Raw genomic sequence first — 142,165 nt, forward strand, 5'->3', positions numbered from 1 at the left:
TTCCCCTTCCAGAGTTTAAAGCTTTCCAATGGGTTTATAGCAGGCATCAGGCTGCCACATGCGAAGGTCAACAAGGACTTGGTTGAGCTTTTGCATCCAAATATTACGCTCTTCTTTAGTGTCAGCAGACAGCCAGTTCCTAAAAGGCAAAGAACCCAAAGGATTAGCTGTGCCTTTCTCTGCCTCTACTCAGCTCTTCCCATAAACGTCAAGGTGCTGATCCAGAGAGCACTAAACAGCGTTTAATCCATCTACTCACTTGGTAACACAGAGGGTGTCCCTGCACTGGCTGACAAGAGTCTCTCTGTCGTCTTCCCTCTGGGGCCGGACCGTTATCAGCTCAAAAGTGTTGGGGCGGGCACAGAACTCCCTGTTGGCAGGTTCAATCCGATGGTTTGTGCAGTTCGCCAGGTTGATCCGCCCCAAAGGATGCTGCAAGTAAAGTTCAGCAGTCAAGGAGTCTGCAGGCAGGAGCAATTCTGACTAATGGAAGCTTTGAACTGGTTTTGCCATATTAAGTGACACCCCCAAATCAATGACTCCATACAAAAAGAGGGATTCCCTTTTTGGTGTTTAAGAGCCGCAGCAGAAGCGAGACTATTGACAACGGAACATTCCCCGCTCAGCCACACAGCATGCAGCTAACAAACCCATTCCTTACCACAGGCTCTAGAAAGATGTAGCTGCTCTTTTTTCCTTTAAGAAGCTCTAACTCTCCAATTCAAGACAATTCCATAACAAACTCCAAAATGATAGGATCAACCTTGTCAAAGCCTACAGAAAACAAGCACTTCAGGGATGCTTGCATCATGCTTGTCAAAGCCTATAAGCACACAGATCCACCTTCAACCATGAAAGCACCCGAAGTGCCAAGTCTGGCTGGTTTAGTTCCCTCTGTAATCAAAGCAAGACCCCTCCTCTCTTCCTTTCTCTCTTTCTGCTGACTATAGACAGAGGCTGAGCTGTATGCCTCAAGTTACTTACAGTCCTTGGCTCCTATTCCTCACACCTACAGAATGAATACAGGTGTACAGGGAAACATCAGAAGCTGCTCTTGGCTTGGGGAAAAGCTTGCTATTTACTGGGCATATTCCCAATATTATTCCATAGATAAGTAGAATACCCAAGTTACAGGAAAAAGGGGAGCTCCATTTCAAGGAGCATTAAAAACCAGGTTGGTGACATATAGAAATATCTATCTATATCTATATCTACACACATATACAGCAATGGGAAATTTATTAACAGAAGTATTTCACAATTTAAAGCAATCATAGCCCACTGCTGCTATTTCTGAGGTACATCTATCTCTGCATGCTAGAACTAGGGGTGAGGGAGGCATTTAACAAGGATAGTTTAATATTGCTGTGGATGACAGTGTATCACTAGAACACAGCTGATATTGCTGAGGTACATCTACCTCTGCATGCTAGAACTAGGGGTGAGGGAGGCACTCAACAAGGATAGTTTAATATTGCTGTGGATGACAGTGTATCACTAGAACACAGCTGACCCTTTCTCAGGTAATAGTGAAACAGGTTTAGCAGATTGTTCCAGAGCACTGGCAAACCACCCCAAGCAGACAGTGGCAGAATGGGAACCTTTCTCTTGCTTAACTCCTTTTTTTGCCTATCTTCTATTACAGTAGGCAAAGATTTTTTCCCCTCTCTCCTGGCACAAAAATCAAGCACACTGATACATTTGGCCATGTCAACTGTCAGCATATGGTCTTCCTCTGTTAGCGGGGAAGAAACTAAACTCAGGCATCTGGGTTGGCATAGAGGACCCAAAAGGACCCGAGTTTGGGAAGGAGATGGCTCTGCCACCAAACAAGCAAGTGTTTAGTGGTAAATGACTTGAGCGAGTCAGAAGAGCCCTCTTGAAATGGGTTTGTGGAAGGACCTCAGCACACAGAGTACCAACAGGCTAAGGAGACAAGGCTCTGACAGATGAGCCTCTCATCTGCCTCATTAGCCAGACAATAACTTGGCTTTCCATGAGAACCATTTAAAAAGAACCAGTTTCAGCTATAAGGTGGAGGTGCGAGAAACAGACTGCAAATAAGACAGTCCATAATGAGAGCTCTGCTCCTGCAGCACAGGAGGATTGCCCACTCTCCATCTTCACCATATTAAGCGTTAGAGTCATTACTTTGTCTAAAACTGAAGGCAGCTGGATGCAGGCTGCCTATGAAGCTGCACAAGTCTCATGAATCTCAATTACTCATTTAACAAGCACAGGGGAAAGCCTTAAGACTCAAGAGGAAATTAAATATGGATCTTCCTCCACTTTTCCCCTTTGTCACTAGATAAAGCAGTACGTTCCTAAGCTTGCCCTGACTGAGGTCAGGCTTAGGAAGCTGCCTCCATGCCCCAAGGATGCCTTGAATCTCACGCTTTGAATGCACTTCTTTGGTTTAAGCCTGAACTGCCATTAAAGAGGAGCAGCTAGTTGTGTAGAGTACTGAAGAACTGAGACTTGAGCTTTAGAAGACAGCATTACCTTTCGTTTTTCATCATCTGGGTACGTCCAGTAAGAGATACAGTTTCCAGAGAGCACACACCAGCGCCTGTGCCACGCTCCAAACCCACTGACATCTTCAAACATGGTCTGAAATAAAACACAATTAAAACCAAGGAGGCATCAGTATACCTTGACTGTGCTCAAGTGGCAGTTCTGCAAGTGCAACCCTTCCCAGGAGGAAACATAGGTGCAGGAATTCACTGGGACAGACATCAGTTAGTACAGCATAGGTATTTTCCAGCTAGCATAGAAAAGCAGCTGACACTGTCAATTCTCAAGTGTGCAGGCTTTAGCTCAAGATGCAACCACTGCTGCCCTTTCAAAACACCACAGTTTCATGTTGGCAGTGGTTCCTTCTGTTCTTTTAACATAATGGAGGGTTACTTATAGCAGACACAGGATGAACTTCAATACCCAAGTCACCTTTGACGTACTCTTCAGGATTCCAGGATGTTCAGCTGTTCCACAGGACAAGCAGCAGTCCAGTCAGTTTGAAAGGAATTAGAAATTGCTTTTTAAATGCTGGTGTTGGTAATCATTTTACTGGGTGCAGGATCATGACACTTTCAAGCCATGTTTCTCTAATACTGAAATGGAAAGCTCCTTCTATTCCTGATCTCTCTCGAATGCATACAGAATTCCCCACATCCCCCTGATCAATATGTTCTGGTTTTTGCTCTTCACAGTTCAGATCCTCGTTTTTATTGTGTAGGGACTTTCCAAAGCCTTACTCTGAAAAAACCTGAACGTGTATGTACAACATCCTTCGGGTTCTACATGCTGCATAGTAAACCAGGCCTCTGTTAAATAGTACACAAAACCACGGGGTAGCAAATACCACAAGCACATGAAATGTGTTCATCTATTGAAGTCCGTTCAGCTTCAGTTAAGAGTAAGGAGACAGAAAGAACTGCTTGAAAACAGTGTAATGAAATTCTAAACCCACCAAAAGAAGAGCGTTAATGTTTTGGTGCTGTGTTTTCCCAGCACCTTTACTGCCATCTCCTGGGCACCATCTCAACAGCTCCGTGTATTAGGCCCAAGCATCAGCTGCCCTTTACAACTCCAGTTCTACAAAGAGAACTGCTCAAGATGTTTCCCCCCCCAAAATCCTGTTGCTTCCAAAGTCTGTGCACACAGTGTGTGTGTCTCTGTGTGTGTGTGTAATTTCTCTAGGGAGAATGTGGTTTTGCTGCTGGCAGAGAAGGTAGGATCTCATCTCACATCGCAGATTATAGCAGAGAAGATGAATGAATGAACAGTGTTGAGAAGAATGAGGAAAATGGGGCTTTAATTCAGGCATGTCTAAAAGATAAAGTAGGAAAGGTTTGGGGTCTGGTTCAGAGAGGAGCAGGGAAAAAACGAGTTCGTTTCAAGCTTTCCAACCACTACAGATCCATGTGTGAGCTTAAAGAAGGAACTACATTTAACAGGACTTGTAATTTCCATGGAAGCAACTTGAAGCAAGCATCTTACCAAGAAGCCTTTCTCTTCCACGGAGGAGTCCACTTGGCATTTTAACTTCAGATATATGTGACCTTCCAAAGGAGACAAAAAGGGAACCTGCAAAACGTAAAGCAATCAGTCATTTAACTGGGACACCTCTCAGTTGTACCGGTTGAAGCAAGAGCAGCATCCTGCACCAGGATGTTAGCACACGCTTGTTCTGAGGGTCCTTAGCCAGAAAGAAGAGGTCAGGCTGCAGCAGGACAGTAATAACCACTTTCTGCTTCAAGCTTATTCAGAAGCTTTTCAAGATTAGTCTGCTCAGGACATGTGCACAACCACGCTTCTGTCTATAGGAACAAGCACCCCAAGCACGGTTTAAAACAACACACAGCACCAGCCCACACCCTGCAAGCTGCTGCCTCGGTCTGACAGTAAGCTCTGTGGGAAATGGCATAGTGGCCTTAAACAGGGTTGGTACTTGGATGCCAGGAGCATTTTGGGGAGATACTGATGCAGTAGTGCATACTCAGAGAAGTGTTTTAATGAGACCTGTAAGGAGAGAAAGTAATGAGAGCACACTCAACGTGTTGAAGACCAGCTTAACCAGGGTACCAGCGGGTGGTTCAATGGTTATTTGATACTGAAGAGCTCTGAAGAGGAACATTCAATAAAGCCTGCCTATGACTTCCTCAGTCCCTCCACACGTTGATCAAGTGGAGGTCAGTTCTGCTAGTAGTTCAGATGAACAAAGGTAACCCTAAGAGCTAAAAGCGTGCATCAGTAGGCCTCAGGGAACCCTGCAATAGATGTTACAGTTAGGAACTGATCACCTTGGAGCTGTAGGCATGCTGCAGCATCCTCCCTGTCCTGACACACACGTGCACAAGCAGGGGAGGAAATTGTTGTTATGCATTAGATCTACTCCACTAGGCAGCATGCACAGCTTGCTCCTGTACTTGGCCCTCCTGTGTGGCACAGCAAATTGTGAGCACCGGGTAGGAGCTTACATGACCATTTGAGGAGCAAAAGCAGGAAAATGTTTCACCATAACTATAATAAGTTGCACCAGCCCTGGGTTTTCATCAGCAAAGATAATGTATAGCCCAGGGAACATCAGGTTGTATCCTACAGTAAAACGTATTGCTGAATGAGGACCTCAAGTCTGTCCAGTTCCCCACTTCCAGTTTCCTGGTTTGGCATTCCTTTCCAATGCAGGTGAGGTCAGATGAACCTCCTTTGTAGATGAAGCGGTTCACCAGGGAAGAGCTGTGTGACAGTAGAACAAAAAGGCTGTGCAACGAATGGAATGGGGTCAGTTATTCAGAGCCTGAAACAGCGCTGCTACAGCAGGTCTCAAAACACCCTGCGGTACAAGGAATGAGAACTGATTGCACCCTAGCTAGCAACACATCCCTTTCAAAGGCAAAGCTGCAACGAGTTAAACCACACTTAGACCAGGGATTATTTACCCCTGGGCTTGTATCAGCTCAGTTCATGTCCTGGGCAGTTCATCAGAGCTTGGCTCGACTTCCCTGCCTGGCAGTCTCTAAGAGACATGGGTTTGTTTTGAAGCAAGGACCCCCCCTCCCCGCCCAGTGATCGAGGGAGACACAAGATGGGTAAGGAAAAACCCTAGGCAGCCTGAATCACACTGAGCTCTAGCAGCACGCTTACTATTGTAAGAGACAGGGGGCAGAACCCTGCAAGTCTTACAGGCTCCTAATACTTCCTGGTTGGTGAGTAAACCTCTGTAAGCATTTCCGTCCTGCAACCAGGCCAGGCAGGTACCAGCAACATGCACTGGGAGGCAGCTTCCTATTAAAGTTATGAACTAAAGGATCATAGCAACCTGGCCCTGGAGCATAGAGCCCCGCAGTTCTTTTGCCACCCCTTCAACATTTATCTAGGGAAAAAAGAACCATGCTCAATGCAGTTAGGGTAGAGTTCAGGTTTAATGAAAAAAGGACATGACTACGTTTTCGTCCTTTCCACCCTGTGCATACAAGCGGGAGGGATGAAACTCCAGACACCCACTGTGGCAGCAGTTTGTTCCGGATTAGAAATGCATGGAGCAAGTTAAAAAGAAGCTGCTTGGTACAGCCGTGGGCCAAGTCCAAACCGAAGCTTTACAAAGATGATCACCCTTTTTAACTGTTATTTTATCAAGTTATTTGACATAAAAGGGAAATTTTTATTCATTGATAACTGCTGCAGTGTGCAGTTAACCAGGTGATGCTGTCCCTGGAGTTCCATTTGAGCCTTCTGCTTGCCCTAGTTCACTAGGCCAGTCCAGGGTTCTGCCCTAATGAGTCAACCAGAAGAGTTTAAACCCAAGTTCCTCATGTAACAAAATGCAATTCCCATAACTCCAAGAATGAAGGGTTTCTAAGAACCAAGCCATACACCAAATGGGAATCCTGCACGTAGTTCTGGTTAAGAACAGTATTTATGCTGAAGAACAAAGCAGGTACTTGTGAAGTTCATGCAGCCAACAAGTGCAGTGCAATTCAACCAGGTTGTGCAAACTGGTCCAGTACTAAAGTCTGCTTCTATCCACAAAAAGCAAAGCTTGTAAAAAGCAAATTGGGATTACTGTGATGTTCCTGATCCTATGCACAAGCCATCCCATCACTCAGCAAAAGCTGTAACTGCAGTACTACTCTCATCACAATATAACCTAACTAGCCAAGGGAAAAAGAGTTTATTCTGCTGCTGCTTCTTTTAGATAAAGCTGTAATTTACCACCATAAGATGTAGCAGCTTTGGAATTTAAGTCAGCTTAAGATAGTGCTGGTGTAAACACCTATTCAAATAGGTTTCAGGTATAAGCTATTACATGGTCAGAGACTGTAATGGACATAAGATTGGATGTGTTTTTAATGTCTGATGGTGAAAGGCAGTAAGTCTGTTCTGTTCAGACAAGGAACTAATAGTGTAAAACTCAATGATGGCTCTCAAGAATGAAAATAACTTGTTTCTACAAATGGAATTAGGATATGAAAGGAAACTCTTACCCCTACCTGTATTCAAACAGCAATTTTCAAGTCAATTAAACGCAGTCCATTTCAAACACTTCATGATCATTAAAATACAATGCCTTATGTAGGGGTAACTGCAAGACTAAGAGCAAGGAGCAACGTGAAGACCACATAGGGAGATACCACCTGCATACAACCATTCTTCTTGGCAGTGAAAGAAAATCAGTAAGTAAATGCCTTCTTTATCCTGGCATAACTACACCTTTGGTGCAGCTACAGAAGAGGAAACTCCTGGCGGAATATATTATTTCTCTTTTGTATCTCAAAATTACATTTCAGTCGTATGAAATGAAATATGAACAACTAGACTTGAATTTTACACATAAACAACATTTCTAGAAACTTCTGTTTTGTTTCTACGTTGGTAATTCCATCTGAAACCAGTGAACCAGACTCACAGCCGTTCTCCCAATAACATGCAGTTACATTGGATTAGTAGCCAATGATTTCCCTTACCTTGTCCAGGGCAAATCTGGCATTTCCTACAGAAGACAAGGACAGCTTGTGGGATCCAACAAGGGTGAAATTTGTGCTGCGAATGGCATTAGGGCCCCCTGGGCTGGCCATGGCTGTGGAGGAGGAAGTGACAACCCAAGTCAAAACACAACACGCAAGCAGGATGCTGCGAGGCTTAATAACGTTTTAGGGGTGCTGCTGAGCACTCCAGGAGCAGCACCCCTGCAATGCAAACCCAGCAGCACATTGAGGCAGGAGCCTGCTGCACCCCATTGCTCCTCAGCACACCCCTTCCTTCAGGGGGCAGTTCTGAAACAGTCACAAAAGGAGAAGGCAAAGCATCCCAAGAGGTCTCGGGGGCACAGAGAGCACTCGAGGTCACAGCACAAAGGGCCTGAGCCCTGCGGTGGAAATGGGGCTTGGAAATCTCTTAACCTCTTCCCATGGGACGTGCTGCAGTCTTCCAGAACTCGTATGCAGGGGAATAGAGGCACTTGTATCAATAGAAACAAGCACTAGAGCTCAGGCCCAGGAATCGGACTAGCTGCAGCAGCAGCATGGTAAACACTCCAGAGTTAACTTAGGAGTTCCTTATTGGTGCAGTTGGTACTTCAGCTAGCTGAAGCATCTCCTATTGCAGCCAGACAATGCTCAGGAATGCTGTTCCTCTCCCCCCAGAGACAGAAACACATAAACATGCTAAAAACACTACACACAAGCAACCCCCAGAATCCGTTTGCATTTCAAGTTTCCTCTGTGTTCCTTAGCTGGCCTCAGACTCTGGTTTAAAACCTTAACACTCGTGCGGGTTTACCTTCTCAGGAAAAGCATGTCAGCTACAGGCACCTGATCTAAGATACCAGGTCTGATTCTGTGAAGAGATCTTCCATTAAACAGAATGAGAACTCGGGTATAAACACAGCACCGGTCCCTGAGCTGGCAAGCTGATAGAATCCTGTATTGATTACTCCCAAATTCTCACCTGTTACAGGTATTACTTATTGATACACAGCTTTAGACAGCAGATGCCAAGATGGATAATCTACACAGCATGTTTAGGTGTAGACTTACCTGGAGTAAGAAGTGTGCTTTTCTAGAAGGAGAGAGAGAGAGAGAGAAGTAAAAGCTCAGTGGAGGAAGGAACTTCTGCACATCTCTACACAAGCCTAACCAAGCAGGTTGGAAAACCCCCATCTGAGGTCCTTTAAAAAGCAAACACATCTTGACAGAGTCCCACTGACTACATAGGGACTGCGTGTTTCCAGCAGTACCACTTCAATGTGATGTTACCCATTGCTGGGGCTGAGGGCTGAAGGAGTTTGCAGAAAGCTGGACAGTTACAGAGCTTCAAGACATACAAGGAGCCTCTATGGGCACAGCCTTATTCAGGGTGAGAATAGGGCCTTGGGAAGAGGTCATAAGCACATCTTGTTACAACATTCCATTCATACTTACAGAGGTAATAGATGTTAATAATCTCTTTGGAGTAATAACCTACAAAAGAACAAGATGATAAAGGCATTTCTTACTGATTTTGTTCATCACGTTAGTGTAAAAATTAGCCAGTGAAACTCCTGAAGGCTTATCTAAACAAGTTTTGAATGGATACTTGTTGCAATGAGCAGGCCTTGCTGTGCTTGATTAGACATGACATTTCAGTGGCAGGAATATCAAAGAAACATGTACTGCAGACAGGTTTAAGCACGCCTTAGCTTGGGATGAGCAGCATCTGCTTGAGAAAACAATCTTAGGTGCTTATTAAAGGTGAGAGTTAACAGTACAATCACAGAGATGTTCAGTGTGCTGCTGTTGCACATCACCTATAGCTCCAAGTGAAGATACCACAGTTTATGTGAGACTCTATATTAATATGAACTAGAATTAGGTGCTCATCTAATCTTGAAGCTGAAATACAAGTTTAAGAATCTTGTCAAGAAGCAGATACAATATGCTATCAGCAAACCTGTAACTCCACATCAGCAACGTACCTACCATGACACAAAACCATCAGGTTTTAAGTAAAGATTCCTCTAAACTACAGCACAGGAGAGAAAGAAACCCTGGCCTTCAAACTGGTTTTACTGGGGGATAGGTGGAAGCATGCTTCCACTGTGCAGAAACCCCTATCTGCTTGCAGAGACAGGATTTAAGTACTCATTGCAGCTGTTCTAAAAGACACTGAAGTTTCCTGGTTTTCATGAAGCTGCCATCTCCAGAGAGCCCCTGGCTCGTTTGGGGTCACAAAGCCGTAATAAAGCACAAGCCCTTGAGACGTGCACCCTGCCCGAGCTGACAAGTGTTAATAACCCCTTGGAAATAAAAGTTTGCTTAAAAAAAGCCCCACCACCATCTAGAGTTGTTACTTCAGGCTGGGAAGACAGACAGACAGACAGACAGATGTGTTGCAACGGATCAACAGCACCTTTAAGACAAACCGAACTGCAAGGCAGGGCGTATTGACTGCTGGTGGTTAAGGGAAGTGAAGAATACAGGCACTAAATCACAAGCAGAGGCACCGTGCCCAACAGAAGCTTGCAAAGCAGATCATTTTGCTGAACTAATAAGACTTCCCCTTTCCCTCCAATACATTTCAGACTCAAGCAAGTGCTGCAGGTCCAATGCACTAATAGCTGCAGGACTCCATAGCCCATCTGTCACTGCAGGTGTTCCAGTAAATAACCAGAGTAAAAGCAAGCAACAGACTGTCTGAGCCCATTAGTCAGTTTTCCCTGGACACCGCAGTCTTCCTAGCGTACCTGCTGTTGAAATACAACATGCTGATTCTGTTGCTTCATTTACCTTAGATTTATTTGCCTTTCTCCTTTTATCAGTGCTCGGAACTTCTTTTCTCTGTACCTGGAAGACAAGAGGGTGTTGAGACAGTACACAGCCTCATTCTCCTTTACACATCTTCTTAGCAAGAGTTGATACATACCAGATTGTACACTTCTACATTTATTTCAAAGTCATTTGACACATTGTGCCTAGAAGAGAGAAGAAGGGGAAAATGAGTTGAAGAGACTGAAGCAAAGACGTGGTCCTTTTAAATGATACCCTTCACTTCTTCCCTCTTTCCACTCCCTAAACCAGGGAGCAAACAGGTTCTACGCAAGAGAATTTGACTGTTTCACCCCTACAGTAATACACTTCAGTGCCAGCAGCACTGCTGTTTTTAAGACCCGAGTGTATTCCTGTTTCAAGATGCTGTCTATAGCTCAGAGATCAAAAGGGGACGGAAGGACAAGGGGCAGTCAGAGCGCACTGACCCTCCCTCAGTTTGCACCCTTGAGTCCAGCGCTGGCACACATCTCTATGAACAGAGAGGGGCTGGCTTGTTTTGAATCAATACCTCTCAGTGAGAATGCCAGCTAGGCAGGGTTTTAAAAAAGGAGCTTGTTTCTTTATTTTAGGGGACTTTTGCTAAAACCCAGCTATCAGAACTCACAGCACCTTTTAGCTAGCATACGAGAGATGAAGGTTTAAGCATCCTGGTTTTTATCGGATACCAAACCCAACTAGCTATAGAAAATGTTAGCTGCTGAAAGGGGGAAAAACCACACATCACCCATCTGTCACTGCAGGTGCTCCCTGGGGAGAACAAGAGTAGGAAACACAAGAGATAGCTTAGCTGATGGATGGTGGAGTAAGTCTAGATTGCTCTTTTGAGAGGAGTGCATTCCAGCTACTTCTTAAAGTGGGAAACAGCAATACAAGCTGTCACTATATTTGTTGGTGAAATATGACATCCTTATGTGAAGCTGTTACACAGTTCTATGCATGCTCCATCATCAGAGGTGAAACTGGTTTGGAAAAGGTTCCTTTATACTCACATAGTAAAAGTCGTAGTGAAAGTAAGAGCATCTCCATTCAGGGAGCTGGCAGTACTCGCTAATGGGGTTGCAACCATGTTTTCTGCTCCAGACCTCAGTATGATTACATAGTAGTAGTTTGCTGCTTCTGTAAATAGAAGTCAGAGAGGTTTGTTAGCCAGAGGTGCCCAAAAAGAACCCCTCAAATACTGCAAACATCTCTGCTTCACCCCCACTTCAACACTTGGTTACTATCAATAACTTACCTGTAAAACAAGCGTTTACTTGGCAGCACCACTGCCTCCAGAGGATTCACAGCTCCCTGGCACCTCAGGCCAGACCTACACCACCCAGTGTGTGCAAGGGGAGAGGAGCTTTGAGGCAGCAGTTCATTTGAGTTCCTCCTACTCTGGTGGTTATCCTCTAGGCCTGCCAGCTTAACCACACCTCAGCATTCCTACTGCCTGCTCTCGCACGTTCCTCACTCCTGCCACAGAACTGGCAGTGCAGGCAGCTCCTTTCCCTAACTTTGCACATAAGGGAGGAAAGCCACCCCTCAGCAGCAGCAGGAGATAACCTGCAGTTTGTGCAGCAAACTGATGAACACTAAAAGCAAGTATCATACCACCCTACACAAACAATCATCCCCCCCAACGCTTGGAGTCACAGCTCACACAACAACTGCTGGACTCCACTAAGCAATGACCTGTACTCAAACCTGCAAAGGTAAAAGTGATTATTGGAGCTTCTAGCACACAATGTAGAGCAAACGTTGCACTTCCAAACTCAAGTTTTGATGACAAGTAGTTCATGCTTGTCTGTTCAGGCAATCTGGTTTTGGGAATTACTAATGGAAACTAAAGTCACACTATTGTAACCAGAGATGCTTCTCTGTAACTGAGACGAAGCATGACATGGAACAAGAAGGTGGAACGTGTTGGGAGTGGAAAAGGGGTGGTGAATCAGGTCAGATATTTACTTGTATATTCTTGGCTGTGGTTTTATTTGGAGCTGTGAAAAGAACCAGTTCACATTGCACTGGACAGTCAATCAAAAAACCAGGAAAGCCTACATCATAATTGATGAAAAGTTTTCAAACCAGTATGAAACACAATTTAGCCCAATGTCTTTTGGCCTCAAGTCTTACTGGGACAAAAAGTAGGAATCAGTCCAGCTACAATCATATTTGGTAGCGGGATATAAAATAACACTGGTTATTGTGGGCTTGCAGATCCTTTAAACAGCTACACAACAGAAGCTTACTATGTTCCAGGGTAAGCCTACACCTACAGACAGATATTGCCAGATATTCTTCTGGAACAAAAGAAGATAGAAATTCACATTTTAACTTAAAAGATTTTAACTTTAAAGTCAACTTTAATGACTTAAATATGACACAATAATGGAAGAAAACCCTTTGTAAATAAAAGTACTGCGGGATGCTAACAGCAAGCCAAAAACATAGGAGGCTTCACGAGTCTGTCAGAATGTGTGTAATGGTGTTTAGGCACTACACTTGCACCCATCACTAAAATTCCAAGGCAGCACGACAGAATACAAGCCAAGGTACAAAACTGTGCTTCTTCCCCAACAGGCTCCACAGGACCATCAGGATCTTTAAGGCTGGCTGGAAAGGTCTTGGTAAGTTCCTTGAACCTCACAAGGGAGAACAGGATGAAACTAAAACCACCATGGAAAATACCGAAAACCTAACCAAAAAGCAGATCAATTAAAAGCAACTGATAGGTTTTCATTGCTCCCTGATCTATGAGAAACACCAATCCAGAAGACAAGAAAACCAGCCCAGGGATATGAACCAGAAATATGCGCAGGGAGGATGGGGAAGGGGTCAAGTTTTCAGCTGCAGGTTTTACCTGGCTTTTGAACTGTACCACAGACAAAGTCTGCTTTCAGAGGTAGACGCATTTCTGAAATGGAAACGGATCCCCTGGATGGAGCATACTCAGTGGATATGGAAGCAGCTTTATTTCTTTTGGTATGAGGTCCCTCACTCTTCAGTCTGTTCAGTTCTTCCAATAAAGCAGTTCTCTTCTCAGCTGCATAGAGAAATTCATTACAGTTGTAACAGAGGAAAAAGTAGTACTGAACACGCTTTTCTTCTCCCATAAGCATGTAAAATGAAGATCATTAACACTTCTGTTGCAAGAATAGTGGGAATATTGAAGGCAAGAAAGATACCAAACCTATCCTCTTGCCTATACGAGTGCGACAGAAGAGGTATTATTCCTGTTTGCCAGGTGAAGGACTATAAATAAGCAGCTACAAGGCAGCACAATAAATGCATTGCCAGGCTTGTTCCCGCTTCTTCCCAGAGTGTTCATGACATAGAATTAACCTTGGGCCTGAAAACCTACTTGCTAAGAGAAGAAGTCTCTCTGCTTCTGCTTCTTCTTGTGACCCTTTTCCATGCTCCTCATCAAAACAGCAGTTCAGAGCTTGACTGGCTTGGTAAATCACTGTCTGCTGCATGTTGATCTCATTATTGAGCTCCTAGAGTAAACCAGTAGTTACAGTAATTAGCAAGAAGAGAAAGATTTAGATTCACACATGGAGATGTCTTGAGATGAGCATTTTGAGGGCCACGATTCAGAGACATTAGGCTACTTAGACAGTAAACTACAGAGATCTTGCAGTTTACAGTTACTTCTGCAAAAGAATGTTGCAGCACCATTACTTTTTTTGGCCTCAGAAATCATTCATTCAAATAATGGGAGTGACTGACTTCAACATCTGTGTGCTCCATATCCAGGCTAGTCCCCCCTTCACCAGGGGAACCAGCAGTTAACCACAGATTCAGTGCTGTAGGGGAAAGAGGCACCACTGAATAGCAGAATATTGCCTACTGTAATTATGTACTTATGAATCCTGCCTAATTCAAAGGCAGTCCTAAGATAAAAGGTCCCCATTCCCTTCTCAAAATGACAGCTTGCTCTCCCTAGACTTACTCTGTAGCTGGAGCCTTTCCAGAGATGCATTAAGCTGTACAGCTTGTGCAGTATCATTCCCTACCGCTGGATATTTACCCTAAAAAGCCTAATCCTGCAGTTCCAAGCAGTGTGTTTAAGTCCTGGGCATTCTCAAGGGAAGTGAAGCAAGGAAATAGTCAATTAGAGAAAGGCTTTTAAGTATTGCATTGCATACCTGCATTTTCTTTTTGATATTGACTTGATCAGCCGGCCCATTCGGTTTCATTTCTAGCTTGGAAGCAACATCCTCTTTGCGAACAATGATTTGCTTTATTGAAGGACGCTCTGTTTCTTTAAACCTCTGAGATCTGTATGCATCAATGCTTTCAAAAGAGGAAGCACCATTAAACCTTTCCCAGCTGTAACAATGTTTGCTGGGTTTTTCAATATACATACATATGCATCACTTACTGATGTTTTTCAACTTGCTTAAACCACTTTAAAACACATTTCCTCGGTTTAAGTTTAAGCATCACACGTAAAGACTACATGGGGACTGCCTTTGGTAAAGGCTGAAATTCTGGATAAAAGGCTTTTTTTGTAGTTTAAGCAGTGTGTGTCATTAGAAGAGCAAAACCAAAATAAATCCCGTGTCTTCCATTTGCCCACTTACAGAATGAGGGGTGGGGGTTTGCATTTCTTACCTATAGGGAAGGTGGCGATCGTCTGACATAGAGCCAATGCTGTCTGCAGATTCTGCCCTGGGGACTTTAGTCCTTTGGAACTTGTCAGACTTCACACTTACATCACTGATGCTGCTGCCTTCACCCGTTGACTTGGAAGGAGAAACAAAGGCCTGGGGAGAAGAAAAGGTTATCGAGATATGTGGCCACAGTAACCATTGCGTGCATTCTCTCACATTGACTAGGTCTTGCCCAGAAACAGTAAATAGCATTAAGCAGCCTCCAAACTTCACACACAGTTTACAAGTATTTTCTAGGACATGGAGCCAGAAGATGTTTTACTTTAAAGCTCATTGAACTGGAGGAGATTTCCCCCTTAGTTTCCCAACTCGTACAGCAACAGTTTCTTCTCAGGTTTTCAGTGCCCAGTTCACTGAATGCACGTATACCACTGGAGGCCAGCACAAGCAGTAAGTACACACACAAACGTGATTTAGCACAAGTTAACCCACTTGCTTAGCAGAGCTTCCAACAGGCTCCGCTGCTTTCAGAAGCAAACTTTGCATCATTATGCTTTCTTTAGCAAAACGTCTCCTGTAACTTCCTTGCCCACGTACCACAGTACAACAAAATCCTGTTGACACAAGCAAGTTCTGCCTCTCTGTTAGAAACCAGCTTTTACCCATCTCTGAGGAACTCTCACCTCTGGACCAACAGATTCCACTAAAGGGGTTAACAGCGACATTGATGAAATGTTAAGTGACTCTTCCTGCTCATCCTCATCACTTTCACCTTCCAGGCTCATACTCATTTCCTTCTTCAACTTTTCTATGTCAGGACCATCTTCTTCAAGAACTTCAAAAATCTCATGTATCACTTTCGAGCTATTCATCTCAGCATCCACACTCATTTCAATTTCATATACTTCACCTAAAAGGCGATATTTAAAACATATTAGTAGCATCAGGACTAATCTCCTCATCTTCATTAAATGAGCAGAAAGATGTTAACAGGTAAGACAACTAGTTTTGCACTTCAAGTAAGCTTGATTAAAAAAAGACCTACAGTCAGGCATACAGAGCCCTAAAGTACACTTCCATCCTTATTTCAGTACACTATTAGCACACATACTGCAGAACTGACACAGAAAGAGAATACAGAGATGCATTGGTGAAGCAAGTTTCAGAATGTTAGCTCAAACAGCCATGAAACTTCACTGCAAGTCCCACGGTAGAGCAGTCTGTCTTTTCCCAATAAACTTCTTAATATCAGCACTTTAATATATCTTGAAGACTTCAATGTCAAAAGAGAAGGATGATGATGAAAGAAGACTCCTGATTCATTTAATATAAACCTCATTACTAAACACACACGTGCCAGCAGATGTATGGTGACCTCATTGTCCAGACTTGAAGGGTATTGACACTGTGCTGGACAAGTGGCAGCAGACAGTTAAGTGCATTAATGTACATCTACTCAATACAAACCTTTCAGTTTCTCAGCACACTGCTCAAGTTTTGAGACAGACATTGCTTTTCCAGGGCTTTTTGGCTCATCCGTCTTCAGAGGACCGGGTTTCTGAGGCTCTTCACATGTAGGAGCATCTGAATAGTTATAAAGAAGATGTCACTGAAGATTATGGCTAGCCTTTGAATTTTAAGTTTGGATTTTTTGGGGCAGTTGGATAATACAGCTGACACCGGACAAAAAGCCCACTAGATTAGAACACATACCCTCCAAAGCCTGTGCAACCTCTTATCTTAGAATCAGAAAGCTGAGAGCACAGAAAGCAATGCTGAAACCACAGCAGAGTACACTCAGAGCAGCCAAATCCAAGCCAAAAGCAGGATCCCATCCTGGTTTGCTAGAAGCACATTTGATAGCCCATTTGCCCATAACATCTAAAAGAAATAGTAACTAAGTTGAGGTTTTGCAGAGAACTGGAAGCTTTTCCGCTGGGGAAGCACCAGAAAGGATGTCGCAAGCCTCCCTGAATCCTTCCCATGTTCCATACCATCAGAATTAATAGCATAAAGGGCTACTGACAAGAGAAGAGCTCCCTCCCATTAGATTGTTGTGGAAATTTGGATACTGAGGTACAGTATAGATTAAATCTATAACTGATGATTTTCATTCACTCTCCTTACACTTAACATGCATGAAAGTATGAAAACCAGGTAAAAAAATGAAAGGCAGTTTTCCCTGCCCATCTTTCAAGTGGCATAAGAGGGTAGAATATGATTATCAGACAAAAAGATTTAGGCAGGTCAGTAACCGTATCAGAGGTGCAGTTATATGTGTATTTGGTGCTCCCAGCCTCTTTCTCTGCTCATGAACATCAATGGCAGTGCTTCAGTCCAGCATCAGCCACAGGAAACAGCAACAGTTCTTACCTGAAGACTCCACACTGGGAGACTTTACTGGCCTGTCGTTTGCTGCTGTGTCTTCTGCTGATGCAAAAGCAGTGGCATCGGAACAAGGAGAACATTTTGGACTAGCCCCAGATTGGCTTTCCTGGCAAAAATGAGAACATGGCACATTTAGGTGGTAATGGGTGAAGGGACTAAAATGCCAGAAGGAAACACATTTCAATACCTGCTAGGAAAACAAGGCTGCAGACCCTACTTATTGATGTAAGGCATTTAGCTGGGGTACTAAACACTGTGCGAGGAGTTTCCTGTTACTTTTAAAGTTATAGAACACTAAAGCCCACACTCAGGAAAAGCACGGATAAGCTAACTGCCTCAAAGCATAGCACTTGTCTCCCTTCAGGAGTCTGCAGGAGGAAAACCATCTCTACTAGTTTGTTCATAATCATACAAACCACTCGACAAGGAGTCTTGCACAGCCTGAGGGCCAGCTTTATCTTTCATTTACAGTTGCACATGTGTCCTGTGTCCAGCACACGCTAAAGCAGCTCATCTGCTTTAACAAAAGACTACCATCTCTACCATCTTCTGATAGGTGGCAGTCACACGTTACCATTTTAGCCTCTGGAAGTGTTCTCTTTGGACCCCCGTTTTCCTTGGCACTCCACAGACTGCCCCTGTCAAACCGGCCACGAAGACATGCAAGTTCTCGTTCACGCTCCTAAGCACACAAGGGCAACAGGGGGAAAAGTTCACAGCTTTAAGATGCCCAAACACTTCCAGCTCCTCAGGCAGGTGCAGAACAGCACCTTCCCCGAGCCTATAAGCAAGCTCTGAACGTAGCCAAGTCCTTACCTGCTTAAGCTGCAGTGCTAAACTGGCAGTAGAGGAATTGCCATTCTGTTTAAGAAGCCTTTCCTGGATTGTCCTAGTATTGGGGGTAACAATGGGTGTTCTGCACCCTGGAGTATTCGCAGCGGGACTCTGTGCACTGCGCTCTTTGCAGCGCTCCCCAAAGCGTTCCAGGAAGGGTTTAATTCCTGAGCCCCCTGCAAGAATAATTGTTTTGCCATGAAAGAGACTCTCAAAGCCACAGACATCGCTGCATCCTGCTAAAGCTTCTCAGTGAAGCAATGCATCCGTCTCCTTTACAGCTCTTTAGCACGAACTCAACCTGAAGTGCAAATCACCACAGTAACAGAACACTGAAGGTAACAAAGCAGCAAATCAGAGCAAACAGATGTCATCTGCCTGCTGAAGTCCATGTGATCCACCAGGTACTTAGATTGGTTTGCTGTTTCAACCCTTCCTATGCAGCCAGCCTCGCTTGCATCCTTTCTGTACAGGAGCATTCTGGTACATAAGGTGGATACGTTGTTTTGCATCCACCTCTCTTTGTCTTTTATTGACAGCGTATCTAGAAGCACACACTCGCTCTACTGGCCACCTTCAAGGGGTTCGAGCTGTTGGTCCAAGCTTCAGATCCAACAAGCAGTTGGATTCAAACTTGGGGTTGATCACTTGTTTGGACATCAATGCTACCACTGTAAAGACTGCAAAGTCGGAGCATCTCTGTGACATTTAGCTTTGATTTCTTCTAACACATGCAGGTTTTTTACCTTCTATTGCTTGGAAACACAGACTCCGACAACTTGCAAGAAGCTTTGAGTAGTCTCAGTTAACTGATGTTAGCAGGATACATTCCCACACAGAGAAAAGTTTCACTCTCGAGAGTTACTAACAGTTTGTCCAAGAAAATATCCTTGCAAAATATGGGAACTGTATGATTTATGATAATGATCACAGAACCCTTCAGGACCTCAGTCAAGTTACAGGAGGAAATAGGTATTCTCTGACACGGCACCATAAATTCTTAATGACTATGTGGTTTTCAAGTGAGGACACGCAAGCCTAATTTAAAGAACCATTTATTGAAGTGGCTAAACCACCTTACCTGGTGTTGTGGGTTTACCCTTAGGTTCAGGTTGCACATGTGTTCCTTTGACTGGCTCTTCTCGGGACTGAACTGGTTGAGGCAAAGTTGATTTTGCTGTCTGTGTATGCTCTTCAGTTTGCTGAGGGCTGCAGGGATTCTCTGTTAGCGGTTCTTGTACTGCAGATCCTTTAGAGCAGGGAACAGTGGCCCTTGAGAATCGTGTTGAATCGGCTGGATCCTTAACAAGGGGGAAAAGGAGCAACATTAAAATGAGACTGTACATTCCCATTCTTTCAAGGGGAAAATGAAAGCATTCTGCACAGCATACTGTAACACAACACACCTATTCCATCAACAACAAAGCTGAGAACAAGTGCTAGAAGCTCTCTGTAGGTTTTTCCTATCCAGTATTTCAAACTGTTTCAGCATTTGATTGCAGGTGCTTTTCCCACCTACTTCAGGTATCTTCCCACATGGCCCTAAACAAGGCTGCGCATCGCACATACTGGTATTTCATAAATGGCTAAGCTCAACAACAGGTATCTGGCACTACTAATTTCAGCATTCTAATTCAATTTTCACACAGCAATAACATTGAAGTCAATCAACCCTATGAAGTTACCAAGCAAAACCCAGGATCTCTGCACAAAGCTCCCTTCTGACAGTCAGAACAGCCACCAATTACTCTGACATCAGCTTTTACAAGACTTAGAAATACTATGTTCACCCAAGGCTCAGTGAAAGGGATGCTAAGGTGTTTCAGGTCTGCTGTTAGAAACAGGCATGTGGGATTGCAATAAAGCAACAGTTGTAAACAGACCCAGACTGCTCACACCAAATCTTGACCTGCAGATCGAACAGCTATCAGTTCATATTTGTGTCACCCCCCCCAATACTCAGATCCATTTTTAATCAGCAGCTAAATCAGACACTCACCGCTACCTTTGAGCTTGCTGGTTTATTAACGGAAGCCTCAACAAGCCTTGGGGAACAGGATGCAGCTTCCTGCTTTACACTGCTACTATTGATTCTAGCAGATGCTCCACTCGTAGTGGACAATTTGGATAAACAAGTAGTGCCAGGCTGTTCTTGTGCATTGTTTTGCTTTGCAGATGGGTGACTTAGGTCATCTTCCCAGGAGCCAATGGTAGCAGCAAGGTTAGCTAAACGGCCTCTTCTCCCAATAGGGGTATTGCTTGCCAGGGCATTAGATGCTTGCTTAGGTGGAGAAACAGGCAGATCCTTTGACTGGAGGGGAGACACAGGAACATATTCAGAGGGATCTGGAAAAAAGAAAACACATTTATTTTGCTAATACAATGAAATATAGTTGCATCTTTTACATTTTGCTAAATATTGAGTTTATCAACAGTTAAATATTCTTACCATTAACAGGATCAAGCTACTAGCTCTGAAGGCATTGAGACTAATCAAGTTAAAGCTTATTACAAAGCAAATACGTTTGTAGCCAAGGAGTTTACTAGGTTTATGCCACCGTTGTGATGAGCAAGGCATCACATGAGGGTGGGGGAAATAAACGTATAAAATTAAGCTCCAGTCAGGTTTCATTCGTTTAGGCCTTCCTCCAGTGCTGCACAAGAATTCTTTATGAAAATATTAGTATTCATATGCACAAAATTGTCTCCTACTAGCAAACAATCACAGAACCACAATAGTCACGGTTGGAAAGGACCTTAAAGCCATCTAGTTCCAGCACCCCTGCCATGGGCGCCTCACACTAGCCCATGTCACCCAAGACTCTGTCCAACCTGGCCAGAGTCACCGATGCAAACACCGACCACCCCCAGTGCTGCTCAGTAAATGAAGCGTACCCTCACTGTCCCAGCAGCGTCGCTGCTCTGCCAACCTCTGCATACGTGTCTTCACTGAGAGAGCTGCAGGAGTTTCCAACTCCGTGCTTGGTTTCCCTTCCTCAAGAGGCGGAAGCAATGAAGCTCGGTTAGAAGCACTTGTGTGCAACTTTGAAGTCATCTCGGGAGAATGCTGCCTTGTGGAACTCGAAGGAGCTGGCTGTATGTTCTCTGAACTGGAAGATGGAGTCTCCCCATTGCCAGGGCAGAGCCTCTTTGATGGCGAGGGCTTCGTACCAGGTTTCACTGTTCAGGTCAGAGTACTCAAACATGTTAGCATTCAAAGCATCCTCAATATTTTTTCAGACAATATAAAATGGCAATGAAAATAAAGTGATGATTTAGGAGTAACTGCTATGCCTCCAAGAAACCTGCCCTCCCCAGAACCATCAAGCACAAAGCATCATCTTTGGCAACATACAGTTATTTTTAAATAGCTTACTGATTCCTTAAAGCATCTCTCTCGAGTAAAGCTGAACATCAGCCATATTCAGCCCTGGCACTCGGGTAACTTCATCCATCGCAATGGAACATAGACACCAAGGGGTTTCACTTGCCCTTATTAGAAAGGAGATGGACTCGCAGCAAGAGACAATGTTTGTTGCAAAATACCTTCTCCTGCAGGAAGAGGCACCTGGTTCCCAGTTTCTGACAGAGGCTCTCTGCCCCTCTTGGTCTGCACTGGGGGTCTCACGCCCGTCTTGGGCCGCTCAGCCATCTTCTTCTGCAGGTTCTCTCGCCTGGCACGGGTTCTTTCCAGGAGTTTCTAAGCAGCCAGTAAATCAAGTGTTACTGCTGTACACTGCAATACGTGTGCTCACTAAAATAGCCCAAAGTAAAAAGGTTTCAACTTTATATAGCGTGTGCCAAGATCCACAAGACCAGAAATGTCTAGTTAAGGCTACATTAAGACAACTGCTGCTCTTGGATGCTGCTGACTGATCTGCTGCAGCACAATGTGATGGAAACAAAGCCTGGTTTTCTGCCTGGCTGTCCCCACCTGCAAGCAGAAGGAACAAAACAGGTTTCCTACACTGTCAGCTGCATGGTTCTTTCTGTCGGCCTCCTTTTTCTCACTGTGATAACCCCAGCTCTTCATACTTCAATTTCACCACTGCAAAGCTCAGAGCTTCTCCTGTTTCCAGCGAGTACCCGCTAGATAAAAGGTAGCTCACACTGCAGCACGTTCCAAGCTACATTCCTGCTACCTGGGCGATCAGCACAGCTTTGCAAGTGTTCTGAAGTCTCCCTACCAGACAGACAACAGGCTGCAGCATTCTCCTCACAGAGGCAACAATTTAGGGTCTTTTTACCTAGCAACAGACTTCCATGCAGACTGAAGAAGCAGCGAAGTTTGAGACACTCGTGCAGCAAGAGGTGAAGCCAGCTAGCAGGTTTCAAAGCTCCAGGCATAAAACCAACCAGTGCCTCACATCAGCCTGGCTTTCAAGAGAAACCAGGCTGCAGTGACACAGGCAATGTCACAACTAGATAACGAGAGCCTGAAGTAGTGCATCTGGAACTGTCAGCTCTTGCTAGTGGGTTATTCTGACACAAGGCTAAAGTACATGGTCAGGTCACCTGATTGACACTAACCCTGGAACCAAATAACATTCAAGTGGTTGCCAAGTGGTTATAAAAAAGTCATTAAATTACAATTGTGGCTGAAAAAACAACAACAGACACCACAAAAACTGTTGCTATTAATGCCTTCTACATCAAGAGGTGGATTTCTCTTCCTCAATCATGAATTTTAATAGAAACATTAAAAGTTAAAATTAGCTTTCTTAATAAACAGGCTATTCATCACAATATGTCTGTAGACAGAAGAACATATAAAGTGATACCAACGAAGCTACCCAACAACATTCTCTTTCGTTCCCTACCCATTTGATGCTGAACGCTATGATCACATTCCATACAAAACATCTGGTTTAGTAACCACACCACACTAGTAGAATCTGATACCTTATAGCACCAAGTTTGAAATAGATTGTGTTGGGGGGTTTTTTGGCCTTTGTTTTGGGGGGGGTTAAATTCTGCATTCATGAATCATTATCACTTAGTTTGATCACAACTAAAGGATAATTCATTACTCCTTTGATCTAGGTTTTAAGGTATTTTGAGACAAGAAATGGGGTGAGTGACTCGATGGTCTTTCTGAAGGGAAGAATATAAACTGCACTTGTTTGGTAGCACGTAAATTAATTTGAGAACTGTGCCAGCCATTATCTGTCCCGTTGCACAGCAATTAAATCCACATTTCACTTGTTTAACTGTCTCAGGCTGAAGCCTTCGACAGTGCCCCATTGTAGGGCAACACAGGACAAATGGAATGTCCATCTCAACAGCTCTTTGTGACCTTCCAGAGAAGAGAAGGGTTTGGGAGAGAGGAAAAAGAAGGGGGGGGGGGGACAACAAGGGGGCTGGAGGCAGGCATGAAATACCGAGAGTGCCTTGACTTCAATTCTCATGCTAGCTGTGCCCACAAGCCCCTTTCCTTGGTTCAGCCTCAAACAGACAGACCTACAAAGAGCAGGTAACCCCCAGTGAAATAAAACCTTACAGCCTATACACACTAACCGCTCTTCTTGCACCAAACTCAGTGTCTATTCCACAGCACTACTCATACACTTCGATTCTAATACAGTCACACATTCCTTTGTGCTTTGTTAGCCCAGTGAAATGGAGTTTCAGTTGCTACAAATAGGATGTCACCTCCCAAGAATGCACGCCTCTGCTGTTGAACCCCAGCTCCTATTGGCTTTTGGGATCTCAAGTTTTCCACGCAACTGCCATAATTCAAACTGCTATTACACACCATGAGTAAGCCAGCCACCAGAACTCCAGACCTACTCTTCAGGTTCAGCAACAGGGGATTGGCTACAAGTACCTTCTTCAAGTGTTCTGAAACTCTGGCTCTCGTCAGAGGAGGAGGACATACCTACTCCTTTACATCTACAAGCCCGAGAACTACCAAGTGGAAGCTAAAGGATCACGTTTTATATGGCAAAACCAGCTTCTAACAATCAGAGGAGGCTTTCCCACTTCAAATGCTGATGGACAATCTTGGTATTAAACATGTATGTCTCAAAGAAGGTATTTTGCAGCTTTAGGAAAGACACTCAGGCCCCCATGCGGTTACCAGAATTGGTTCTACCTCTACAATGCAGCAAAGGGAACAAACCTGGCCATGACACTGAAGTACCAGTTAACTTCAAACTTCACACAGGCACATCTTCCCCTGAGCAACTGCATCACTTATTTCTCTTTGGGCATCCTCCATGCTAGGAAACCACATTCTGCTCTATGAATGGCAGTAAGTACTTCCAAGTACAAAATCACCCAGACCGTCTCTAACATTCTGGAGTAACAAAGCATTTTGTGCAAGAAAGGTGAATGACACAATCAGCTATAAACTGAAAGCCACAAATAGTCTGTACATTCTGATTCTAAACAAGAGCCCACTGCACCATCTCCTCTGTGCATTCTGTATTAATAACCTGGTTAGATTCAGAAGGGTATTCATTTTTGCTTGTAAGCTGAATCAAAAGTAACATTATTTCAGAACTGTCTGATTTTAAAGCATTCAACTGAGTCTTAAAGCAAGATTTATTTGAGCTTAAATTCAGGGCAAAATTTGCTGCTGTAAAGTGACGAGCAAACACTGAATTAACAGCGTGCTTTGGCCAGGTAAGGCTTGAATCCCACTGCTTTACATGATCAGCACTTACAGTACACCAAGATCAGTTAGGTTTCTACACAGCAGTGGAATGGCCTCCGCAGCATATCCAGCACTCTTGCTAAGGCAACATCCAGGGCACTCTGCAATGCCAGCTAGCGTCTGAATGAAGCTTACTCCAAGGGAGCTGGTCATGGCTTTTCCCAGTCAGTTCTCTACCGGAAGGGTGTGCTGAGGTTAGAATACCTCCCAGCGCCAAACCACTTTGAACTGGATTCAGTCATCTGGACTTGAGGTTTATTTAAGACAAGTCACATCATGCCACCCACTCCCGATTAAGAAAGGAGGTTTGAGATGTTGATACTTGGCAAGCCTTTACACGGGGGTAGGGTAAATCTGCCTTGGTGTAATGTATTTAGTTCATACGTTCAGATCAATACCTTATGGTCAGCTTTTTAAACCACATCTGTGCAGTCACCTTTTTTGGACATTCAGTTAAATTAGAGCTTGATACACAGATTGTTTTCAAGGGGAGGGGAGAGGATTTCCCCAAGCTGCTGCATTTGGGGCTATTTTCAAGAGCAGTTTGGGGTTTTCCTTAGGCAGCCTGCTTATTGAAAGCCATCATTGCTGCCACATTTCTCAAGGCAGGCAGTCCCAGGACAGCTCCGCACGGTGTCACAGACGTGGGACATCAACTCAGGGTACAGCACAGCATCTTTAAGAAACCTCCAACCTCTGCACAGACTGAAACTGCTCAATGGCACTCATTCTCTCACAACTTGGCCCTGTAAAACCCGAACGCGCACACGCACAAATCCACCCTAATGACAACTTCGTTTCTTTCTTTAAACAAAAGAGGAACCGTGCCTGCCAATGAGCCTGACCGCTGGCAATTCTGTCTAACAGGACGCATTTTGAATCAGATTAAGCTCCTGCTTTGGGCAAACTTCATGCTCAGCCTTGAGATGTGAAAGGCACAATGCGAGTCAATAGCACTCCCATTAGCTTCCAGGGCCCCTACTTTCAGCAGAGCATCTTATCTGCCACACACACACGAAAAGCAAACAGTGCCAGGAAGCGCGGTCAAGGATCCGCTCAGAAAAGGGCCTCTCCCTCGCAAACCCCTGCATGAATAACCTGGAGGAGCCCCCACGGCCCACAGGCAGCAGCAGCAATACGAGGGGCTGCAGGGAGCGAGCCGCACCAGCCCAGTCCCCCCGGCAGTTACACACGCGGGGGTGAGGGGAGCTCACAGGCCTCACCCAGGAGCCGGCGCTGGGAGACCCTCGCCCGCCTCAGGAACCGCAGCCGCTGACCCCGCCCCGCTGCCCGGCTGCGGCCCCGCTCTCACCTCGGTGAAGGGATCCATCGCTGCCGCTGCCGCTCCTCCGGCCCGCCCGCAAGCACCGCAACCTCCACCCCAACCGCTCCCCGCGTTTGAATTTAAGCGCCCGCCACACCTGCGCATGCGTGAAGCGGTGACGCACAGGCGCTCCCGCTCGCTCGCGTTGATTGGCAGGAGCGCCAGCCAATCAGACAGCAGCCTGCAATTCTCGCCCCGCCCCCCAGGCCTCAGGCTGCGTATCAGGTGAGGGGGAGGGCGGGCAGTGGCGAGGCTGCGCTGGGCTCCCCCTGCCCTGCTCTGGCCTGACCCCTGCTGGCGGCGCTGCGCGCTGCGTGCATGGAGGGCGGCCTGCCCCAGCCCCCCGCCGCCTTCCCTTCCTGCTCGTCACCAGCTGTGGGTGCATGGAATCAGGGAACGGTTTGGGTTGGAAGCGACCTTCCAAAGTCACCCCGTGCAACCCCCCTGCAGTGAGCAGGGACATCCTCAGCTAGAGCAGGGTGTCCAGAACCACATCCAGCCGGGCCTTCAGTGTCTCCAGGGATGGGGCATCCACCATGGCCAGAGTTCTGTCAGCTCATTGTAAAGGATTTCTTCCTCATGTCCAGCCTGAACCTCCCATTTTTAGTTGATTACCCCTCATCCTGCCACAACAGCTTCTCACAGACAGAAACCAGAGGCTCTTACCTCCATTACAAGTAGAGCATCACTGCCAGGTTGACCCCACAATTGCTCAGGAGCGATGACAACCAACAGGATCATCCTTAGTGCCCCAAAGGACCAAAGGAAGTCAGGCCTTTTCAGGAATGGTGCTGTAAAATGGCTTCACCATTCATTGCCTGCGTTATGGGGGGGGTAGAGCCTGTAGCAATGGGATTGCCAGTCAGGGGTCTTTTTCTTAATGAAAAGTATTTGCAGCTTCTGCAATAAAATAAATAAATAAATACATAAATAAATCAGGTAATGTTTCACAGTGGGGAGGCCTAAGGCAAAAGAGAGGGAAAGAAAGGAATGCCATGTTGAAACCAGCAGAACAATGAGCCGGCTCTGCCTGCGGAACAGCATTAGAGGCTATGCCAGCCTTCTGCATTCAAACACCACGAATCGCCCCCTTCACTCTCTTTTTAACCCATGCCATGTGGTTGAAGATTGCTTTTTGCCAGGGGTAAGCTAATGAAGAGTAATCCCTTCTGGAAGGATAAATAACACAATCCAGAGTACCTGGGGAATGGGGTTTGCTTGCTGCAGTTTTCATGGGACCTGAGAGCGCGGGCACAGAATGCAGTCACTTGGCTTTCAGCACGGCAAGGAAACAGGTTTGCTTCCCCAGGTTGTCCTTCGGCAGTTTCTGAAGCACACTGAGTGTTTCCAGAAGTTAGCATTAGCACTGCAATGAGAATGGAGCAATTTTAACTGACACGGAAAGGACTAGCCAAAGGTTTTGTAGCTCTGGCTTCCTTACAACACCAATACAATCACAGATGCAGAACACCGTAGGTGAACAGGCTGATTTTGGTGTGTTCCACTGTATAGATCCATCCGGGAATCCTCAGGGAATGTTTCCAAAAACATTCTTTCTAATGAGCAATGGAGTTCATTGCTCTGATTCCAAAGGAAAGATGAGCAAGAGGCTTCCTTTGATCGACAGCCAAACCTCAGTAATGCACTCAGAAAATACACTAATCACTTGCTGTCATGATTCTGATGCTTACTTATGTCAACACTGGTACTATGATTGCATGAGATGCCATAGAGAGCAGAAGCAAACATATAGCCTAGGACACAATGTCATGCATCATTATTTCTGGTTTATAGTTTCATTAGCATTACTTCTTCCTAGTGACTTCAGAGAAAGGCTTTAACCCTGGGGAAGAGGCAAGCAGAGCTTCCTGAGGCTGTGCCACCAGCCAGGCATCCCTTCCCCATAGCCCACCACCTTCTGCCTCCAGTGCATCCTGGAGGATGTATGATGCAGCTCTGACCCTGTGTCTTGATGCCCAAGATGAAGCTGGGCTGTAAGAAACTCCCTTCTTCACAAGCCCTACACCAGGACCCCTGTGTAAGGGAACCCTGTACTAAAGAAGAGTGGTAAGAACATAATATCCATCCTTTTCTCATTGATTCTAACATGAAGACCAAACTGTGCCCTTGGATTGCCCTGAGTATCCCAGCATGCCAGAGACTTGGCCTGCGAGAAGGCCCTTTCACCCCATGTCTGGAAGGTTGGTAGACAGACAGACAGACAGACAGATAGATAGATAGATAGATAGATAGATAGATAGAAGGGCTGGTCTATCTTATAGCAAAACACAGCAGTTTGAATTAATCTGTATTTTCTATTGCAAATACTACGTAATCAGGAACATTCTGATGGACAGCATTTAGGATCTCTGTGCCACACCAAAGCTGGTTAGACTGCTTTTGTGTGCTCCTATGATAATCACAGGCTGACATTGTCCAGTAAAGGAATACATTTAGGTCAGGAATGAGAGAGGTTTCATAAGTAATCCAGCATGTGCTGTACATTTAAACTAGCATCGCTCAGAGCACATCTCTCTTCTAAGAGCCCCACTAGAAAACAGATGAGCAGCTCAAGCAGACTTAAGGAGTGCAGCCCCCACAAGCCTGACTTTCAGCTGGGACGATGCTTTACTGCACCAAAAGGCTTCATGTATTACACTAGCTTGGTAAGTGCAGCTGGGGGGGAAATCCTTTAAACTGGACACTTGCTAGGGGGAAAACCACTGTATTTTCAGAAAGTACAGACTGAGTTTCAAATAGTGTGAATTTTATTGGTTCCCTTGCTTTTCACTTGTTAAATAAGGGAGGCTCTCAAGGAAATGCTGGCTCAATGAAGGCACCATTTATATTAAAGGTTGAAAGAGCACACTGTCATGTATATTTTACACTACATTGCTGTATGGTGCCATGGATGCATTAGTGTCAACTGCTGTCAGAGCTGAAAGGCACCATCCCATATGAGGACTGGCGGAGGGAATCGGAAATCAAAGCACACAATGGGGAGAAAGAATGAAAAGGAAAAAGAAGGGAGGGTGACAAAAGAAGACAAAATATGTTAAAATAGAGAAGTGCTGAAGCAAGGAATGAGCCCAAACTCCTATTTCATGAACAAGGGATAGCTGTCAAGCGGGCTCGGTTTCTGGGCGGTTGAACTCTGCAGCTGCACAAGGCTGGGGGAGGTATCAAACATTTGCCTGTCATGCACACTGAACAGATTTACTGAGTTCAGTTTCCCTAGTATGACACTGCATTTGTGTCACCAAATCCCAGAAGGTTTCTCAGGCCCTCTCCTGGCTGATGTACACAAGAGATGGGCAATGAGACTGCCTTCTTTTGTGTTTCAGGTACAAAATACCCCCTGCTCTTTCCTATCCATATGGGGCAGCTGTACCATCTTCTGACAGAAGAACTCTGCACTGGAGCAAAGGGCCTGAGAGAACTCCAATGCCATTGTGTTCATTTAGACCATGAGGTTAACTTACAGTACCTGAGACTGGCAACTCTGCAGCGTGATGCACATGGATTCAGCACACCAGCACATCAGCAATTTCACCAGCCAAACTGTAGCACATTTTACACCCTTGAAATCATTTTCTGGACGATGGCAAAATGAGGAGATTGTTAAAAAAGACATTTTTCACCAAAAAGGTGTTCTTACCAGCTATAGTTCCTTCAGAACTTCCAGCTCCTGGTGGACTCCTTATGCTGTAAGCTTCAAGCAGCAAGGACCTCGTTCTTGCCATCTTCATCTCATATTTTAAATGATTAAATGAATCTACAGAACACAGGTAAAATAAATCATAAATCATGCATGAGAATGTTACCTACAATAGTACCTTAAAGCTTTTAAAACTAAAGTAGGTGCCCCAAGCACAGCCTGTATGGTAGGTGCCCCAAGCACAGCCTGTATGGTAGGTGCCCCAAGCACAGCCTGTATGGTAGGTGCCCCAAGCACAGCCTGTATGGTAGGTGCCCCAAGCACAGCCTGTATGGTAGGTGCCCCAAGCACAGCCTGTATGGTAGGTGCCCCAAGCACAGCCTGTATGGTAGGTGCCCCAAGCACAGCCTGTATGGTAGGTGCCCCAAGCACAGCCTGTATGGTAGGTGCCCCAACACAGCCTGTATGGTAGGTGCCCCAAGCACAGCCTGTATGGTAGGTGCCCCAAGCACAGCCTGTATGGTAGGTGCCCCAAGCACAGCCTGTATGGTAGGTGCCCCAAGCACAGCCTGTATGGTAGGTGCCCCAACACAGCCTGTATGGTAGGTGCCCCAAGCACAGCCTGTATGCTTTGGAAAGGAAAGGGCTGAGTGCATGAAATGGCTTTTACACGAGTTCATGCCATTTTATTCTTTACTTTCCATGTTGCTCCTCTGAACAAAAACCCATCCAGGAACATGACATCTGTTCTGCAACAATAGCGTGCTTACAGCACTAGAGGGTGCTCGCCAGGCAGGAGCTGGGGCATCTCAGGGGTTTGCTTTGGAAACCTCTTTTTTCCAATATTTGGGAAAAATGCACATGTGAAGTAAGAAGCAGTCGATTTTAGAGGGAGAAATAACCAAAAGATTGGAACAAACACAATTAAAATGTATGAGGGATGATATTTCCCATACACATACCCAGGAGGGCCACTGCCAGTATACATCTCACTAGAGACCACATATGTAATTACACTGTTAACACATGAATAATCTGTAATATTTCAGTCTGCTTTTGCTTCAAACTCTATTATGACATGGAAAATAGATTAACTAATGGCATCTGAAAATAAGATCCTGGCTGCTTGTTAATGAGAGGGACAGAAACATCCAATGGAATAAACCAACAGTCTGGAGGAGCAGTCCATAGTACAAATACAGCCTCACTGAACATCTGGTGTGATAGGACGGAGGATTGTCTCACCTCGCAATAAGGCATGAAAGACAGTAAAGGGAATGGAAATAGCCGAGAGGTTGGGTTGATGGCGTGTGCCCTGCACTGCCCCTCACTCAGGGACCCTGGGGCTCCATCTCTGGGACCCTTGGTAACACCCTGAGAAAGCGGTACCCAGGGAATCCCCAAAACCTGGCATGAGATGGAGGAGGATGAAGTCTGAAAGGAACTCAGTTTTGGCTCGTGCTTCTCCCAAGCTGGAACACTATTTCCGTCAGCTGGATTTGTCACTGGTACCGCTTGCAGGGTAAGGCAGATAGCCCCATGTGGTTTATAGTGCTGCCTAACCCCACAGACTCTGCAGGAACCTGCAAGATAAAGCTAGGCAGCAGTGCCAGGCAGGTACTTGGAAACTGGAAAAAGAGAGCGGGCTTACAGCTTGGGCTCTGCTCCTCCTCGGGTCCAGTGTTTCTCCTTCAGAACAGCACTTACCAGAAGATCACCTCCTCCAGGCCTGGCGACCCCATCTGCTCTGCAGATCCTGTCCTAAGTGAGAGGATCCGGATGTCCCATGGAAGAAATGCTTTAATGAAGCAGTATATCATCGTTCTTTCCCTGGTGGGACTTTGCCACAGAGGTCAACTGCAGTGGATCGTCCTGCTCCCAGCACTGGTGCTCTGCCTGGCCCTGGCATACTGGTGAGGCCTCTTTCTCCAAAGCACCATACAGTCACACCTACTAGTGCACAGCTAGCTGCTAGGATGGTGTTCTGTGTTTCTGGGGTAGCCCTACTTCATTTTCTATGGCTGCTGTACAGCAGAAAGTAGGGGATCAGGTAGACGGGGTGGAAGAGGAAGCGATAAGGAAATGAATGGCACCAGTGGAAGGAACACTGTATTTGTCTCAGGTTAAGAAAAAAGTGAAGTCCCCACCTGATCAGCCAAAAATCAAGGGATATATTATTGAGAACATGCCTGTTCTTATACGAATACGAAAACATTTGCTTTCCAACCGGTATTATCCCAGCACCACAGAGGAGTTGACAGACTTCCAAAGGCCCAAAGAGAAAGCATGAGGGTGTGTAAAAATGTCACTGTTTGGGGACAGATTGTCACTAGCCCCGTGCTGCCTCACTTGGCATTGTGCTGCCACAGCAAGGTACCCGTGCCTTGCCTGCAGGGGCATCCTCCCCTGCCAGCCCTGCCTGCCCCTGCCCAAGGCAACAGCCTGCCTTCCTCAGGAGCCCTGCAGTGACAAGGCATTGGTTAGAGAAGGAGAGGTCAAGAGGGTTATATGGGTCCATCAGGCCATAAGGAGGTGTATGCTTTACCATGACGAATGTACTTATACAACCCAGTTCTCTGCCATAGGAAAGAAGCCTCTTTTCTTCTTACTAAGCATAAGTGCATTTGTCAGTGTACAATAGACATCTCTGTTTTTTTTCCCTGACAACAGTCAGCTACCTTTGTAGGTTCATACCATGAGGCTCTCACATTGCTTTCACTCCTCTGAACTTCACTGCCAGGCTTGCCTGCTGTTTGGTTCCCCTTGTTGGGCTGGATTTACGGTGTTAAGCCTCCTTAGCATAAAGCAGGAACAAATGCAGTGGATAAATCTGAATACTGGAGCTGTATCAAGTTGTGCTCTTCAAGGCGTCTTAAAATAGCAGTCCCATTGAGTAGGACTGTGAGCAAGCAGCACCCCCAAGCATGTGCTGCCTTGGCTGTGTACTAGAACCGTAGATCAGAGAGCAGTGTTAGACACCTCCGGAGTCCCTAGAAAGAGCACAGCTGGAAGGATGGGCAGCTGGAGTCCCTTGGTCAATGGGATTGCTCAGCCAGAGGATACTCAGGCAGCCAGGAGTCAGGAAGTCAGGAAGGGGAGGCTGACCTTGCCACCCTGATGGCCAGGAAGCTCTGCCATACACAGAGTTAGGTAAGGACTCTCAGCTTTCCTTCCTCTCAGTAGAATAAATGGAATATAAATATAAATGGAATAAAACTGACATTCAAATAAGTGTCTCTCTATATATGTATATGTGTATTTAAAATCCATATCCATTTATATGTGTGTTTGCTTGAATTGTGCAGTGTTAGCTTGTGACAGATGTAGAGATGCAGCAGTGCTCTTCCAGATTGTACATGTTGCAGAGCTTATTGATAAGCGGACACAGCAGGTGGTAGCTATAGAAATCATAGACCCTGAGGAAGCAGAAGATGAAATAGAAGATACACAGCAAGAGATAACTGGTTTAAGTCAGTGTGATAGTCATTATGTAATTAAATACATGGATGTACAATTAATAAATATGGATCATATTTAAAGGGCACAAAACTATGGATAATAATGGAATACTTGGGTGGAGGGTCAGCTTCTGCATGCTGGCCCGTTTAATGAGCTACCAGATTGCTACCATGCTAAAGGAGATCTTTAAAGGTCTTGACTACCTACACACAGAGAAGAAAATCCACAGGGACATCAAAGCTGCCAATGTCTTATTGGAAGATTCCTAATCATATTCCTGTGTTCCTATAAAGATACTCTTGTGCATGCAAGACACTGAAGTATTTTTGACTGGGTGACTATGAAAGGCATGACCAGGTAAATCTGCAGTTATCTCTGGAAGTAAGACTATGTTGAAGCTGAAGTACAAGATGCACGCCAGGTTTACTGTGTCTCCTAGCAATGGAAACATGATACAAAGGTATAGATCTGTTTGTATTATGGAACTGTGCTGTTTAAGCTGTATTCCCCAGTGTGGCTCACCTCAACCTCATCATTTGTCCCCATGCTCCCTGAGCTTGCTGCAATGGATCTGTGCCGGCTGCACTGATGGCCTCCAGGAATGACAGAGTACCTCATCTTTTCCCCACTGCGCATCCAACAGACTTGGAAGCTCAGATGCCTTTGAGGTCAAAACTGCTAGATGTATGTTAAACACATACATAGAATTCTTGTCATATTGGGACACTACATAACGTTTTCCTTGGCTGAGCTTTCCACCTTATGCTTTTAACGAACAGAAGGGACAAACCTTGCTCAGAGGCAACGCAGCCAACAGGGGCAGGTGGCCTTTTAGCATCCCTCCTGTGTGCCTTCTGCTGCTGCCTTTGGCATCCTCCTGGTGGAGCCAGGAGCCAGCGTGACCTAACACAACCCTCAGGTCATTCTGCAGAGGGAAAATGCTACTGGGGAAAGGAAATGGGAAGCGGAGGCAGCAGATTCAGTGGGGATGGGATCTGAGCACAAGCACTCAGTGAAATAGGTCTCATGGACAGCAGGGAGAAGTAGGCAGGATGTAAGACCCATGGAGAGAGGGCACCCACAAGAAATGTATAGAATAGACATCAAAAGCTGGAGTTCCCAGTTTCATTGCTAGGGCTCCCAAGCATGTACAAAGTTATCATCTCCAAGAGGAGAGGTTAGGCTCTGTACAGCAAAACCAGGGGGAAGCTGTGGGAAAATGGTACATGGGCTTTATGCATTAGCAGCAGTCTTTCATTCCTGCATCTGCTGTGCTGATTAGCTGCAGTGCTTGCACTGTGTTGGTTTGTTGGGGTTTGTGTGTGTGCAATTGGCACATACCACAAGCCAACTCCAAGCCAGCAGTGATAGCTTTGCCTCTCTAAATTTAAACGTGTTTATTGAGCTCCTGCAGTTGGAGCTTTGGGGACAAGCCTGATTCCAGATCCTACACTGTCAGCAAAGCACTTCAGAGGGTGTTTGAGGTTAAACTGAGACTTGTTGACAGAGCATCTCTGTTCTCCCTTCCTCAAAGAACTCCAGTTAAAAGGGACATCAGATTTGTCAGCTAGGCGGCAGAAGCGTGTTTCAGCTCGAGGTCTTCATTAGCAGACAGAAAAATGACACCTCAGTCTTTCCATAACACACCAAGAGTGCCTTTGTGAGGCAGTAATACAGTGAAAATACGTACTTTAAACTCTTCTTTCTCACTTATTGCCTTTGAAGAGTGGTGTGGAAGCAGACAGAGCTCTGCTCAGCATCCACTCACTGCCTATAGGAAGGAGCCATGAAGTAAGGTGAGACACAGAAAGGGGTTCTCAGCAGTACCTGAGCTATGATCTGTGGAATCCCCATCTCTGCTACACGACAGCATGGCCAGATCTTACACCTGACAGAACAGCCTTATGGAGAGGATGAACGTGTACAGTGGAAGCATTCACGCCATTGAACCAAAGCAGCACACAGTTCCCTGCTCTCCTCTCCCTGGCACATCACTACATCCACACACTGTATACTGAGCACTGTTGTGCTGTTAGGTCCCTCTCAGTTAAACTGCTTTCTCTGGTAAGTGTTGACCATTCAGAGCAGTACATGCATGAACAGACTAAACTGTATGCTTGTGTAGTGTGACTTCAGCAATGTCCTTAAGCCTGCATGAAGAGTACAAAATCCTCCTACACCATGCCTACATTAACTGGTTACACAGCTGTAAGTGCTAACAGAGAATGACTCGTTTCTATCTGATGTGCAACAGGCACTTCGAGACGCACAGATTACACTTCAAGGAAGGGTTTCACAAGCAAAGCAACACATTGCAAAACAAGCAGAGCAACAGTGGAAAGCCTATCTTCTGCTTTAAGTTCTGTTTACTACTTACTGGTGTATGGCAACCTTCGTCATTGCTAGAACTGGTTATCGCCCCAAACTGCTGCTCTGGGGCAGTTCCTCTGCTCTCCTTAGCAAATAACAACAGGCACAAGCCCTGCTGAGCGCCCTTGTCCCATGCAGCCCTTTGTCTGCCAGCCCTAGGTTCAACAGATCATTCCCAATCAGCCCAGTTATCAGTTACAATGATGACAGTCGGTATTCATCAATGCATTGCAGCACAGTCACTGAATTCAATGCCAGTTGTACCTACCGGACTCCAAGGATGGTATCAAGCGGTGAACCCGTGCTTGTCGCGATCCATGAGGCCAAGCCGTGCGGGTACAGCGGGGCTCCTGTGGCGATGGGCCGGGCGCAGCTCGGAGCCGCTGCCCCTCCAGGGATACCTCAGGTCCCCTGCACTACAACTCCCAGGATGCAGCTCGGCCGCCGCCCCGCGCACGGCCCCGATTGGCTGGCGCAGGGGATGCCGGGACTTGTAGTCTGCGGGCGGGGCAGGGGCTCCGCTCCGCGCCCGCGGCTCCTGCCGGCCGGGCCGGGTTAGGCCGGGCCCCGCCGGGCTCAGTGTGCCGTGGAGCGGCCGGGCCGGGCCCAGCCGGGCTCAGTGTGCCGTGGAGCGGCGGGGCCGAGCCGCCTTCGGTGAGGTTCGTCCGGCGCGGTTCGCTGGCTCCTTTCCCGCCTCTGCTCAGGGCTCCCCGCTCCTCCCCGCGCAGGGGGAAGGCAGCGGGGCAGAGCGGCGGCGCTGCCCGGCCGAGCACCACCATGCTGGAGTCCATCCGTGTCACCGGTGAGTACCGGCCCCGGCGGCCCTCAGCCGGGCGGGGCAGCGCGCAGGTAACCGGTCCGGCACGGAACAAGACCCGTCCGAGGGGGCGCCGAGGGGTTCCGGGGGCGGAGGGGCCCTGCGGGGCGAGGGGCAGGGGACGCGGATGAGGATGGTGATGAAGGCGCGCCTGGTTGTGCCAGGCGGCTTCCCCACCGCTCTCCTCACCATGCGGTCAGAGTCGTTAACAGAGCCCGATGGTGTGTGCATAGGAAAACTGGTGTTGGGGCTGTGTTTATTATGGGTGACATGCTCCAGGTGGCCCTGCCTTAACGGGGGGGTTGGACTAAATCATCTCCAAAGGTCCCTTCCAACCCTAACGATTCAGTGATTCTGCATGCATGGTACATAGGAAAACCTTCAGTACAGCTGGGACCAGTGATTCTGCATGCATGGTACATAGGAAAACCTTCAGTACAGCTGGGACCAGTGATTCTGCATGCATGGTACATAGGAAAACCTTCAATAGAGCTGGGACCAGTGATTCTGCATACATGGTACATAGGAAAACCTTCAATAGAGCTGCTGCTGCAGAGTGTTTTCACTGGGATCAGTGATCCTGCATACATGGTACATAGGAAAACCTTCAATAGAGCTGCTGCTGCAGAGTGTTTTCACTGGGATCAGTGATCCTGCATACATGGTACATAGGAAAACCTTCAGTACAGCTGCTGCTGCAGAGTGTTTTCACTGGGATCTTCTCCTTGTTTAGGTTTGATGTAATTTCCAAGCAGAACTACAGGCTGAGGAGACTGCACTGGGAGCAGCCAGGAGTGGGTCTTGGGGGTATTGGTTGATGAGAATCCCACCCTGCAGTGACACTGGAATAGCTGCATGTATAGAGATGAACTTACCTTATGGGGCAGCACAAACACACCGGATCTGAAGAGGGGTGGAGTTCCACTCTGGCCCAAGACAGATGGAGTTTCCATTGAACAGGAGGGTTTTCTGTCCTTTCGTACTCTAATGATGGCAGAAAAGGGGAGAGGCAGCTCTTCTGCCCCTCCTTCCTGCTTCCTCACATCATCACCTTCCACATCTCATTTAGCAATTCACCCATCTCTAGGATCTATGTTGTTATTCCTGCGTTGTTGCAGAGAGGAACAAGCTATCATTACATGGAAGTAAACCTAATGGGAAAGCTTTTGGGGAGAGACTATGCCTGTGTTATAGTGAGGGTTTTTAACTTGCAGAATTCTGAGTGATGAAGGCAATCTGTGTACATACATGGCATGATCTGAGGGAGGTTCCCAAAGGAGGCTTGGGCACTTGCTCTTTGACGCTTTCCTGCTGCAAAATCTGACCTGTGTGAAGTCAGGATGGATGAGATACAAAAGGTAAAAGCTACATGCTCTGTAGCATGATGTGCAGGACAGTGTTATACAACAGTGCAATGACCTTCATTTTCATCCCTTTTACAAGTAATCTGTTGATGCCTGTTCTGTGGCATCCAGATTTTACACGATGGAAATCAGTGCTAGCCAATCTGTGTAATGAATGGCAGTTGATAATCCTTTCTCCACCAGGCTGCTTTACAGCAGTATGACACCTCAAGCATGTTTTCAGAACACGAGCTGTGCAGTGAATGGGGCTTATACTCACAATACTGGACCCCTGTTTCAATAACCGGGCATTGACCCTTGAAAACTCCTGGATATAGCTGAGTAAGTTGGGTTTCCTGGAAGACAGTGTGCTTTTAGTGTGGTTGACGTGTCTCACTGTTGGAAATGATCACTACTGCAGATTAAACTGATGTACTGGAGAAAGAACTTTCCAGTTTGCCCATTTGCAACATGATTTTGACATCATCTCAAACGTTATTTTCTAGTTTATTTGGTAAAATAATGATGTGCACAGGACTGAGTTAAGTGACTGATGTGAAAAGTGCAGTTATTTAATCTAATCTCTCAAATGCAGTGGATTAGCACCGGGCCTGGGTTTCCAGCACAGATATGCATCAAACTGCATCCTCCTTTAGTCAGGAGACATGCTTAGCTTGGCAGCTGAAAAAACACTTTGCTATGAGATTGCCCATACAAAGTAAGTACAGAACTGGGGACAACTGTTTCTGATACCAGCCCTGTGCACATGGAACCTGCCAGCGCTTGTGTTCAGCACTTGCCCCCCACTGGTGACACTGGCAGGGGATTAACATCACTGACTCGGGATACTCGGTCACAGGAAATGATCTAGCCATAACTGCACTTATTACCAGCCAACTACACTTGTTACCCCTGAAAGCTTACCATCACGAGATCTTGGTCCTGGACCAACACAAGAGTTGGGGGATGCTAAGGTAACTTTGAGTGGTTTCTTTGAATTCTGTTTTCTATTGATCGCTTCTGAGATGCAAGTGTGGTATTAATTCAAACCATTCCTGGTGCATAGCAGTTTGATTGCTTAGTAGAGAAGGGGAAGCACTACCACTGCTGGCATTAGGGTTTGATTGCTTAGTAGAGAAGGGGAAGCACTACCACTGCTGGCATTAGGGTTTGATTGCTTAGTAGAGAAGGGGAAGCACTACCACTGCTGGCATTACGTGATTACCTTGCCTGGTTTCAGAAGTGGCTGTGATTTCCTGCTTCAGTTTTGTCTCCAGAAGCAGTCACATGCTCAGAAATTTAACATTTCTGTGCTCAGCTGTCCTGGAAACCTTGCTTTTCATTTGCCCTTCAAAGTAAGGGGGCTCCTATGACAATAACTGGGGGAGGTCTGAAGTCCATCTCAAATCCTTGCCAAGGAATAAAGTGAGAGCAGCCATCCTATTCTGTTGCCTCGTTTCCGGGTAGGTGTTTTGATACTGGGATGGGAACTGTGGTTTCTTACCACGACCGCTCGTGGTAAAGCAGGATAAGCCATGCAGGCAGGGGGTCACGTATGTGATGAGAACAACCTGACAGAAGTGAACAGGAATGCCAAGCACTACACCAAGAATAGAAAGAGAACTCGCAAGCTTACCTTGCACAAGACATGCATGCTTTGGGGAAAGCAGTAATGCTTCCGTCTCTCTCTTCCCAGTGGAGGAAACACCCAGGCTGCAGATTCCCATCGTGTGTCCGTGCAAACAGGACCTCTGTCTTTGCTTTTTGGGGCAGCATCTTCATGAGAACTGAGGAACACAGACGGACATGGACATGAACACAGAGAGCATGAAATACCTTGTCATGGTGCTTCTCTTGGGAGCAAAACCTAATTTCACTGGGAAAAGAAAGCTGAAATTAAACTGCTATTGAGGTGGTTTTTTTCCCCTTGGAGGCATTAAATGATCTTTTGCTAATGTTCCACTCAGAGTGGAATTACTGGATGTAAAGTAATTACAGCTCACCTATGTAGAACTGTGGGCTGCAGCTCAAATCCCCTTTGCGGCTGTCATCAGACTCTGGCCATCCCTCCTGTTCACTTGAGGTGCCCAAGTCAGAAGCGTTTCTCTGTGGCAGGGTCTGTTTGTGCCCTTACTTTCAGCTGTCCTAATGTTGTAGGGTGAGCGGATTGAGGGGAGAAGGGATGGGTAGAAGCAGTGAGGAGAGGTCCCTTGTCTCTAACAAAGCAGCACAAGTGTCGAGTACAGTTTTAATCCTCAATGACTTTTCCATGCAGTTGCCCTGCACCAGGGACCCGTCTCCCCTGAAGGCTATGCCAGGGTCAGAGCAAGAAAGGAGGATTCATTCATTAAAGGAACCTTATTCTCTTCTTGTCCTCAGTTTGGTTTGCAGTGTTGCTTCTCAAGTGCTTGCTTCAAGGCAGCTGTTGTTTTAGAACAGCATCAAATAGATGGAACAGCAGCATTCATTGCCTTAAGGATTCTGAGGGCTGTGTTTGTAACTGGCTGACCTCTCTCCTCTTTAAATATACCTTATTGTCTGTATTAAGAAGGCATACATCAAACTGAAGTCTCTTAAACTTCCCCTACAGTTTGTATGGTGGTGCAAGTCATTCACAGCGGCTGGCTCGTTCCTCTGTGCTCATCCTTTCCCAGAGTGAATTCTGTGAGTGAGATTTTGCAGCTAAGCCCACTCCAGACTGCTGATAGCACAGCACAGATCCCCGTGGCACTTCACTGGAAATACTGCTCACATACTCCTATTTCTAAAGCTACTCTTCATCCATATGGAAAGGCTTCCTTGCATGGTAAAGATCAAGCAGGTTTTGACTGAACATTGGTTAATATAAGAGTAAATACTCATAGTGTCCTACACAGAGCCTTGTTTTAACCAAGTTTGTTCTTAGCTCCAAATAGCGCGCTCGTACATGGAGATCCAAGCATAAAATACTTGTTTAGCTGGATCTTACAGATCCGGAATTCCACAGTTCTCCCCTAGGTCAGGAAGTTAAGAAGCACTGGATGTGACTGCAGTTAAACCAAGGCTTGTGTTTCATTCATGTTGCACTTTCCAGTCCCTAGGGTTAATATTGCTGCATGGAACAATTCAATTTGTCCTTACTTTTATTCTTTTTCCCCCTCTTCAATGCAGAAAAACTTCACTGGCGTAAAACAGAGCTTTCCAAGAAATCCCTCCTGAGACCAGCAGAACATAAAGTGAGCATCAGTGACGAGAGCAGCCTCCAGCACCCGCCCTCAGGGGTCCTCAAGGACATTTTCACCACAGGAACGAGTAGCTACAATGTCCTTCTGCAGAGCAAGGAGGAGAAAAAGCACCACGCTCCGAAGCAGCCCTCTGCTCACAGGAAACACAGAAAGACCACCAAGTGTTCCACCGCCTCCCGAAGCAACGAGCACCCCAAAATCAAGGCCCCGCTACCCTTGCTCAGCCCTGGCTGGTGCTGCACCAGCAGACAGGCCCCCCTCATTGTCACCAGCCCGGTGTCTACCAGCATGAAGTTCACCAGCAGCGTTTCGGTTGCAGGGAGCAGCATAGGGCTGCCACCTCGACCCAAAAGTAGAACTAAGAGGCACTGGAGTCTAACAAAGCCAAAGCAGTCCCAGGCCTCCAAAAGCCATGCTAAAGAAGGCGATGCCTGTGGCCGAAAGCTCTGTTTACTGACTGCAATCAAGCCTTCCAACGTGGAGAAAGAAAAGATTCAATTCTTCAACTCGGGTTTTACATACAACCCTCAATTTGAGTATGAAAACCCTGCTCTGCCAAATGTGCTAGCTAAGCACAGCCATGCATCCGACAGGTTCCTGAAGCAGGTATAGTTACTGGCTTTCCTCCTTTTCCACTGATGAGTTTCTCCTACCCCTGTTAAGGTGGTGTTTGGCTTCGTTTGTGGCAAGTTATTTCTCCTTAACATCCTCCCCTGCTGTTTGAAAAATGCATCAAAGAATACAATAGTAGTACATATAATATGTAGTAATATATACTATATTAGTAGTATAGGAACATATTATCAATATATAGTACATAATATATAGCAATATATAGATAATAATACTGAAATAAAATAGATTTTATTAAAAAAGGAACCCCTTCCTAATATTTACAGGATCCTCTAGGGTAAACACACAGTTCCTTTTAACTGGGTTTACATGTAACATGATCTAAGGCAAGAAAGCTTTTTAGGCAACGAAGCAGAGTGTAATACAGGGAAAATACAATGCCTAAACAGGCTTTAGAAACCCTGCCAGTCCTCTTGGTGCCCCAGGGGTTGGGAGGGGACAGCAGTTATCTGAGGTCATGGTTACTGGGTAAGCAGATGTTGGTGTTGCTTGTTTTAATCAGCTTGGAAAGGATATTTGCATATACACGAGGCCAGCTTGGAAAGGATATTTGCATATACACGAGGCCAGCTTGGAAAGGATATTTGCATATACACGAGGCCAGCTTGGAAAGGATATTTGCATATACACGAGGCCAGCTTGGAAAGGATATTTGCATATACATGAGGCTCAATCGAGCAGCAGACAAATTCCATTCCGGAGAGGGGTTAAGTTTAAACAGACCTCTCTCCCCAGCCCAGTACTATGCAGCCACATTGGTAACATAGATGCAGACATTCCTGTTACTGTGTTGCCTGGGCTTCCTTCCCATCTTTGAGTTACAAACCCCCCCACACCAAGAGCAAGACCTTGCTTTCAACTTTGACCCAAGGGACAAAACCCAGTGCTTACCTGTATAACAACAGAAGCAGTCCTCCTCCTGCTGTTGCCATTTTTAAATGGCTTATAAAAGGAATGACTTAAGGCTGATCATCTTTGCTAGAGCATCTCATGTTTCTGGTGATTCCCTGGGAGGAGATCCTGCCTTTCCACGGGTTTCACTCCTTTGTGATATGAGGGTTTCACTTAACCCCTCCCCAAAACACACGGGGAAAAAGATAACATGAATTAAAGTACCATGGATTCTAACAACTGCCCCTTGGCTTGTGAAGAGTGCGACTTTCTCACATCCAAGAACACAGGTAGGTGTTACTGCCCCTTCTATTGTAAGGCTTGGTTTGTGTTTTCCCTCAGTAGCTGGGTTTTCTTTGTGAGAACAGCCTGTTCTGTACTTCAAACCCGCTTCCAGATTTCTAAACAACCCCCTAAATCACACCGACACCAAATAGGACTGCCCCCTTTACAAGTCTGCCTTGGAGTTAGATAGCACTATTAGCAACAGTGATCATATACATATACATAATTCATATACAACAGCGAAGCAGCAATAACTAATATAGCAAACTGATTAACACAAATTACCCTGTTTAGTAGGAGGCAGCAGAGCCTTAAAAGTTATCTCATCCAAGATGGTTTCATGGAACAGGCCTATCATTAACTTACCCTTCTTTTAACAACACAATAACACACACCCCTAAATAACGGATATTCTATTAATGAGGGATTCCTCAGTATTATTCTGTTACTCTTTTCCCCTTTAAATACAAAGCATGGGAAAATAAAGGCTTTATAACAGCTATAAAACACAATGAAGGATTGAATACTCAAGGAGCTATGATATTTCTGAGACTTCCTACAGAGGACGTAGGCTGTTTCAGCAGAGTCAGGTTAGGTTCCAGGAGTGCTTCCCAAGAAAGGCACTTACCTCCTCAAAATACTGAGCCAATGACTCCCACTTCATAGGAACGACCAAAGGAGCGACTTGAACCCAGCCCCAAGCCCAGCCCGTGGCACTCTCTGTTTCAGCTCCATCTCCCTTGCGAAAGTCTCATCTCCAGGCAAGTTTTCTACCTAGAAAAAGCAGCATTCCTCACCGTTCCCATCAGCAAATACTGCATGAGCACTTGCACTTCCTTAGGGTGAGCCTTTCCAACCCCACCATTCTATGCTGTTCCTTGTGCCATGCAGGTTTTATCTGTCAGAAGGTACCTGCTGGTGTCTTACAGGAAGCGATACCTCTGGCTGTGAGAAGGTACTCCCAGTGCCATGAGCTGGGCCTGCAGTACAACCAGAACCGTGTGCATCCATCCTTTTCCCTGCAGCAAGGACCAATCCAGTGTTGGGGTTTACTGAAGCACCGCTGGCTTTCATTTGTTGCTGTACATATTTTAGGAAGCTTTGCTTTCCATGAACAGAATGATGCCTGTTTTACAGGAACCTGTGAATGGTGCTTGCAGCAACTTGCTCTTTTATGGCTATTATCTCTGTAAACCCAGCTTTTCATTGACAGGACTCACTGATTTTGGGGGGGGGGGGGGTAGGATACTAAAGTGAAATGAGTGCAAACGGTGCCATTTCAGAGCTCTAGAGGATTCTTAATAACTTCAATAATACTTTTATCCCCAGCTATGCATAGCCCGCTAGGACATTAAAATAGATTGTGTTTTCTTCTTGCCCTTTGTGCACATCTGTGCAATTGCTTAATACAGAATCATTGCAACATGCCTGGAAGATGAATCATACCCTGCCCCCTTTATTTGGGTTATGTTTTTTAAGGCAAAGAATGCTATGGATTTGGAAACCATTAACACAGCAGTGCTGCAGTAAGGCACTCACCCTACCCTCAGGCTTCTAGCCAGCTCAGTGGTTTTAAACCATGGGCACAGCCCAGCACATTCATTCACTCCTCACAGGCATAAACACCTTGAATCAATCCAATTGAAACCACATTGTAAATGTACCTCTTCCACTTGGTTCTGTTTCTTTGTTTCTCTCCACGTTGTTTCCTCCACCATAAGGCTGGCTCTTGGGTCACACAGGATGTGCCCTTCGGGGGGAGGACTTGGGAACAAACAAGAGCACACAGACTTGCAGCTCTTCACACTGACTGCCATGTCTAATAGTACCGAAATCAATGCTCACTGCTGCGTTCCAAGGTCAGTGCAGCCACTGCCTGCTCTGAGTGCTCTGACTGCTTTCTGGTTAGCTCCTTCTGGCCCAGGCTGCCTGTGCTTCACTGTTCAGCTTTCTTAATCGAGTTAAGGAACACTGGAAGTGTTTGTTATATTTGGCACAGATGGGAGAGGTGGCAACACTTGGCTAGGAGTAATTGTCCCAGTGTTTGCAGAGCAGATGGCTTAACAGTTGCCATTTGCTTTAACCAGAATCAGCAGGGGAACTACATGCAGCTTCAAGTGTTAACACCTCTTTCTTTGAACTCTGCTTGAAGGCAGGAGATACATTTTTCTATACATAGGTATTTAGAAAGGAAAACCCCATCATTTTGTTGATTGCTCCCCCTGTGGAAGAGTTGTTCATCATTCCCCCTTGTACTCATCAAAATAGAGCAGCTTTCAGTTCATCAATGTACCAGTTGTGTCTTACTGCAAGTGTTTGCATTACTCACCTTTTAAGTCATCAATCCAAGTAGTGTGCAGTTAGCAGGTCTATCAGATGTTGGAAGAACAGTTATGTGGGGCTGGAAGGCTGAACAAGGTGGCTTTCAACACTGGGTAATCCTCTGCAACATCCACGTAACCTCACATGTTAAAGATCCAAGAGCATGGCACTGGATGCAAAAAGCACTGGACTGCAAAACCCCTCATTCCCCACTAGGAACAAAGTCCCACTAAAGGAAGATCTGTAGCTAAGGTGTGTTAGTATCTAACACAAAGCACACGGTGCCATCCAAGTGGCAGTATGTTCTCAGGGTGCTTCACAAACATCTCTCCTCTGCTACAAGGGACTGTAGATCAGTCGCCTCTGGTGATACTATGGTAGGAGTATAGGCTCATCTCAGAACACAGCCTCAGGCAAAAAACATGTAAGTATTAATATTTAATTCCTTATAAAGTATTTGGAAAGCTTTTCATTAAAAACATTTCTACCAGCTCTACATGACTCAAACACACTCCTTATCACACCAAGAACAAGCCCAGAAAGCACATTTTAAACACTGAATAGAACTCAGAGCACTACAGACTGAATACACTGCTCTAAAAATCTCTGCTCTTACCTCTCTCCGTTATTCCCCCTTGACCCACAAGGGAGGGCAGGCACGGTTTTATGGCTGTAGATTACACAGACAGGTTCCACCTGGTACCTCCTTGTGTTACCTACACACACACCTGGGAAGCTTCCTCCTCCAGCAGATAAGCTCTGCAGGGAGGAAAGGAATGGGGCCTGCCAGCCTTGCCTGTCCCACAGGGCTGAACAGAGGCTGCAGCCCTTTAGTAGCAGAGCTGCTTCTGAACATAGGATGAGCTGACAGCGTAGGGGCATTTGTCTTGACTGCTGCTTCTTTTGGTACTCTTTGGTAGCAATAAGAGGGATTAAAGCAGACCTTTTAGATAATAGAGAACAGAACAGGGATTACTGCTCCTAACCTGGAACCTGCCCCAGCCACATCGTCCTTTCTCTCCATTTCTTTTAACCTGTTGCTGAAGGGTTTACAGTTTGGCCTTATGAACTGTGGCAATACCAGTATCTGCTCCCCAGAGGCTGGGAAATCAGCTCGCAGTTGGCTGTTGGAACAGGCAAGAGCTGGCATGCTGGTCTGGGTTTTCCCCTTTCCCAGCAAGTTGGTGCAACACCCGACTTGGAGCCAGTTCATCTCAGAGAAGAATGAAGGCCTTGCTGCTGTATTCAGTGCTTGGGGTCCAAAATATCCCAGACCTTTTCCAGCATCACTAGGGCCAGGGCCTCTCCCATGTACCTGTGTGTGATGGTTCTCCCTCTTGTTTCAGTGCTTCCAGAGTCACACCTGCCCACTGGGACTTGTGCTTAGCTTGAAACAGTCAAAGGAGAAGGTGATAGCAGTGGGCACCCTTAACCAAGAGAATGGATGTTCAGCAATGAGAAGGCTTAAGTGTAATGACTTTCTCAATACCCCAAAAACCCCCAACCAGAATAGGATTGTTAGCAGCTGTGACAGATACAGAATGAATCCTATTTTCATGGCCAATCCATCTGACAGTGTCAGAATTACATAGCTGGAAGCAAGCAGCTTGTTACCAGCTTCAGGCATGGGGTTAAGTGTACAACAGGAAGATCCCATCTGCAGAGTTTCCACCTTCACCATTAATGGTGTTTTCTTAGCAAGAACATTCATTCTTAAGGTAATGCTTTTTTTCTCTATGGGATTCTTGGGAGCTTCTGCTACCTTATCTGTGGAAAAAGCCATTCCCTGTAGCTGGGCTCTTGCTGGGCAAGAAGTTCCCTTCCTCACTGTCTTTCAAAGGGCTGAAGTGACATGTTGGGAAGGAGATTACTGGGCACAAGCATTTCATGCCCTACCAGTAATATCTCCAATAAGCAGAGTTCTGATCACATCATAGGCATCATTCTCTGCTCTCCACCCACAAGGGCCTTCCAGCAGCAGCGGGACGGTTGGTACCACACTACCTGTTTAATTAAACATGCCTCCTTCAGGTTGGGTGGTTATAAAGGAATACTGGGATTTAAACTAAAGGTTTAAATCACAGAATCCCAGCCTGGTTTGTGTAGGAAGGGATCTTTAAGCTCATGCAGTTCCAGCCCCTGGCAGGGACACCTACTAGGGCAGCTTGCTCCAAGCCCCTGCGTCCAGCCTGGCCCTGAACACTGCCAGGGATGAAGCATTTACCACTTCTTTGGGCAGCCTCAGCCAGTGCCTCACCACTCTCACAGTGAAGAACTTCTTATATCTAACCCTGTTTCAGTTTGAACCCATTACCCCTTGTCCTGTCACTCCAGTCCCTAATGAAGAGCCCATCCCCAGCATCCCTATAGGCCCCCTTCAGATACTGGAAGCTGCTCTTCTCCAGGCTGAACAGCCCCAACTTTCTCAGCCTGTCTCCATACAGGAGCTGCTCCAGCCCCTGAGCATCCTCGTGGCCTCCTCTGGACTTGCTCTGACAGCTCCATGTCCTTATGCTGAGGACACCAGAGCTGCACACAATGCTGCAAGTGAGGTCTGTGAGAGCAGAGAGGAGGGGCAGGAGCACCTCCTTCGACCTGCTGGCCACGCTCCTTTGGATGCAGCTCAGTATAGGTTAAAAAGAGAGAGGGAGAGAAAGACTCCACATTCCTCCACTGCATTCATATTTGCTATGCTCTTGTGTTTTGTAGTCCATTAACATCATGGAGCGGACACTGCAGAAGTACGGCAGCTATGAGAGGTTTGAGCAGGCCACCGGAGGCAGCTTGCTGACCAAGAGTCGCATCTGGAACCACGTCAGGAAGTACATGGTGAAAGAAGGCTGTCTTGGGGAGGTAAGTCACCCACTGGAGCTCTTAGAAATGACACGTGGATGGGCCCCAGGGACCATCTGCGAGGCCTTTCCTCCTTAATGGAAACAGTATTCCTTACATCCTATTCTTCTCATGGCTGGGCCCAGTCTAACTGCTGAACAATTGGAACGATGCAGATCCCTTGTGAATGCTTCAGCCATCTCCGAGCCTCTTTCCTCATCCATCTGTGCCTGCTCTCAAATTCACCTCTATGGGGAGTACCCCAGAACAACACCCTTCCTTCCCTTTATTCAGCTCCTTGGAGACCAGCACATTCCCATTTATGCACCAGTTCTGCCACCCGCTCTCTTGGGTCAAGCACCAAAGGAAAGAGTTAAGGAAAGGCCAAGAAAAACAAGCAGCAGTCCAGGAGGCTGATTTATAGGGAGCAGCACAAAGGGAAGTGACATAAGTGAATGGAAATGCCTGCAAGAGGGTGGCGTGTTCAGTTGGTTTGAGTGCCTGACTGTAAGCACCTCATTTTTAGACCCCTATGCAAAACACCCTGATTTCCACCCTTCAGAATGTCCAAAGTCCCCTTTGACCAAGTTACACAGAACTGATGGGAAAAGTCAGATGAAACTGAATATATGAGGAGAGAATTACTCCAGATGAAAGCAGCAGCTGCCCCAGCCCAAGGCTTGGGTGAGATCACTGGCAGTGAGCACTGGGAGCTCAAGAGACAAAAACCAGTTTCCTAGGAACTAGGTTTCATTTGCAAACATGATATTATTAGGAGGAGCTGTTAAACTCATGACTCCGTCTGGGGAGGCTCCAATGGGACACTGGTACCAGGCTTCAGCTGTCTCTAACACTGAGGTTATAAAACTATAGTTTAGAGGAAGCAGAACAAAAATACCACATTTTGGGTCTTCGCTGTGCTTTTACCTCCCTTTGCCTCCATTTTGTCTTGGGTTGTCTTCATGGAAGTAGGGCCCTACATCCTCACCAACCATCCCACATCCTTCTCCAGGAAATGCTTTCCTTTTTCTGCAAAAGCAGGGTTCATACATCACCCTTAGCATGCTCGAAAATGCTCTCTCAAGTCGGAGAGGTGTTAAAGGGAAGTGGTAAATCTAAATCCTTCCTGCATCCTAAATACAGGATTGATGGGACTGACAGCTGAGTGATGGGGCTTGAACACAGGGAAGTGTCATGTTAATGCCATTGACCCCTGCCTGGGTCCTTTTCTGCTAACTGATACTAAAAAACTCTCTCTCTTGTAGGTACTCCCCCCTGTACTCCTCTGAGCAGTGCTGTTTCTGTAGGCATTACATGAAGAGGGAAAGATGCTTACTTAGTCTTCAGCAAAGAGTTTCCCTTCTTCCTCCCATTCACTTGTTTAAAAGTCTTTTTAAACTCAAAAATGACCAAATACATCAATTTGCATCAATGTCCTTCTCTGGCAGCTTTTGTTTTGATTACCAGTTTCCCACTGGTAATCAGAAAGTAAGAACTAAATGGTATATAAATATAGACACACCATTTATACGTACACCAAACATACATGTATGGTCTGTATATTTGTTTTCCTGGCATAAACTAAACCAGTACCAGTATTTTAATGATACCTCAATTCTGCATCATGTAGCAGGGGATCAGGTACAGAGTGCTTCCCCCTCTTACTGATATGGCTTTCGAATTGCAACTAAGATGGTTTCAGACAGTCGAGTATACAGACACCAGTTCAGTTGTGTGTGCTTGTCTGGTGTTTCAGTTCTCAGTAGTACCAAGGTATGTAGGGACAGCTGAGGAAATCAGGTGTGTGTCTCAGTGCACACGCTGAGACCTGAGGCCTGTCAGCAGCACAGACAGCTCAGGGGAGTCACAAGAGGCTCTCCCACTCCATTCCTGGGAGCAAAGAAGAGCTGTGAAGGTGAAGGGACCAGCGAGTACTGCACTAATGGGGGGGTCAGAGGGGGAAGAGAGCTCTTTGCTACCTGCACTCTCTCATCTTCAGATCGTGGTCCATCTCACGGAGGACCTGCTGTCTCGAGCCTCAATGACAGTGCTGAACGGCCGCCCCACTCTCACTATCAACATCTCCACTGCGCGAGAGCACTGGCTGGAAGGGATGCTGAGGCATGAAATTGGTACGAGCGTGACATCAGTTCTCATGCAGAGGGCAGTGCTTGCATGCCTTCTTACTTGTCTTGCAATGATGGCCAGGCACTGTACATCTACAGAAGGAACATTCCTATCTGAAAACCTATGCTGTAGGTTCAAGGGAAGGAGAAGCCTGTTTATCACTGCACCGTGCACTGAAAGCATTCCTAGGGTTCATGCACATCTGCATTGTAGGTTAGGTCAGGAGTGAGCTTTGGAAGTGAGCCCCGCAGCTCTCCCACTTACCGCACTGAGGAACCTTGGAGCAGGCAGAGTGTCATCCCCCAGATGATGCTAGCTGAGAGGCTCTGCTCCGGCCATACCTCCTGTGGTGTCACTGCTCAGGGGCGTTTTGCTCAGGAGACCAGTTTAGAGCCAGTCTGCAGTTAAAAACAACAAAGGGAAACAAAAAGGTGCAAGTTCAACCTCAGCACCAGCCGTTTCACGGGGTAAATCTGCTTCCATTCTGCTGCACTGCTTGCAAAGTAGGCGTGCTTTAGGTGTGAAGGATTTACCCAGTGCCCCCTAAAATGGGGCAAGATTGCCTTGGGTTTGCATTACACAAGCTTGGCCCAACCCTATGGAAGGTGTCTGTAAGGTTTTCAGTGACTTGCTCAAATCAAGTACATCAAAACTGGGTGAACCTGGCTACTGCCTGGATTTCAACTGGAGACTCACATAACCCACACTGTCAGGGGACACAGCCTCTTCCAAAGCAATGGTAGGGCTGGGAAACCACCTTCAAGAGGCAGCATTTCTGCCTGCTCACTCTGATTCTCCTTCCTTCTGTCCATTACAGTGCCTGGCCTATGCTAGAGGCGTTCAGCGTGTAAGGTGCTGTTGGGAATTCCTTTCCATGGATTTGGGAACTCGAGCCCCTGCTGACATTTGTTTTCCTTAGGGATTTGTGGGAGTCCCATTTGCAGGCAGCAGGTGAATAATTGCACCGTGTGCCTACATCAGACAGAATTCGCTGTTGTAGACAAGTGCCCAGTCCTACCAGTTCGGAGTAGGCATCTCCTTCCACATTACATATATATATATATGGGAATCATTAGATGCTACCGTTGTAAGTCCCATACTCTTTTCTCTTCAGGAACTCATTACTTTCGGGGTTTTAACAACAACAGCCAGCCTTGGTGCAACTGGAACGGACGCAGAAAACATGGCCTGAAGCCAATCAACCCCACAGAAGAGGGGCTGGCAAGCATCCACAGCGTCCTGTTCCGCAAAGACCCCCTCCTCTGGAGAGCTGCCCTGCTCTACTACACCGTGTACCAGGCCAGCCACATGTCCTTCAGCCAGCTCTTCCAGGACCTGGGGAAGTTCGTCAGGGACCCCAACACTAGGTGGGATTACTGCGTACGAGCCAAGAGGGGGTGGACTGACACATCACAGCCAGGTGCGTTCCCTCTTTGTCTTCCCTGCTGTTGTACCCCAGGCAGGTTTTCCTCGTGTCACCCACTAAAACCTCTTCCAAACAGGGCCGTGGGACTGTGCCCTGTCCCAGATGGGGCAGCAGGATTCCTGCTGTAGGGAACAAGGTTGGAAATGCACCTCCGTGGGGCTTCCAGACCGAATGCACTCACGGATGGGGTTTGTTCTTGGAAGTGGGGATGGAAACTGCAGAACCCTGAAGGAGTTCACACAGTCTGACCTCCTTTGGTGTTTATTACGAGAGGTGTAACAGTGCTGGGGGTGCTCACAGGCACCATTTCTGCGTCTGGTTTCTTTCCCTGGCTGGTGGGTTTAGCCCTCTACTGCCTTTGGGGGAAGGTTTGCAAAGCCTCAGATACAAACACCTGGTTTGTTAAAAACACAGTGGCTCTGCCCATGATGGCTCCTGGAATGTGCCTTGAACAGACCCTGATGGAGTACAGTGTCTCCTGCTTCCTTTTAGGCTGTTTCAATAAGGATCAGGTGTACTTGGATGGCATCCTCCGACTCCTGCGATACAGGGACTCCATTGATTTCTACCTTCTGACAGCCCTCGGGAAGGTGAGTGCTCTCATTCCTACCACAGCTGGTTCATTCCAGCAGAGCTGGGAGTCACCGTGCTCTGCTTCCCTTCAGTCTCTGTTCTGCACAGCACCCGTATCACACACTGCAAGTTACAGATACCTGAGCTCCAAACAAATCTGTACCAGCTTCTCCTCATTCCTCACTTATCACATTCAAGAGTTTATGGTCATATTCCTCAGACTTCCCTCCCTTTACAGCTGGTATCTGACTTGCAGTACAATGGACTGCCTTGGGCAGCTAGTGCTGGGTAAGGTGGTGGTCCTGGTCGAAAGCAGAATGAACCATTTGATGCTGACACATCCCCATCCACAACAAGGAGTTTGCCATTTAACACTTCTCTCACTGACGGCACCTGCAGTGATTTGTAAAGCTCAGTTGGTTTTGTTTCTTTTCCCCCAATACACGTCAGTTTTACACTCACAGAACAGGTTTTGTGTCACTCTAACTGCCATTGCTTGTTTGCTCTCAAAGTCACAATGAGGAGTGCAGAAACTGTCACGCTTCCTGAACCAGAGCCTTCCCAGTTCATAAAGCAGGGCTCATACTCACATAAACCAGGATTCAAATCCATGTTGTTATGCTTCCATTCAGAGCTGGTACACCACCGTTTCTGCCTCCTTGGCCATCAGTGGGCTATAAAGGGAAGCGGCATGTTATGATGGAGGGTTTTGGTCCACACGTGTTGCCTTTAGTGTCAGAAGTACCCATACTGGTGAGCAGAGCTGTTCAGGGAACTGAACCAAGGTGAGAAGCTCTGAACAGAAAATTGCACTATCAAACAAGCCTCTGCAACCTTCACCTCTGAAACTTGCTTTTGCTTCAAGCCTGCTTAACTCCACCCAGCTTATGCCTGCTGAAATACCGAGTTCACCCTGCTTCATGCCCTTCTCTCTGCAGGGAGTCTGCAGGATTGTCAAGCCACTTGAGAAACATGCCAAGGCATTAGCCATACGATTACAGACTCTCTACAACCACATGGCAAGGCGTTCACATTAGAGGTCTACAAGCAGTTTAATTCTAGTGCTTGACTTTAAACTCCTGAAATCGAGAGAGGGGTCTAAAAGAGCACTCTGAATGGTTTTGCTGCATTCCCCTTTTGCAGTCCAACTGGAAACCTGTGTGGAAGAGCAGGGCCTGCTCCCCAGCATCACAGAACCACAGAGGTCTGCAGGCACCTCTCCAGATGAGCCAGTCTGAGCCCTGTGCTTGAGCACTGTCAGCTAGGGACGGTTGCCCAGGACCGTGTCCACTTGGGCCTTGAATATCTCCTCTGATGGAGACTCTGCAGCCTCTCTGGGCAGCCTGTGTCAGTGTTTCAGCACCCTCACCATAGAAAGGTGTTTTGTGTTCAGATGGCATTCTGTGCATTCTAACCCCCTGCCTCTTGCCCTGCCAGTGGGCACTGCTGAGAAGAGCCCAGATCCCGTGTCATTCCCTCCCATCAGGTGTTCATGATGGTAGAATCAGCCTGAGCCTTCTGCAGGCTGAGCAGCCCCAGCTCCCTCAGCCTTTCCTCATGGGAGAGATGCTGCAGTGCATTCACCTTGCTGACGCTTACTGGTCCTGCTTCAACACCTCCATACAAGAAAAGCAAGTTCTGGGAGCACAGGGAAACACAGAGCTTGCACTGAGCTCCAGGCTGTGCTTACTCTGAGTTTATCACCCTTCTAAAGGGTGATTGGTTTGTTTGTTAAGGGTGGAATGGGAGGATCAGGTTGTTCCAGAGGGAGTGTGAAGCATGGCTGGCCTGGCTGCCAGGTTAGACCAAGGAGCAGATGGTTTAATATAGGGAAGGCCAGCATTTACTGGGAATATTTGCATTGCCTTTGGGTTGCATCGTAACAAACGAGCTCATCTTTCTCAGCGTGACTACCGTGGGCATCTTTCCATTGCAAATACAATGAGGATATGAACATGATAGGGAACCACAGCAGTCAACTGGAGTGCTGACAACAAACAGCTTCTGTGCTTTAGCAGGTAGCTAACACAGTAGTAAAATCAAATCACTGTGTTGAAGAACTGAATGTGTTTAAGGCAGAGCCATGCTGAAGCCTGTGTGTCTCCTGTTTTCATTCAAGCACTAAAGATCAGGCTGATGGAGGCAGCCGTGCCTTCCTGATGCTTCTGACATTGCTTACAATGCAGTAGAGAGCAGTGTGTGGGAACAGAACACATGCAGGCTGGCCAGCGTACCTGAAAGTGCCTAAGGAAAGAGCCTGAAGCCTGAAAATGTCCTTTTGAGAAGGAGCAGTAGGATGAAAACCTGGTTTGTTGCCCTCAGGATGTGAGTTTCCTTCAGCAGTTGCAAGGACTGGGGAAACACATCCCATTCAAAGCATGCCTCAGAGCAGATAGTTGTTTCTGGGTTGCAGCAGTAACAGAAACCCTGAACAGAAAGGTGGAAAGTGCCCCTTTTCTTGCCTTTGGAAAGCAAAGAGGTAGCATTTCAAGTAGGGACGGGAAGGAAGCTCAGTATTCAGTCTCATTTACTGCTGTGCCTCCAGACTGAGAGATGATATGATTTCATACAGCCCTTCTGTATCTACTCCTGATCAGGTGCAGTGCCACACCATCTTCAAACAGCAGCATCCCAGTGACTTGAGGAACCCTGGGCATGGGCGTAGGCTTGGCTATTTCACCAGGGTGTACCCTGTAGCTGGGAAAGCAGGGGTGTGCACCCAGCTGCACGCTCACTCTCCTTGCAGCCTTTGTTCCTGTTGTCACCAGTGAGATACGCAGCTATCTCTGGCCGCCTCCATGAATCAGGCTTGGTGTTCTGGGTAACACCACCCTATCTTTCCAGAGAGCCCTTCCACGGCCCTTGTACATTGGTGGATCATTCATGCTCACTTTACCCTTTCCCAAGCAGAAACCATCACTTGCTAAGAGGCCAGACTGTTCCCAGGAGCGCTCAGCTCCTTACTGGAACACAGGGTGGAAAGGGTGGAAGGCTCCCTCCCACCCCACCGCACACAAACCCGCTGTGAGGAAGCAGGATGCGCCAGGCAGCAAGCACAGCCAGGCTTGGGGTTTGCCAGTACCTATGCTTCTGTCTGCAGGGCACCCAGGACACACAGGGTTAGACAAAGCACCGGCCACATGGATAGCATCACACTGGGTGGCTGCCCAAGGAGCCCAGTCCTGTCCTTACGGGCCCCACAGCTAAAGCATTGATCCTTCCTGCACCATCACTCACAGCACCCTGAGCTACTGTGGGCTCAGGACTTGAAGCCTTAGCTTGTAGAATCATGAGGCTATGGAGAAAAATCTCAGCTTCCATTAGGGAAGAAGTAGTGTGTCCTGTAGTAGCTGGAAAACACTGGGGAGGGTCACACCTATACCCAGAGAGCTCTGGTCTCCAGTGGACAAGTGGCAAACCCAGTCTCTGCCATGCTATTGAATGGGAAAAACCACAAACCGGGGTGCTTAAGGGTTGCCCATGCTATAGTAAGTTACCAGAGGTGCCTTTTAATTTACCTTTGCATAAGCACAGTGCTAGTGAAAACAAAAGCATCAGAGTCCAGGTCAGCTGCCACCATGCCCTTCCTAAAGCTGGAGCCTCCCTGCTTCCCATAGCATGCTGTCCTGCACTCCCTTCCTAATCCCCCAGGCTTTGGCACAGTGTTTCTGCCATTCTCATGTCAACCTTCCCACCTCTGAGAAGAGACTCCAGTGTGCTCCATTGTTTCCCCCTCAGCTCCTGCAGCTGCTGTAGGTCATTCTCATCCAGGGTGCCACCAGTGTGTTCACTGATTGCACCGAAAGCAGCACCAGGCAGTGGGGTATTTGCTCAAATGGTATGGGGTTTTTTGCACCTTCCACTGAGGCACACGGTTCCTCAGAGGATCACAGAACGGTCTGGGTTGGAAAGGACCTTAGAGCTCATCTACACCCAACCCCACTCACGTTTTCAGAGGTCTCACAAGCTTTTAAATCCCCAAATGCTCCAAAGTATTTTCTCACCTACAAGAGAGCATTCGGAGTCACAGCAGAGGAGTAAGAGGCCTGCAGTGTGGAGCTAAACCATGCCCTTCCTTGCAGATCTCCTATGAAGATGTGGACCGCCTGAAAGGATTAGCTGTGATTGAGAACATGAGGGTACCACACTTCCTGCAGGACCATGCCCGCTACATGGAGCACCTGGAAAAGATCATGCAAGTCAATGAGCTGACTGATGAGGAGCTCCAGGGTCTCATCGATTAACAGCATCAGCCCACCATTCACGTACGCTGGGAGGATGCAGAACTGCACTCCCAGGAGCTTGTGAAAGTGGAGTTAGGAGAGGCGGCATGGGAAGGGAAGCCAGAAGGTGTGGAAGTGGGGAAAAGCCCCTTCGTGTTCCTCTTGCATTGTGATTGTATCCTCATCATTCTTTAAGGGGTTTGGGCATTGTTTTTACATGTGGCTTAGAAGTTGTTTTGCAGTGATCTGTCCAATCATCTGCTCTGTTTTATATGCTTGGTGTAGTGCTTGACACTGTCTTTTGTAATATACTGCCTTTCCCCACCCGGGTTTAGAGGTGGAGGAGAGGAGAGAGAGGAGAAATCCCCCCTCAGTTCTCTTGTATTTGCCCTGTCTTTGCTCATAGTTTTCATGGTTCATAGCAGCAGAACTTCTGCAGATGGATTCTACGCTGCCACCTGCAGAACTCTTTATGATTTGGTCCCCATTGCAATGAGAAGAGAGTTTAAGAAGAGAGCGCACAGAAGCAGGTCTCTGTGCCATGGGATCAAAGCTTTGTAAGGCTCAGAAAGGTCTCTTTGTTTTTAAATGGGAGGCAGCATTTAAAAAGAAGAACCTGTGCTGGTTTAATCCCACACTGGGTTGGGCTGGAAGGGACCTGAAGGCTCATTCAGTTCCAACCCCCTTCCACTGGAGCAGCTTGCTCCGAGCCCTGTGTCCAGCCTGGCCTTGAGCACTGCCAGGGATGCCAATGACTGTAAGCAGGTAGCAGTTATTCCCCTTCATCGCCTCAAAGACTTGCACTGTCCCACATCTTTCCCTGTATTATACCTGTTTCAGGAAGCTGAATTCCTGCCTGATTCTCCCTCCCTGGAGGACCAGCAGGGCCTGTCTGGGATGCTCAATGTGGCAGGATGAGGCAGAACTGTGATTTGATGTCTTGTGTGCTTTAGATAAACTCAGGAGCACAGGGGCAAGCTTCAGCACCCCAGGCAACACCCCCCTGGGCCACCTGATGGTGACATCAGCTCGTTGAGCAGCACTCCCATATTACAGCAGCCTCCAGGCTCCTTGAAGAACCAAGGTGTGAATGGGGGAAAAGAAGCCTCACAAGTGCCCTATTCCTGTGTTCCAGCACTACTCTGAAGCAGCCTTACCTCTGTTTTAACTGCTGGTGCTATATCCAGGCCCAAGAAGAGAAAGCACCTTACTGGAAGGCATGGCCAGACCCATGATAAATAGCTCAGATGATGCAGGAGGACGTGTGACATAAACTACATTGATTCCAAAGTATGATGGTCTTACCAAGGGGAATAGAGGTTTTGCACCTATAAGCATTCTGGCAAAGGCCTTTGGTTTAGCAGACAGCATTTTACCAAGGCTGCAATTTCTTCCCTTCAGCCTTGGCACACTGGCAACAGGCCTGGCAGTGGGTAAGGCAAGGAGATGAAAGCAAATTCCCTCCCCACCACATCTGCATGGTGTCCCTCCCTTCCCATTTACCCTGTTCGTCAATGGAACAGGATGGAGTAAGTCTTTAACCCTGTTTTACACTCAGGTCATTACCAGCCACGGCAGCACAGCCTTGAGAACATGTTTTGTGATCCATAGGGAAACGTGAGTGAAAGCTCCCAGGTGGCCAAGAGGTCTGAAGGCTCTGGAACGATCCCATTAAAGCAGTGCCTCTCTGGTAGCGTTGCAGGTGCTCTTGCAGCAAAGAAAATGCACTCAACAGGCATAGATTTCCTAAATGTGGTTGTTTTCGAGGCAGGGACCGAGCACTGCTCGCAGTAGCCTCAGTTTTGTATTGTCAGCACTGTTCAAAGCTGGGAGACTTCTGCCTCCGTATGAAATCAGAGCCCTTCTTCCCTCCTTCCCCCCTGCAGGCTGTGTAATGGGAGCACTGGTGCTTCCCCTTACAGAGCTGTGCTGAGCAGACAGCGGACTGGGATTGCAGTGCTCTAGAACCACCTGCAGGTGGGTGCCCATGGGCTGGCTCCAGGTCCTGGCCCCTTTGCCAGGAGCAGCAAGGAAGCTGCACAGGGCTGAGGTCGAGTCTAAGGATGCAGCCAGAAGATGCCTCTAGAGCCAACAGGGCAGGGATGATTTGAGCTACCCCATGGAAGACCCTGGCTCACTTTGCTGCCCCAGGCTGCGCCAAAGGGACAGTCCTTTGTGAAAGGGACCACTCTGAACTCTTCCCCTGCCTTCCTCCAGAGACCTCTGCACATGCAAGGTGCTTTCCCCTCTTCCCCATTAGGAATGCATTATCATCTAAGTGTGTGTACATCAGGTGTCCTTGGACCAGGAGGCTGTGCCACCACACCATGCCTGCAGTCCTCCCTCTAGCAGCCAGCTGACTCTCTTGGCACTCCTTAGCCCTAAAGACTACGACAGGCCTTTGCTGTACTCAGAAGCCTGCATCACATTCCTTCGAAGCCACAGGTGCCATTCAACTGCTTCTCTTTGTCATGCTAGGGTTAGATTCACCTCGTGCAAGGCTGGAGCCTGGAGCTGCTCGCTATCAGTGTGATGCCCTAGCAGCAGGTGGAGCCGTCAGCCCCTTTGGCATCAGGTTCGTCCTTCCCCCTTTGCAAAAGCATTGCAGGGTTTGCAGTGCAGCTTTTGTAGGTTTCCCTGGAGCTTCTTGTTCCCTTGGGAAGAGGCTGGTCCCTCAGTCATGCACTGAAGCTGTGTAACAAAGCACGTGGCCAGCAGTGCACATGAGCTCGTGTCCCTACACTGTGACAGCATCAGTGCTGACAGCCTCTCCTAGCAGCTTGGTGCCGTTGCTTTGCTGTGGCCACGTTCCCTACGTGGGTGTTATTCCTGTACAGAAACCTGGTCACCATTGGAAAGCCTCCCTCTTTCATCAGCCCATTTTCAAACACATTTTATACAACTTATAAATAAAGACAAATGAAAGAATGGCTGGGGTGAGAGTACTGAAGCGTTACCTTGTGTGGGGTGAGTGCGTTACTCTCTTTTGACAGCACTGGCTCTATGGCTGCTTGAACATCCCATCATAATACTGTTATTCCCAGCATCCTTGCTCAAACATTTCTCTACCCTTTCTCTTAGGGCCCTCCACGCTGGAGCTATGTCCTAGGTGGGCATCACTTCTGGGAGCCCCAGCACAGGTCCTGCCTGTCCATTGGCACGCTCCTGCTATCCCCCCCATGTTTGCAGTGTCACACATCTCCTCCACCACCCCATGGCTCTTTGAGGCTCCTTCATGGGTCCTGCCTGTCCATTGGCACGCTCCTGCTATCCCCCCCCATGTTTGCAGTGTCACACATCTCCTCCACCACCCCATGGCTCTTTGAGGCTCCTTCATGGGTCCTGGCTGTCCCAAGAGCAAAAGGGATCTCCTTCCTTCTGTTCTGAAGTGAAGGACATAGCATCATAGAACCACAGAACAGTTCGGGTTGGAAAGGACCTTAAGATCATCCAGTTCCAACCCCCTGCCATAGGCAGGACACCTCACTCTAAACCATATCACCCAAGGCTCTGTCCAACCTGGCCTTGAACACTGCCAGGGATGGAGCATTCACAACCTCCCTGGGCACCCATTCCAGTGCCTCAGCACCCTCACAGGAAAGAATTTCCTCCTTGTATCCAACCTAACCTTCCCCTGTTTCAGTTTGAACCCATTAACTGGTTAATTAATGGTTACCACATGGTTACCCAGCCTACAGCCCTGCCCATTGCATCACAACAGTGGATCCCCAGCCTGCTGGGACAGGCTTGTTTCCAAGCATACAGCAAAGCCTGGGGCTAGAGGCAGACATCCTGCTCTCCATCCCAGAGGCGACAGGCAGGGAAAAGCAAGGCACCTATGAGCTGAGCAGCACTGCCACCCTCTGGGTCTCCACATGTGCCTCCATGCGCCCCTGCAGGCACAGGGCAGGAGGCAGGATGGAACCCGAGCACAAGGGCTTCCCCCAGCACCTCCCTGACCCATGGGAGCACCGGGGTGCAGCAGGGCAGGGGGGAAGGTCCCTTTGAAGCAGGGGAGGAAGCCTCACATGCAGAGGGGAAGAGGAAACGAGCAGGAGCATGAAGCATCACATTAAGGTTCCCTGCATACCAGAGGGCCGAGGTGCCCAGCAGGCACACACTGCCACTGATCCCCATGGGAGCAGGCTGGGGAGCAGAAAGGGGGCACGAAGCAACCCCTGCCCTTGCCTAGCAGCGGGGTGCAGGAGCTCTGAGGGGATGGTGTGGGGAAGGAAGAGCTCCCTTGGAGGATGCTCTGGTGAGCAGGAGCCCGGTGCTGGTGCTCCTGCAGCACACGAGGGTTGAGCAGCTCAGGTGTGTGCACTTGCCATGGTGCTTTCTGCTTCAACAGGGCCATGCTTTCACACTGCTGCCAGGGGACACCTCTGGATCACCACCCATCACACAGGGTTATGAGATGGCCTCATCACACAGGGTTACGAGACAGCCAGAAGGATGTCATCAACACATCACCCAGCCACCTATCTCCTAAGCACACGTAGCCTGTGTATAGGTAAGGCAGCACACGAGGGTTGAGCAGCTCAGGTGTGTGCACTTGCCATGGTGCTTTCTGCTTCAACAGGGCCATGCTTTCACACTGCTGCCAGGGGACACCTCTGGATCACCACCCATCACACTGGGTTACCAGATGGCCCCATCACACAGGGTTATGAGACAGCCAGAAGGATGTCATCAACACATCACCCAGCCACCTATCTCCTAAGCACACAATAGCCTGTGTATAGGTAAGGCAGCACACGAGGGTTGAGCAGCTCAGGTGTGTGCACTTGCCATGGTGCTTTCTGCTTCAACAGGGCCATGCTTTCACACTGCTGCCAGGGGACACCTCTGGATCATCACCCATCACACTGGGTTACCAGACAGGCAGAAGGATGTCATCAACACGTCACCCAGCCACCTATCTCCATCACACAGGGTTATGAGATGGCCAGAGGGGTAAGTCATCAACACATCACCCAGCCACCTATGTCCTAAGCACACAATAGCCTGTGTATAGGGAAGGCCTTTCAGCTGCTCTGCTGAGGGGCAGGAGCTTCCCTACCTCCAGATACAGAGGTAAAACTGCAGCTCTGCAATCAAGTGCCTCATAGGAGAGGCCCCCCCTATAAAGGACCATACATAACCTAAGGACACATGCGTGTTCAAGCAGATCCTTCTCTCATGAGGGTTGTTTTACCCCCCTGTCTGAAACCAGCTGCTGCAGGCTGGGTCTCCCATGGAAACCCTGCTTCACCCCAGTGCAGCTCCTCACATCGGGGAGAACTGAATGAACAGAGGATCCTAAGCTCCTAAGAGCTTTTCCCATCTGGAACCTGTGTGTGGAAGTGGGGAACCTGGGAAGTGCCTGCGTGGCCTGGCCTTGCTTCATGCAAGGAGAAGGTGGTCAAGTGCTGGACCTTCCAACCTGGCCTCCTCCAGGGAGCAGCAGCTCCTGCCCATGGCCCACATCCCCCTTCAAGAAACCCATTTTATACCCAAACCTTCCCTCCTTCTGAGAAGAAGCCATTTAAACATCCAGGACAACCTTGGAATCCTTGGGGCTGACCCTCTGCTGGGGATGCTGAGCACCAGCTCCCACCAGGGCTCCACAGGGCTGGGTACCCCAGGGGATCGGCTTTCCCCTCTGCTACACCACGACCCATTCAACCTGCGGCTGCCAGGACCTGGCTCCTGGAAGCTCAGTCCCAGCACAGTTATTGAGCTGGGTCTGCTCCTCAGAGGTGCTGAGCATCTCCTATGGCTCCTCCTGTATCAAACCCCTTTACCCCCCGCTGCCTGCAGCACTGCTCGGTGCAGGGACACTGCACAGCAACGAGCACAAACGGACCCTTGCCACACAAACCCTCCTGAAAAGCCCATGGGATAAAGCAAACAGCTCGGGGCAGAGAGGGAAGGAGAGGGGATCTGGCTGGGAATGCTTTAGGGGGCAAAGAGGAGAGGGCAAACCCCAGCTGTGCCCCTCAGCCTCGGGGAGCAAGCACTGAGTTAAGGCTTCCTTGCAGCAGGCTCAGAACGGTGACAGGGACCTGCAGGGATGATGCACCCCTGCCTGCTGCTGCTGCCAGGGCAATGCAGCTCCCGACACTGCTGGCCCTGCTGCTGCCCCTGTAAGCACCCTGTGCTGCTCGGGTTGGCTCCCATCACTGCAGCTTCTGAACCACCATAGCATGACCAAGGCTCTTGGGAGCTCCGGAGTCCTTACAGCCACCTCAGCACCCCCCAAGGGCATCTCACACACACACACACAAGGCAAAGCGAGCTTCTGAACCCCATCAGGACAGAGGCACTGCTGATTCCCAGCATGAAGGAAGCAGGCACTTACCTCGTACTGATGCTCCATGCGAGGCAGACCTCCATACAGGCACCGAACTCCTCCCTCTGACCACGTAGGACCTGTATTACTCCAAGGCACCTTCTTAGTCACCAAATGATGGCGTTTCCAGAGCTCCCCATTTCTCCCAGCAGCCTGGCCTCACTCTGGCCTATAGACCAGCCCCATTAACCCTCCCTGCAGCTCCCACATGGGTTCATTCCCCCACCATCAGCCCATGCTAATGGGCAGCCCATCAGCACATCAATGCCTCCTGCTGCAGCAATGAGTGCTGGTGCTTTGCAGGCCATCGCCCTGCTCTTACCCACCTGCAGCAGGTTAACGCTGACCTGGCCCTCACCAGGTTTGTTCCTGGAGCTGTGAAGTGGTTTCAGCCTTCAAGCATTCACACCTAGGGGAAAAGGACAAGGCAGAGGCAAGGCTCCGGTACTGGTTTGCTCTGAGCCCCTCGGTCACATCTCCTTTGGTTGGGCAGTGCTGCCCGCAGCAGTTATCCCTTTGTGGTCCAAGGAGCTGTGCCTTCTGCTCTGCAGCATCACACGTGGGCACCTCAGCCCGGAGCAGGAGGCACGGGGCTCGGGGGCAGCTCAGCACATCCCACACTCAACCTGCTTCTTGTGCAGGTGCCGGACTGTTTTAACTCATGCTTTTCCCTGCTAGGTCACTGCTTATTGATTGCTGCCATTGAAAACCCCTATGGAGGTGGCAGATGTGATGCTGCATCCCACGGCAGCTTCCTGACTGCAGGCCTCCCACCCAGCGCATGCACAGCATCAAAGCCCCTTAGAAGCATCCCTGCTGTGTGCACAGTGACCATACACTGCATTCAGACTGCTGTGTGCACAGTGACCATACACTGCATCCAGACTGCTGTGTGCACAGTGACCATACACTGCAGACTGCTGTGTGCACAGTGACCATACACTGCATCCAGACTGCTGTGTGCACAGTGACCATACACTGCTGTGTGCACAGTGACCATACACTGCATTCAGACTGCTGTGTGCACAGTGACCATACACTGCATTCAGACTGCTGTGTGCACAGTGACCATACACTGCATCCAGACTGCTGTGTGCACAGTGACCATACACTGCTGTGTGCACAGTGACCATACACTGCATTCAGACTGCTGTGTGCACAGTGACCATACACTGCATCCAGTGCTGTGTGCACAGTGACCATACACTGCATCCAGACTGTGTGCACAGTGACCATACACTGCATTCAGACTGCTGTGTGCACAGTGACCATACACTGCATCCAGACTGCTGTGTGCACAGTGACCATACACTGCATTCAGACTGCTGTGTGCACAGTGACCATACACTGCATCCAGACTGTGTGCACAGTGACCATACACTGCATTCAGACTGCTGTGTGCACAGTGACCATACACTGCATCCAGACTGTGTGCACAGTGACCATACACTGCATCCAGACTGTGTGCACAGTGACCATACACTGCATTCAGACTGCTGTGTGCACAGTGACCATACACCGCATCCAGACTGCCCGCTGTGGTGCCTGGTCTTACACAGCAATGCAGCTCAGGAGAGTGATGATCCAACACTGAAGACCCCTAACCCAGTCACCGGGCAAAGGTTGGTCCAACACCCGCACCAGCCTCTGCAGTGACTACGTGCACGTGAGCCCGTCTATGGACCTCCCAGTGATGCACCACCTCTCTGTCCCCAGTGCAGAGCCCTGCTTGGAACACCAGCTCCTGGGCTAAGGCCCAGGGTTACTTACACCTCCTCCCTGATGCCAGCTGCAGGACCGGAGCACAAGGAACAGGGACGGTTCCCCCCTCACCCCCACGATGCCCTGCCCGGCCATGCTGCAGCACAGACCCTGCGCAGTATTAAAAGTACACTTTATTCGCTGTACAATCCTCATCCCACTCTCCAGGCGTGGGAATTGTCCTCTGTGTCCCCGCCATGGGGCACCCCACAACTGTCCACGAGGGGCACAAAGCCCCGGCCACCGGAACCAAGTGCTGACGATGCCCCCCCCAAGGCATGGGGAGGAGAGCGGGAAGGGGAGCGGAGGCACCCTCGAGTTCCCGTCATCGTTCGTGCTTGGCGTGGGAGTCGCTGCGTTCCACGGGCACCCCGTTCCCGTTCCGCGTCACCTCCTTCCTGCCCCACTCCTTCTCCAGGTAGAACTCGGCGAGCACGGGGCAGTGGTCCGAGGCCACCCCACCCCAGGACCAGTTATCGGGGATCCAGGGGTTTGTGAGGCCCTCGCGCACGACAGCCCAGTGGCCTGCATGGAACAGAATCACAGAGACAAGGTTTGGCCCTCGGATGGCATGGGGCACTGCTAACGGATCCACGGCCACCCTCAGAGGGAGCTGTACCTGTGAAGAGCTTCTTCAAGCTCCGGCTGACCCAGATGTTATCCAGCGCCTTGGATCCCTGGGGGTTCTTTGTGCTGATGTTGGTGAAGGTGCTGGAAGGCACCAGGTGATGGAACCTCTCCTTCCTCAGTACGTCGTGGTCGCTCGTGTCAGGGGCCTGGTTGAAGTCTCCCAGGATGATCACGTCTCTTTCTCCTGGGAACAGGAAAAGCAGGGATGAATGGGAGGAATGGACATCATATCAATATATACAGGGGGAGTGTCCCGAGGATGGAGCCAGGCTCTTCTCAGTGGCAAACAATGAAAGGACAAGGGGTAATGGGTACAAACTGGAACACAAGAGGTTCCACTTAAACTTCTTCTCAGTGAGGGGACAGAACACTGGACCAGGCTGCCCAGGGAGGTTGTGGAGTCTCCTTCCCTGGAGACATTCAAAACCCACCTGGACACGTTCCTGTGTAACCTTATCCAGGTGTTCCTGCTCTGGCAGGGGGATTGGACTGGATGAGCTTCTGAGGTCCCTTCCAATCTCTAACATTCTGGGATCATCCATTGCTTCAGTACCAGAGGGACGGAGGATACATGGGAGGAGGGAAAGTGCAAACACTGAGTAGCAAAGCTGACGGACCCTGCACTCCTGGCAGGGATGCTCTCTAAAGGCTCTCATTGCCTGTTTGCTCCTGGCAGGGATGCTCTCTAAAGGCTCTCATTGCCTGTTTGCTCCTGTCAGGGATGCTCTCTAAAGGCTCTCTCATTGCCTGTTTGCTCCTGGCAGGGATGCTCTCTAAAGGCTCTCATTGCCTGTTTGCTCCCGGCCTCCTCTGCCATTCCCAGTGCCCAGGACAAGCCTCCTCGCTGGGGCTGCTGCTGTACCAGCAGCCAGGAGAGGGAGCGCAAGCTTCGCGCTGTGCGTGAGGGATGGATTGAGGCTGGGGAGCAGCGAGATCAGCGTCTGACTCCCAAACCCGAACCCTCAAACCACGCTGCTGCTCGCTGAGATGCAGCGAACAGAGAGCGAACCCATTCCTGGTTCCTCTGCCCTGTGCAAGCCACAAATCGCACTGGGAATGACACCAGGTTTAAGCACTCTTGCTGCCAAGGTCCCTCCTGCAGACCGCACTGTCCCACAGGGACGCAGAGCATCCATCGGGGGGACACGGTGGCACCCTCCTCCAGGTGTGATTGTACACTGCCTGCTCAGAGCCTCCCTACAGCCTCTCAAAGGCCTGATAACCCCAGTGCCCGATGTGTGGGTAACCCATCGCATGTGGGCAAGCGGGATGGGGAACCCCCTGGTGCCTGGCTTCCAGCACAGCTGGAACAGCATCTGTGTGCTGCGCGCACTGAAGACAAACTGATGCTGTAAAGAGCAACCAACAGCGACCACATCTCTCCAGCACTGAGGAAAGGAAAGAGCTGGGTGAAAAGAGGAGCCAGGACTCTCTGGTGTGATGGGAGGGATACGGGGATCTTAGTGTTCTACACCACTGGAGGCTGTGGACGGTAACCGGATTTCCTCAGATGCTCCCGTGCCTCTTCGTACGAATGAACGGGAACAGAGCAGGCATCTGTTAGGTAATGTACCGCAGTACCCACCGATAAATCAGTTCTCACTACCCGTACTTTATGGATTGATTTGGAAGAAGCTGAAGGATGATGGCAATCTGAAGCACGGCATTCACTATGGCAGGGTAATTCAGTACCTCAAAGCAACGAGTGTGCACTACCACAAGACCTGCCCCACACAAGTGAAAGACTCAGCAAGAGCAAGTACCATACAGGGCAGGGAGCACATCAACTGAAAAGAAGCCCTAACACCGACAGTCTCAGCTTAGAAGCAGTGGCAATGCAACCGGGTTGACTTCGGAAGAGCTACACTGCTCATTTATCTGTGCCTCGGGTCAGGCTCTGGGGGTTAAACAACTGGTCCCTTTGTCTACCTTCATCCTTTCCAGTTTGAAGGTACCTGGACAAACACTTAAACCAGTAGCACCTAAAACCAGCTCTGACTTGGTGCAGCTCAAAAGGCGCAAGAGCAGCACACACATAAACACCTCCTGTGTTGTACACAAGGGATGTTGATGCTTCCAAGAGACCAACCTGGCTAAACTGGTCCAGGCTGGAAGCCATCGTGCACAGCACCTGGTAACCCTCTGGCACTAACGGAAGGGCTGGGTTTTCCTGTTCCTATGAGACCAGCAGGGTGCAGAACCCAAAACTCAGTTCCATTTCCAATTCTCAGAAGGGAGGTAAGGAAAAGGAGGCAGCTGCCTCCGGTGTTGCTCCCGTGTCCCCATCCTGCTGTAAAACCAGAGCAGCTGGCCATGCACCATCAACAGCATCACACTGCCATCAGACCACAAACACAGGCACCAAAGCAGGACTCTGTCTCTTTTGTTACATTATCATGGAGATTTCCAAAAGGCTTCCAGCTGTCCAAAAAGTGAATATATAGAACCTATTTCTTTGGGGGAAAAACGCCATTAAGCTCTCTTCTGACATCAGGCGCGCCGTTTCCACAAAGCACTTAGAATAGGGGCTTCACCCTGGGTTCTTTTGGGGTTTTTTGGCTGAACCTGCTCTTAAACTAGCATAAAATCAGAAGGAATTGCGTTTGAAAAGATGCTCTCAAAGCATCGAGGTAGGATCCCCTGTGCTGTTTGTGTTAATGAGGAAAGACTTTAAGACAACGAGGAAGAGAGAGCACGCTTGCCCCAGTGTGCACCATTCAAGCACAGGTACCGGTAAAGACAGCTCTGAGGCTGATGAGGATCACAGCTTCCAGACTGGTTTGGGCTGGGAGGGGCCTTAAGCTCGTCCAGTTCCACCCCCTACCATGGGCGGTTGAACCTAGAGCTCACCCTAGAGCATGTCCTGGCCCCGAACGCTGCCAGGGCTGTCTGTGGGGCTCAGGCTCAAACAGGCTCCACTTTATGGGCCTAACCCCGCTGTGCTGGGGGAGCCCAGCCTCACCTTTCAGTGTCTCCTGCAGGGTCTGTGCAAAGGCCGCCAGTTTGTGGCTGTCGTGGTTCTTCCCGGTGCTCTCGCCTGCCGGCAAGGGCAGGTGAAGGTTAACCAGGGTCAGGTCGCTCATCCCAACCTGCGGAGGGAGAGGAAGGAGGGAGACATCAATGCCATGCACACACAGGGCACGCTCCCGTTCCCATTCCCAGTGCTCGGGGTGAGGAGGAGTCGCTTGGGGATGTGTGTGATGGGGTTTGGTTCGCCTTGGCCATGGGAGGACAAGGGGGAAGGCGTTTCACAGCTCTGTTAGCACCAACGTGCCCCCCTCCCATCTCTGGAGACAGTGCTTTGCATGGGCATGGGCTTCTCTCCCGCAGGGCTGCAGGAAGGAGCCAGCTGCTGATGGAAAGGAGCTGATGCAAACCCACTTGTTAATAAGCTATGAATAACGCTGTGGTCGTTACATGGGCTAATTACTGCTCCTGATTAGCCCTGCTCTGCCACAGAGACTAACCAAGGAACTCAATGTACCCTGAAAGGAGCCGTTGGCTCCATGCAATCCTCTGCTTACCTCCAGGGGCTGACCTGGCATGAGTAATAATTACTCCTAATATGGACCTGTTAAACATTATTCATTAATATTATTATTAATCCTTTATTTACTAATAATTATCTTACTAATGCTTCTCTCAGAGCATTCCCAGAGATGTCAGCTTGCCCAGAGTGACCCCTCCATCACAGCCTGCCTGCAGATGGGCTCTCTCTGCTTGGATGTTCACTCGAGCATATGGAATCATGGAATCCCAGCCTGGTTTGGGTTGGAAGGGACCTTAAAGCTCCTCCAGTTCCAACCCTTGCCACGGGCAGGGACCCCTTCCACTGGAGCAGCTTGCTCCAAGCCCCTGTGTCCAACCTGGCCTTGAGCACTGCCAGGGATGGGGCAGCCACAGCTTCTCTGGGCACCCTGTGCCAGCGCCTCAGCACCCTCACAGGGAAGAGCTTCTGCCTAGTATTTAACCTAAATGTGCCCTATTTCAGCTGAGAGGCAGAGCAGATGTATGGGAACACCCTCCCAAATGCACAGTGTTCTTTCAGATGGGCTCAGCCTACTGAAGCGGCTTTAAAATGGGAACTCTGCAGTATGCCAGCGCCATAAGCCTGAGTCTCTCTGCACTCCCCTATCTATACATCTAGGTATCTGTATCTATCTCCATCCTCCCTACTCTTACCCACTGCACCTTCCCATAACCAAGCCATGGGACAGCGCTGAAGCGATGCGTTAGAGCCCCACACAGGTTCCTATCCCTCAGAGGACCCCGTCTCTTTCCACCCATCCCCAGTGTCTCAACCAGTGCTAAACAGGGGTCCCTCGGCCCGACCGCAGTTACCTTGAAGTGCGCGAGGTAAGGGCGAGGGTACCAGTGCTTGCCGTTGCCGTTAGTGTGCGGGCTCTCCTGAGAGGAGGCGTCCTGGAGCTCGATGCCAGCTGTGCTGTCCCACAGGAACCCGCAGTATTCAACTCCCTGCAGTTCCACACAGAAAAGAGAGTGAAAAGGCGAGTAGTAAGAAGGCAAAAGCAAAGTGTTGGTCCAAGCCTGAGCTCGGTGCCCCATGGGTGGCTGCTGGGGCTTTGGAAGATGATGCTGCATGCACTTGTTCCTCCTCCCATTGCCGTATGCCATCTCACAGGCTTCTGCCACCCACAAGCTGAAAGCACCCCGGCTCCTCCAGTCTCCTGGTGTAGACCTCTCCGCTCTCTCTGTCTGCTCTGTCTCTTTCCCAGCTCTCCCATCCCTTCAGCTCTGCCTTCCATCCTGCATGGGGTTCTGGTACCTTCAGGATGTGAAGCTGCCATCCCCCCCTGGTTACAGCAGCAGCAGCTAAAGCAAAGCCTGCCAGCCTCTCCTCCCATCACCCAACCATCTCCCTCGGTGTCCTTCAAAGCCACTTCCCCCAGTTCATCACAGTTAAACCCAGCACAAAGAGGACTCTTTTCCTTTCCAGCTGCAGTAACCAAGCGTTATCTGCTCTGCTGATACCCATGAGCCTTGAAGGGAAGTGTTAAGGTGGCTGAAGTCCTCTGGTAGCCACTTTAGGTAACTCACCTCTAAAACACCGACACCAGTCGCGAGGCTAAGCTCTGGCAACCGCTATAGGAACAGATGGGGAGGAACAAAGCTCTTTGCTGTCTCCTGGCTCCAGATCCCCCATGAACGCGGTGCTCAGGGCCAGCCCGTGGTGGAATCAAACCCTCTGAGGTGCCCTGACTGACACCAGCCCTGTGCACCCCTCCTGCAGAGCACTGCACCCAGTACGCAGGGACCAACCTGAGGGGGTCCCTAAGGGACCCAGGGGCAGCAGAGGCTGTCTCTGCGTGGAACAAACCCCACCTCCAGCACAGCCTGGATCCCCCTTAGAGCACCCAAAAGGAAGAGCCAGTGCAGAGCATTCCTATTCAGCTTGGCCATGGGCTTCTCACCTAATTCGTTCTTACATCCCTAGCAGTAAATCAAGGCAGATGATGGGGTTTACTCCTGCAGCCCATGCTCAAAGCTGTCATTGTTATCTGTGGAAACAGAGAACGGGCCAAAGGCCCTGGATTTCCCATGGAAAGCATGGGATCATTCCTAACAGCTCTTGGAAAAGGGAAAGAGCAGAGGGAACAACTCTGACAACTGAGCACAACCCTAAATCCAGTGCTTCAATACCCGGGCCTAACAAGAGATCCCAAAGGGAAGCTCCAGCCAGGACTAAAGGGAACCTGCCCTCTGCATCGGAGTTAGGTGTGAGTTGTGGTGAGCCCCGGACACATTCAGACCCTCCAAGCCTTCCCGGAGGTAGGTACTCGCACTGCTCAGGTGCTGGGTCTGCGTTAGGGTTTTGTTTGGGGTTTCCCCCCCACTTTTGGGGTTTCCTCTGAAGGGCAATGAAAGGAAGTGCACCCCCCCCACAACACCAGTCTGAAACCAGTGAGCAGTGGCGCAACCGGACTCGGGAAAGCCAACTGAAGGAAACGGGAATTCAAAGCAGTGATTACGGGATACAACTGCGGCTGCGTATCCAGTGCTCAGTGCTCAGAGCAGGTGAAGACAACCCCATGCACTGCTGAGCTATGCGACAGGTCCTGGTGCCTGCATCCGCCCCCCTACAGCATCCCCACTGCAGTAACTGCACCATGAGGATGAACCCGTCCCGCACCAACAGGCTCCAGCCCCACGAGGACCTTGCTCTGAAAGCTCATCAGCACCCTTGAAGGAACAGAGCTTTTCCTATGGGAAGGGCTGCTTTTGGGCACCGTTAGGGTGGCCATACCCTGAACACTGTCACAGGCAGCAGACGCAGCTGTCCCCACCCTATGAATGGATACCTCCTGCAGTACAGAGGATGCTGCAGGGAGAAGCAGCACAGTGCAGGTTGCCAGGGGCAGAACCAGGGGCTCTTCCCTTGTCCAAATGAGTCTTTCTTCTCCACTCCTGCACCGTTTCCACCCTCCATAGCTCCCCCAGCACACACCTCCCTCCTTGGGAGCGTGCCACAGGCTGAGCAGAACGGTTCCCCCATGCCCTAGGAACAGCCAGCTTAAAACACAAGAGGTGCAAACACATCTGCACAATGCTTTGCCTTAAACATCCAGAATATGGCCTTGGTTAGAGGGGAAAAAGGAGCAAAGGCGAAGGTCAGGCTTGAGGGTTAATGAATGTACCTTGTGTAGCTGGCCTGAGGGCTTCTCGGAAACAACACCCTTCCAGCATCCTCTAGGGCCCTTCCACTTGCGGATGTTTGGCAGCGTCGGCTGGTTCAGCTCCATACAAAACTGGGGAGAGGAAAGGGAAAAGGGAAAACATGAACGGGATCGGCTTTGTAGGGCTTGGAACAAAACCTGCACGGGTAAGGCACGGGTAAGGCATGGGCAGGCTGTGCTCCGCTCCCTGCGGGCTCGCAAAGGAGGCGGGACACACTGCAGGCTGAGCCACCCCATGGACACCACCTGGGAATAACTGACAATGACCACAGCTCGGTGCAAGTGGAACGTTTCTCCCTCAGACCCTTTCTTATTCCCTCCAAGCTGCTGGCTTGGCTGGAATGAGGTTTCCTCTGGGCCACCTCCGGAGATGCTGCCTGGCCTGGACCGTATCCCCCCTTGAGGGGCTTCACGCGTGGCTGCGGGGCGATCCCCAGGGCAGGAAGCCCCCATGGCGTGGCTGGGTCCACTCCAACACTAGGGCTGCCAGCACTACACAGGAGGAAGGGTGTTGCTGCCGTTTGGGGTATTATACACCAGGGGTGGAGCATTGAGACCCCCTGAGCATGAAGAAGGAATCGGCTCGTACTCAGATCCAACAGATCCATCTGAATCCCTGGAGCGTTCAGGTTCCTGGATGCTGCTGCACAGCCACAGCACTTGGACACCTTTACGTGTCCAAACTTGTGGCTGGAGCTATAGGAGCCGTGTCCTAATGCCCAGCAGATCAGGGATGCTCTCCTGTAGAGGAGAAGAAACCCTCATGACCATGGGGCTCTTTCTCATCAAGCCGCTTTTACGAGACACGAGGAGTTGAGTTTCCAACACTTGAGTCACATTCCCCCTCTGGGAATGCATGTGCATGGTTAGGGAAGGCACCATTGGGATGAGGAGCACAAAGCAGCAACCAGGGATCAGTGGCTTGCTGGGAACCCCTCCTATCTTTCAGTTCATTTTTGCTTATTCCCTGGGGTGATTCCTTCCTCATGGAACCTGAACTCAGGAATCGGTTTCTGCTGTGGGGTGTAAACCCAAACCCCCGCGAGCAGAGCCTTACTCACCCAGTAACTACACAAAGGGGAAATCAGTTTATCAGAACCCAGCCTTTCGTATGGAGAGCAAACAGAAAACCACCCTATGAAACCCGAGACCTGAAAGCGCTGTATTTCTGTTTCTGGTGCACCATTAAACATACCCCAAACAATAAAACCCAGCCACCCAGTGAGCTACACTGATTTGCCATGGTCTGAGCCTCCTTCCATGCACATTGCCTTTGCTCAGAGGAAAGAGGAGGTGAAAGAAAGCGTACTAATACAAAAGAAGAACAGAAAGGGAACAGGGAATCCAGTTTTGAATGTTATTAATCGAGGAAAGCTGCTTCAGCACGTAACACAACAGGGTCTCTCTCCATTCCCAGGGTAGAAATGCACTCATTTCCAAGCTGTAAGCAAGTGAGTTGGGTGTTTTACTTACAGGCTTGTGCCCTTCTGGCATATACCTGGTGGTAAAGATGTGCAGGATGAATAAAAGCAGTATTAAGAACTGGTATGACACAAGGAAAAGGCACAGCCCTCATTACTACCAGGTCACATTTGGCCACCTTGACAGAGCCTTCCATCAGAAATAGCTATTCACTGGGCATTCTACTTCCATTCACTCCTTTCCCTCTGTTACTGGTTTCCCCAGCTGATTTTCATCTCTGCTGAGAGCAAACATTCTTTCCCATGGTAAGAACACAAAAACAAGGAAGAGAAAAATATATAATGGGACTCACAACCATTGCCAGCCTCAAATAGTTACTCTTCCTTCGGGCATTGATTATGAACACTGTGCCACCTTCTCCAGCCACTTAAATCTGTCTCACATCCCATCCCATTCGTATTTTTGGGGTGGATGCTCATTATGAGGAGAACATCCTCAGTTTCTGGCACTAGGACGTGTTATTTCACCTTTTATAAGAACACTTCATGCACTTTTCATACTCTTTTTCACACCTCTAAATGGAAATCTAAAGAGCCCAATCTGACACTGATTCCTCTCTCAGATAGCACATTCTTTGTTTATAGGTTAGCATCAGTAATAGATGGGGTTTGCCTCCATTCACTAGCACGCTCTCCACAGAGCCTACGGGACTGTCCTCCAACCCTGCCCAGGGTTCTGCTCTAACAGATGCAATGGACTCTGGGTCCCCATAGAGAACACAGGCATCACTTAAGCCATATAAGCTACCAAAAAATTATTGGGGCTGAAATTAAACCGCTCTTACTGCTGTGTTAATGCATTAAAAAGTTAAAAACCAACCAAACCACAAACCACCCTTGCCCAAAATTGCTGACTACCCAATACTGGTCCTGTTCTATGGACTCACTTTGTCCCCTGCCGTCTTAGATTCACAGAATGGTTAGGGTTGGAAAGGCCCTTAAAGCCCATCTCGTTCAACCCCCCTGCCATGGGCAGGGACACCTCACATTAGGCCACGTCACCCAAGCCCCTGTGTCCAACCTGGCCTTGAACCCTGCCAGGGATGGGGCATTCACCACCTCCCTGGGCACCCTGTGCCAGCGCCTCAGCATCCTCACAGTAAAGAGCTTCCTCCTTATGTCCAACCTGCACTTCCCTGTTTAAGTGTAAACCATCACCTCTTGTCCTGCCACTGCAGCCCCTAATGAAGAGTCCCTTCGAGAAGAAAGCCATCAAATGAAAGAAAAAAAGGACTAAGAACCCCTATCACTTCTCCTACCCACCGACAAAACTCACACACACACCAGCAGCCCGTTTTCTGTTCCCCCTTGTTCTGGAAGTACAGAGAATGATTTCACTGGTGGGTAAAGCTCGGTGTCTGGTTCAGAGAGAACACTAGGTGCCTCACAAGGGAATGCCAAGCTAGTAGGACAAGCAATCTCCATCCCACCACCTCTCAGAGAGGCTCAGCCATGTTCTGGAGTAGAGGAGGGCACCTCCTCAAGAACAGCACTTCAAGTGCACCCTGTGTTTTCTGTGGCTCCCCCTGAAGTCTATAGAGTCTTGTTCATTGGAGTCCACTGCTCATCAGAAAACAGAAAACGGGCTGGCAATGGAACTAAAGAGGAAAGAAATGCAGCCAGGAGCAAAGAAGACAGCAGAGATACAAACAGCTGAGAGCCGACCACCGGACGATGCTTTGCAGCAGAGGGCCTTGACAGAAAACACAGTCAGGAGTCCCCTGCAGAGAGCAACCAAAACCAGTGCTGAGCGGGCCGAAGGGTGAGAGCTGACTCCACTGCTCCCCTCTGGAAATGGGGAACAGAAGAATTAAGCAGCAACAGGGCTGGAAGAGACTGACCAAAGGTCCTGACCGAGTCATTGGCCAAGTCTACATCTCCTCCTCCAGTTCCCTAAGCGCCACACTGCTGCTCCTTATCCGACTCTAGAGGACATCCAAATGTACTTGAGTTTCAAAGGGGTCAACCTCTTTCTGGAGAGGGTAATTCCAAGAACAGCCAGTAAATATAACTCATTTATAGCAACTAATTCATTCCTTGCCAAGTGCCTTGTAACCTTTTTAACCAACAGCTCTGAAGCGAAGCAAGGCTGCAAGATGGGGCTTGTGCTGTATGATCACATCTAAAGATACGCTCCCACAGACTGAGTCCTGAGCTAACTGCACCTCTGGGGTACACGTCTGCTGCAGTAGAAACAGCTCACGTCAAAGGGGAAGGGTTGTCGTGGCTCCAGGAGAGTGCCTGCGACTCGGGAGGCTGAGGGTCGCATCCCAGCTCCATTCAGAGTCAGTTGCCTGGGGTAACTCTGCCAGTGCTGGGGTTTCCCTGTAAGTACAGCACACCTCCACAGAGCAGGGGTAACAACCGCTCTGCCAGTGCTGGGGTTTCCCAGAGCAGGGGTAACAACCACCCTTCCCTCCCCATGTGCAACTGGTGCGTGACCGCGCTCTCCACAGCACTGACCCACAGCAACAGGACGGGATGTTGTGGCTGTGCAGGCACCAGGTACGTCCCAGGGGATCCAAGCCCAGCAGCTGCAGAGCTCAGGCAGCTCTGGCATGCAGTGGGGTCAAAAACCCTTCCTTCGGGACACACTGGTGGTAGCTCCCATGCCAGTGCCTGCTTATACGCAGGGGATAACGTTTGCTGGCCAGGGCAGCATTGACTCGGTGCTTTGACCAAGGGGATGGTGATGGGCCAGACAAACGCCCTGCGATGACCAGCTGCTCCGTGTCAAGGCACGGTCCAGCTCACATCCAACTGCCCTAGCAAACATATTGATACCCACACAGATGTATTTATACCCAGAGGAGCAAGGAGCGACGTGCCTACGCTCACCCCTGAGATGGAGAACGCGGCCTCTTCCAAACACCAAACAGCTTCTAGGGATAACCTGTCACAAATACACCACCCGCTCTGCTCCGAGAGGGATTCTAGACAGAGCAGAGATTACAATGGCCTTAATCGTGATTAAACACTGATCCGGCTCCATCCACTCTAAAGCAGCCCAAAGACAAATAAAAACCCGCAGCAGATGCATTTCATACTGGAAATTCTGGAACCCCGATTGACGTCACACTTTGTGTGCTCAGATCGTATCTGGAGGAAACAGAGCAAGAGCACAAACGCAGATTCGGAGTTACAACTCTCTGTGTGCTGTGCGGAGAGAAGGCAGGCGCAGCAAGGCATGCACAGGGCAGCTCAGCCCTTCACACACCTGGTTCTGACTCTGGCTGAAGCGGCACTGTTAGAGCGATGCCACTAGATAGGACCAAGTATTCCCTTAGGTCCTCACCTCCTGCATCTTACCCTGTGAAAGCAGGCAGCATCAGTCACTGCCATTTCCCCTCAGCCAGAAGCTGCTTCTGATCAGTGACAGGCAGGGGTTTTCTTGCACTAAAACCATATCCCCTGCTCAGTATCTACTGCAGTTGGGGTTCACTCATTCCTCAGGCATAACATGGAAGCTCTGCCTGATGGGAAGGGGTTGCCCCTAGTGCACACCTCTCAAATACACACATCTGGTCTCTCCTATGGGGGAGGAAACCCAGGAAACACATCCCACATCACAGGAGACAACTCCAGCCATCAGTACTGCTGAGGGAGGCGGGGAAGGTAAAGCAATGAGCACAGATCATGGGGACTGCTTGCTTACAGGGCTAGGTTCTCCATTGCATTCAACAGGGTAAGGATATTGTCTTTGAAGAGACAAAAACACCTTTTCAAATGAGGGGGGAGTCTATGTGGAGGAGAAAGCCGATCAGAGGTCTCTCATTCTATCAGTTCATGTCCACATAAGCCCAATGGGGGACCACATAATGTTTGGCCAACAGAGAGGAGATCCCTTCCTGCACTATGACAGCTAGAATCTAATAGCTACCTCTCCTGCTGCCTAGGGACTAGGCACACCTAGAGACTTCCAACCCCTTTTTATTTGGGGCCTCCAATCTTCTCCAGTGAGGGTGCCAATCCCCATACGGACAACGTAAGCCTGCTGATAATGACTTTGTTCTTCTCACTGACCTCTTGGACATAGCTTACAGTGCACAAACCTGGCACCACCGGCCCAAACAAGCCTTGATAGCGAAGCCTACCTTACCCTGTGTTTTCAGGCTGCGAGCCATCACCTGCTTCAAGAGCATCACCCTGGACAAAACCACATTTCTCATCCCAGCTCCTACCACCCTTCACTCTACCCGCTGTATCCCTACGCCAGTCTAGATGGATCCCTTTCCACTTCAAGCACAACAACCATCACTTCGCAGCTCAGTTCCACACTTGCACAAGCCGCAGGTGAGGGTTACACCATTTGCACTCCCTAGATGAGAAGCCACCAAACTGCTGCCGGTGGAATGAGGTGGGCAGTGCTTCCTCATCGACAGTAACAGCAGATGCACTTGCTTACTAACACACAGGTAGGAAAACCATGGGTTGCTGCTGCTTTTACCCCCCAGAAACCTTCTCAACACAGAAAGCTGTCAGGGGGTTACTCAATAGAAGGCTGCTGTACAGATGACTTAAAACTGCTCAATAACCCCAATAAGGGGAAATGAGCTCAGGAGCCCTGAAACACCTGAAAGGCGCAGGGGGAACACTTGACAGAATGAAAAGAGTCTTTTTCTGTTCATTTTAAATGGGTGGCTCCTCCTGCACGTCCTATGAGCATCAAGCACCGATGCCAACAACCATTCTGGCATACCTGTTGCCTATGGAAAAGGACTACAGAGTTAACCATCAGAGCAGCAAACAGTGTGAGATGTCTGGTGAGGCGGTGCACTCTGTGCCTTGCACAGGTTTCTTTTCAAGCTCTATAGGCAGTGTGTTCCTCAGGAGAATGAATGATTCGGTTCCCCTTCCCTACACAGGTCCTTTCCAAGGAGAATTCTGCATCTGCAGTAACCTAGAAACAGCCCCTAGACCCAGCAGAATACTGGAAAGCAGCCTGGGGCCAGAGCCCTGCCTCTTCCCCAGGAAAAACCAATCTGGCACTTCATATTAAAACATTCCTATGTAATAACAGTCTGTATCCCTGCAATACAAGGCAGGGAAATGGTGATTTACAAACACAAAGCTCAGCGTGCGCCCTCAAGACCTGACTCTGCAAGCAGGCAGGACGAGGGATGTTGTTCTCGTCTACTTCCACCAACCCCCTCCTGTGTTTAAAACCTAAAACCAGCAAATCTATCTGAGCTTACATAATGCTACCCTGGTATTTTGCAGAGGGCTAATGTGGCCTTTTACACTCTCTAAGCTTGGCATTGTAGGAAAGCAGAGAGCAAATGTTCAGAGAGCTCTAGTTAGGAAGATCCCTTCTCTGAGGCTGAGCTTCCTGCAGAGCCCCAGGCAATGCCTCCATCAGCAGTTCCCACTAGGCTAAGGGCACTCACCCTTCCCAGGTATGGGCCTGACAGAGAGGGGAGAACTGTACAGGGTGTGTGGTGCCAGAGACACGGGCTGCTGTGAGCACTGCCAATGTGTGAACGTTCACCTGGTTTGCACAGCGAGTGGTTGGGAACCATGCCTTTGCATGCAAGAACCTCCAGCATCACCTGCCTGGCCATCATCTGTCACTGCCTTCCGACCAAACCCACCCCTCTGGCTCAAAATCAGGGCTCAGGAAAGCCCCTGAAGAGATGCCCCTCTTGAACTAACAGGGTTGTGCATGGGGCCTCTGTGAAACACCAACCCAGCTGTGTTTCATCCTACCCAGTACTTCCAGGGTACCTCGCTGATGCAGCCTTACCCCAGCGCTGCAGGACCGTCTCCTTCACGCAGGCAGGATGCGCTCAAGGCAGGATGAAGGTTTCCTTCCTTCCTTCCTTGCCACGTCACTCACAGGGGCTGCTACAGCTCATACCTGCCACCAAAGCAGCACTTTCCCCAGCAGGGCTCCGAGTCCAAGGGTTGTCTCTGAGTCCCACCAAGCCTCTTGTATTCCATGCTGCCTCACAGCTGGCTGCTTGGTTTCCTAGGTGAAGGTGCCCACCAGTCTCAGCACAGACACTGGAAGTGCAGTCCTACTCTCCAGGCCAAGCAAGTTCATAGACGGGCAAGGAACACAACACTTGGTTCTTCACGCAGAAGGAAATGATCTGGCTTGCAACACCAGGCTTCATTTACAGACCCTGCAGCCTTTTGGGGCTCTATCTCTGCACGTGGGATCTCAGCCTGCTCAGACACCTTGGTGAAGCTAATGGGAGGTCTTAGGCGCTGGACCAGGGGGATGCACCCCTTGAACAGGACCACACCGCTTGGATGCAGGAAGCCATCGGCTCCACACGGTTCCTCCTCTCTCTCTCCCCCTCCTCAGCCATGCATAGGCTGTTTGCAAACCTCACCATCCCTCAGACAGTGACGGATGGCACATCCCTCAGCTCCCTGTAAGGCCAGGCTTAAAGGCAAGCCTATCCCTGCACAAGACAGACAGGGGGAGAGCTGAAGGTAACAGACCCCGTGCTAGGACCAATGTGGAAGAGTTGGCTGCTTTGATCTGTTTATCACCAAATTAAACCATATTCTTGCCAAGGCACCTCCTGCCATTCTGCTGAGCTGGATGTTCAGGAGGAACTCCCCAGCCCTCCCTCTGCTCCAGGCATTCACCTTGCTTGGCTCAAAGCATCTGCTCAGGTGCCAGCAGGAACTGACTTCAGGAAAGCGAATAGGAGCAGGCTGGAGGCACTGTCCACCCCAAGGCCACTGCAGCATCAGAGAACACCAAAAGCATGCCATCAGCTTGGATACAACAGCATCCCTCCGACCTCACACTCATAGCTAGGTAGATGCCCTGTTTTATGCCGCATGGTTTTCCTTAAAGCTGGAAGCCCAGCTACAACAGGGGTTTAAGAGCTTACATGTATTAGGACAAGGAGATATGTTTTAAAATACCTTTTCCAGCGCTTCTCTATCGAGCAGCTCCTGTACAGCCAAAAGCTTGATACTGTAAGAGAAAACAGAGAGAAAGAGAAGAATGAATCCCTCCATCGCAAGCATCGCAGGAACACAAGTAACAGCAGAACTGAAGCTCTCTCTTTACCCTCCCGCTCCACAACGCAGCCTGTGGAAGCAGCAAACAAGATTTCCTGGGTTCCAACTTAAAAGCGTGCCTGAATTCACCTCCCAGAGGAAGGGCATCGATCATTACACTTTCAATGCCTTAAATGAACAGTTAAGGATCTTCTGAATGATGAACACAAAGGAAGACTCTCAACGTTTCCATTGGGTTTAGTCAGCTTGTTCTTCAGTAGCAACAGTGCTCTCTGGGTCCCACAGGGGTCATTGCCAGGGATTTACAACATCATGTATTACATTCAGTAACTAAGGCAACCCAGCCCCAGAAACTTGAGGGATGTATGAGGGAATGTGCACAACTGCTTGAAAATAGGGTAAAAAGAGAATCCCTGATTGCTATCCCCGTAATGCCATTTGCTCGTCAAAACCAGATTTCATCACCTCCTGGATCTTTTCTACATTGACCCCTAGGACCCAAACCCTGCACAGTGAATTCCCTTCACCTCAAAAAGACTGACAGTCACCCAAGCAGGGTTTTGCCCCATAAGACAAGTGAAATCACAGCTAAACCAAAGTATGCCAGAGAACCACGTAAAACATCTCTACTTTCAAACTCAGTTTAATGAGGGACTAGAAGTTATCCCTCCTTCAACCTCAGTTACTTGTGCACCTCCCCATGCAGTGCAAAAGCCCCGTCCTTCCCACAGTAAGGAACTTCAGGAGAATCTCCTTGCATCCCCACCAAGCTGTGGGGCTCACAGGGCAGGTATGGACCCGGGAAGTCCTGGCCAACCATTGCCAACGGGCTCAAGGAGGTGATCTTTCCCCTCTACGCAGCACTGGTGAGGCCACATCACACCTCCCCATCCCTGGGCACTCGCAGCAGTTACCTTAGCCAGGCTGTAGAAGGGATCAGCAATACATCCACCTACGGAGCCAGGCATCTACTTTAAGATGACCCAGTTGATATTGAGCCCACCTAAGCTTTAGGTCAGCTTTGGTGCCTACTTCAAGCTTTAGATTGACTCTGTGGTGAATGAAATGAGAGAGGAGCTTCAGCTCCCCAGGGCAGCTCAAGCCACCCCCCAAGTCTGCCAAAGGATGCAACTGGCCATTGTACTACAAGAAGGTTTATCCACCTTTCAAAACCTCAGAGCAATGCTGCATGATTCTTGAACATCCACTGACATCTTATACATGAACCATGTACATCCATCCTGTAAGCAGCTGGCAAAACAGAGCTTCAGTCCTGTCCTCCTGCTGTGTTACAACGCTTTCCACTACAGGTATTCGCAGCCTAAGCCCTGAACACAAATGGGCTTTTACTTTAATGGACTTCTAGTTTGCAGATGCCTTCAGAGCATCATAGAAAGCCAATGAATTATAAAACAGCTCCATACATTTCCAGCCTGTAGAGGCTATTATGACCAAGACAGAGAGGGTGGAGATAGCTCAGAAAACAACAGGATAAGCAGGAAAAAGGTATTCCACTGAAGCCCAAGCAGGGGGCACAGGATTTTCTGTTCCCATTTGTGCTGCACACAAGCATTCAGCTGAACTGGAAGGCGCATGGTAAAACCCCACATTTTGCCATTCCCTCCTGCAAGCTATACATCAAGGGGTTTGTCATACACATTGCTTTTGTCTGGCTCCTTTTGAAGCCAGAAACCTTTCATTCATTGTGGATTATCTGACACTCAAGAGCTGCAGAAGGAAGAGAGAGCTTGCTGCAAATGCAGCTACTGTTCTCATCAGAGATCATCACCTCACTGTACAAACTTACCCTCCTTCCCATTTACACTAGCAAAGCCCCGTAAGAGCCCCTTCAACCAGCACGTTTCTATTTAAAACAAAGAATACCAAGTTAGGCAGAAGCAAGCAATAGGACAGGGGGCAGGAATCTTCTGGCTTTATCCCGCTGTGTTTACAGGGATGCTGTACTCTTGTTTGGAGGGGGAAAACCCCACTGAAAACACTTACATCCTGCAGAGGTGCTGCACATGCAAGGCCAGGAGCAAACCCGAATTCAGTGCTGTTGATTTGCAACAACACTGGTTTAACTCTTGGTGAAGAAAAGCCTTCCCTCTGCTGCCATCAGTGCACAGAGGTGAGTGCCTGCCCAGTGCTTCACTCTTTCAAGTACCTTTTCTGGGCCAAAAGCAGTCGGTAAATGTAAGTATCAGCCTTCATAGACCCTGCTGCAAGATGCTTTCCTTGAAGCAGCATCACAGATGCTCTCTGCTCCTTGCATTACAGTCCAATACCTGGAAAACTGCTCCACAGCGAGTTCTTTACTGCTATGTCCTCCAGCAATTCCAATCAGTGTTAGTACATGCTACTTCATGCAGCCTTGGCTTAGAGATGCAGCTTTGGTCAAGGCTGCTGCTTTGGGGGCTTTATGCTTTGAAAGGACATCAGGCCACTGATTTAGGCACTCCATCAGCGATCCTACAAACTCACAACTGCTGTTTGCAGCCTGTGTGCTCAGCCACCCTTTCAAACACACAGGAATACAACCAGCACCCGAGAGGGAGGGAGGGAGGATCCCTACTAAAGCAGAAATGCAAAGACAGCCGGTGCTGAAGCTCCAGACCCCGCTGTCTGCAACAGCACACACTTCAGTGCTCTGTTCATGGACTGTGCTGTCACTGCTTTCTTCTTCATCTGTGCCATGCAAACTGTACCTCGTGGATGAAGTCACAGAAAAACCACCTTTCCTGAAGGAACCTTTTGGACCCTGGCGCCCCTGCCCCAATGCACCAGCCTTAAAGCACACTGTGGAGAAACCTGCAAGGCAAGGAGCTACAGCAGCTCGATAAAGAGGGCCTTGCTGCTGGTATCTGAAGCTCTGTTACAAACACTCCCTGCCTCCATCACTTACGTGACCTGTTTAACCCAAGCTATGGAACTGAACAACCCGGCACCTCCGGCACACCCAATGTACCTGGAAACAAGCAGGGCTCAGGATGAGGGACCCTCCTCCAGCTGTACAAACACACAGCCACGATGTGCTGCTGTCAAGGAAACACGGCTCCCTCTTTCCTCGGCCAGGGCTGATGCACAGTGTTCTCCTCTCAGGGAATTCCTTGTGGTTTCCAGGAGCTCAGTCACGGTGCTAAGCAGATGCCTACAGCTACAGCACACTGCTGTTCCTTGGGGCAGCATCCCAGTCACAGTATCCCAGTATGTTAGAGATTGGAAGGGACCTCAGAAGCTCATCCAGTCCAATCCCCCTGCCGGAGCAGGAACACCTGGATAAGGTTACACAGGAACGTGTCCAGGCGGGTTTTGAATGTCTCCAGAGAAGGAGACTCCACAACCTCCCTGGGCAGCCTGTTCCAGTGTTCTGTCACCCTCACTGAGAAGAAGTTTAAGTGGAACCTCTTGTGTTCCAGTTTGTACCCATTGCCCCTTGTCCTATCATTGTTTGCCACTGAGAAGAGCCTGGCTCCATCCTCGGGACACTCCCCCTTTATATATTTATATACACTAATAAGGTCACCCCTCAGTCTCCTCTTCTCCAAACTATAGAGACCCAGCTCCCTCAGTCTTTCCTCATAAGGGAGATGCTCCACTCCCTTCATCATCCCAGTTGCCCTGCGCTGGACTCTCTCCAGCAGGTCCCTGTCCTTCTTAAGCTGAGGGGCCCAGAACTGGACCCAATATTCCAGATGGGGTCTCACCAGGGTACCTTACCAGTCCTTCCTGCAAGGTCCTGTTGCTTAAGAACACATCGCCTTGGGGTCCTCTCTCTAACCCCACATACCCAGGAATAACGGGAGCCTTCTTAGCAGCCTTGTGCAATGCTACCAGCTTGCCAATAGGTCTCCTGCTGGCTGGTGCATTCCTGTTCACCGTGAGCCACTGTTTGATTTGCATTGAGCTTCACTTCCCACCTTGAGTTCACAATGCCCATAAAACCCCATCTGCTTTTGCAATAGGGACGTCAGGGACCTCCGCAGAACCAGCTCGGGGTCCTCTGCCTGCAGTGCAACGCAGCTGTGGCTCTGCAGCAAGCCAGATGGCACAGACACAAACCACCACGCAAGAACCATTCACGCAGAATGCACTCAAGGAAGAGAAGCTGCTTTCTCCAGAACCACTTTGGAGGGCGCCCCAGCATAGGGGTAGAGAAGAACTGGGATCACAGCCAGCTTCTGGACCACCCCTGCACAGCACTAGAACTGCAACCCTTAGGGACACAGGTCACTTGGCTGCCAGCACTAAAGGAGAAGGTCTGCAGACCTCAGTGACCTGCATCTGCTGAGCTGACCCCGGATTGGAGCTCAGGCTCCCATTCAGTGCAGAATGGGAACTCTGAGACAAAGGGGAGGAGAAGTGAGGACAATGTGAAGCATTAAGTTCACTGACCAGCACCAGTGAAGCACTGAAGCATCACGACAGCATCCTACAGAAGCTGCTAGGCACTGGGATGCAGGCTGGCTGCGAAAGCAGCGCCCAAGGTCCCAGCTGGCAGCTGCCATGCCCACTGCCTGCACCTTGGCTCTCTGTGCCCCCTCAGCCTGCAGAGGGCTGGCGCACAGGGAGCCTCCAGGCACATTGGATGCCACTCCACTTATACCTCCTGGCATAGGGGAGGGAAGAGCAGAGCTCCTCGGGCAGCCAGTACCGCCCGTCTCCCATGGATCGGAGCAGCACATCATCTCCAGCCCAGCTTTGTCACCCAGCAGCGATGCGAGCTGAGGCTTGGCCTCAATTCGCTTTGCAAGCTCGCACATCTTTGCCTGGGGTTCTCCCAAACCCCTCATGCTTCCTATGAGCCAGCGCAGGAGCCTGACTGAAGTTAACAGCATCAAGAAATGCTGTTTGACTTCTCTTAGCATTCTGGCTCCTTATTCAGCAGCCAGCTCCAGCTCTGCTCACAGACGCGATCACAAACAGCCTGTACAAAAACCACTCAGCCCCAAACTTGTCTGAGCATCATTAAATCATTCCCCTCCTCCTTCCCTTTCAGTCCATAAACTTTTCCCTTTGTTCCTGAGATGAGAGAGTGTAACGATGTTGTGGCCCATGGTGAACGTTTGTATGGATGACTTCCGTATCCAAAGAGAAGAGCACGGATGCACGCAACAGAAGTGCTTGATGACACACTCATGTTTGGGTTAGTTAACTAACAGAACAGTACAAATTCATTGAGTTTCTGTTCTAGAATGGTATCTGTGTTTCTGCATAGATTGGCCTCACTCCTGAATCAGTTCTGCTCCAAGAGGTGGGTATGAAACATGGGAGCTGGAAAACAACAGGCAGCTGAGCTGTGCTGACTGCCCTTGGTACCCGGGAGGGAGCCTCCCCATCACCTGCCTGCTCTCCCCATACCTGACCTCAGGCCCCAGCTCTCCTGCCCCAACGGCATGCTCTGTTTCCTCACCATTCACACCACAGCCCTGTTTCTCCTTCTGGTGGTTGGGGAGTTAACAATATGGACGGGGAAGTGACCGTCACAGGGCTTGCGCAGCCTCTATAGCGAAGGAGCAACTTCATCACTGCATGCACTGGGAAAACCAGCTCATTTCTGCTGGCATATCCCATTTAAAAAGCTGTCTTCCCCCCCCCCAAGACCCTGTTTACTCAAACCCCAGTAAAACCAGAAGGAGACAGAAGAAAGAATGAAAACATGTTTAATAACTTCCAGCCCCATAAATTTCCTCCATCAGCCCCTACGAAGCCTGGCAAGGAAATAAAACGGGTTTCTCCTTTCCCACTAAAAGCATCCGCATCTTCTCAATCACCCCTTAAAGGAAAGGGGAAAACCACATCTGCTGCCAGGTCTCAACAGCTGCTGGAAGGCATCAGATTGCTGATGAAGTCAACTGATGGGCCTGGATGAGGATACCGTGCCATCTCAAGTCCCAGCGTTGGGACTGGCTGCCAGTAATGACACCACAAAATGAACTGGGGGAGTCTCAGGAGAAAACACAGCTACAGCAAATAGACACCAGAATAAAAACAGGGAGCTGGGTTTCCTTCAGAGAAAATATGAGATATATACATATATTGCCTTTATGTATATGTATATTTATATTATCATATAATGTGTTTATATTATCCCGTTCGGTGGCTCCCAAGCTTCCTGGGCTGGGAGCTGCTGTCGGGATTAAGGCTGCTCCCCATGGAGGATTACGCATTGTTGTGAAGCATTGGACCAGAAGATGCTGCAGAAGAGCTCTCACCCACCATGAAACCACGGTCCTGTCGCTCCCACCTCTGCAACAGGGGAGGAGGAAGGTGACTGATCCTTTAGTAGAGCCTCTCTGGGCTCCTAACCCACTGTGGCATTTGCTGGCACAGGGGTATTAATGTGCTATGTTTAAAAAGTCCCTTGAAGCACGCAGCACAGCACAAGGTTTTTCCCTTTTTCTAATATGGGCTAGAAAATAGCACAATTGAGCTAGTTTATATTCATTTAGCACAGCGCTCTTTTTGTTCTAGTGTCTCATGACCGAGATCAGAACAAACCTCATCAGTAAGGAACGGCCTTAAAACTCATCTATTTCTTCTGTAAAAGAGGAGAAATACGAAGATCGTGGAAGGTATCAATGGAAGTTATGAACTGTGGAATACTTCTATGGGGAATAACAGGTTTAAAATCAAGTGTGTCACAAGGGTACATTCACAGCAGCTTGTGGCGCTAGCAGAAACACGCACTGGGTTTCTTCCCCCTCTGGCAGGTTCAAGCCATTCCCCTTGGCCTGTCCCTACAGGCCCTTGTCCCAAGCCCCTCTCCAGGTTCCCTGCAGCCCCTTTAGGCACTGGAGCTGCTCTCAGGTCTCCCCTTCAGGAGCCTTCTCTTCTCCAGGCTGCCCCAGCCCAGCTCTCTCAGCCTGGCTCCAGAGCAGAGCTGCTCCAGCCCTCGCAGCATCTCCATGGCCTCCTCTGGCCTCGCTCCAACAGCTCCAGGTCCCTCTTGTGCTGCTGCCCCAGAGCTGGATCAGGGCTGCAGGGGGGTCTCCCCATTGCACAGCAGAGGGGCAGGATCCCCTCCCTTGACCTGCTGGCCACGCTCCTTTCAATGCAGGCATCGGTCACGGCTTTCCCACTTCCTCATGACAAATACAACCAGCATTTGTCAGAGCAATAAAGAAACCACCAGCAGAACAAACAAAGCAGTGCCAGCCTCGGAGAGCTCCGCTTTGATAAGCAACATTGCACCATGGCAGGACGCTGTCGGGCAGAGCAGCATCACACTGGAACACAACAGCTCTCCTGGCATCACAGCCATGGGGGCTACATCTGCCCTCCACGTGGCAGAGCTCCATCTCCACTGATGGGCAGCAGTGCTGAGCAGGTACCAGAGGTGACCGTGATGGCTCCAGTCCTGGGCCACAGCCTTCTCTTCATCAGGATCAACCAGACTGGAAAAGACCTTTAAGATTATCAGCCCAGCCATCACCTCATAGACCACCTCACTCCTTAATGCCTCAGTTAGACACTTTACAGCGCATGAAAGCACTATAGAAGTGTTAATTATATAGTGTCAGGGGCTCCTAATTCAGGTTTAAGGAAAGCATTCATGCATTATTCATTACTTCATCCTTTACTCTTTCCTATTTGGATCACTGCTCTGATTTTTGGAGCACACACCATCTTTTTCTTCTTTTTCTGGTTTGTCCAAATACAATCACAGAAACACAGAGTAGTTCAGGTTGGCAGGAGCCTTCAAAGGCCACACAGTGCGGCATTCCTGCAATGAGCAGGGCCAGCTTCAAGCAGGTGAGGTTGCCCAGAACCACATCCAGCCTGGCCTTCAGCAGTTCCTAGCTATCATTGTGATTGCAGTTCTCAAGCACTGGTTTCTGGAGGATTCACTCTGACAGCAGAGGCAGAGAAACGCAGTGATACAGGCAGTGGCAGTGCAGAAGCACGGGACAGAAACGGGGAGCATCGTGGTTTTCCTCTCAGCAGGACCCCATCAAGCAGCACAAGTTTCAGGCTGCCTCTTCCTCAAAGCTTGTCAAATGAACCCCCCAACAGTGAAGAGCTGCAGCTTCCAGCTTGGTCTTAAAAGGCCACACGCTATTTAAAGCAATAACTGCACCAGTCAGATGAAGACTCAACCCAAATGCAGAGCACCCGAGGAACCTCCAGGCTGGGAGGATGGGAAGGGACATTCACTGCATTGCACAGCTCTCATTGAACACAGATGGCTAAACCCTGGCACGGGCACAGCCAGCACACAGCTACATTGGCAGTTACTATAGAGAGTTACAGAAATGAGCATTAGGTACATTGTAGAGCTGTAACTCATACAACAGTTAGGGGGTTGGAAAGGACCTTCAGATCATCCGGCTCCAACAAAAACCATCTATAGAGAGATTGTCTTTAACCAGCCTGCTGAGCTCTACAGCAAAGCTGAAGGTCTACAGCAAGGAGAGTTTGTCACATCTGCTTCCCCAGGTCCCTAAAACAGGGGACAATAGACACGCTTCTGCCGCATCAGCCAGCACCAAAGGTCTTACTTTAGAGAGGACAGAGGTAAACTTAGAAGCAACCCCCCAAATCCTCCTGTTCTTAAGAGGCTGTGAGTTTGTTGGGGATTAAAGAAAAAGCCCTACAAATATCCTTGTAAAGCCTTTCAGCGAGCCACGGAAAGGAGGTTTGGTCCCACACGTGATTCTTGCCCTCTCCTTACTCGTGTTATGCAGCGTGGGTAGGGCAAAGACTGCAGGTGCTTTTGCCTGTGAGGGGATGCAGCCTGAACTCCCTGCACGGAAGTAACCCTGTGCAGGCAGGGATGCAGGCAGACGTGAGGGGTTACTGGGGTTCACACTGCAGAGGAGGAACACGGGCTCTCCCTCACCAATAAAGATAAGAGTCCGCGTGCTCGAAGTCAGCTCCGTGGGGTTGGGATTGCGCTGCCACAGGGTTTAATAAGAGGAAGTTGTCTGATCCCCCTTGGCGAGGCAAAACCAGAATGCCTTTTGGGGTCATAGAGAAAAAGGGAAAATAGCACCCACCACGCAGCTTGAGAGGGGAACAAAAGCTGCTGACATTGTGCAAGCGCTAGCAGCGTAGGAAAGGTTAATGGAGTTCATTGGACTTATAATAGGGCATAAATGTAGCATAACTCCACAGCCTGCACGCATCAGAAAGGTGATTTCATACCTTTCCTTGCTTATTGCTCCATGACCAAACTCCTTGGCCTCCAAGCCCATTCTCCCTCCTGAGACAGCACCCACCTCAGCCAAGCAGAGCTGTGCGCACACATAGGGGTTCTGAAGCTCCCAGACACGGCACCGCATGGATTTCTGCAGTGGGACTGATTCCGGCTCGGGTGCCCCAGCCAGAAGGGGAGCCTCCACACCTGCTCCTGGTGGGGTCCATGGAGCAGCACTTCACAAGGGACCTGTCCTCCCATCAGGCTCACTGCTCTCCCAGTGGCCTCCAGAACATGGCAGCAGCCTTGTGCTACAGCAGAGCTGCCTATGGCCCTTTGGATGCTCCACAGTCTGTCACTAGTTTAAGCAATCCAATGCTGTTCAAATGATAACTCTACCAAGGCATACACATCTAAGATAACAAAGAAAACCACGTGTGTCCCCCCCAATGCAGCACTCAGGAAGAGAGGAGCCATGTCACAGGTGATGACAATAAAGCGGGTACAGCAGCATCCATCAGCACTTCCCTGAAGAAAAAAGCTGAGCTCAAGATTACCATTTGGCATCCTGCTCTCAGTAAGGGCCCTGTGAAGCAGCACCATCCTCGGGGGAAGGAGCTCAAGGAAGGAAAAGTGAATCCTAATGGAGTGGAAGGGTACGGTAGGTCATGGGGCACACACTGCAGGGCACAGCCAACCCATTACTGAGCCCATAGGATACTCAGCAAGGCAATGAGGGCAAGCTGGGGTGGCCCCTCCTGGGACACTGCCACAGTGGAGGGATGCAGGAGGATGAGGAAAGCGGTACACATGGGGAGGAAAGGCTAAAACCAAGAGGAGGGAGCAGTCCTGCCTTCTTCTTCCTAGGAGAGCACAGGGAGGCGATGGCAGCATCCGTAACACCTCCTGACACAAGCACACAGGCAAACGCTATGGCAGAAAAGCAGGGTGTCAGAGAGGAGCAGAAAGGAGAATTCCATCGTTTCCTCCTCCTCTTCAGAGGAAAGCACAAACAGCGCAGGCAGAACCCTCGCTGTCAGGGCTGGAGCAGGGTTTAACAGTCAGGGTGGGCAGAAAAACGGGGCTGAGCAATCACTGCAGCAGCTCCTCAACTGAGATGCTCCTCCCTTCGCTGCAAAGGCAGGGTCCTCTCTTCCCACACCACACGCAGGCAGCTAGCAGTGAATGGCATCATTTCTGCCTATGCAAAGAAACCCGGTTCTTGGATAGCAGCTGCTACTTTCTGAAAGACAAATGAGAACTCAGCTCTTTCCCAGCCCTCTCAGAAGCCGTTATCCATGTGCACACACAGGAGCAGCAGGGGCAGTTCTGCTCAGACAGAAAGCACCCAAACACATGCACATCGCACTGACATATAGGGAGAAGCCGGCAGCGGGGAGACAATCCCTTCCGATGAGCAAGCAGGGGGGATGCACGTGTGCGCAGGCACAAAGCATGCAAAGGAGGTTTGGTAACAGCACGAGGTGAGCCAGTACTTCACTGGGATTACTGGGATTCCCCCCCCCCCAGCAGGACCAGTATGGATGAGTCAACATCACCACAAAACATCACACCGCCCCAGCTCCATGCTGAAGAGAGCTCTCACGTGGCAAGGCAAACCATCCGGTTTGCTAAGCCAACAGAGCCAGGGTGCCGAGCTTTTGCCTTCCTGTCGCCCATCCCTAAACACAGTAACGCTCTAAAACACCCTTTGAAGAAGGGAAACACCCCCCGTGCTTGCAGGATGTGAGAGGTGGAAGGGATGTGGGTTAGTGGAGGACGTGCTCCAGCTGCCCTGCCCTCCAAGTCACACCAGGACGTGCCCCACAGCTCCCAGCAGCGGGCCATGGGTACCACCGTGCCACCGTGCTCTGAAGCATCCTGCCCACCTCCCAGCTGAGCTTCCCATTCCCTGGGGCACACAGCCTTATCCACAGGGGACAGCTCTGTGGGATGGATGCAGAAGGTGGGAGGTTATGGATCACAACAGTCTGCAGCCCTGTTCTTTAGAAACTACCCTCACCACTTTTGAATGTTCAAGACTTGAACATTAGGGCCTGAACCTGCAGACGGTCTCCTCCATCTATCCACCACCGGTTTAGGGATCAGTGGCTGGTGCCACCTGCATGCCATTGGTCAGATGCTGGCTGGTGCTCCTGGGTAAAGCTGCACACAGGCTCTCACAGTTAGAAGGAGCCACCGTGAAGGAAAGCCAAGCCATCAAGCTCCTCCAGCACACCTCTGGCCACAGCCTTCATTCTACCCCAGCTTCTTCTTCCTCAGACCAGCTCCTTCAGCACCCTAACACCCACCAGTAGGCATACCAGCAGAGCTAACAGCAGCACAGCCAGGTGCATCAGAACATCTCAATTCAACCAGGCTCCTGAGCTGCTACCCCCAGGACAAGGTGAAACAGCATAGCTGGAAAAAGTTGCCTTCCCTTCCTTTATTTGCTCTTTCTCTTCAGGCCTGCAAACACCTCAAGGGGTGTGCAAAGCCTTCTGGAGCAGCACCTCCATGGGTCAGGAGGGTTGACCTCGAGGCTACCACCTTATGAATGGTGCAATCCAAACCCCCAAGGTCAAACCCCTGCAGTGTAAAGGCATTTGAATATATCTGTCTATTCGTTACCTTGGTCTCTCTCTCTCCTTGTGCCTGGGTTTGGGAAGAAAAAAGGCTGGTTCAGTAGAAAGCACCCTCCTCCCTGTCCCATTAACCTGCTTTCATTTCCCCTGCCTACCTGCACACAAAATGAAACTGCAAACCAGTACCAAAGCACCCCAAGAGACTGCAAGCAGCATCGAGAGGGAGGCATCATTTCCTCCTGCTGCAGCCCCAGAGCCCCACCATGCTTCCTGATGGCAGGCCAGCAAGCAGATCAATGAAGCCCCACCATAGGCCAGCCCAGCTAGTCACAGAGCTAGCCACAGAGCCAAGCGCTCGGACCACCATCACCCCATACAGCCGCCCTCCGCCTTGGCTCATCGCTAATTCGGGGTTACCTTATTCCCATGAACCGCCGCTGGTGTTCCCGTGTGGAAAGCCACCAAGGAACATGCGAGCCCCCCGAATAGCCATGCTCTGCAGGGAGGGGGGGTTAGGAGGGAACAATGGGAGAGTGTCCTCAGGGAGCTGGATGCGATCCCAGCCTCCAACGGCACAATGACACGCAGGAAGGGGTTTTGAAAGCTTCCCAGTCACAGAGTACCCCTGCGTGCCAGGGCCTGAGAATGGCCTTTAAAGCATAAGGATGCAAGAGGGCTGCAGAGCCCTGCACACAGACCGGCCCTGGCAAAGCTGGGAACGGTGGCTCGAGCTTAGCCTTTCTGTTTCTGTTTCTTGCTGGCACTGATGCTGTCTGTGTAGGCCAGCTCCTTACCCTTATCTAGGTCAGAAGCTTCAGCACAAAACAGTCTTAGAAACGCCAGCCTTCAGTGGGAATGAGAAGCCTGCTTGTCCAGACCCAGAGCTCTCCGAACCTCAGAGCTGAAGCGCAATCACACCTCGGGAAGGGATGACAGGAGGGGATGGCGTTTGATGCGCTGCACACACTGGTGCAAAGTTATGCCTCGTACAGCTTTTGGCACGATTCGTGTGCCTGCAACAAGCTCCAAGGGCGATAAAGCAGCTCCTGATGAACTGCGTGCAGGGCATGAAACGGGATCGTGTGGATGCTCCCAAGGGGGTTCCCCATCGCTTCACCCTGGTGCCCTGCCAGCCACTGCAGTGCCATGCCTTCCTCCCCTCCGACACTGCTCTTCTCCAGCTTGAAGAGGTGACAGCCCCACAAAACCAGTGTCAATGTGGGCACCCCCAGGGAGCAAGAGCAGAAGCACTGCATGCTGAGCCCCAGTGACTATTGTATTGGGTTCTGCACTGGACACACAGTGACTATTGTATTGGGTTCTGCACTGGACACAAAGCACAGAGGGCTCCAGTGACTCTTCTCAATAGTGCTCGTGTACTTAGAGGCCTCCAAAGTCCAAGGAGCAGAAACTATAACCCTCTTACAGCATTGATCTCCTACCATTTCTGGGTTATTCCAAGGATCAAGTAACCACTGCTCCATGGAGAGCATTTCAGATTATCGGAAGAGGTGTGTCTCACACAGGTTTTGTTAGCTTGACTTGCTCCTGAGGTTGTGCCATAGGAGCCATCTATACAAACAACCCAACCAATGATGTAATACCTATAGGCAGTACTCAAATATCAAGCACTAAATACACAGTACTAAAATATCAAGCTTGCCATTCGTTGCACCCATAAACCAAAACGTCACTGTGGAAAACAGGATGCAAAACCAGGGAAACACGTACAAGTGTGTGACTGGATGCAGCATCCAGGAGGTGGAAACTAGCAGTAAGCAAACCATCCCAAATTTAACCACCAGCTCAATGGGAACAAGCTTCCGGATCTGGCAGCATTTCCAGGAGCATCCCGGTTTGCAGAGCACACCTGGGAGGTGGAAACTGGATCAAGCACTGGGAATAATAAAACTGGAAGCAACAATCTCTGTGCAGTGGTCGATTTAAGCTGCTCTATGATCTTCCTCCCTAATAACATGAGATTGCCCTGCAGCAGATAAGCACACGGTTTACGGATGGTTTGGGTTGGAGGGGAACTTAAGCTCATCCGGTTTCAATCCTTTGCCACAGGCAGGGACCCCTTCCCCTACAGCAGCTTGCTCTAAGCCCCTGTGTCCAACCTGGCCTTGAGCACTGCCAGGGATGGGGACAGAAATGACAGCATGGTCATCAGGCAAACCTCTGCTCCAGAAGAACTGGGGTTTTCAGCAGATGGTACTTACATTGCTAGCTGCAAACACCCTTACGTACTAACAGAGGACCCACACTTGGTGCTGATCTGCCTGTAGACTCCAAATGTACCAAGAAGTACTTGAAAACCTGGGGCACCTCAAGTCTTGCATGGACAACTCAGTTCTTGTCCTACAAATAGCAGGGTTTGGCAAACCAAGCTGTTCCCAAACCCTGGATACAAGCACCGCCGCCCTAACAAGGCTGATGCTCCTCGAGTGCTTCCTATTTTAGAGAGAAAGGCAGAATGACACACCGTGTTGAAGAGCTGCTAGACCAAAGGATTCTTCCCATATAAATCCATCAGTCTCTCCCCCCAGAGCTGACGTCTCCAGACACTATCTTTAGGAAGACAAGATGCATATGGGAGAGGAACCGTAAACTGTGGGTGCAGCATCCATCATCAGAGAGGCTCAACTGAAGATAGCAACAAGAATGTTGAGCTCTTGTGCTGCCAAGCTCCTAGCATACATACAAACTGCCTTTAAACAGCTGCTCTAGCAAGTCAACGATAATCCCACATCCAGCACACCGGGAAGGCAACAAGGGGCTTTCCTGCATGCAGAGCTTTAAAGACCTCTGAGGAGCAGAAATCAAACCCAGAATTGCTTTTTTCCTCTAAAGCACTGGTACAGGAGCCCTCTCTATTTACAAGGCTTTGTAGCTCCCCTGACAAAAGGCAAGGCTGCAGTTTCTAAGCAGGTCTTGCCTGAAACTTGAGCTACCTTAAAAGGTACTGGTTTTCCAACTGCCTGGCAAGATGCTTCAGTGGAGGAGAAGGAAATGGTGCAGCACATCCTGGAACAAGAAGAGAGCGTTGGAATGATTTGGGGGAAGGTATCACGGATGATCCAAGGGAACTGAGGTCCTCAGCCTTGCAGGTAGGAGGTGATCCCCTTCAGCCCTCACGGTGTGAAAGCAAAGGCTTAACCAAGAAGCACCTGCAATAACTGAAGGTGTGGGAGCCAGTTTAAAAGCCAAGGGACGCCAGTGGAAAGGCTTTAGTTTCAGTAGAAGCAGAAAGAGGACAAGGAAGGGGATCACGTTCAGGTCACAAGAGCAAGCCCCAGAGGTCAGGTCAATCACAGTACCACAGTATCCCAGTATGTTAGAGATTGGAAGGGACCTCAGAAGCTCATCTAGTCCAATCCCCCTGCCGGAGCAGGAACACCTGGATAAGGTTACACAGGAACGTGTCCAGGCGGGTTTTGAATGTCTCCAGAGAAGGAGACTCCACAACCTCCCTGGGCAGCCTGTTCCAGTGTTCTGTCACCTCACTGAGAAGAAGTTTCTTCTCAGGTTTAAGTGGAACCTCTTGTGTTCCAGTTTGCACCCATTGCCCCTTGTCCTATCATTGTTTGCCACTGAGAAGAGCCTGGCTCCATCCTCGGGACACTCCCCCTTTATATATTTATATACACTAATAAGGTCACCCCTCAATCTCCTCTTCTCCAAACTATAGAGACCCAGCTCCCTCAGTCTTTCCTCATAAGGGAGATGCTCCACTCCCTTCATCATCTCAGTTGCCCTGCGCTGGACTCTCTCCAGCAGGTCCCTGTCCTTCTTAAACTGAGGGGCCCAGAACTGGACACAATATTCCAGATGCGGTCTCACCAGGGCAGAGTAGAGGGGAAGGAGGACCTCTCTCGACCTACTAACCACCCCCCTTCTAATACAGCCCAGGATGCCATTGGCCTTCTTGGCCACAAGGGCACAGTGTCGGCTCATGGTCACCCTGTCGTCCACCAGGACCCCCAGGTCCCTCTCCCCTACACTGCTCTCTAAGAGGTCGTTCCCCAGCCTATACTGGAACCATCGAGGCAGGTTCATGAGGCAGTTTCCTCTCAACCTGTGGACAATCAATGTAGAGGAATCTGCCCAGCTCCTTCCTTCCACTTTCCTTCTGCCAAGCCCGAGTGCATGGCTGGCCAATAGAGAGGGTCACCATCATCGCTGCACCCCACTCCTCAAAAGCACTGCTGTACTGAGCTGATGGAGAAGCAAGTCAAAGCACAGACAAGTCCAAGTGGTCTCAGTTTAAAACCGGACCGGGAAACACCACATGCTCAGAGGTGGCTTTTGCTTGTGCAGCCCAACCTGCAGCTACCAGCAACACATCCACAGGTATCACCGCAACAGCTCTGCGTGGAAACCGAGCAAATACCTCTTAAAGGCAGGAGCTGCTCAGGCCCTGAACCTTCACCTTGTCCTTTAAGCCCTGGCTCCCTTTCTGCACCAAAGAACCCTGACACAATTGAAACAAGAAATCACAGGGGAGTTTTTGGTAACCAAAGGGTAATATTTAGCAAGAGACCGCCCTGAGGATGCTGGAAACCAGCCCCTTGCCCTCAGCCAGGCCACATGGGGTTCACTGCTCAATGCCAGCGCAGGGGACAGCAGGCAGCCGTGCTGGTAGTGCCGTCTCCACTGATAATGAAAGGGGAGTGTAAACACAGCGAGAGATAAGGGAAGGAGCTGTACAAAGGACTAGCAGGAAGATACAGATAGATAGCCAAACATTACATTGACAAAGCCATGGGTAAGCTTGGGCTGGTCAGGATAAAGGCAGCAAAAGGCAGTGAGGCTCCACTGCACCCGTTTCCTGCCAATAGCATTGATTTTAACACTTAATGCAGCAGCGGCTCTGATGCTTCGGACATGCTGGGATCTCCTGCAGACAGTGTGCTTCCTCTCCCGTGCACTGCGATGCTGGTATGTGCCTCACCACCACCAGCCCCACACGCCACAGGAGGGGAACAAGCCCATGGCCTCCCTAAGGCGGTCTGCATGTGGGACCCCATCATCTGCCTATGACAGCTTAAGGAAAGCTGCTGCCTCATTTAAGACGCAGACTGGTTTAAATCAAGTAATATGGGTCCTTCCCAACTTGGACTGCGAACCCCCATCACAGAGGATACTTTTCCATGCTTCCATCTGCTTCGGAAGACAAAAGGAGAGGAGCAAGGTGATAATTTGAAATGCTACAAGCAGGCTTGACAGCGAGCCTATGGAACTGCCCTTGCATGTAGAAAAGCAACAACAAACCTGCCTACCCTACAGTTCGTTTTCCAGTCCCAAACTAGAGCTGCTTCTGCCACAGCACCCTGCAATCCAGGGGCACTGAGCTGGAGCCACACTTAGTCCTACTTGCTTCAGTAAAGAAGCCAGGCACGGGGTTTCTAAGTTAGCATCCACCCAGTGCATAGCCAGGCTGGAACAAGACTAACCTCCACACCAGCCGAGCCATAGGAGCAGCTTTGCCCTGTGGGGTGCTCCCCACCAAGGGCAGGATGGCATTACTGCGTGCTCTCCCCCTGTGTGATAGACACAGAGACGGCACAGGCTGCATAGCCATGTGGCTCCCTTCCAGATAGAGGGGCTCCAACCCACTCTGCACAAGCTGGCTGCATCCGTTCCACTGCAAACACAGCATTCCCAGGCATCCTTAGCATAAGGGACGATATAATCCCAAATGTATTTTTTCCATAGGGATTACCCTAATTATATGTCTATGCACACTTCAGCCTCTGGAACATGCACACCCGTTGTGCACGAGCAGGGTAAGAGCATCTCCTACTCACTGGCCCCTCATGATTTCACCACAGGCACTGAAAATAACAGCTTGGCACTGATGCGAGGCTCCTGTGTGCACAACCCCCCCGAAGCAGGGATGGAAAAGGAGGTCAGCAGCATGGATGCTCCCCGATGGTGCTACTTATTCCCTTCACTGGTTATCTGCTGTTGATACGATGCCCACCCTACTCTCAGCACCTTAGAGGGCATTTTAGGACTTGTCATGGACCAGGGATGAGGGAGGGGACCACACTGAAGCCTTGTGGAGAGCACATCCACACCTCTAACATAGGAAAGGATGTCACTCATAGGTCTCACCCTCCACTTAGCAAAGCCTTTGCACTTGTATTCCAATAAATCAGCTATTATTCAAACAAAGCAAAGCTCCGAATAGAATCAAGTCATAAATAAAGAACCCTGGCAAAGCAGCAGCAATAGGGTTCCTATTTTCAAAGCACTGTTATTAATAACACGGTGCCACGGTTCTCGTCTCCATCACCGCACCCTATAACAGCGCTGAGAAATCAGCGCAGCCTACTGTAATTACATCAGTCAGGACAGGGTGCCTCCATCCGCCAGCTTCCACCTGCACCGCCACGCAGAACAATGCCACTGCACCATAACCTACAGGCACCTGGAATTCGCAACCCATCAACTTCTCTCTGCTCATCCGGCCAAGCCTCGGAACCATCATTTGGGCAAGAGTCCCAGAGCAGCCTGTTTGCCACTGAGAAGAGCCTGGCTCCATCCTCGGGACACTCCCCCTTTATATATTTATATACACTAATAAGGTCACCCCTCAATCTCCTCTTCTCCAAACTATAGAGACCCAGCTCCCTCAGTCTGTCCTCATAAGGGAGATGCTCCACTCCCTTCATCATCCCAGTTGCCCTGTGCTAGACTCTCTCCAGCAGGTCCCTGTCCTTCTTAAACTGAGGGGCCCAGAACTGGACCCAATATTCCAGATGGGGTCTCACCAGGGCAGAGTAGAGGGGAAGGAGAACCTCTCTTGACCTACTAACCACCCCCCTTCTAATACACCCCCCTAGGGGCCCCCCTAACACCGCAGCTGTAGGGAATGCTGAAGCCCAACTCCATCCACAAGGGCCCAGCCCAATCTGCAAACCAGGTTCTCCTTACTGTCCCTGTTTAACACGGCTGCAGAGCTGTGCTCGCAGCGGGCCAGAGCATCACTGCCTGCAGAGGCAGTGCTCTCCTCTAGTTAAGGACTGACCGAGTCTCTGCACGCACCTTCTCAATCACTTGGGGGTACTGAATCCCTCTGCTCACAGCCCCTTGGTCTGTTCCCCTGGTAAGAACAGCAGCAGCATCTCCTGCCTTTAAAACCATCCTATTGCTCTTCTTAAAGCCCAAGCTGGAAACAGCCTCCCTGCAGCTGTACCACGAGCCTTCAAAGCGCACAACCCCAGATTAAAGGTTTCTGTGCATAAACACTGCTCTGTCTTCTACAGCCACGTGGCACAAGCTTCAAGAAGTCTAACAAGATGAGGTTACAGTTCTGTGGCCTGTGCCCAAGATGCAGGAGCAGGCAGCGCAGCATCACTCACTGGGCCTCCAATTCATTACCATAAATCATGGATTGGTTTGGGTTGAAGGGACCTTAAAGCCCCTCCAGCTCCAACCCCAACCCCTTCCACTGGAGCAGCTTGCTCCAAGCCCCTGTGTCCAACCTGCCCTTGAGCACTGCCAGGGATGGGGCAGCCACAGCTTCTCTGGGCACCCTGTGCCAGCGCCTCAGCACCCTCACAGGGAAGAGCTTCTGCCTAAGAGCTCAGCTCAGTCTCCCCTCGGGCAGGTCCAAGCCATTCCCCTTGGCCTGTCCCTACAGGCCCTTGTCCCAAGCCCCTCTCCAGGTTCCCTGCAGCCCCTTTAGGCACTGGAGCTGCTCTCAGGTCCCCCTAAAGCCTTCTCAATGAACCCGTTTAATCTTTGCCACACGCAATACAGCAAACCCTGCAGGACCAAGTAAACCTGCAGCCCTGGTTGACCAGAATACCTGCCATGTGCAACACGAATCCAGTGACATGATCATAAACGTCCAGAATAACCCAGCAGGCATGGATTGAAGCTACGCAGCCACCAAGTGCTGCCAGATGTATCCAGTACACGTGTTAGGAGAAAAAGAACAATACATGAACAAATGCTTTCCCCACTGATCTGCTCCATTTTAGTCAGGCTTTATGGCACAAGTATCAGTGGCAGGGTATGATTATAGCTTTAAAATCAGGTTTAGTTTATATGGAGAAACCGGCCTTTACTACAGCATTTTTCCAGCCATATTCTCAACTTTAAAGCAGATAGAAATGCCTCATTGGGTACAGCCTCTCAGATGTTCAGGGAGGACACCGAGGGGCTGTTCAAAGTCAACAAGATGCCCAGATGTCCTTTTACAAGAGAAAAGCCTGTCCTGCATCCCTGTGCCATGTCTGAGGCAGCAAGGCTGTGGGAGCTGCAGCAAACCCACCAGACCCACAGTGATCCACAGAGCCCTAGCAGGAGCAGGCAGCTCAGGGCATCCATCCCTATGAGCTCCTGTCCCATGCACGGCTCCAGACTCCACCTCCGGCAGGCTGGACACGAGGACGGGGTGCTGGACACGGGGATGGGGCGCTGGACACGGGGATGGGGCGCTGGGCACCACCGGGATGGGGCGCTGGGCACCACCGGGATGGGGCGCTGGGCACCACCGGGATGGGGCGCTGGGCACCACCGGGATGGGGTGCTGGACACCACCGGGATGGGGTGCTGGACACCACCGGGATGGGGTGCTGCACACCGGGATGGGGTGCTGCACACGGGGATGGGGTGCTGCACACGGGGATGGGGTGCTGCACACGGGGATGGGGTGCTGCACACGGGGATGGGGTGCTGCACATGGGGATGGGGCGCTGGGCACCACCGGGATGGGGCGCTGGGCACCACTGGGATGGGGCGCTGGGCACCACCGGGATGGGGTACAGCCTTCACGATCCTGCTGCAAGTCCACCCACTGCTTTTGATCCCTTCTGCAGAAGGCCTGAGCAAGGGACCCACCTCTGTCCTACTGGAGGAGCAGGCGATGCCCATATAGAAAGTCTCAACGCTACATCCATAGAAAGCAGAAGTTGGAAATGGAACTGAATTCACTGAATTTGAATCACTGACACCCCCGAGGCAGCAGTCCTAAAAGGGGCTGGGATCCCTCCCCAAGGGGGGAGCAGTACCACAGAGGAGCCCTTGCCCCCCCAGAGGATGGTCATGCATTTCAGCACTGAGCTCCACAGCCTTCAACAGAGACAAAGGAATGTGCCACATCCTGAACAGGACTGGAACAGTGGAGTTCCATTTCCCTGGATAATGGTGTAACTCCAGGTCTGACCACAGAACATCTTGCTGCTTGCCCCCACCAGGCAGCATGCAGAAGGCAGCTTCACTTTCCCACTAGTCTACAGCAAGGAAAACACTGTTATCCCCATGCAGGTGCAGCCAAAAAACAAGCGCACTGACAAAACCCACCGCAAAAGCCAACACCAAAACCCGCAAACACAACAGCTCTTCATCACCCCGTTAGTTTTGCCCTTAGAGGTATCAGAAAGGGCAAATCAACGGTGGCTTCTCCTACATCTGTATTTCTATTGCTCATAAAACCCCTCTGTGGAGGGCACATAGAAGGCACCATCTCCCAGTTCCTTTTTTCTCAAGTTTTCCCTGAAGTTGCAGGATTTCCTCCCTATTACATAAGGAGAAGAGGGTGGATTTGTTCTTTTAAGACCTATCAGCACGGTCAGGTTACTCCAGCCAGGCCCTCTTTCCTGATCTTCTCTTGCAGGGGAATTATCCTTGGCAAGGCTCCAGCCTAGCATTAACCCAATGGAGGAAACCCAAGCGGCTGTCTGAAGGGAGAGACATAAACCAGACACATCTCGGTCCTTGGCCAGGCCGCCGGGAGCTGCAGTGACAGAGCTCAAATAACAAGTACAAGCTGGTGCTGAGCCCCTGAAGGCTCCAAGTACACCCATCACTGCTACTGCTAGGATACACCAGTATGATGCCTGGTTTGGGGGAGGAAGCGCAGGCACAAGCCAGCAGGCAGGGTACCGCACTGCACACCTTCCCAAAGCACCAAGCCCCACCAGTGTATAATAGTCCCTTGGAATGACCCCACCTCTCGGTCCTCACTAAGAGACTGAAGAGAAGAACAACCCCACCAACCCAGTATTTAATGTAAGGGAGCGAGGGGAAAGTGGCTCTCCTCCCTTTGGCATCTAGTGCAGGGACGAGATGGCTTTTTCCTCATGTCTCAATAGAAAGAGCGTGATTCAGGAGCTTGCCTAGGGTTTAGGTGTTGAGAGGATGTGCTTAGGGTGACCGATCCCCTGGGACACCTACCTGGGGTTGGTAGGACAAGGAGAAAGAGCTTCCGACCATGGGGCACAGTGAGGGTTACCCAGGGACTGCCTGCCCACCCACTGCCCCCCAGGAGCCTATTCTGGGCTGAGGTTTGCATCCGCTTCCCTAGCAGGAGAACCAGTTTGGGTACCTGAGTTAACCGAGGTTAACTTCTCACCTGCTAACCCCTATGTAACCAGTTACAAAGCTAGAGGAGGAAGAGGCGCTGGCATGGAGGCCTGCTTGTCCAAGCAAGAAACTAAGCCAAGGAGAAAAACCAAAACCACAACCCAGTCAATCACTGGAACAACCTTCCCAGGGATGCAGGAAAGCCCCCAACACTGGAACTTGTCAAGACACAACTGGACAGGCTGCTAGATCATTTCATCCAGGCTCCCTTCCCTACAAAAGGCATTGAGAGAATACGCATCCTGCCTCTCAGACGCTCGAGCGATGGCATTTACTCAACTGACGTGGGCTTACAAGAAAAAGGCAATTATTATTAAGAGGTCTTCACAAAGTTACTGCTCAGTATTAGAAGGCACAACAAAAACCAGCTGGAAAAGCCCCACTGCAAACCGTGCTGGGAAAGGTGCACGAGTGCTCCCTAGCAAGCTATCAAACTAGAGGGTGCACCTTTAGCATGCTCCCCACTGGTCCTTCACTAGAGGCAACACCTCCGCTGGGGCTACTTTTCCTCCCCATTAAAACACTTGGACCTGACCTCGCTCTCCCCTTCACCCATGCTACGCTGAGCCTTATTTTGCTGAGAAGCTGTTGGTCTCTCCATCCACCAAGCAAGGGGAGGACACGCAGGTGAGCAGAGGGGATGACCTGCACACCCAGACCAGCTCTGATCCCCACATGTGCCAAGAAACATTGCAGGTTTGGGCAAATTCACCCCGCATTTGACACTGCAGTTACACATCGCATCGCGCTCGCCTCCACATTCATCGTGTTAACCTCAGCTAAAATTACCCTCTGGTCCTCTGAATGAAAACACCTCGTTCCTCCACTCCAGACACCGAGATATACATAGAAGCTTGTAATGTGAGAAAGACAGCGAGGACCTTGCTGTGATTGATTGTTTGTGTACTGCAGCCATGAGTTTCAAGCTAGCTGAGCAGTAGCAGCCATGCTGCTGGTTTGGTCCGTGTCCCCTTTGCTGCTCTTCAGCAGTGGAGCACTCCTGGGCTGAAGCGGGGACGTTTTGGGTTGAATTGGTCCTTCCCCACCCAGCAGATCCCATGAGCACATCTTCTTGCTTCTTGTTCTGAATGAAGGCACGGCCCTCTTTCCTTCCTGCCCAACTGGTCCCTCAGTGCAGAGGCTACGCAGGGCACCAAGACAGGAGGACCTTCATCTTCTGACTCCATCTGTGAGTGAGCAGTAATCTCCCCCATTGTCAATGCCTGTAACAACAAGCTCACGGGGTCTCAAAGCTATTTGCTGTGAACTGGTCATGAGAAAAAAACCCCACCAGACAACAAAGCACACCCAAAGCAGCCTTTCAACCAGCACCAAAGTCCCCGAGATCACCATTTTTCTGCTCTTTACACAGTTTCACTAGTCTTCTCTTGCTGTGCTTTATTCCCAGACTTCAAAAGGTGAGGAAAGCCCTCCAATAACAGTACTGCAACAAGGCACCAGTCCAGCTCCTGTGACCACCCCAGACTATAAGATACCTGCAAGAGCACGCTTGCATACATGAAGGCATCTGCGCACCCACTGCATCAGCAAGCACATGCCCATCAGCATAGCTCCGGAGAGCCCCTGCTTTCTGCTGGACCAAGTACCCTTTAGATCCACTGGGAACAGCTTGGGTCCTAGCTGGACACTCCACCAACCCCATGTGGGGCACCCACTGGCCACACAATGCACCTTCAAAACACACCAGGAGTCAGAGCGGGCAGAAGGGGGGGAGCCCCGTGCAGCAGCGTGTTCTGGCTTGCAGAAACAACAGGTAAACGATTCCAGCTGATGATGGACTGAAGTTCGTTGACCTGGGCAAAGATTAGTTTGCAAGGCGTTTCATCAGTGCCCATGGTACAGGGCCACAGCTCGGGGGGAGACCATGGACTTCACACAGGGAAAGAAAGCAGGTTCTGACCTCAGCCGAGGCTGTTTCACAGCTGCAAAGCTCCCCTGCCCTCAGCAATGCCAGCACAAGCAAGAGGAAATCCCTCCCACGGTGCTGAGTAGGGCTTTTCCCTACTTAAGCCTTTTCCCCTGCTTCCTTTTTACTGCTTCCACATCTATTTTCCCTGCAAGGTTCTGCAGGTGAGCACAACGTGGATGCACATAGCTCCAGCGTCCCACCTTGTCACAAACAGGGTTACAGGTACAGGCAAGAGCTGCATCACATTCTCCCTGGGTGATGGATGGCACACCTGCATGTCCTAAACCAGAACAAAACCCCGTGCTCCTATCAGGCTCCTTTTAAACTTTAAGGTATCAGAGAGATCTTTGACACCACCCCATGCAACCAAGTCCATGTTTGCTAAGCTGGATGGAAACAAAGTACCGTGCATTTGAGAGCAGAGCTAAGATGCCAAAGTGACAGCACCTTACTGGATGAGGTCCTTAAAAAAATCCATTTCATATATATCTATATGTACATGCATATATGTATGTATACACACCATCACTGTCTTTCTCATATGCCCGACCCCTGCAACCACACCACCAGGAGCCATTATTCAGCATATGACTAGAGAAAGACAGAGCCCTCGGCACGACCAGAGCCCAACAGCACTTCCCCTCCCCACAATACCCCTTTTGCAGGAGTCCAAGGCCCCCCTGCTCCCATTCACTTCCAGCTGGGAGCTTGAACGGCAGCCAGAGAGGAAAGTTAAGTTTCCCAGTGCTAAATGCGGATCAGCTGGGGCAGATTTCACACACGGAAAGGAAAGGGCGGGAGTTGTTTCCAAACCCTGATTGCATCCTTACATTTGCGTTCCAAGCAGAGAGTTTAGCAAGAGAGACACCCCCAGCACTGCTGCCCCATTACCTTCCCAAAGCAAGGAAATAAAGAGATAAATCACAGCTCTCAGCCACTAACACCACAAACAGACCTCGCCCCGTGCCCCCCAGCTCAATTAAATCAGGCACAGCCCCGTGTCTCACATCCCCAGGGATGAGTGGTCCCTGCAGCTCAGCAGATGCCCCATGACCACACATTAATAACCCGTGTCACCCTTGCGGGGTGAGCCGTGGCATTCCACGCGTGTTACACAGCCCAAACCGTCCTGACAGCGCTCCAAAGCCCTGTTTGATCTGAGGAGCTGATGCGAGGGGGAACGGACTACAGCCCCAGTGCTGACCGTAAGGAGGTCAGCACCCAAACGAGACAGGCTGGAGGAAAGGCACCGGCTCGGGCAGAGGCGGATGCTGCTGCATCCCGCCTCCCACGGCAGCAGTACGATGCTCGGGGAAACACCATATGAAATGACACACACAACGCAGCCCTTGCTCTGCTCTTCCTCTCCAGCTTCTGACAGGAAACGGTCCTCTACTACTTGTTCAAATGGCTCTTAACGGGGAAACAATCCCATTAACAGGCCTAATGTGGCTGCCCGTAACAGCTCAGATGTGTGCGCACACCAACCTCCTCAGGAGGTGCCCCACCACCTTTCAGGGAGTGCAGAAGCTTTATCAGGGGTCATTCCAGCATTAGACTCAAGCAGGGCTCGATGCAAGGAACGGGAAACACTTGGCACCCCTGGGAAGGGGCAGTCCCAGCAGGGTGACAACAGGATTCTAAAGTGCCCAAACCCCGAAGGCATTAACCCTGCACCTACAGGTCAGGCGCTGCCTCTTACCTGTTCTCCAGCAGCGTCATGCACACCACCTCCCGCACTCCTGGGTTGTTGGCTTTCTCGACGGAGCAGCTTTGCAGGTTCCAGGTAGCCACCCTGAGGACGGGTCTGCCGTCCCTCACCCCCCCAAACACCTCCACGGAGGGGCGAGTGGATATGAGCTGGGTCGGACCCCCAGGAGGGAAGTCCAAGTCCTCGCTCTGGAGGCTCAGAGAGGTGGGGCTGGGGTGAGGCTTGGCGGTGAAGTTGAGGCCACCGTTGGTGTTCGTCGAAGGGGGCCGGGAACGCTCCGCGAAGATCTGATGCCTGATTTTGTCCAGGAAGGAGGAATTGATGCAGTCCATCCTCACCAGGTCCTCGATGCTCTTAAAGGGGCCGTGCTCCTTACGGTAGCCCACGATGCTGTTGGCGATCTTCTCGGTGATGCCGCGGATGCTCATGAGCTGCGCCGGGGTGGCCGTGTTAATGTTGATCTTGGTGGCGGAGAGGTGATGCTCGGCAGGCAGGTCCTTGCGCAGGGAGCTGGGCGAGTGCTGCGCGGAGCTGCCCTTGCTGCTCACGCAGATCTCAAACTTCACCTGCTCCAGCTTGGCAGCCCCGACCCCGCTCACCAGCGCCAGGTCCTCCACCTTCTTGAAGCCGCCGATGTACTCCCGGTACTCCACGATGTTCTGGGCCACCACGCGGGTGACGCCGGGCAGGGTCATGAGCTCCTCCTCGGTGGCCGTGTTGATGTTGAGCCGCTCCTGGTTCACCAGGATGTGGCTGAAGTTGCAGGCAGCGCTGAACTTGCGGCTGTGGCACAGGTCGGCCGGGTCGCGGGGGATGGCGCGGTGGCAGCCCAGGCTCCCCCCCATCTCACCGCCCGCCACTCATGGGCCCCCACGGGAGGCCGGCGACGGGCGGACCGCGGCGGCTGCGGGCAGGAACGGAGGGACTCGGGCAGGCGGACCCCGAGCGCTGCCGCTTCCTCCTCTTCTTCCTCCCCTTCCCCTTCCTCCTCCTCCTCCTGCTGCCCCCCCCGGCGGACCCAGCCCGCGCCGCTGCCCCGCTGCACTCCGTTGTAGCTCGGCCGGAGCTCCCGCCCCTCGGCACGGCGAGGCGGGGCCGGGCGCCCGCATCAACCCCGCCCCGGGGCGTCACCGCCGCCGCCCCGCCCGGCCTCGGCGCTGGCTCCGTCCCGGCGGGGAGCGGGAGCCGGGACTGAATGGGGGGGGGCTCATCCCATCCCATCCCATCCCATCCCATCCCATCCCATCCCACCCCATCCCCATCCCATCCCATCCCATCCCATCCCATCCCATCCCTCACTGCACAGCACCCCCGAAAGGACCAAGGGCCCCCGCCGTGGCCCCAGTGCCCCGCTCTGAAAGGGGCGGACATCCCTTTCGTCCTCCCGGTGATGGGAGCCAGGTGCTCTCTGCGGCACTCCCACCCCTGGAGTTCCTTGGGATCGCCTCCCCGCAGCTGGCATGGCACCAGTGCGTTTCCAAACCCCGTGAAAGCCTCATCAGTCACCTTCAGTGGCTCTTCATTTTTTGCTGTGGCAGGCACTGTGCTCCCGTACAACTGGGCTCCTTTTCCCCCTCATCTCAAGCAATCATGTGAGTGCTCTGCAAAGTGAATGATCATAGAATCACAGCATGGTTGGGGTTGGAAGGGACCTTAAAGCTCATAGGGTGTCCAACCCCTGCCACAGGCAGGGACCCCTTCCACTGGAGCAGCTTGCTCCAAGCCCCTGTGTCCAACCTGGCCTTGAGCACTGCCAGGGATGGGGCAGCCACAGCTTCTCTGGGCACCCTGTGCCAGCGCCTCAGCACCCTCACAGGGAAGAGCTTCTGCCTAAGAGCTCAGCTCAGTCTCCCCTCGGGCAGGTTCAAGCCATTCCCCTTGGCCTGTCCCTACAGGCCCTTGTCCCAAGCCCCTCTCCAGGTTTCCTGCAGCCCCTTTAGGCACTGGAGCTGCTCTCAGGTCTCCCCTTCAGGAGCCTTCTCTTCTCCAGGCTGCCCCAGCCCAGCTCTCTCAGCCTGGCTCCAGAGCAGAGCTGCTCCAGCCCTCGCAGCATCTCCATGGCCTCCTCTGGCCTCGCTCCAACAGCTCCAGGTCCCTCTGGTGCTGCTGCCCCAGAGCTGGATCAGGGCTGCAGGGGGGGGGGTCTCCCCATTGCACAGCAGAGGGAAAGATTCCCCTCCCTTGTCCTGCTGCTCACGCTGTAGTGGTGCAGCCCAGGCCAGGGGTGGTTTCTGGGCTCAAGCACTCACTGATGAGTCATGGGGAGCTCCTCATCAACCAGCACCCCCGAGTCCATCTCTTCAGGGATGCTTCTGAACATCTTAGGTCTCACACTAGTTCTGTCTCAGCCCATGTCCCTGGTGCACTGCATGCCTCACCTTTCCCCGAGACAGAGCATTCTGCACTGACATCCTGGTTGAGCATCACCTGTGTGCCTCAGCTGGCTCCACCATAGCTCATTGATGGCCTGAGAGCTGCAGGTGCCCACCGTGTAGGTAAACCCACTGAAGTGTTTACCCAGCTTCTGCTGCACTGAGCCCCGTGCTTTGCTGCCTGCAGTGCTATCTGTAGCCAAATTAGCTCATTTGAAAGGAGCTTGACTGTGCCCACACAGGAGTGACTGCAATGTCAACGGACCCAGAATATAATTGGGGTGTGTAATTGAAAGGATGGCGGAGGAAAACCTAAAGGAAGCAAAGGAAAGAGCAGCATATGTCTGCAGTGCTGGCTGCTCACCCTGATGCTGGCACCCTGTATAGGTTTCTTCTAGCTGGTCGGAGTATGATGCACATACATTTTCAATACCAAGACTGTTGGTTGGCCCTCTAATGGAAATTAACCACCTTGTAATAGCAATTTATCCATGGCAAGTTAAATTCTGTGTGTTCACCTAGGAGAAAAGGTTGAACTTGTGCAGGTTCTCGGAGAAGGAGGATGTGATGCACATAAGGGAGTGCAGGGAGCCTTCAGGCTGCTTTAACATCTGCACTGGCTATTCTGCTGCAGAGCATGCACTTCTCTCCTGTTTGCCTGAGCAATAGAGTTAGCAAATCACCATTGCGGGAATGGGACTGGCTGCGTTAGGGCATTGGCTCTCTGCTGACTGCTGGAGTGGAGAAAGTGCTCGCTTAGGTGATTAAAAGCTTCCCCATCTACTGGAAAGTGCTTGTGCACTGTGATAATGCAGCCAATGCAGCAAAAGCCCTGCTGGGCCTAATCCTGCTGGGCTGAAACCAGCACAGGGCTGCAAACAATTAACCATTGAAGAAACAATTCCTCTTTGCAAGGCAATGGTATTATGGTCATAGCTCCACAAGCTGTTCTCTCAATGGAGAACATACCCTTCTGCTTCCTACAGCAGGTTCCTTCAAATTGGTCCAGGCTCACTAAAGAAGTCGCAAAGCTGAAAAGCACCAAAAGCCATGAGGTGCATCACCTATGCTGCAGGCAGCACTGGGATACCCCAGTTTCAGAGAGGAGGCAGGAGCATCTCCAAAAAGAAAAGAACACATATCCTGCTCATCCAGCACTTCCTATTGTCAGCAAATACTCTCTGTTTTCCAGTCTGCAGCACCAAGGTAACTGGTGCAGCTGAGGAAGTGGAGCTTGGAGGGGTGCAATGGATGTCCCATCATCTAATCCAGAGTAGGACCTGTGATGCTGTAATGTGCACCTCACCTGTAATGTGAGCTGCAGGGGGGAGAAAGGGAGTTATCACTCCTTTAGCGCCTTACCCTTGTATTTGGCCAGCGTTACCTAAATGACAGTTACCTGGAGCTGACTGAGCTCTGAGTCAACTTTTGGCACATCTGGGTGTTTTGAGAAAGTCCCCAAAGATGGAATAAAGGTACAGGGCTGGTTTCTATTTGAGAGACAAAACAGACACCGGTGTTAGGCAATGACTCAACACGAGGAAGCTAAAACCGGGGTGCAGCCAGTAACTGATGGGGAAAACAATGGTGCAATTATTGACAGGCAGCGCAGGGCACAGCGAGCGCATCTTGCGAAACCCAGGCAGGGACCAGATCTTATCTTCGAGCCGATCCCAAGCTCAGTGCATTTGAATGCAGGCAAGAAGTGATTGATGGGGGTCTGCCGGCGCCCACTGGCTGGCAGGCAGCTCGGTGCCTGACGTGGGAAGTGGCCAGGAATCCGGCTGAACACCTCACACCCTGACCCCGAGCAGCAGTGAAACAGGTTCCTGGAGAGCAGAGTGGCACCAGGAGAAGCGGGTGGGCATGTGTGGAACGCAGGGCTAGGGTCATGTCATCTGCATGCCAGTCCTGGAGGTCCCAAGCTCCTCTTCCCTGCAGGGATGGTTCAAAGGGGGAAGAACAGAACTGAATTGTTCTCCGTTGCAAGGAGGTTCTGCAGCTCTTAAAGACTTCAACTGTCATGTGTAGGGAGGGAAGAAGCTCTTCCCTGTGAGGGTGCTGAGGCGCTGGCACAGGGTGCCCAGAGAAGCTGTGGCTGCCCCATCCCTGGCAGTGCTCAAGGCCAGGTTGGACACAGGGGCTTGGAGCAAGCTGCTCCAGTGGAAGGGGTCCCTGCCCATGGCAGGGGTTGGAGCTGGAGGAGCTTTAAGGTCCCTTCCAACCCAAACTTTTCTATGATTCTATGCTACGGAATTGCTCGAACCCCTAACGATGGAGTGGGTGCAGATACTGCTGAGCAATGCCTTTCGGCTTCATTTGTGCAAAGAATCAGCCCACAGGCAACTACATTTTAAAGGCTTTAACTTCTCGGCATTTTAAGACACCCTCTACACTGCAGAGACCCTGAACAAATGAACTCTTGTTTCATGCTGAGGGCTACAAGGAGCCAGGAGATGTTGCTCAACAGAATAGCACAGAATTCGCCTTCAGTCATCAGGCAGCAACTGCAATCCCTACCAGCCCTCCATGTGCCTTTCCCAGCTCTCACTTACACGGTGTTAGGGAGCAGGGGGCTTGGCACTGAGGAGCAGTCACACTCCCTGGGACTGCGTTTTCAGACCTGCTGCACTGGGCCCTTACCAGGCAAGGGCCCCAAAAGGCAGCTCATTAACTGGAGTGCCTGTATCTTCGTTTAAAGGAGCTATTACAATAATTGAGGTCCCTTCCAATCTCTAACCTACTGTGATACTGTGATACTGTGAATAGTTTTCCTTCTGAGAGGACATCTTCAGTAACACCTGTAAGAGATGCCAGAGGAGGAGACAGGCAATACGAAGACAAGTAATAACAAGTAGGAGTTAGCAATTTCATGAGCAGTGGGACTTAAGCCTGATTTCTGGTGCCTCTTTCCTCTGTTGACTTGCTGATGTAGAGTAATAACACTGAGCATCCATTAGTCTCTCAGTGGAGTCACTAACTTGGATGTCTCTGTTCTATGTGGCCACTGGGTCCTGTGGCACTCGTAGGAACTCTCTACTTTTGAGACATTTAACCTCCATCAAATGTGCTTGAAATCAGCCCACCTGCTAGTAAAATCCCTGCAGAGGGGATGACGAGGGGAACAGCAGAGCACAGAGCCACATGGGTTTTGTGTTAGGGAGCCAGTGTCTATGCTGTGAGCTGCAAGGCATTTCCCATGGCTGCCAAACTCGTTGCAAGAAGATTAAGTGATGTCACTGGTGCCGGGTTGCCCAGTTACAAGTGTCACATCCTACAGAGAAATACAGTCAGAAGGGCGAGCAGGAGGGACTCATCCTTGTACCTGGATCAGGGCTTCATCTGGGTTGGTGTTAGGCCTGAAACCCAGAGCTCTCCCTCCCTCCCACAGGAGATCCCAGCCATTCTGATTGTCAGAACGTGGTGGGATGGCTCATCCTGGGGAGAAATGAGAGGAACTCTTGCTGGAGAAGATGCTCTCCAGTAGAGCCTGGGATGTGGTTTCCAGTTTCCGTATGTATTCAGCTATCCCTTGAGGCACAGGGATGGAAAGGGAGGAAGGAAGGAAGCTAGTCCTTCCTTCACTCCAGGCAGAGCCACGGTGCTGACTTCTCTTTAACTTCCCAGATGAGCAGCACAGGATACAGTGGACCTGGGTCACAAGTGCTGTTTTCTTTGCGGCCTCATCTGGCAAGCCTTTGGTACAAATAACCCACAAATCACTGCCTTGTGAATGTGGAGGGGGAGTGTCGGAATCTGTGGCTTGGGAGCTCGGTGCCTAAGCTCTCACCCCGGGCACGTTTGGGTGGTTCCATCCAGAAGCAAGCAGCAAGCTGATTGTAGGCACCTCAAGAAGGAGGCAAGAGGAGAGGGAAGATCAGCCAGCCTGCCACAAAGGGACATGCAGTATACTGTCCAGTGCTTCACACAGTGCCTTGGTTATCACCAGCAGGACAGCCAACCCCTCAAACATCACCTCTTATGTAGACCTCTTACCCTTCAAGCGTCTTTAAGTGATGCCTCTGGGTGGCAGATAAGGATTTAAGATGCCAGTAAGTCAGCTTGAGACTGTATAGTGAGCTATGGGCTTCACAGGGAGGGTGTCCCATTCCCAAACATGTGCATTTCAGAAGCAGCATTACTTGTTGGTTTTAGTGCCAGAAATTGGGGTAAATAGTAAGGCCCATCTCCTCATCATCAGTTAACTCATGCATAGAGCTTTCTAACTCAGAGTGGCTCTGCAGTTACTGTAGCAGCCAATGCAGCTCTGCCCAGGCTTATTATTACTTCTGCTATGTGGGAGTTTTGTGTTTGGGTATGGTTTTGGTATAAAACCCAAGAGCTCAGCCTCTACTTCTCATTGACATAAACAGCCTTGCTTCAGAACCTGAAATCATCCAGGGAGACAAAACCTGAGCTCAAAGCTCTCCCCATTTCCCCAGATGTGAGGAGAGCTCGGTCAGGTCTCTGTGCTGTTTATTTGGGCTACGAGTCATCTGTTTCCTATCTCTGCATCTCCCCGTGTCAACTCCTATTTGTTAGGAAGGAATCAAGTGCAGAGAAGAGCTTTCCCTGAGCCCCAGACTCTCAGAGGAGATGTGCAGAGAACAGAGCCGCAGCGTAAAGCCAGCGCTGTGCCAATGATCAGGTCAGTGGTGTATGGAACAGTAAAGGCTCTGTTTCAGCTCTCACACAGAACACAGCATCTTGTGTAAATGAGCATCTCTGCACTGGGCCCTTGAGAAAGTCCAGCTCTCACATTGCAAGCCCTGCACCAACAACTGGCAGGGGTCCATTGCCTCATCCACTTGGAGCCTCTCTGCAAGCGGCACCCGGCTGCCTGGGTATCACAGCATCTTCCGGGAAGCTCTGCTTCAATTCCCATAAAGAGGGGATGCCCAGAATGATTCCAGAGGGTGCTTTCCCCGTTTACATGAGCAGACAGACCTGCCCCGGCGATGGACCTGATTCATGTGGTTCCCTACCTGAAAGCCAGCTGTTTTCAAATGAAGGCACAAAGGAGGCAGGAAAGCAGGACAGAACAGAGGCCTTCCTCCAGAACCAGCTTCTGTAGGATGGCTGCTGGGAGGAGGCGGCTGAGCTCAGGCCACCAGTGCTGGGGGAATGGGCAGCAGAGCATCTGAGCAATACTGGACCAGTGGAGGACAAGCCAGTCCCGAAGCACCTGGAGGTGAGCAGCACCAAGCTATTTAATCCCCAGAATGAAGGACCCATTAAGCTTAGCTTTGATCCCTGGAAAGAGCCTGGCATAAATAAGGATTCTAAGTTCTGGAAGATAACTGAGTGTCCAACAAACCCACCAACTCATTTTGCTCTTCGATGGGGCAACTGACTTGAGGGACAGGACAGAAACAGGCCAGTGATGGTGGAGAGGGTGAAGAGAGCATACTCACAAAGCTGTGGGTGGCACTGAGCTTGCAAGGGCTTGGGCAGGGGGGATCAAAAATCAGAGGAGTCTTCACACATCAAAAGGATGTTCCAAAACTGACAAGATGAGTTTCTGTAGAGAGCTAGGGAGCAGAACTCCATGGCACCCATACAAACTGAGGACTAACCAAGCCACAGATGGAGCAGGAAATGCTCCATGACATAAAGCGGAATCAGCAGGATGGCCCATTAGGAAGAGCCCAAAGGCTGTTTCAAGCTGATCTCATGGATGCTACCACGATTAGGAAGATAGCTATGCAGTGATGCAGTTGCAGTCAAGAACACGATGCTTAGAGCCACCATGCCAAAGGACTGATGAATTACTGCCAGATGTTGTATGAGTTGCACAAACCAAACAGTTCCCCAAACCAAAACCCACAGCCCTGGAGCTCTGGTTGGTTTAAGCCTAGATCCTGGTCCTATACGCCAAGTAATATGCATGCTGATAAACAGCCTAACTGGAGTCACAGGTACTGTTGGAAAGGAATAAATCCTGCACAGCCTGGGGTGAGGGATTTGCTGCCTAAACAAGGGTTTAAATTACATGAGAAGCCAGTGTTCTTTCTGCTGAGGTCACATCCACAGCTCCAGACCTTGCTCTAGCCAAGCATCGTCCGCTTTGGAGATGCTCTTCCAAGCCTCAGAGGATCGCTGCCACCGTCCTGCATGAGCTTTTGTGCTCTGTCAGCAGCACGAGGCCCCCAGGCTCTGCAGGACCATCATTCCTTATCCACCTGATGTATTTGTTAGCATGAGAACATGAGAACAACACAGGCATTGCCTGCCTGCACTTTCAATGCTCTGGATACTGTGGGACCTCTCTTTTTCCTGTGGTGGGTTTTCTGACTGCTGCCATCTCAGCAATGGCTCCCAGCACCTCCTGCTTCAAACCCAACCTCACTACCCCCATCCCGAGATCAGGTTTTAACCCTTCTCCCAGGTGTCTCAAAGCATGCAGTTGATGAGCCATGACTCCATACCACAGATTGCCACGTCACACACACACTGGTGCCACCCGGTACACGAGCCACATTCTTCCCATGTTAGTCATGGAGAATGTCTGCCTTTAACCTACCCCGTGGCAGGCAATTATGGGACACACACACACAGATTGCTCCTCCCATGACTCAGGAGGCGTTCCTGTCTCCTGACACTACAGGGTGCCGGGCATCCCTACCCTGCCACCGGCCAAGTGACACCAGGGGATGCTGGTATCTCACCAGCGTGACCCCTAAGATGGGACAGAAGGAAGGCAGGACATTCATCATGGACAATAAGCTCAGATAAATGGTTGGATGAATGACTCGTTTAAGCTGACTAAGGCCCCATCCCAAAGGTGCCGTTGCTGAATCTGACTGTTCCCCATGCACACAGAAGCTGTGGCAGTCAAACACCTTCAGGAAGACAGACACTGCATACATAACAAACTGCCACCCCAAACTGCACATGAACATGATACAGGGCTGACTGGGTGGTGACTTTTGTGCCTTGGGCTCCAGGGTGCCAGGTGCCTCTTTGGGACATGCTCATGCCCTTGGCCTGCATGACATGCAGCACTCCTGGGTAAGGCTGTCAAGCTGCCAAGACCTGACCTCTCAGGCCATTAGGTTTGCCAGGTATCAGTTATGCAGGCCAAGCAAGCAGTTGCTATGAGGTGCACCGTCACCTTCATGCTGCACAGGGTGGGAAAGCTCAAGGCCAGGTTGTACAAGGCTTTGAGCAAGCTGCTCTAGTGGAAGGTGTCCCTGCCCGTGGCAGGGGCTTGGAACTGGATGAGCTTTAAGGTCCCTTCCAAGCCAAACCAGGCTGGGACCCTGTGGTTTTCAGCAAACCAAAGCATTGTTCATACTGTTGATTCTTTCCCCATTGAATTTCACTGCTTGCAGACATTATTTCTCATAGCACAGGATGGGAGGGTTTTAGAAAGGCAGGTCAAAAGAGAACCCAGAATGGTCTCCATTTGTTTTAAGAGAACTTCAATAGAGTCATTACCTATCATATCAATAGGGGTTTGCAGGTTTCTAATGGCTGCTGGCCCAGTTCTGCCAGGTCTTTGGCCCTGAGCCTGTCCCTGCATGCTGTGCACGAGGATCTGCCATCTGCACTGCCCTCTTTGAATCCAGCTTCCTCCAGCATGCCTATGACTAGCTGGAGAGTAGGGGATCAGCATTGGGCCTTCACAGGGAGTGTTTGAGATAGGCTGCAATCATGCCAATAGCTGGGGACACTGAATAGCCTTCGCATCAATCCATCTTGGTACCATCTGGTTCTGAAAGGGCTGATTCTACCCAAGAGAAACCCTGGAGGGTCCTCACCATCTCTGAGGCAGGTTGAACAGGAATGGGGAAGGAGTTTTGTTCCCTCTGTAATCTTTTGACCTCCCTGCTTTTAGATAAGGCGACACAAGTCTGCGGATTCCCTTTGGATTTAAGCCCAATGGTGACTGTATCACAAGAACAGATCCCAGGAGAAACCCTGTGAGAGAAGAAACCCCTCAAAGCGGGGAATGCAGTGTATTTTCTCCTTCATTAAGCTCTGAATTCCCTTTGGTTTTGCTGGGCAGAGGCTCAGGCAGGTGTAATATGGGATGCACTGCCCAGCAGAAACATCCCACTGATTTACTGCAGGATCTTAAGGCCAAGTCAGTAGTCAAGGGCAAGCTCTCAGAGGTGTTTGCAAGTCCCTCAGCAGCGGCAGGGGGACGCTTCCCCTTCTGTTTCAGGGAGGGTTGGAGATCCCCAGGAGATGAGGGCAGGCATGGAACATGGAAACAAAAGGGCAAGACAAGAACTGGGGTTACCTTAAATCAAGTGGAGAAAAAACCCCAGCCAACCAACAATAAGAGTCACCACTGGGTCACACAAAGGCTAAAAGAAGCCTCTTTCCCATGCTCCAGGAAGTTCCCAGTGCGTTCTCCAACTCCCATTTTTAAATCAAAACCTTCACATAGATCCTATCAGGGAGTTTCACTTTCCAGAACTGGAACTTTCAATAGGAAGTCAACCATAGTCTTGATTTTAAATATTAAACTAAGCTTTAGAAAGAAAATCTTGGGAAAATGGAATATCCCAGCATCATTTCCTTGATTAGAAAAGGCCCTTTTGCAAAGAGCTGGGGACGTTTGGGATGTTAACCCATTGCTCCAAGCTCGCTCTTGAAAACCAAACTAAACAACCCCAAATTTTTAAGGATTTGTTTTCCAAAGAGGCTTGAAAACTCTGTAATATTTGGCTGATCTACGTTGTTAAAGGAACCAGCTGGAAAGGGGCTCGCCTCACTATGCTGCTGTCACTCTATAGGGTCAGCTATTTAATGCTCATGTATTTAATCTTTGGATAGTGACCAGGGGCTGCCCGCAGGTGAGATACCCAGCACTCTCCATGCTGGCTCCTAAACTGCCTACAGCTTCACTTGACAGCTCCCTGACTCATACGGGGCCACTGAGAAGTGTTGAAGATCCAGGAGCAAATTATCCAGGAGAAGCTAGTTTCTTTCCTTCCTGCTTTCTGTACCACCCACTTGTCTTTCTCTTGGCATCCGCTCCTGCTCTTTGGAAGCTGTTTATGACTCGCAGCTAGCAGTGGCAGAGAGAAAATCTGTCACTCCTAACCATGGCCTAGTTATTACCAACATGAATAAATCTCATTTTAATAATATTAAACTCTTGAAATGTATTCAATTTCAGCAAAATTGAACGACTTTCCCCACCCCAAATATCCCCATGAGAGTGATGCAGGCCCTGGGCTGAGGAATCACCATCCTTGGAGATACTTGAAACTCCACCGTACGGGGTCCTGAGCAGCTGTGACCAGGAGGTCAGTCTGTGATCTCCCTTCCAACCCCAAATACCCTGCAGCTCTGTAGAAAGCGTTGGTCCTGGACTTGGTAAATAGGAGCTGGGGGAGGATTTGGTGAGCTGCAAACAGCAGGGCTCGAAGAGAGAGAGGAAGGGAATGGAGGATGGGTAGTATGGGACTGGTGGTTATCCATGCTTGGAAGATCCCTGGGGATAACCATCCCGTTTTGAAGTGCTGACATAGCTTACAGTTGTGTATTAGTTTTGGTAGCTAAGGGGGACACAGGAACTAAACTGGAGTAAGAAATAAGTAAAATATCCTCATCCATCCGCTCCCAAATAATTCAGGTAGGTTTTTCTGATTCTGCAGGAAGGGAGGTGGTGGTGTGTTAACCTGTACAGCTAAACCCATGAGGTACGAGTCAAAGCTCTGCTGCAATGGTCCAACAGAGAGCCTCCCTAGTCAAGGAGAAGTGCCTTCTCTGGGGAAGGGGTATCAAGGCAGCCTTCAAGCAGCAACATAACAGAGCTCTTATTTTGCTGTCACTCTCCATGATATTTGGGGTTAATTTTAAGAGGGGGGGAAAAAAAAAGGCAGGCTTTTCTTTCTGCTGCTTTTTTGCCAAATAGGGAAAAGTTCGATCACTTCAGAACAATGGCAGCAATGAGAACTCCAGGGAATTGCTCATCTCGTAAATGGAATTTGATTTTCTAATGCAAAGAGCAGGCTTTAATCACAGCAAATTGAAACAATAGAGCATTTCCTTGCTGAAACTTGGAGGGTATTTGCTGCTGTGATGTGAAGGGGATGCCTGTGCTTAGGACTGCTAGCGATGATAGTAGGGTTTAACTGCAGCCAACTGCTCTGTAAAAATGACCATAATTGACAATAGGAATGTTTTCCATTAAGTTCTCTTAAGGACCATGATGTATGCACAGTCACTGCATGACATACTACATTGGCAAAAAAGGGACCCTTTCTTCACTTGCAAGTGAGGCCCTGAAGAGATCTCCTTCCAGGTCTTTTGAAGGTCTCCCAGTAGAGACAACTGGCTCTCCATGTCCCACAGGGAGCAGGACCTGCCTTCCCTCGGAGGAAAGGTATCAAATACCAAAGCCCCGCTAAGATTCTGCTCTGTACTGGACGAAGCAGTCCTTGCAGTCAGCATCTTAGGTCAGATTATGACCAACAGCATTAATAAGACAGCCCAGGGATCGCAGCACATGATACCAGACATCACTGGGCAGGATTTCAGGTTTCAAATGCCCACAGTGGTTTTTTCCATAGCTACACTTTTCCACTCTTGTGGTCCCACCATGAGCTGGGGACGCCTGTGCTGGTCCCTGGCACCACTCTTGGGAGCAGAGGTTCCAAAACTTGGGGAAACGGAAGGAAAAGAAGTGAACTCCCACACTCCTGCGATGTTTTCTGGGTATGGAATGGATGCATGCTGTGCCTCTTACAGGCTGCAGTCAAATTAGCATTTCATTGCATTAACGGTTAATGCTTAAGAATGTCAGGAAAGGACTGGGGTGAGAATAGAGACAGAGGAGATGCACACAGGGTAAAGGCCTGGTTTGGTTTCCCAGTGAAGAGCCATCTCCATTGCCTCATGCCCCACTGTAAATAAAAGTTTAGTGTGTTCCATCTTAACAGGCTCCCTCCTCCAGCTTTCTAAACCAGTTGAAGCTCATCAGATTCAACTGCCGCTTCCAACCGATTGTGTTCCCTGCAATGTGTTTGGATAGTGAAAATCGTGACGGAAATGAACCAGATCTTGTTCTTCTGAGGTCTCAAGACTATCAACCATGCTCCATTTAACCTCAGCACTCATCTGAGTAGGAGGAGATGAACTCAGAGCTGACGTAGCACAACAAGGAGCAACTCTAGGGAGCTGGTGCTCATGTTCAGCCCCTTGTTTCTGGAGCCACATAGCAAAGAGGTTTGTACTTTGGGGGACCAGACTGAGTTAGACCTAGAGTCAGTGCATCCAGAGGGGGGAATACAGAAGTACTGCATACATATTACATACATGGTACACGGACAGTCCCCGCTAACAAGAGAAGTCCCATGCTGTCGTCCTTTTAACCCTCTAAGCAGCAACTGCTGGGGCTCTGGTCCCAGTTATCTCCTACAGAAAGGCCAGATGGAGTATTTTTCAAGGCTATTCCTGAGGATTTAGGTGATTTTTTAATTATTATTATCTCCTCAAATAGCAATGGAGATTCCTACAGAGTATAAACTGTGCAGTCCTAAAGTCCAATAAAAGCCTGTGCCTTGGTGTTGCCTGGGGAAAGATGCTCCAGCAGAATCACATTGCTGAGAGCTGGGATTTCACAGCCAGGTGAACTTACACATGGAAGAGAACATTCATAACACACATTCATTGTTAATGAAGACATTAAGAAGTCAGAGCTTTGTCTTTCCCCTCCTGTGCCCAGTCTACTGCCTCTGCAATGAGCCCCGCAGCCTTGGCAGAGCAGCCTCTGCTAGAGAGACTTCAGGGTTTTGGTCTCTTCACAGAAGACAATGTTTGACCCTAACAGTTTATAATGAAAGCAAACTGCCTGGAAGAGTTGATCACAAATGAGTGGGACCAAGGGCTCTATGGCCTTGAGTCTTCTCACCATCCAAGAAGCCCCAAGAGGGATCCCTCACACCCTCTGGTAAGCAGGGCAGTGGCAAACAAAGCAAGGGGTGAGGGGCTCCTGGGCCAGAGGAGTCAATCTAGTGTCACAAAACCCATTTCATCTCCTCTCCTTTCTCCTAACTGCAAGGTTCAGAACAAACGGGTGCCTTCTGCACGTCCAGGGCAGCACACGCAGAGAGGAAACCCTTAGGGAAAACACCAGTGAGGGTATTTCCCTAGAGAACTCTGGTGATCCAAGGTCACGGAACAGCAAAGCCCAGAGGTGCTTGCCCTGCCCCACTGCAAAAGGAGGAGGTCTGAAAAGGGGTGAACTAACAGAACCCCCAGCGTGGGATTGGAAGCCATCTGCTGAGGCCCTTTCCACGGTGTTCCCAATCCAGGCACCTCTGGAACATCACAGAAACCTTTTCTCATAGCTTCTCTGTCACAGCTGGAAGGGCCATTGACCTCTTTTACAACTGGGAAACGAGGGAATAAGGTGAAATGTGTAAAAGCACAGAATCAACCACGCTGGAAAAGACCTTTAAGATCATCAAGTCCAATCATTAGCCCAGGACTGCCAATGCTAAACCAGAGCCTGATGCGTCGCAGGCTTTCTCCTCACTCCATCACACACGCAAGGTAAAGACAACCTTGTATTAGTCAAGCCAGACAGGACAGAAGATTTGTTTTGAGGAGCATCACGCAGACACTGCATTCATCCTACATAAGTCAAAGCAAGTATTTTCTTCCTTCAGTACCCTTTCCTGTCAGCAATCCCATGTCCAAAAGTAAGATCCATAGGCTGGAATTTCTGTATGGAAGTGAAAATGAAACATGACTGTACTGCAACACCTTCTGGCATGGACATGCACTGCGTTGGAGTCATTGCTCACAGTGGTTTTACGTCTGAACTGTGAAATCTTGGCCACCTGACTCTTAGACCAATACATCAACAAGGTAAATCTATAGACCACAGGCCTCTTAAAGTTCAGCTATGCAGGAGCTTCCTATTACCCTTCACTATGTCAGAATGAACTGTAACATCTCACTCTTGAGCTCAGATTCCTATTCAATATTTAATGCTCACCAGATAGAACAATAGTTCAGAGTTTATGTTTAGATGAGGTGACACACAACAGAATGGAGCACAGACACTGGAAAACAGCCTCCTGCAGTGTGATCAATGACAGAGTACAACTGAGAAACCCAGAGGCAATTAGGAAAGGAATACACACTGGAAGCTGGCACCCCATAACCCCATGACTAAGCAGCCAAGCAACCGAGTGAGTGCCAGCACCCTGAGCTCTGTTTGGGCAGCATGTTCCTCCCATCTAACCGTACTGAGGGGGCAGTCCAAATGAGAACTTCAGTGCAGTTCTGTGCCAGTGGTTATTTTCCTGCACAGTGCAAAGGGATCCCATACACCAGCCCTCCCCTCCTGTGCCGTTATCCATGCACTCACTCAAGATAACCCAGCGCAGCTAAGTTAGAAGGACCTCATCTGAGGTGAGACATCACTCTTCACACAGTAAAGCTTTAAAGCAGGTACTCCTCTTGCAGCATGGGCATAGTCCCGTTGGCTTTACTGGCTCGGTGGTCCTGCATGCATTTCATTTGCTGGAAGAAGCCCTCCGCACATGCCTCCATCTGCCTGGCTCTTAAGAGGCTGCATGACCTCAACAGCATGACCCACTGAGAGGAGCTGGGCTTTCACCAGCGTGCTTTCAACTAAGCAGTGCATGCAGCAAGGGGTTGGCACTGTCCTCGGGGAGAAACGGGCTGCAGCTACAAAAGGCAGCGGGAGCTCAGGGTCATATGGGTTAAAAGAAGTAAACAGTGCTTTGGAAATGGCCATGCTGACAGAGCAGGGGCGATGTTGAATCTCCTCCTAGCGCAGACTGCAGGGTGGAAAAGACATTTGGCAAAGTCCATTTCAGAAACACAAAGAGCTAAGATAGGCCTAGCTCCAAGTGTTGCATCCGTTACCAAGGCATTGTATAGTCTTGCTTGTGACAGCATCTAAGTTATCACACCAAGGCACTGCAATTACTCACCCAACAGAGCACTATAATTCGTGCTGTCAAAGCTATTTTTGCTCTTGTGGAGCTGTTTTTAAAGTGTGCCATAATGGGACAACAGGTATGACAAGCCTTTACTGTGATGTTCTCCTCTGAGCCAGAGAGCTTTGTTGTAGGAAAGGATGAAAACCAGGGCTGTGGCAAACAACACAGGAAATCAGGAGGTTTTTCTTCTCTGAAGCAAATACCAGTCCCACCACTGTAAGGCTCAAGAACTGTAGTGATGGTTTACGCTGGCAATTCCCTAGTAACCGGTTATAAAGAGATAGCATAATAGGACACACTCATCCCACACAGCTCATCCTTACTGAGCTAAGCAATACCCCAGTAATAACTTTTGCACAGTGCTTCACCCATCTTGCAAACAGACTGACTTCTTGCATTGCCCTGCTCATGGGTACGGGTGACATTCACGCGCATCTCACCATATGGGCAGTTCTCACAGGGACATTAAGCTAAAGCTCTGTGGCCACACAAACCTGCCGGCTCTGCTGCTTGGTAAATAGACTGTGTCTCAGTAAAGCAGCACCTACATGAGCAGAAAACAACCAAAACAAGGTGGAATATTTCCCACCTCCTCCTGACTTCAGCCTGGTCTGTGCTAAGAAAGCCTTTGCTCAAAAGCAGCTGGGGCTTAAACCCCACATTGGTTAGAGACAGCACACACCGAGCTTGAAAACCTGGTTTTTAGAAGAGGCAGCCAGCAGCTATCATCCCGTATCACTGGGAGAGGTTTTCCCCATCGCTTCGAACCAGCCTGCCCAGCACTGGCTTTCAGTGGGAGCTCCTCACTTGCTGGGATTGCCTGGCAGGCTTCCCCAAGCACAGGCTCCTTCTTTGCCATCCTTCCTTCCGTGTTTCCTCCTGGCTAGCACTAACTGAGGCTACGAGAGCATGAGTAAAATGGTATAGGAAGCCCCTGCGCTGCTGACACCAGGAGAGCTCATTGCCCTGGGGCAAACAAGGCAATCCTAATCCCTCCAGCCCTGATGAGGATCATGGAAATGTCAGGGTTGGTAGCTGCCCTTTCTCTCCTGACAGCCCCTGGGAAGGAAACCAATTCCTGAGCCACTTAGCACCTCATTAGGAGTTAAACCCAGGTATTCAGCATCCCCAAGTAAATCTCTAAAGCAGATTGGGTGTTTGACAGCAAGCTGTGAAGTTAGCACTGATGGTAGGTATACAGCACGTGAAGTCAGCACTGATGGTAGGTATACAGCACTATTTCCTTAAGGAAAGCTTTTCCTTTAAATGGCCCCAAATCTGTGTCAAGTAGCCGTTTCCATTCTCCCTGCTCAGCTGGTTTGGGTTGTAAGGCCTGTCTGTATTTATAAATAACTCACTTTGTTGACCAATTGTTTAAGTATTTTCAGGAAAGGGAAGGAAGAAAATTCTGGGAATAGTGCAATTGCCTGCCTGCCCTCATTAGGCCAGCAATGATTTCACTGTAACTCCATCGTTTCTTGCACTAGGCTCAGGGTAAGAAGACTGCAGTGGCAGTAACAGCTGAAGAAGTTCCTCTTCCCTTTTTGACTCGTCTCCAAGGCAGTTCATCCCTGCCTCTGCATCGTTCCTCCCTCCCTCCCAGTTATGGTACGTAAGGGGGCTTGCTTCTGGGTATTGAATCAGAGCTAAAAATACTCGCCTTCCTTTCTTTCATGTAGATTTTGATGGTTTCTAAACCCAGAATGGCTGGCAGGCATTTACATGGTGCGTCTGTTGTGAAAGCTAAATAAGGCTTATCTTCTTTTGCTCAAGTTAACACAACCTGCAAACATTGTGTGACCTGCTACTGAAAACTAAGATACCTTGATACCCAAATCTGCGAATACTCAAGACCATGTCAAATGCTTTGAAGTGCACTAAACAGCTGTGGATGCTCTTTACAAGCTCCCTGGTTTAAGAGGGTGTCATTTGTTCCCCATCCAGCTTCACTGGCAAGTTGCATCCTCTCCAAAGGCTGAGTGTCTCCCAGTTCACTTACTAAGGGGCTCTCCTTTTGCTGACAGATCCAAGACAGACTTGGGTAGAAGAAAGGTGACTATCCTGCTGCTAGGAAGGGGTAATTTAAACCCAGCTCTTCCTATTTTAAAAAGCAAGTCTCAGTCACAACTTGGTTGATGCAGTTTCCTCAGCAAGGATATGTTGGGCCAAACCAGTTTAGAACTGTCTTATTTCTGTTGTAAAGCTAAAATGATCTATTTGCACTGCTTGAACCAGAACTGCACTTGAGAGCTGAAGGAGCTTTTCATGCAGGGGGAAGAGTGGTATATCCCTCCTTCTTACATGTTCCTCATTGGACTGCCTTATCAGAGCAACAGCACGGAGCTGCTCTTCCCGAATCTCCCTTTTCCACCCAGATGGCAGCTACCATCCTTCCTCTGCTTGACATTCAAGTCTGTGTCACTTACAACTGCCAAGCTCCAGCGACCCCTGTGCATGCCTGAGCCCACCACAACAGCCTAATGCCAAGATTCAACCTGCAAAGGGTGATGCACCAGGGCAGACAGAGCATCGCGGTGTGTGGACCGGACCAAAACCAGCTCTGGCATCCCCCAGGCTAGCTGCGTGTAAGGAGCTGTGAAGCTTGCTCAGGTTTCTCAAGAGGACGGGGCATTTGTCCCCTTCATCAGCGTGGCCATTCCCAGGGAAGCCAGGATGTTCTGGGAACTGGTCAAGAAGGGGAAGCTTCCTGTCTGGTCTCACTGGTGTCTCCTGCATAGGAACAGCGTGCACTTTGGTAGCACATCAAGGCTTTCTGGTTTGCCTCACTGCTCATAAACACTCCAGATCCAAAGGGGTGGAGGAGGAAGAAGAAGAAGAGGAAAACATAAGGAAAAATCAAGGGGAAAAAAAAGACTGTGGAACCTCTCCAGCTCCCAAGAGTGAGTAAGAACTGGTCTGTAATAATTGGTCTCAGTGCCAAATCTCCCCTTAGCCTCCTTCTCGCAGAGGCCTTCTGGGGGGACTGTTTTTAACTCCCATCTCTGCTATGAATGGGTAACCCCTGTCCTCACAAGCAGTGTCACCAGCCCCACCAAGAAGGCATGGGGAAAAAAGCATAACCTAAAAGAGGAATGGGGAGAGAGTGGATTCTGCTGAGCCTGGCTTAAACAGACTGGGGCACCAGGAGGGGTGTCTGAAGGAGGATGGAAATGGGTCTTTAAAAACTTCCAGGACCCCCCAAGACAGCCTTCGCCATAAGTCTGTGCATCAGCATCCAACACCAAGGACTGTTCCAGTCAGCACATGTGTCTTACTGCTGCATCGGGTGCAACGTGAAGCTCTCCTTAGTGCTATGTATTCCTTCTAAGGGAAGGACCTTGCTGGTGTATTGCAGTTGCCCTTTGACACTGGGTTTCCAGCAGGATGTTTCCAGTACATCCACCATCAGGAATGGGAAGGAACAAGAGGAGCAAGCACCCACTGGTATCCTTGACAGGGGAAAGTCAGTGTTGTTCAGCTCCTTCAGTCCTACCTCAGCAACAGGGAAGGAAATTACTCTTCATGTTCTGAAATGTCCACTTAGTTTTTCCTTCACGCTTGGTGGCAATCACTGGGGCCAGGTGTGCAGAAGTGAAACTATTTCCAATGGGAGCAGCCTTTGCCTTTGTATCAGGGACAGCTCCTTCTCCCCATCGGTCATTGATGACTTTGAGTGCCCTTGGCATGCAGCGCTGTGACCCCCATTAGGACCTGGGTGACTGGTTTGTTATAGTGGTGTTCATTCCAGATTTACCACAAGGAAATGGGACAAGTCTGACCTTGCCTCCTTCCAGAGAGGGGATGGCCAAACCATGCTGTGCCCCGCAGCAGGGTTACTGCTCATTTGCCCATGCATGCACTGTCTCCATCTAACATGTCCCCAGTTCTTGTCCCAGTCCTGCAAGCTGACCTCCATCTGCAGTACCTCCAGTGATGCTGTAAGGCAGGGTTACCCTTGGTATGGGTGAACTTGTCTGACCTCATTTCAGATACCCTCAGGTTTGATGGAAAGTTCCACTCGGATTCATGCATTTCTAGGTGCAGAATGAAAGCAAGTAAAAGGAGAGAAGACCACAGGGGGAAATGGTGCTCAGCCTATGGAGCAAACAATACAGAAGTGATTATGAAATTAGAAGCCAAAAGGGGAAAGAGGAACAGTCTAACAGATCCCTACCAGCCTGAGCCTTGTGGAAAACATAGTAGCTCTCAGAAGGAAAAAGGAAGGTTATTTGAACCCTGGATCATCATGTGTCCTCTAGCCAGAGCACGCTTTCAATCGAGATTAATGGCCCAGCATAGAAACCCTAAATTACAACATTGTGAAAGCTAGGTAGATTTGTAAGCCTCTTCCAAAAGGGTATTGAGCAGCCTGCAAAGCCCTGTGTGCTCCTAGATACCTACTTTCAGTACCAGTATTTGAGGAACCCACGGCACAGCAGGTGAAACCATGCTGTAACCATAGAAGACTTATCCCTTTTATTCAATGTTAGGTTTTAATCAGTCTTCCTGACCCTATTCCCCAGTAACACCTGGAGTCTGGGGCCACCATCCTGCTTCCCTGTGGTGTCCCGTGGCAGGGCTGTGCTGGCTGTTCTCCAGTCACAGGTTCTACCTGGGCAAGTTCTTCACCCCACCTAGGGGATGCCAAACTCGGTCAGGCAGGTTTTGCAGGTGGAAAACTGAGTTACTGGGAAGGGATAACACCTGCCTGAAGATACACAGCTGGTCAGGGGCAGAACGGGATGAATCCCCAGGCTTTTCATGTCCAAGTCAGTGCTTTCTGCTCTGAAATGCTTCAGGCGAGTCAGCCACAAGCATCCTTCTGTTTGGGACCCTTCAGCTGGGACACTGCGGGAGCACAGCCCTTCCCATCTCACCCCAACCCCAGGGCTGCACAGGGACAGAGAGGGGCCTCAGAAACACCTCTTTCTCCCAAAGTCACCGCCTAGTCCCCAGTGACACCCTGAAGAGCCTCTCATCTGCTGGGGTGGGAAAGAAGTGTGTTATTTTATGTTCCTGCATAGCTGCCAAAACCACCAGAGCCTGGTGACCACCAGTGTGATGCAGCACCAGTTAAGGAGGCAGCTAGCTCCTGCCATGGGAGATGCTTCCTGGCCATAGTGGGATGTGCTGCTCAGGACCTCACCATGCCTTTGGCAAGGCTACGACAACAGGCTCCAGCAGTTCCCCAAAGCTCCTCCTTCTGAGCACCAAAGAGAAGAAACCTGCTCATTCTGTTCAAAGACATCCATTAAGTTCCCATTTAAAAGTGTCTTTGAAAGTAATTCAGCATCATCTGTAAACAGGGATTACTGACTTTGTGAATATTTCATGATTTCTATTAGTCATCTGTATTTTTAGAAACATGGGCCATCAAAAATTGAAGTCATTTTGCTTCAGTTCTGCCGTGCCAGAAATCTTTTTCTCCCAAATGTGTTGTTAGAGCACTGTACATCATGAAAGAAATAGGAGTGAAGGGATTAAAAGGGATTTCTGGCTGGTCTCTATCACTTGCCTGAAATACGGGTTTACCAGGGCACATGGCAGTGGACACGGTTTCATTAGGCCCCCTCCCAGCACTGACTGTCCTCAATACCTTCTGTTCCACCCAGTTAATTTTCCCAGGGTTTACCCTTTTCCTAGATAAAACCATACCTTTTAATTTTAAGCCATGCATTTGTGCTCCATTATATTTAAAGTCCTACTTGCTTTCCTCATGACCCATGGTGCTCCGATGGCTAAATCCTCCTGCAGCCACACATAGGCTTATGCTTGCGCTGAGGGCTCCTAATGCTGCTCCAGCCCCAGGGATGGAGCAGGACCTCAGGTTGCCTTCTTCCCATGTGGGCACAATGCCCAGCGGCTGCTATGGGGACTCCAAGAAGCCAGCCTGCTTCTGGCTACAGGGGTTGGGATGTGACTTGGGGAACGCAGCAAGGATCCAAAGAGCAGGACTTGTCCTTATGGGGCTCGGGTGACCTGTTAGCACATCTCTCTTGAGCAGCCAATGGCCCAGATTCTGCTGATAAGCTCTGAGCAGAAGGATGACCTGTGGCTGTTGGGATTTGGGTCAGATATGCAGATAATGCGGTCCAGAAAGTGCAAGCAGCACTAGAGATGGAGATGAGGGCGAAGCATCCTGCTGTGCAAGCCCGGGGATGAGCTGTGTTTGAGCTCCATTTAATATCCTTAACATCAGAAACATTCACTTCACAATAGATAAAACAAAGCCCTGCGTTATCCACGGCTGGCAGCCAGATGGGGTTGGGACTGATGCTGCTCATCCTTTGCCACCATAGGAGTGGGGAGGCAGGAAGGCAAGAAAGCAGGAGCGGAGGGTGCTACTGCATAGGGTCCCTGGGTTTGCTTCCAGGCAAACCAGACTGATTGTTTTCATCGTGCAGATCCCGTTTAAATACAATTTACCACGTTTTAAAAGGTTTTTAACCTGCCAGATTGACATCCCCCTGAACACACACTGCTCCTTTTCCTCTCAGTGTTTTGCTCCCTGACTTCTGAGGCATCGCAGGTTGCAGTGGGAACAGAAATCTTGCTTTCCAAGAGGGGGGAAAACCCCAATGTTAAGCAGTTAATTCCATTTTCCTCTGGGCCACTATGTACCCATTTAACTAAAAATGCTGGGGATATTTGAGCTCGGGAGGAACAACTTTTTCCACTTCCAAAAAAATCCAATTTCACACTCCATGAAAAATTCCAGAAGAAAACTTAAAACACTTTGAGTGTTTTCACAAATTATTCTGGGGGGGGGGGGGGTCGATTTTGAAAGGAGACGTTTTTAAGCAGCAAGATGCTATGTGAAAGCTCAGACTGGCTGTAATTGAACCCAGCAGTGGGAATGATTCAAAACCTTGCAAAGGGTTTGCCCAACATGTGTATCCCATTGTATTTTCAGTTTATTGCTAGCACGTTGTAGCAATAGAAAGCAGTTACTGCAGCTGTATCTGACAAACTGTACTTGTGAGATGGAAACTCACAATGCCTGCATCTTTCTTATGTCATTTTATAATGCAGCTTGTGTAACGCTGGCAATGAAATATTAAGATGCACCCAGCAGAAAACTGCCTTGTCTCATCTTTCGGCTTTGGGTCTGGATTAGATGCTAGCAGAAGACAGTTTTGTTGACAGGGCCAGTCCAGAGAGGAGAAGTCATTGGCTGTTGGCAGCAGAAGAAAGCATCGCTTTGGAATTCACATTGAGCCACGTGGGCCATGCAGCCGCTTGCTGCTTCCTTCTGGATGTGAAGTGGAGGTGGCAGGTTTAAACTGAAGACAAAGCAGCAGCCCTTCGTGCCAAGCCTCAGCAAGCTACGTCGCCTTCTGATGCCTAACCATACAGACCCCATCAGTTCACATTGACTGAAGGGACAGCTAGATGGCCTACGAGACACATCAGTTAGGAGCCATGAACTACACAGAAAATGCCTATATGTACCCTGGACTTACACTTTGTTGAGGGACAATCCCAGAATCAACCAGGTTGGAAAACACCTTCAGGATCACCACATCCAAACCATTCCCCAGCACTGCCAAGCCCACCACTAACCCATGGCACCGAGGGCCTCTTCACGCCAGTGATGGGGCAGCACAAATGGGGACCACACCAGCAGCCAGCCCCTGATGTGGGCACACGGAGATTGAGGCAAACCCATCACCAAAACACACAGAACAAGACCTGAATGGTTAAATGGATGCCAAAACTGTGTGCAGATCAGCCCTGAGATTATTCTTATTATTAGCTTTAGCTACTGGATCAGAGACCAGGGGGCTTTCATATTTAACTGAAGCACTTCCATATTATCTCAGTGCCAAGCAGGCCTAACCACACTGGGAGTCTACGTTGGGACAGGATTAGCTTGAGATTTCCAGCCTCATTTCAATGTTTTACTGCTGCCTTCAGCTGATAAAGAGATAAAGGCATCAGCCAGGCACCGGGATCCTTCTCTGCAGAGGCAGGTGTAGGATCTGAATCAAAACCTACAGCATTTTACTCTGGCTCGGGAGTTTCCTCAGCTCCTGTGAAAAGGACTCAAATCCCCCTCAACTGGATCACAAACGGGTGTCTGCTCCGGTGCAGCATGTCCCCATCCTGTCCCCACTTCTCTGATCCCTGGCCTGGGGATGCTCAGGGGAACAAGGGGTGCTGCCAGGGTGAGGGAGACTGAAGTGCTCAGCCAATGTCCCAAGCAGGTCCTTCCCTCACAAAGTGTTTAATGCTATCAGAGACCTCATCTTCAGAGTGTCCAGAGGTAGAGAGTTGCAAGAGCCTTTCCTCCAGCACAAGCCCTGTAGGGCACCATTCATCTCTTCCTATGCCATTTGCCTCATTTACCCACGTTACCTTTTGTCTCCTGATTATTGCAAGCATTATACTGGTCAGAATAAGAGGCTGTTTAGGGAGCACTGGATCTGCTGTGCTGGGTTTACAGATCAGTACGGATAGGAGCACTGTCAAGTACCCATTTCAGAAGTCTTCTGTAGGTAGATGTGCATATAAACACAGTTTGCTTACATCATCTATAAGCTCTTAAGAGCCATTTATCTGTGTGTGCCTGTAGGTGTGTCTATACATAGCTCTCTGCATCTATCTACCTGGCATCTCCATTAGCCCTTCTTTAAAACACGGTATGCAGCTCCAAGGTCCACAATCCTTCATCCTCCCACCCTCATCTCCTTCCTTTCCACTTCATCTCCCTGTCCTCATCCCTCTGTTTCATTCATCCCCTCCATCCTTGCCTTGCCTCCTGGCTATTCAATTCCCCTACCCTCTGCATACAACCTTTAGTCATGGCGTGTGCCCAAAAGCAGCTCCCTACACCCGTGGCAGCGGTGGCAGCCACAGAAGAAAAGCTAAGGAAAGGTGTTGTCAACCCCATTTCTCACTGGAAGCACAGGCTCTCCCCCCCAGTTAGAAACCCTAGGGAAAACTGCATTTTCCTATTCATTTTCCCCCATGTACCAAGCATATAACCTCAGGAAGGCCAACAAAAGCAGACAGACTTTCTAAACCAAGCCAGAAACGCCACTGAGCCAAATCACCCCCGAACACAACAACAACAACATGAGGAATATTTATATTAGGTTTAGTCTGGGCTGGGTTTCTTTTTCAATCACTGTAACATTAAAAAACCTTCCATCATTTTCAATAAGGAGCACAGATCAACCTGCGTGGGTGAACCAAAGAGAAGGAACGTGTCTATTACTGGCAGGCAGCCTTAACTTCAACTGTGGAAGAGCTTGTGGCTCATCTTAGCATCACCAATACGTTAAGAGAGGGGAGCAGAGGAGCAGCTCTGGATTTGATTTGCTTCCTGTTGAATGTCCCCCTCCTTGTGCACCAGGCACGGTGGGGACGTGTGGTCTCCCCTCTCTCCAGGTACCCCACAAGCCACATCCCAGGGAGCAGCGAGCTGTGTAGGGCAGCGACACAGCTCCAGACTTGGCTTTTAACATTAAAACTTGGCAAGCTTTAAATGCAACAGGCTCTTGGTGGCACAGTGCAGCCAGAGCCAGCTGTGTGCTAAGGTAAGTCCTGGCACCTGATGGCAACAGATACCAGTAAACCCTGGAGGACTGGCATAACTTAGGTCTGCCTCCTGGCTATAATTAGCAAGTAATTGAGCGTGATAGGAGTGGGTGAATGCACTAAAGCAGCTGGTGTCCCCATGCTATGAGCAGTTCCGAGGTTTTATTCTAAATGAGGTCTGGTCCAGTCTCCCAGACCGGGTGTCACCACCACAAAGACCAAGAATTGGTCTGGGCCACCCCAGATGGGGCCGGACCAGTTAGGATGCGCACGTCAAGGCAGTGTCTGGTTTGGTTTCCTCCCCAGGCACCTGGGTCACATACACCAAAGCATCCTGCTGGCACACACACTGCTCATACCCCAACATACAACTGCTCTGAACCACAGGGCAAGCAGAAGGCAGGGAGGCACAGCCCCAGGCTCTCAGCATTGCATCTCTGCACTAGAGGAAAATGAGCTTAGCACAAAGGCAGCAGCCCTGGCTCCATCCCGTTGCTAATCCACAACACAGGCAGGTGATGGTGCCTGCATCCACAACTAAACTGCAGGCACAGATGTGCCCTCTCCCAGCAGAGCAGGGCGCATCAGGGTGATCCCGTGGCTCTCTGCACCCCATGAGACAACCTGACCTCATTGATACACAGATGGGGATTGCTACAAGCCATCACATCCTTAAACCGGAGATAGGAGCAGGGAAAAGAAAAGGCAGGCAAATTGCACGCTGCATTACAAACCTAGGGCTTGCTATTGAGGGTTTGGATGGTCTTGTGCCCAAGGTGACAAATGGGCACGTTTATCACAGCCGGTGGCATCACTTGGGAAAGGGTTGGGAGGATTTTCTCCTTTATTTTTAATTTCTTCTTGCTTATCAGCACGGGAGGGTTTGAATCAGCTCGGAAGGGCCATTGGGAAAGAAAGCAGGCCAAGTTCACCAGGGGCTGAGTGTCCTGGAGGCACTGCGGTACTCAAGGGGCCAGTATCCTTCTCCACGCTTCTCGTGGTCACGTTAGGAAATAGGCAGGGCAACAGTGAGATGTTTTACTGGAAATAGATCTCACCAAGGAAACATCCCCCAGTTTTAGCAACCCCCATCTGACCTAGAACAAACCCAGCTGCAGCTCCCCATCAGCCGCAGAGCACAGCAAAGCCTGAGCACATTCCAGCAGCAGTTTGCATAGCTGGGGCCCCAGATGGCCACCACCACCCCTGTGCTATTAATAAGAGCTATTTTGGAACAGAGGATCATTCCACAAGCAACCTGTCTATGTATGAGCCTTACTGTCATTCCCATCAGCTACAAGGTGTTGTGAATACCTTGTGCATTGCAGACGTAGCCTGACCCAAAAACACAATGGTGCAAGCAAGGGCGACGAGCCGGCCTCGCTGGGCACGTTAAGCACTTGGAAAGCTGATGGCACCTCTCTGCCTGCTTGGCTCTTTGCAGTAATGACCTGCAGCAGCTCTGTGTTCATTGCTAGCAGCAGAAGAGACAATGCAGTTCAGATGATCTGGGTTGGTCCCCTCAGGTATTGCTGCTTCCTTCCCAGCACATGCTCTGCAATTGGAGTCGGAGCACTCAGAGGGGCAGAGCTGCTCCCAGCAGAGGCAAGGCTCCAGAGCACTTGTTGCTTCCTATAGATTAATCTCTTGCAAAATGCATTGTGTGTGTTGAATAAAACCACATGAAAAAAGGAAAGCAAGAAGGGCGATGACGCTGTGCAGCCCAATACAGCGCCCTCAGGGGATCCCTTCTTGGAAGCCATCCTGGAACTTTTACTCCTTCAACTTTCTGTCCCAGGAAAAAGCAGCGGGTTGGGGATTTGCTGTATGCATGGGTGAGAAACGGGTTTTGCTCTATGATGGGTGAGAAATGGCCTGGCTGCTACAGCAAGCTGGCAGGAGGCAGTATCTTTACTTTGCCTTTGGTGGCTGCCACCTCTCCCACAGGTGTGAGGAGATGCTTTTGGGTACCAGCATCACAGAGGGTTGCATGCAAAGGCAATAAATAACAGGGAGCCTAGAGAAGAACGGAGAGGATGAAAGAAACTGGGGCATGAGGACAGGTAGGTGAAGCTTTGGATTAGATGCTAATGCTGTCATTTACTTCTATTCCAAATTAAGTGTCTTCTACAAAATGGTCTTTTGTCCCACCTTCCTCTTAGTCCTCTTCATCACCATTGAGAAGACAAAGGTAGGACAAAGCCCCATTTCCAGACACGTTTTAATCCCATACTGGTTCTGCATAGCAAGCGGTATAATGTGGGATGGGCAAAACCCATTCCTCATTCCAGTGACAACACGCTCTTCCCAGCCAAGGGAGCCGGCAACAGTTGGTGCCTGGCCCAGCAGCCACCCATCAGAACACGATGCTCCCCATAGCTGGGCAGCTCCCCTACACACACACCCCCAACCCTAAAGGCAGCCTCCCTATGGATTTTACAGCATCTACAAAGCCTTTTGCAGTTTTGGGGTGAAGCCAAAAAGCAGACTTATAACGGCAACTCAGGCACAGCCTCTGGCGCAGTTTGGCAGCTCTAATCCTATAATAAACCCAAAGCACACGTGAGCCTGCAAACCAGTGTGATGAATTCTCTATTCCTGTCCACAGTATTTTTAGCAACTGGAGTCATTTTTAGCCTTGTATTTTCCCCCTCTCTTTGGTGGAAGGATGTCAGAACACAGGAACTGCTCACGGTGCCAGCAGCAGCCAGGCCATTTGGACATTCCAAACCCAGAAATGCTCAACGAGCCCATTCCTGACAGGGTATAAAATGCACACATGGGAAGCTGTCACCCGTAGCAAACATTGCTCCATCAGACGCATGACGGTGGGAGAGGAGGGGAAAAGTCAGGGTTTGTTTTGTGGATGGCTCAAGAGGAAGGAATGCTGAATCTTGAGCAAATGTGTGGGTTTGCACAGTGTCAGAATGCTGTTTGCCTAACACAGAGCCATTGCAACTGCCTTGTTGTTTAGAAACACATCTCCCAGTGTCTGGGCTGCGGTGTAAACAGGATGCACTGGGATGTCAGCCCATCCGTGGCAGACACACAGCGAGCCAGCCCTCAGCTCTGACCTGCGTCTGCCCAACAGAGCTCTGCGACCCTTTCGGAGCCCCTGTCACCTGGTTTCGGTTTGCCACGCCTGGGGAGCGTGGAGATGGGTGACCCTATGCTCAGGTATAGTGGGACCGAAAGCAAAACTGGGAGGATGAGCCTGGGGGATGCACGGCCATTGAACAGACAGGAACCCTGCAGACCCCTCAGGTCTTTGCCAGCCCCTGGGCAGCACTCAGCACACTGGAAGCTCCCCAGAATCAGGTAAACTAAAGTGCCCATTTACAGTGAAATGCTGCTCATGATGGGTCCAACCCTTTCTGCTTTGCTCCACCAGGAGTTGCCCCCACTGAATCTTCTTAGGACAGATAACTTCTTGTGATCTTCTATTAGAGAATCAATATTAACGGACTGCTTGCCACAAGGCCCCCATCCCTGAGGTGCCACTGATGGCTGGCCTGTAAGAACATTGTCCTTACGATCCTATACACGTTGCAGTGTAAGCACTTCCCTAAAAGCGCTCTTTCTCCTGCATTTTCCCAAGCCCTGATCCTATGCAGCCCTTGAGCATGAGGTTACCTTTAAGGATGCCTGTGATCACACCAACACCAAGAGGGCTGCAGGGGCCTCCCTACAGACAGGAACTCTGCGTTTCTAGAGGTTCCTAATCAGATCTATCAGAATTGAGCGTTCCTTGGAGGCCACCTTGGCATTAAAGACAGCTTTACATAGTTTGATTATGATGACTTAGGTAAATCAATGTGCTCAAGTGCTTCAGCACTCCAAGACCTCATTTGGCACACAAGTCACACTCAGATTAAGAAACCCCAAGTCTTTTCCCTTATCCCAAAGCTCTAATCAGAACAGCAACAGGTAGAGCTCTGGTGGGTGCAACCACATTAAATTGAATTCCTTATTACGCCCCAAGCTCATGTGTCTTTAGGGACTCTTAAAACAAACTTGCCTCCAGCAATGGTGTCCAACCAAGCTAAAAGTGGAACAAGGCTTCAGGAAAGAACATTTCACACAACTACCATCTCTTTACAAGATCCCCTTGCTTTGGTGTTACCAGTGCAGGCACACGGCCGCATTGCTCCCACCCTACACATCCATCCGTGCCAGGCTTGTGGGTTGAGGCCATCCAAACTCAGGAAACCCAGACCAAACGTGGAGGATCTGGGTGCTGATGCTGCACACGCTGCCTGAAATCTCTGCTCCCTCCCAGCTGACAGGCAGCATCCCAGCAGCAGGGGCTTGGTACCCAGGACCGCTCTGGGAGAGCATCATCTCCCTCTCATCACTCCGCCTTTCTGACCCTCCTGCTTGCAGAGGCAGCACTCACCTCCACCCCAGAAAGACCCAGACACACCCAGGCATTTGATATTGCTTTTTGGCTGAGGATGGTTTTAAGGTGCAAAAACATCATAGAATCATAGAATGGTTCGGGTTGGAAAGAACCTTAAGATCACCAAGTTCCAACCCCCTGCCATGGGCAGGGACACCTCGCTCTAAACCATATCACCCAAGGCCTTGTCCAACCTGGCCTTGAACACTGCCAGGGATGGAGCATTCACAACCTCCCTGGGCAACCCATTCCAGTGCCTCAGCACCCTCATAGGAAAGAATTTCCTCCTTATATCCAATCTAAACTTCCCCTGTTTCAGTTTTAACCCATTACCCCTTGTCCTACCACTACAGTCCCTAATGAAGAGTCCCTCCCCAGCATCCCTATAGGCCCCCTTCAGATACTGGAAGCTGCTCTGAGGTCTCCATGCAGCCTTCTCCAGGCTGAACAGCCCCAACTTTCTCAGCCTATCTCCATACAGGAGGTGCTCCAGCCCCTGAGCATCCTCATGGCCTCCTCTGGACTTGTTCCAACAGCTCCATGTCCTTTTGATGCTGAGGACACCAGAACTGCACACAATGCTCCTGCTTTCAAGCAAAGGATGAGCTGCCTCACAACTTGGAACACTAGGAGCCGGCAAAGTGAGGAAGGCAAAGCAGCAGTGAACAGTGAGCAATCCGGCTGCCTTTTCCCCCTCCTCCCTCCCACTCTTTCCCTGCACCAGATGTCAACTGGGACACACCAAAACGCCTGCCATCATCCCAGCTCCCTGCCTGCTGGCTCTTGGCACCGCACGCTGTGTGCAAGCCTGTCTCCAGCTTCCCAGCACTACCCAGTCTGTGCTGAAAAGGCATCTGCGCTCCCACCCCTCCATCCTCCTCCTCTGCCCTCACCCATCATACACTGCAGGGATGCCTTCCTGGTGGGGATAGCAGAGATACAAAGAGTACATCAAAAACATGCAGGGAGAAATAGCCCCAGAGGATCCATAGCAGCAGGGGAATATGAATCATTTCCCATCAATAAAGCCTAGTAGAACTCTGCATTCCTTCCAAGTAGGCAGGGTCATTGCTCCTCTCACTCCTTTGTGCCTCATTTACCACTTGCGTGAGCTCTGGGCACCAGAAGCTCTGCTCGTGGAGGGGGGCTGCAGTATTTGCTTTGAGAAACGTGCAGTTCCTCTTCCCGAGTCGCATCATGGCTTGGTTTCACTGTGTGGTTGGTTACCCGTAGGAGAAGCTGTAGGAGAGAAGGCAGCTCCTTTCACTGCCCCTGCTGCAGGTGAGCAGGGCAGGAAGGAGCCTCTTTCCCTAGGAAGGATTCTCAAAGCCCCAGACCAGGTTTTGACTGGAACGATGCAGGACACGATGTGAAAGAGGCCACAGATGAGAGCAAAGCTCTGTGAGGGCAAAGCTGTAGCAGGAAGAGAGGGATAAAGGGCTCTGTGGGACTCTGGGAGAGAGGAGGGCATAAAGAGAAAGCCTCAAATCAGACACGCAAGTGGTAAATGAGGCACTAAGGAGTGAGAGGAGCAATGACCCTGCTGCTGCTGCTGCTGCCGCAGTCTCCAAAGCAGGACTGGGAACCACAGCCCCATCAGGGCTGGAGCAGAACCCCCCAGGTTACAGCATCGCGGGTTGGGCACAGCCAAGGGCTCCTGTCTGCGGGATGGGGGAGCCTGGAGGCGGAGGGAGGCGCTGCAGGTACGCGGCCATGGGAGGCAGGACCACGCACCCGCACGGAGGGATGCTCTGGGGGAGCAGGGCTCTCCTGCCTGGGTACCACCGCTCACAGGCACCCCGGGACACGGCGCAGGCTGGGGCCGGGCTCTGCGCCTTGCTGGAAAGGACTTTTTCTATGGGGTCTAAGGAGTTTTCAGGCTGTTTCCTCCTTGCCCCGCAAGGCGCAGCACTGAGCTCTCACCCAGCAGGGGCTTGGGCTGCCTCCACACCGCCTGCTCCCACTTGGCCATTGGTACCCTGGGAGCCCTGCGCACTCCCCAGCACTGCCGTGGCTGTCCGTGAGAGCAACGCTTCCCCGGTTCCTCTTTGCCCATCACAGGCACGGTATGGAGACACAGGGTGCGTGCAGCTTCTGCTGTGGTTCAACACACCCAGGAGGAAGCTGCGCATCCACTTTGTGCGGAGAAAAACCTTTTGTGCCAGTGGAAACCCTGCAACCACACAGGGCATAGCACTGAGGACAGCACCCAACCCTGGCAAAGAGGCATCTGCAGGGATGCTGCAACCATGACCCCCCCAGGGAGCAGAGTGCCGGCCAGCTGAGAGGGTTTATGGGCTTGGGGCTGGTTTCTCCCCTTGGGTGCACCGCAGGGCTCTGGAACAGAGGAGCAGAGCATGGTGTGACATGGTTGGTGCACAGCAGAGGAGCAGAGCATGGTGTGACACGGTGCACAGCAGAGGTGTGGAAGCAGGATGCCTGGCTGCAGGTTCCCGCTGGACCCACTGGGATGCTCACTGCTGCGGTGGGCAGGGGATGCACTGTGCACACCACACATAAGGAACACACGTGGAAGCGGAGGCGGCTGAGGAAGGTTTCACTTCCCTGCAGTGGCTGCTGAGAGATGCGGTGCTGGGAGGACTCAGTGTCCCCTTGGCATGCAAAGCAGCTGAGCAGCCAGGCGGCCACACGCGGGCTTCAGCTGGAAGGGACCTTAAAGCTCATCCAGCTCCAACCCCTGCCATGGGCAGGGACACCTTCCACTAGAGCACGTGTGCTGCCCCATCAACGCTGTGGGGCTCACTGCTCACATAGCCCTGCTATGCTTCAGCTGGCTCCCTCTTATTTAAGCCCAGAAGCCATCATCATCAGGGCTCTGCTGACTATAAACTGCAAGCAAACAGGAGTCTTGCCTGGACGCTCTGAGAGATGCTGTTAGCTGAGGCAGCTCTTCCTGGGGTGAAACAGCAGCACACTTCACTCCTAAAGCTGTCTGACAAGTAGGAAGCAGTAATAGAGCCCAACAACATTAGCAACCGTTTGTGTGCCTATAAATAGTGAAGAGCCCTGTTCCAGCTGACACTATTCCCATCTCATGCATACAGATGCTTTGCTTGGTCTCTCACTTTGGCCTCGGGTAAAGCTCCATCCCAGGTAACTCCATGCACTTGGCAGATGTTGGATTTCTGGCCTGGAGGATGGGATGAGGGATTCCCTGCACACTGTAAAGGCTGCTGGGTGAGACAAGGAGAGTCACAAGGGCAGTGACTAGAACAGGGTGCTCTGGTGTGGCAGGACAGGATCTCTGCCTGTCCCCCGCTGTGGGTGCGCAGGCCGTGGGCACCAGCCTTCGTCCTGAAGGTCACCCCAGGAGCCAGGGGAGATAAAGGGTTCATTGACTCCTTAAGCAAACAGGGTGACGCTGAGCTCATCTCGCATCACCCGCCCCTATGGAGGCAAGAGCAGAGAGGCCAACGGCTCTCCTGCAATCCCACAGCTATTCGGGTCTGGACAAATGACCCCCTCGCAAGGCGCATGGCTGTAAATGGCTTCAGCAAATACAGAGGTCAGAGGAGGGCAAGGTTACAGAACTCCAGTGCTCTCTGCAGAACAAGCCCGAGATGCTCAGTTGTGAGAGAGGTCCTCCTTCCCCTCTGCTCGGCCCTGCTGAGACCCCATCTGGAATATTGTGTCCAGTTCTGGGCCCCTCAGTTCCAGAAGGACAGGGACCTGCTGGAGAGAGTCCAGCGCAGGGCAACTGGGATGATGAAGGGAGTGGAGCATCTCCCTTATGAGGAGAGACTGAGGGAGCTGGGTCTCTATAGTTTGGAGAAGAGGAGACTGAGGGGTGACCTTATCAGTGTATATAAATATATAAAGGGGGAGTGTCACGAGGATGGAGCCAGGCTCTTCTCAGTGGCAAACAATGATAGGACAAGGGGCACTGGGTACAAATTGGAACACAAGAGGTTCCACTTAAACTTCTTCTCAGTGAGGGTGACGGAACACTGGACCAGGCTGCCCAGGGAGGTTGTGGGGTCTCCTTCTCTGGAGACATTCAAAACCCGCCTGGACACGTTCCTGTGTAACCTTATCTGGGTGTTCCTGCTCCGGCAGGGGGATTGGACTGGATGAGCTCTTGAGGTCCCTTCCAATCTCTCACATACTGGGATACTGTGAAAGAGGACGAGGTGCCAAGAGCAGCGGGAGGGGAGATGGGGAAGGCTCCGGTTTGTACCCAGACAGGGCTCTGTGGCTCGGTTTGCTCTCGCTGCTGCTAAGACACGAGGTCAGCTGGAGCCCCATGGAGAGAGGGGGGCAGCGGAGGTCCCTGGGGACAGCGGGTGAAGCAATGGTCTGGCTGCAGGGCAGCTCATTCCATCACCCGCTCAGTCAGGAGGTGACCCCCACACCCCCCCCCAGCACAGGAGCTTCCCAATTCCCTTGTGCTCCCACTTCCCACATCACGATCCCAAACCGCTTTAAGGAAGGGGAATGACCCGGCCAGCACCTGCCAGCTCTTACATGGCCCTGTCCCCACCGTGCATGGAGCGGGCACATGAGCATTGCCCACCGCAGCAGCGAGCTTTGCCATTGCAATGTTGGAATCGAAGACAAACCCCTGCTCCCTCTTTCCCCCTTGGAAGCTGGACACAAGGGGGTGTTGTTCACGCTGCACAACACCAGCAGCAGGTAAGTAGTGGCTGCTGCTCCCAAAGCAGCTTGAAGCCACCACCCAAACCCAGTGCCTTGGAGCTGTACAAGCCTAGTGATGACATCCTCAGTAACCAAAGACCTAATCCAACAGCCACCAACACGGGGCCAAAGGCTCAAAGCAGTAAGAGGCTCTTTGGTGCTGAGCACTGCAGGCCTACCCTGTGGATTACACAAGCCACCCCATTCACAGCACAGACATGACCCTGCCTTCTCCATACAAACTTCCCAGAGATAACAGGCAAGGAGCACAGATGATTTTCAACCCAAAATCCCCCCCCCCCACCTTTCACTGCCCAAGCTCTGTGCTGAGAGCTGGTGTTTTACTGGTTTATGGGGGAGGAAGGGGGGGGACAGGAGAGAAGGCTGCAGAGGACACAAGGCCACCGGGAGGGCACAGAGCCGCATGGACCAGGCCATCAGAGCAGAGGAACCAGTGGCATCCCGAGGCCAGCGGCACAGAGCTGGGCACACAGGTCCTCCCTCACAGCCATAGTGCTCAACAACATCACCAGCAATCATTTATGTGCCTATGAGTAGTGCGCACCCCTGTTCTAGGGAGTGATAGTTCCATCCCATGGATAAAGATGCTTTGCCCAGTCTCTCACTTTAGGTCCCAGATAAATCCCAGTTATCCCCATGCACTTCAGGGGGTAACGCAGGCTGCACAAGGAGCTTTAACACAACAGCTTAGATCCCAGACCTTGCACAAAGAAGCATTTCAAACAAGAACATCAGCATCTCACATTTTGGGGTTGAATCCATAGGGAATAAACACAAGAACAACATTTCTGTTCTAAACCCTTCCCTTTCTCACCCACCCGCACTTCCTGCAGCGTGACTTACCTGCTATGGCTGAGCTAGGATGCTGAAACGCCTCTTCTGAGGTCCCCAGTACAGCAGCACACAGAGCAAACTGGAAACTGCCCGCAGCACTGGAGCAACCTTTATTTAACTCTGCCCCTCAGCTGGAGAGGGCTTCAGAGCCCTGCCCAACCCCACCCCAGAGCTGCCAGCTGCTGGGGATCAGGTCCCAGCTGACAGGGGTCAGCACTGATTCACAATTACCACACCTGAAAGGTGGTGGGGGGGGTCTCTGTGCTAGGACGGGATGTGTGGAGCCAGAAAACACCTGGGGAAGGCCTGGCCCCAGAGGGATGGGATGGGATGGGATGGGATGGGATGGGATGGGATGGGATGGGATGGGATGCGATGGGATGGGATGGGATGGGATGGGATGGGATGCGATGGGATGGGATGGGATGCGATGGGATGGGATGCGATGGGGTTTCTCCTTGCACCATCCTGTCACAGG

The 142,165-nt window shown here is 50.0% G+C and overlaps 3 protein-coding genes across 3 annotated transcripts in view; 1 reads left to right on the forward strand and 2 right to left on the reverse strand.

The window, feature by feature from the left end:
- ANLN (anillin, actin binding protein) overlaps nucleotides 1-26,196 on the reverse strand; it is a 26,483-nt gene extending 287 nt beyond the window's left edge. Inside the window, exons 1-24 of the mRNA XM_061366132.1 lie at nucleotides 26,098-26,196; nucleotides 21,674-21,827; nucleotides 21,023-21,307; nucleotides 20,127-20,473; nucleotides 19,209-19,428; nucleotides 18,110-18,303; nucleotides 17,868-17,975; nucleotides 17,279-17,399; nucleotides 16,373-16,489; nucleotides 15,589-15,815; nucleotides 14,907-15,058; nucleotides 14,438-14,585; nucleotides 13,651-13,786; nucleotides 13,150-13,332; nucleotides 11,297-11,423; nucleotides 10,402-10,450; nucleotides 10,266-10,322; nucleotides 8,922-8,960; nucleotides 8,538-8,559; nucleotides 7,467-7,579; nucleotides 4,000-4,086; nucleotides 2,503-2,610; nucleotides 260-432; nucleotides 1-139 (exon numbers count right to left, since the gene is read on the reverse strand). The exon at nucleotides 1-139 is cut by the window's left edge and continues 287 nt beyond it. Of these exons, the coding sequence (XP_061222116.1) occupies nucleotides 16-139; nucleotides 260-432; nucleotides 2,503-2,610; nucleotides 4,000-4,086; nucleotides 7,467-7,579; nucleotides 8,538-8,559; nucleotides 8,922-8,960; nucleotides 10,266-10,322; nucleotides 10,402-10,450; nucleotides 11,297-11,423; nucleotides 13,150-13,332; nucleotides 13,651-13,786; nucleotides 14,438-14,585; nucleotides 14,907-15,058; nucleotides 15,589-15,815; nucleotides 16,373-16,489; nucleotides 17,279-17,399; nucleotides 17,868-17,975; nucleotides 18,110-18,303; nucleotides 19,209-19,428; nucleotides 20,127-20,473; nucleotides 21,023-21,307; nucleotides 21,674-21,827; nucleotides 26,098-26,115 (3,309 nt within the window). The 5' untranslated portion in view covers nucleotides 26,116-26,196 and the 3' untranslated portion in view covers nucleotides 1-15. The remainder of the gene's footprint in view (nucleotides 140-259; nucleotides 433-2,502; nucleotides 2,611-3,999; nucleotides 4,087-7,466; nucleotides 7,580-8,537; nucleotides 8,560-8,921; nucleotides 8,961-10,265; nucleotides 10,323-10,401; nucleotides 10,451-11,296; nucleotides 11,424-13,149; nucleotides 13,333-13,650; nucleotides 13,787-14,437; nucleotides 14,586-14,906; nucleotides 15,059-15,588; nucleotides 15,816-16,372; nucleotides 16,490-17,278; nucleotides 17,400-17,867; nucleotides 17,976-18,109; nucleotides 18,304-19,208; nucleotides 19,429-20,126; nucleotides 20,474-21,022; nucleotides 21,308-21,673; nucleotides 21,828-26,097) is intronic.
- A 10,126-nt stretch (nucleotides 26,197-36,322) lies between these two features.
- On the forward strand, nucleotides 36,323-56,506 carry MATCAP2 (microtubule associated tyrosine carboxypeptidase 2). The gene is made up of 7 exons (XM_061366131.1): nucleotides 36,323-36,398; nucleotides 40,907-41,586; nucleotides 47,821-47,964; nucleotides 49,943-50,075; nucleotides 51,185-51,490; nucleotides 51,989-52,086; nucleotides 56,152-56,506. The coding sequence occupies exons 1-7, from the start codon at nucleotides 36,374-36,376 to the stop codon at nucleotides 56,311-56,313; spliced, it is 1,548 nt and encodes a 515-aa protein (XP_061222115.1). The 5' UTR covers nucleotides 36,323-36,373; the 3' UTR covers nucleotides 56,314-56,506.
- An 8,193-nt stretch (nucleotides 56,507-64,699) lies between these two features.
- On the reverse strand, nucleotides 64,700-106,793 carry EEPD1 (endonuclease/exonuclease/phosphatase family domain containing 1). Its single transcript, XM_061366156.1, has 7 exons — nucleotides 105,914-106,793; nucleotides 80,079-80,130; nucleotides 71,674-71,784; nucleotides 69,359-69,493; nucleotides 67,980-68,106; nucleotides 65,007-65,201; nucleotides 64,700-64,912 (listed from the first exon to the last, which is right to left on the reverse strand). Exons 1-7 carry the CDS (start codon nucleotides 106,765-106,767, stop codon nucleotides 64,713-64,715), a joined length of 1,674 nt encoding a protein of 557 aa, XP_061222140.1. The 5' UTR covers nucleotides 106,768-106,793; the 3' UTR covers nucleotides 64,700-64,712.
- Between the last annotated feature and the right edge of the window lie 35,372 nt (nucleotides 106,794-142,165).

The sequence above is a fragment of the Neopsephotus bourkii genome, unplaced genomic scaffold, assembly GCF_033783945.1.
Source record: "Neopsephotus bourkii isolate Nb327-2 ecotype Australia unplaced genomic scaffold, CSIRO-AGI_Nbou_v1 NB_1308, whole genome shotgun sequence".
Taxonomy (NCBI): domain Eukaryota; kingdom Metazoa; phylum Chordata; class Aves; order Psittaciformes; family Psittacidae; genus Neopsephotus; species Neopsephotus bourkii.

Coding starts and splice junctions, on each gene's coding strand:
- MATCAP2 (XM_061366131.1), top strand. CDS start 36,374: ATGCTGGAGTCCATCCGTGTCACCG. Junction 36,399..40,906: donor GGAGTCCATCCGTGTCACCG/GTGAGTACCGGC, acceptor TCTTCAATGCAG/AAAAACTTCACTGGCGTAAA. Junction 52,087..56,151: donor TTCTGACAGCCCTCGGGAAG/GTGAGTGCTCTC, acceptor CCTTCCTTGCAG/ATCTCCTATGAAGATGTGGA.
- EEPD1 (XM_061366156.1), bottom strand. CDS start 106,767: ATGGGGGGGAGCCTGGGCTGCCACCGCGCCATCCCCCGCGACCCGGCC. Junction 71,785..80,078: donor ATAGAGAAGCGCTGGAAAAG/GTATTTTAAAAC, acceptor TCCTCTCCCCAG/TTTTGTATGGAGCTGAACCA. Junction 69,494..71,673: donor CCTCAGGCCAGCTACACAAG/GTACATTCATTA, acceptor GTGGAACTGCAG/GGAGTTGAATACTGCGGGTT.